Source organism: Scomber scombrus, chromosome 18 (genome assembly GCF_963691925.1).
Source record: "Scomber scombrus chromosome 18, fScoSco1.1, whole genome shotgun sequence".
NCBI classification, from domain to species: Eukaryota; Metazoa; Chordata; class Actinopteri; order Scombriformes; family Scombridae; genus Scomber; species Scomber scombrus.
The window spans coordinates 23,322,918-23,466,597 of record NC_084987.1 but is presented as its reverse complement, the minus strand read 5'-3'; the positions used below and the strand labels follow the sequence as shown (position 1 = coordinate 23,466,597).

Below are 143,680 nucleotides of genomic sequence, written 5' to 3'. Positions count from 1 at the left end.
GACCTTCACTGTACTGTTTGCTTTTACTGGAATAGCTGGAGCTGTCTATGGTGCTGAAACCAAGCAGAGCTCATTATGTGGAAAACAATCCAATGAAATTAGAGTGTAAATGAAAGATCACTTTGCACAATCCTCAACTGTCTCAAATGCTGTAAATTTATCTCGAACTAATTTTCTTAATTATTCCCACCTTCATATTTTCAACTAAAGATTTAAAGGTTCCGTAATCACATTATCATCACTTTCTAAATCAAAAATCAAAAAAAAACATTCAATTTTCTTCTACCAGCTTGATACTTTTTTCCCTTTTTCTAATTTCCTGAGGATTTCTTATGAACATGATTTGGAGCTGATGGCATGTTTAAGAAAATGGGGTATCACTTCTATCAGCTGTAAAACAAAGTTAAATACAATGCATTTTAGTATTATTTATATCAGTGATTGGTGTTGACAGTACCAACCTCCTTAAACCCAAATATGTCAGCTTGAATTTCTGTTGTTGGATTTTTATAACTCTCTGGGGTCTAGAACATGAGCGTATGATAACATAGTGTGCTTTTATTTGTCTGTGAATGACTTTTTTGCCAAAAAAGAAATATATAGTATAGATCTTCAAGAATAACCAATGTAAAATATAAAACGTGAAATATTTCCTCACTACACATTAAAAACAATTTTATGGTTTTGTCATTACATTTGCAGTTTGCGGCTATGAAAGGGGTTACCACTTCAATATTTGTCTCTATATTGGATTTTAATAACAGCCAAATAAAGAGTGTAATAAATTGATGACCTCCAGTCAATACAGCTGTGCTGACTACTGTAGGTGCTTCTCTTCATGGTGCTGACAGCTTTAACAAAAACATAAAAAAGACAAAAATGGGTCTGTTTGTCTTTTTGGAGATTTAACCAAAATCTAAATAATTCTTCAGCTTCAGATTCATCAGAAGTTATTGTGAGTAAAAACCTCAGCTGTGATTTAGTGGAATAGTAGAGTAAAAGCCACATTATTGGAGCTAGAAAGCAACATAAAATTACTATAAATGTGCTATTATGTTCTGCTTTAAGTCTCATTCAGAGATTGGTTTGATTATGATACCATTTTCATTCAAAGGCACGACCTGTCGAGCTTTATTCCATGTGGATCCTTTTAAAAGACATGGAAAAAAAACGTCTCTACAATATAGATAAAACCCAATAAAGCTCCTTAAAATCATCTATTTGCTTTACCTGCCAGTTCTCCACAGCAAAGACCGCACCGTCCTCTTCTTCATTGGAGAGAGGGGTTCCCAGCGCGCCGAAAACCTGCACGAACACGACCACCAACAGCACAACTACAAACTTCAGAGCGTCCATCGTCACCTTTTTAAAAAAAAAAATGGCCAAAATCAAAGTGGCTGCGGATGGTCAAGAAGAACTTTCCCGATACGGACGCATACAGGAGCCAAGTCACCTCAAACCAAAAGAGTGTTTGGTTGTAGGTTTTTTTCTGCACTTTTACGCGCTGATCCTGACTCAAGCTTCTGCGTTTGCTCTTATAAAGTCTCTACTCGCTCCTCCCCAATTCCTCCAACATCATATTGAATAGAATACATCCCGCAGGTTATTTTTGTCTCACTCAGACTTGATGTGCGTAACCAGTGAGTAAACTCAGTCCACCTTATCTAACGCCAGCTGACCACTTCCCAAACTGTGAAGGATGGATGTGTTGATTTGATTGTTTCTGTTACTCACGTGTGATTTGTGCTTGATTCATGAGCTCATTAAGCAGCAATTATGGTATGAATGAACAGAGTGGAGCGTGAAAAGTGGATGTATGATACCTCAGTGCATGGACTTGGATTATTGATTATTCCTATCAATAGTTTACCCGACTTGATGATCTGGCAACCATAAACTTCCACCTGTGTTATTATGCACTATTGACTAGCAGCAGTCTGGACAAAAGTCATTTAATTTCATATTATATTCATTTTCAGGCATTAGGTGTTGTAAGCTGATTTATGATTGTTGCTCAGACTTGCTGTTTAATTCAACAACTTTAATACTGTTAATGAAAAGTCCTCTCAAAAACAAATTAAGACATCTGGTCCTTATCTGCCCTGTCAGCAGCAGCCTGAGTAGCACAGACACATACATACAGGTGAGCAGCAGCCTCTTAGATGAGCTCTGACGTCACAGAGAAAGATCCATACATTTGGAAGTTTAATGAAAAAATAAAACTAATATAAGTTTTTGAGATGATTTAAGTTGATGATTTAGTTTGAGCATCACTGTGGCTCTGTCATGAAATCTTGAGTTGTGTCGCCCAAATCCACAAGGTTTCTACACATTTATTTTGATAGTCTCCAATTAAAATAAATTTTAAAAAAATAATATTTTTATTGACGTGACACAGTACAAAATACCTTTAACATATTTGTCATTCCTTGTAGAAATTAAATTACATACATTTCATCTGCTTAAATTGCTCGACCACTAACTTCCGTACAATCATATTCAGATGTCATCGTAGGTATTATATTATCCTCACCCACTCAATTATATACACACACTTTATACATACATTCACCTAAACCCTCTCATACAGAGAATCACAATAACTCACATATGCAGACAAAAACAGACACAGATACACACAAAAAGACTAGAAAGCTAAATAAAATGACAAACCTCAACTGAGACTCCATACTTGTTGGAAATGTTTTGTTCTCATTTATTATTTTCAAATGTTCACATTTTGGTCTCAGATTTCCATTTTTTTTTTTTTAAAGTAAAAGTCAGGCTCTTATATATGTGTGCCCACATGTTCCTATGAAAGACCACAACACGTAACAAGTGCACATACACATTTAATTAAAACCAAACGTACACTTTTGCCCCAGTGTGTGCTTGAGTTATCAGGTCAATGAACCAAAAGGAAGGAGCAAAAAGTAGCCACAGGCAGAAGACATGACATGCTTTATTTTATCAGTTGTACACCACAATACGCCAAACCAAATCACAAATAAACACTGGCATGGTTATATTTTCAATTTCAGGCCTGCCTTCAAACCTGAACCAGATCACAATCATGTTTCCTGTCGTCTTTATGGTTTGTGTCACCTTGTCCAGGTGCAATTTGATTTGCGTCGATGATATATTCCTGCTTTGTTTGTGTGACTCTGCAGGTGGGTGGTGCAGATGAATTTATACTTTAAATGATCACTGCAGCGACAGCCTCTGACGTCAATTTATCTCTCTCTCGCTCGCTTTTTTCTTTGGACAACACGAACACCTGGAATAAATTACATTGCATTTTATATTTTTGGCATTTCCACTATCTCCAGATTCGTGCAATTAGTAAAAACCATGGATTTCCTGGGTTGTAAATACTGTAATAGTCCCCCTGTGACTCATAGGTCATACAGCGCCTATAAAAGATATCCAACCCCTCCCATAGAAGGTTTCATGTTTCATTGTTTGACAAAATTGAATCAAAGTGGATTTAATGTGGTTTCTTGACACTAATCAACAGAAAGAGACCCTTTTAATGTCAATGAGAACAGACCTCAACAAAGCTGATGATCTAAATCTGAAATGCCTGGTTCTGTCAATTGGTTTCAGAAGTCTCATAATTGGTTAACTGGACATCTCCAGTGAGCAGTCTTACCTACTTTTTCAAGCAAGACATGGAGCCCAAGCACAAAGCCCAAAGCTCCACAGGAATTAGGGCTGGGTATCGGGTACTCGATACCTCTAAGGTATCGACCGAAATAAATCGATACCAAGTAGTATGGAGACGTTTACCATCAAACGATACCTGCAATTGGTCCTTTTTGGACCCAGAACTATAACATATGACTATTTGTATGGACTTGGTCACAGCCAATCAATGCAGGCTTTAAATATTAATAATTTGAAGTGTTTCAAAATGCGTTTATGTAAAAATCTAATCATTTAGATGTGGAGCAGTGCTTCTATTCACATGATGGGTATCGAATGAAGTACTCAATTGGTATCGGTATCACTTTAAAGGTACTTGGATTGGTACTGGTATCATAATTTTTTTAACAATACCCAGCCTTAACAGAAATGGCTGCAAAACAACGTCTAAGGTCCAACCATAGAAATGTCAGCATGAGTGTTTGACACATGGATGCTCCAATCACAGAAGAGGAGAGGTAGAATCGTTTGTAGAGCCAATCCATGCTGCCTCAAACCACACAAACACACTCCTTCCTTCGACTTGTCCTTTTATAAACAGCTGTCCAGAGATTAGCCTCGCGGACACTTAACCTTTATCAAGGGATGGTCAGAAGGGAGTTTACTGATTTTTTCCAAAAGACTGAATTCCTCCTGAAGACAGATGAAGGGAATTAACCCTGTGTTCCATACAGATGTGGATTAGAATATGCTTCACAGAAGTGCATCATTCAAAAAAACACACACCCATGCATATATACCCAACACATCCTGATTCATACCTCAGTGCACAATCTAAGAAGCTCTGCGTGTATATGTCAGAGAGATAATGACAAGCTTGAAGCATCCAAATAGATCTTTCCCCAGATCAACTGCTCCACTTGTAATGTACTGACAACCTGCTGTTAAGCCTTTATATCATGAAACACTGTCTTACTCATCCTATTCAAGTATTCTTTGTAACTTGTAGTGTGATGAAACTGATTGTTCTCACTATGAAGTTGTTCTGCATGTGTTGCTGGAGTTTTTCACCACATCAAACACTGTCTTAGAACAAATTGTAAGGACATACCGTCATACTTATATCATGTTTAATGTGGTGCATGTGTCATATGTGTGATATGTATTTTTCTGTCAAAGCACAGCATCTCATAGTATACTTTAATGAAAAATAACATCCTGTGTCAAATAGGAGAAACATACATCTCATACGTCTCATCAATATGTTTTATTCATACGTACCTGCTCATTCACTTCAGGGTCATGGAGCCGACCCTCAATCAGTCGTCTTTAAACTTTGGCATCCATTACGGACCAGTAATTTACATATCTACTTTTTTATTCTAATGACAGTGGTTGTTACATATTTGATCGGAGCTGTACTAGCTGCAATCAGGCTTCTTTTACAATCAGAACCTATTGACAATCAAAGACAAAGAAACCTATTTTCCTGCTGATATAAAGCCAGTGCTAGTCCAAAAAGAGTCTTTATGACATTTTCTTTAGGCACAAACATTTTTTTGTTCACTTTTTTTTGCATGTGCCTGTTTGTTAATTTCTGGGCATCATATGGGTGTGCTTATATTAAGGAGAAGCGCAGCTGATGCAGTTTAGTGATTTTGGTGCTTATTTCGGCATGAAACTGTGTTTGCGATTAAACCTGCTCAGACCACCTCCTATTGCACACAGATGCAGGGCAATTTTCGTGGCCTCAGAGTCTTTCAGTTTGCAAAACCTTTTTTTTTAATTTACTGCAGATTGATTAACAAATTGACAAACTGATTTCTTAATTAGGAGTTTTACCAATAATATCATCTATGAGTGTAATACAGTAACATGGAGTTAGGAAATATATTATGTTGTCACTGAGCTTCCCACAACTTGTAAAAAAGTCCTTTTCAATGTTTAATATAGTATTCAGTTTACAAAAACTGATGTGTGGTTCAAATGTGCAGTTGTAAACAAATGAGATAGACCATGCACACTTTTGATGTTGATTTTTGATGATGTGGTTTTGATTTGATTTCCTTTGGACAGAGAGAGGTTAGCTATTTCCTCCTGTTTCCAGTCTTAATGCTAAACTAAGCTAACCAGCTGCTGGCTCTAGCTAAATATTTGCTGCAGTTACCATAACTCCCAAGCAAGAAAGCAAACACATGTTGAGCTATTCTTTTAAGGGTATAATACAAATGATAAGAATGATTAAGACATGGATACAAATCAGCAGAATTAGGTATTACACACATTCACTTTTTAGCTATATGATCACAATCTTGGAAAGCTGTTCATAACTACAGTAATGTTTGCATTCAGACAATGCACACTCTACAGTATTGCTTCATGCCATTAGCAAGTAGAAATATGATTTTTTTTGGTGTCAAACACCTACACTGTGCTCAAACTGGAGATGGCTTGCCTTGAAATGATGCTGGACTGTTCATGGATCATGCATCACAGAACAAAATGACCAAGTCATTATCTCAGTTATGTTTAACCATTCTACCATGATGACCAAGTGACTCACATAATTGTTGAAATGAATGTTCATTTTGAAAATGACATCAGTACCACTCAATTAAATAGTATAGAACCTGGTTTGAGGATCTACATTGACAATCATATAACAGACATATATTTGAATATTTTAAATGTATATAAATGGGTCTGTATTAGTATAGTATAATAGTAAAGTATAGAAACCGGAAGTTGGTTCTTTGAGATGCAATTTCGCATCTTTAACGATTGGAATTTTTGGGACGTTTTTCCTTCTTCTTCAGAAATGATCATTTAAATATAACAATGACCAACCCTAGTACACATATTTAACTTAATAAATGTTCATAAGAATCATTAGAAACCTACACTCGACTGATCCTCTTGAAGTTCTGTTGCTGTGTAGGCCTATCAACGAAACACCACGGAAAGAGGATGTGCACCTGATGACCTCAGTGAAGTGTTAACCTCTACCCCTACTCAAGGAATGACTGCCAATTACAGTACGGGATTGTAAAACCAAGTCCTATGAGCTCAACTATTTGGCAGAATTGCAGCAATTCATGAGAAAATAGTAAACATTTTAAAACGTGACCCATTGTCAAAAAAATGTCCTGGATGCAAGTCAAAACCAATCTTGTTGGTGCACTCCAGTTTCCTTCTGGTAACTGTAACCGTCTCTGTCCCTTCATTTCCTGTCATCTCCACACTGTCCCAACAATAAAGACATAAAATATGTAGAACGTTGCTACGGTAGTAACGTGCTGGTTGACATAGAAACAGACCGTCCTATTGTCACTAGCCGTAGAAATTAAGTCCTACTAGAGTTTGTTTCTCTAATATCCTTACGTAGCATGACTCATTTCTACTCACACCAGAATATTGTGCACGCCTGGGTCAAAGGTGGACAAAACCACTTTGAAACCCTTGACAACCCTTGGTGTTTGGAAGAACAACTTAAGTCAATGCACACCCAAGGTAAGTTTACATGAGTCTTTGGGATGTTCAGTGGCAGGAGACATTAATAAAAAGGCAGTATTAGCCCAGTGTATCTCTCTGACCAGCTCTCTCAGGCACCATATCAAAGCCACTTGATGGTCATCGATACCTACCAAAAAAACTACCTACAGCTTCCAGTTCAGCAGCTGTTTGCCAATGAAGGTCTCAGAGGAGAACTTTAAGAGCATATTAGACCATTAACACTGCTGGGCTTCATATATGCACTGATTCAAGCCCGTCTGCATTGACTCTCAGCTAAAACATATCACTTTCTAGATATTTTTGGCAGAGTCTTAGGGTGGGAAAGACAATTAGATATCTACAATGCATTGTGACTCATTTTGATATAAAAACTTAAATTAACATCCTACAAGTAAAGAAACTCAGAGTTATAATCACTGGAGAGTCATCACATGTTCCTTTGAAAACCACAGAGTCGATTGCGGGCTGGCTGCCCTGAGCCATGGGAGAGATTTGGCAAGATGAGCTGCGTAAGATGAGAAACGTGGATTTTGACTGAGGGTATATTTCTTAAAGGCATGATTTGGGATCAGGGTTTTCCCTGACAACATATTAGAGTTGACATTATCTTGATGTCACCAGCCAAGAATGCAGAAAGAGTCATCAAGGATGCCACTAGGGTAAAAGTCAGCGCAAATAATTTGTTTCATGCAGATTTTAAAGATGTCTGTTGTGATTGCATATTATATTGCATTTATATCTAGTAAGTATCTTAATAATATTATTTGCTAATATCTTTTAAATCTCTACATTTAACTTAGGTTCCAACACAAACTCTGAATTGTTTCAAAACACAAACCTTTTTCTCCCTCTTTTTAGCTCCCAGTCAATGCTTTTGTTCGTCATTGCTTTTGCTTTTTACAGCGACTCTGGTGAGCCATATGCAGACAAAGACAAAGCTAATCTTAAATCCAGTTAAACCACCAAGGGAGCCTTTTTACTAAAGAAAATAGGTGACATCACTCTGGCTGTCACTACTTTCTCCAGGGATAAGCAAGGACAACACACCTGGTGGTGTGCAAACACACTGCAATATTTATTTAATCCATTTAATGATCATTTCTTTTTACTTTTTTCTTCCATGTCCTCACGACTCTAGTTTTTGGAAGGTGCAAAGGCTGCCAAGAAGAAATTGTTAATAAGTGTTAATCGCTTAATACTGATGTAATGATGATACCCAAATAAAAAAGAGAAGGGACAAATGCAGTTAAAGAAACAACTTAAACATGCAACAGATTAACACATGGAAAAACCTTAGCAACAACAACGGTTACAGAACAGACAGTTGTTTATGGGCATGCAGGACAGGCTGACATTAGCTTGTTGGCAAGGTAGAAAAAAACCTTTCAAATAAAGTTCAGGTTGAAGCCCCCGCTTTTGACTTGTAGGGTATAAATAACAGAAAACCAGAAAAAAGCATAACATGTTCCCTTTAAAGATCTGGCAACTGACTGTTCATTAAACCATACCCACCTTAGCAACTCTTACTACATCCATCTTTCCATTCTAGCACACATGCAGTTTATAACAGTGGCATATATATACAAAGAAATTCTGCAATCATTTTTGAAACAGTGCTTCTTCAATCTTAAACAGTAGTTTAACAAAAGCAGGCTTTTCATGTCAAGCTGACAACCACCAGTTTTGGAATGATGACAGCCTCTACCAGATTTTATCAGCTGTAGCTAGCTGGTGTAAAATGCTAAATGCTAAACACTAAAACTCTGTGAGGTGGTTGAAACCTCCATATCCAGCTTTTTATTGTTTCCAGCTGATTCGTTTTAAAACAAGAAAAGGGTCTTAAAAATGCGCTTCATGACTGAATACAGTATATTGTGCTAAAAGATCAAAGCTAAAGCTGCATGTCTGCAATGTTACTATCCTCACAAGCTGATGATTGATGTAGAGGACATGGAAATAAAGGAGCAGCACTGTTCATGTATTTTGGGGTAGATCGATAGTATTAAAAATAAAAAATAAATAAAATATTATTTGTTCTTACAAAACCCTTTGTAGAATGGACAATTACTACCTAAAACAGATTTGCACAACCAACACAGCAGTTAGATTTCTGCTCTAATGTGTGTATTTTCAAACATGTATGTATGTATACATACATGTAACATGTATGTTTCACTTTTACAAGTGAAAAGGCTTTAAGTGACAAATAACTGATGAATTTGGCAAATGTAATGCTGTGCTAAAAGTCTAAGTAATGTCGGAACATAGGGCTGTGGGAACATAGGGCTGTGGGAACATAGGGCTGTGGGAACATAGAGCTTTGGGAACATAGAGCTGTGGGAACATAGAGCTGTGGGAACATAGGGCTGTGGGAACATAGAGCTTTGGGAACATAGAGCTGTGGGAACATAGGGCTGTGGGAACATAGAGCTGTGGGAACATACAGTAGGGCTGTGGGAACATAGGGCTGTGGGAACATAGGGCTGTGGGAACATAGAACTGTGGGAACATACGGCTGTGGGAACATAGGGCTGTGGGAACATAGAGCTGTGGGAACATAGGGCTGTGGGAACATAGAGCTGTGGGAACATAGAGCTGTGGGAACATAGGGCTGTGGGAACATAGAGCTTTGGGAACATAGGGCTGTGGGAACATAGGGCTGTGGGAACATAGGGCTGTGGGAACATAGAGCTGTGGGAACATAGAGCTGTGGGAACATAGGGCTGTGGGAACATAGAGCTGTGGGAACATATAGCTGTGGGAACATAGGGCTGTGGGAACATAGAGCAGACCCCCAGAGGGGCTAACTCTAAGCTTATTCTTCTAATTAGCTAACGACATGTGTCTTACCCTTGAAAACAACACTGTTATTACTGAAGGGGAAAAGGCTAACACACTGTTGTTCTTGTTTTTTTTTCTTCTTGCGATTGCCGTTAGACAGACAAGCTAATGTTTGTAACTAACGTTAGAACAGGCAAACACGCACTATTGTTCTTGTTTTTTTTCTCTTGCTGTTGTGTTCCACGCTCTAACATGAAGAAATTCAAAGTTTCGACAGGCCAGTTGGTAAACTATCATTAAAGTTTAGCTGTTTATTTCTTTTTTTAAATCAATTTTTTATGTGATTAATTAATTGTTCACTGGATTTATGCTTGTAAAGCCAGATGTGTTCCGAGTCAACAAATTCCATTTCATCCTCATGACTTTAGTGGGATGCTGTCCTCCATATTTCCAAAAATGCTCCACTGTATTTCATATGACACAAAGACACAGTGGTATAACCACCCTGTCAGCCACCCTGTATATGAGTAGTGGCTGGTAAAAATTGAAAAGGAGGCATTTAATCTCAGGTCCAGAATTGAGGCGACAAGAGACAGCTTCGTCTGACGCTGCCAATCATTTTACTACAGATTCTGATACTACAATCAGCTTTTATTTTTCTGATCAGACTCATCTAACCTCTCCCTCCCCTCATCTCTCTCTGTCTGCCTGTCTGTCAGCAAGGTCCAGACCGTAGGGGAAGACGTTAGCACAAATAATAACCAAAGTGTCTTCAAAGGTCTTGTGGAGTATTATTGCATATGTGGAGAAAAAGTTGTATAAACAAAAAAATCAGATTTTGCTGTCACATTCTGAGAATCCAAGACCAAGAGTTGTAACTGCAGTATTTCAGCTTTGACATATCATAATAGGAAATAAAGTAAAGTGAAGCATTAGTGAATGAGTGTATACACCAAGAAGTACACCATAAATAAGACATAATGAGTCTCCAGCCACGCTATCAGCTCTGTGAGGCTGAGCTTTGAGCTAAAACACCAGCATACTAAAATGCTAACAGTGATGTTTACCATTATAGTTTAGTGTGTCTGGATGTTACCATTTCACAAAACTAGTGCTAATTAGCCAGTACAGCTAAGGCTGATGGGAATGTCATTAGTTTTGAATGCATTTTGTCATAAATTTTAACCTGACATTGGTGCTAGATAAAAAGTTGAGGGGGTTGCTAAATGTATTACCCTGAGTGGGACATAGATGATTTTAATATCCAGACATTATACTAAAAAACACAAATTGTTTTCTTTCTTTCTTTAAAAGAGAAAACAGTAAATATGTGTTTGAGGCTGCATTTTCCTTGAACTGTTATCACAAATCTGTTTACCAGCCATTACAAGTTAAACATGGTCTAATGCATTTTCTGTAATTTAACTAGATTTATGGCTGCTGAACAACTCATATTATACCACTCTGGCTCAGGCAGTGTTTAAAAATGAGTTACCTGATTCTTATTACATCTTAGGTGTTTTTTCCATCCTGTTGTTTTCCTTTCTTGTCAGAAATTAAAGCATTATAGTTTCAGATGCATTATTGAAAAGCTAGAAAATCTGGCTTTCAGGTTATGAAATGTCAGCAAAAACAGCTATTGTTCCCTCAAGTATGTAACTTAATGTATGTTTATGCATGCATGTGACAATATGTGCATAATAGCCATTGCAGTTTTTCAACCCAGAAGCACTGAATCCACATCGTATTAATTTGCTCCATATGTTATGGGTCTCTGTTGAAATCCCTCCTATTGACCAGCATCGCTACAGGTAATGAATACTGCTTGTAAACATGACTGGATGCTTCCCCCCTCTTCATAATTAGATCACTCAATCATTTGCTGCAGAGACCTTTGCCTTGCTGGGGGCTTTCTGTGTGTGCTATAGAGAGCAGAGACAGAGAGGTGTGTGTGTGTGCAGTGTACTTAAATGTGTTGGTCTGTGTTGTATGAGAGCACTTTGATATCCGTGTGCACAAAGGTGTGTGTATTTAGCATGTGCGTCTGTGCAGTCAACGTGTTGGGGTGTATGTAGTGTGAACTGTTTATGTGGCTTGTTTAATGTAGCTTAGTATTGAGATGTGTACTGAATGTGTGCCAGAAGGTGAGATACACGCCGCTAATTTCCCCATCATGACCTGGGATCACTTGTATGGAACTAATGCTGCTTTGTTTTTGCTAATTGCACTCAGCACTGGTCAGAGTGTTGTTTCTACAAGTGATTACATGCATATATTTTTTCAAGTTCACAGAGCATTACTTTGTATGACCTGCTCAACAATCAACCTCACCGCTTTCAAACATTACAGCAGTAAATGTCCACAACAGTGGCGGGTCTAGCTTGTACAGCGCCCCTGGGCCCCTTTTCAGCACCCTCCCACCCCCCAAATATAGATAGATAGATAGATAGATAGATAGATAGATAGATAGATAGATAGATAGATAGATAGATAGATAGATAGATAGATAGATAGATAGATAGATAGATAGATAGATAGATAGATAGATAGATAGATGGATAGATCATCATATAAAATCATACAAATCACAAATTCCAAAAATGAAGTATGAAGAACAGAAAAAAATCTAGTACTATATATATTAAAATAAAATAAAGAATCTGATTACCAGGAATTATAACTCATCCTACCACTTCGTCCAAGCACTTCGTCATTTGTTTATCATCTTGTTGAGAACCAAATGAGAAGATCGATACCACTCTGTTTGTACAGTAAACACACATTACAATCAGCATCTGGTTAGCTTAGCATAAAGACTGGAAACAGGGGGAACAGCTAGCCTGGCTCCATCAAAAGGTAGCAAAATCTGCCTTCTGGCATCGCTGAAGCTCACAAATAAACATGTTATATTTAGTTTGTTAAATATGTACTAAAAATGCTTGTTACTCAACCAGCAGAGACCCCCAAAACAAGACACCTGTAAAATAGACAATCTGATTCCCTCTCCGTACAGTCTTTGTGCTAAGCTTAGCTAACTAGCAGCTGGCTCCAGCTTCATATTCACCATAGAAAGAAAATAAGCGTATATCCCTAAATGTTGAACCAAACACACACACACACACACACACACACACACACACACACACACACACACACACACACACACACACACACAGTGTTCATGCCCTGGATCATATCCCACACAATGTGTGCTAACTAATAGCCTTTATATTAACCAGATGACTGTTTGATGAAAGCCTGTTTGGTGGTGAACAACTGCCCTGCACACTGTCATTATAATTACTATTAATGAATAAGAAAGTCCATACTGACAGCATTTGATTGATTGTATTTTCCAAGTCATACTCACAAAGGTTCTGGAGGAGGATGGAAGTGTTATTTATATTGTGAATTATAAAGTGTATGGTGGTAGAGTGACTGGATTTATCAGGTAAATTAAAAAATGCACACAGCTGTATCAACAATGGAGAAAGGAAGGTGAGGAAAGACGATGAGGTGAGTGAGTGATGAGACGTGTTCTGCAGATATGTTGTACACACAGTATCAGATTGGCTTATCATATCTGTTCACAAGTGAATGGAACAAAATGAAGTGTCCCTTAAGTGATTTGAATGTAACAATGGTGCATGGAACTAGAGAAGAAAGGGACATCTTTACTCCCCACTTAAAAACTCATTTCATAATTGTAGTATATCTGCTGTTGAAGCACCAGGGCTAAAGGTGCAATGGTAAAAGGATAAAAAAGAGTATTTGTACCGTAGGAGCATTACAATTGTTGATGCTTTGTTTGGGTGTCCCTTAGGTGATGCCAGGGTGCAATATGGAGGCCCGGGAGGTCATAAATGTCACCAGTCATGTATTCAAATAAGGAAGCAAAAAAAGCCTTAAACACAACCAATCACACATAAAGTTGTTATGAGGAATGAAAGAGCAAATAGTTGCCCCTTCACACATCTTTTACTCTTTCTTTTACTTAGGCTGTTTGGTATTCGCCACCTCCGGAAAATATCTAAATATCTAAACACTCTTTTTACCAGAGTTTGCATATTGGAGAGACTGCCAAAGATGAAAATCATTATTTGTGGGTGTATCACTAGTTAAACCTTTCACATCAGACATAGACTACTGATGCCTTGTTTGGATTTTTTTTTTTAAATGCTGATTACTGCCGCTTTAAAGATTCCAGACATGTTTTAAGACATAAAATACTCTGATTTGAATCATTTGTGTCTGATATGGTTTCTAATACAAAAAATGTAATCATATCATATCAATCATCATGTTTGTATATGAATATGCAAATATTTCAAATGTGCTGGACACAAGTTGTCTCCTACCTAAGTCCATTTTCAGTGTATGTGCACTGGAGGCTTTAAGTTTCTTCATCACATTTGTGTAAATTGTATAAACTATATACTACCACGATTGGCTCCAAACTAATTGTGATGTCACAACTAATCTTAACTCAGATGACTGGAAGAAACAGAGAAACTTTCTCCCTTCAGCATATGAATGTGAAAACAGCCTTCTACTGTAGTGTCAAAGTCTGCACATACATCATTTTGCACGGTGAAACTCAGACATTGAAGTGAAGCACATTTTTCGAGTGGAAGGGGACTTTGAGGTCCAAGCTTTTGTGTGTATATGTTTGAAAGTGCACACAGCGACCCAATATGGAATAAGACCCTTTCCATTTATGGGGCAGATTCCAAAAAACAGCAAAGCACAGTCATGTTGTGGCAAGCATGCTGATTGTTGCAGGACCAAGATTCAACTCTATACACAGAGCACCTTCAAACCACCAAATGAGGCGTGCATTGAGAGAAAATAATAATTATTAGATGATTAATATTGGCCACAAATGGACTACATTAAAAATACTGTTGCTGTTTAGCTAAGCATTAGGTGTATGCGCTCCCACAGTCTTCACACTCTGGTGCTCAGCATGAGCAAGTGAATCCCTGCTGTGCTGTTCAAACTGATTGAGACACTGCATCACACAGTGAAATGATGCTGCTTCATCACGTATGGGGAACCTCGCCATCACCAGCCCGATCACTGCCATGAGAGGCCCAGTGACTGCCATCATTGGCCTGATTAGGTGGAGTGATGAGATAGCCTACAGAGAGGAGGTAACCGCCAACATAGTGTCAGAACAACAACCTCCATTTCAACATCTGCAAGACCAAGGAGATAGTGTTGGATTTCAGGAAGGTACAGAAAGCACACACACCCCTTGCTCTCATTTTATTATATTTCTCTCTTATTTTTTTATTTACTTTACTTGGAAGTAGAACTTGAAGAAGCCAAACTTCACTGACTTCAATGTTGTCACATGCTGTGTGCATGTGACAATAAAACCTCATGAATCTTTAATCTCTTGAATCATTTTAAGAGGTTAATCAAAATATTGTATATCTATATGGTTAACTGATAATGCAGAAAGGAAATAAATATTACTATTGAATGATACTATTGAATTGCTAAATATCTTTAATTAACAAAAAATACAATAACATCTTAGATTATTTAGTTACAAGTTGAAGAGATATTATTTTTATAACTTCCTATTTGTTAACTAATGCTTTATCGATAGTTTGTCAAATATATATAATTTCACATATCGTTTCAGCAGCATTTCAACCCAAACATTCATGAGCATTTTCATACTTTTACCTCTATATTTATTGGCATGCCTCTGTTATAGAAGCTCAGGAGCTTGAACAGGTTAACTGAACCATCCAGATTTTAGACCATAGTGCCCTCTCATGGTTGAGAATATCCATTACAACCTGTCACTGTATTTTCACTTCATAATCAGACATTATTAGACTCACACTACACCACATCCTGGACTAACACAGCAACACAGGACCTTAGGAATACGAGTACACACTGTTAAAGATTTTTCAGTAAAGAACTGGCAGCAGAGTTGACAGTATTGTAAAATGAATGGTGTCTTGCTGTTGCTGAAATTAAGTTGTTTTCTACTTTTACAGTAAAATGCTGATAAAGGATTGCAGTTACTGTTCTTTCAAAAGTGTATACTTACAGATTTTTAAATTGTAAACTACAATATGCATTACATAACACTGTACACTACTGTGTATTGACTGAATAGTAATGAGGACTACAATGATTTTGTTAATTTTTTTTTAATCAAAGCATTGAAATCTTGTGTTTTGCCATTAAAACACTGTGTTTTACAACAATGAATATACATTTAGCATTTATAAGCAGTATATATACAGTTTTTTAAAAATGGTTTATGACATACTATAATATAGTTGCAAACACATATAAGCGCTTATTAATATATTTTCCAACAACTATTAACTCCTCCTGTGGTCACCCATGCGTGGAGGCTTGTAGACAAATAGATAATGTAATGATTTAATAATATGACTGTATTATAAACTATTTATAAACCAGTTGTTTATATTCTACATGCTAAGTACATGCAAAGTACTTACACAGACACATGCATATAAGCTTAACACCACAAGCAAATAGAAAGAATAACATTTAGAATTGTTCTTCTCATATGCATTTGTAGATTAAAAACATTATTCAAACACAATAAAATTGATTAACAACCGATAAGAAATTGTGTAACTTGATCACGTCAAACTGGGTGACACCCTAAGCAAGAAGAATGTGCCCACAACCCCATATAGCCAAAAACTAAAAACTAAACAAAAAAAACTGAAAAAAATGCAAACAAAAAATGTATTTATAACCAAGCCAATCATATCAGCTACTGTCATGCTCTTTAAACAACAATTTATACATGCTTTTAAAGTCTGTGTAAAGTAAGAATAAATATGTGTTCTGAGTTTGACATACCACAGAAAAGTGTGTTGTTAACCACCCTGCCAAATTTGAATGATTAAAAAAATCGCCAAATATATGAAATTAGGCTTCAAAGTTGTGTAAAAATCGACCTTTTTCTCAGCTCCCAAACGCTGTGGGAGTGCCCGCCGAGTCTGCCGAAACCCCGCCCCCTACCAAGTGTCACCTGTCAATCAAAGTCACCACCTCTACCTGAAACATGGACGCTAGGTCTGAGAGCTTTCTGCTACGAACTCAGCTGCTAGCTGACCTATTTAATGTGTTTAGAAGAAAATGTCTGAATTCACTTTACACAGTCTTTAAGGTTATATGGTTTTAAGGTCCCATTATTCATACCAGGGTATACATGTGCATAATGGGGAAAAAAAGGCAACCAGCCACTTACATAAACTGATTTTTTTTTTTAACTTTATTTATTCATGGGACATTCACTGCATGCTCTCTTTTCCAGGAACGCCACAATGACATTCACCCTGGCAGCTTTATTTTTCCTCTTAAATAACTTTTTATGGAACAAAATGTTGTGCAATGGTGAGCAAAATGACAGGGGGAAGGACATAGAACAGTCGAGACAAAATAGGAAAAATTTCCAGCAGCTACTGACTGCCAGCTACAGCAGTCCACCAATTAAGCCTGAGAGTCATCACTAAGTTATTGACCACCATTTGAGTGTATTTCCCAAAATATCAAACTATTCATTTGAGAACCTGTCCTCAGTCAGCACAAGTCTTAAATTCTTCATACAGGTGGCAACTCTCCCTCGTCTATCTGACACAGTGTCATTGAGCTGCCTAACCCTATCCTGAAGCCAGGGTAAAGGGGTTCAGTGAAGTGGGAGTAGAAGGTGTAGAGGTGAATCAATGTGTCAGACGAGACTCTGTAGAAGGACAGAGTGCCAGCAGGCCAGTCCAGATACACTGCAACTCTTTTAGTGTCAAGGGGTTGGAACAACATGTTTGTGATAGCTTTGTTGTACCAAGTGTAGTACCCCTCATCACTGCACTTCAGAGTCCAGGACTTTTCATTCCATCCAAGACAGCGGTCAACAGTGTCTCCGCTCCTGCTGCTTTCTCTGTAAGTCACTGCAACAAAAATCCTTCCATTCCACTCAACTTCCCAGTAACAGCGGCTGGTCAGACCCTCTCTACACAGCATCTGATACCAGCCATCAAACCTTTCAGGGTGATCAGGATATGGCTGCTCGCTCCCCCGTGTCACTTTTCTGTTTTTGTCAGACAAGATGAGGCCTCGGTGGGCTGTGTTTGGGTCCAGTGTGAGTTCACATGCATCTGATGGAAAGAACCAGTCACAATACAAACAGCAGTTTCAGACCTGTTGTGTTCTCTTAATATGACTTTTTTTTCATACGCACTATTTAAATGTATATATGTCCCATTCATGTATTTTGAGTTGAAATAGAAATGTACAGATGGGTGACAAAGAAAAAAATGGAATGAATGCTTGACCCCTACAGTGAGGAGATCTGGTTTCTCTGTTTTGCAGTGGGGGATTTTTACTGGCACTAGTCTACTTGTCCCCTTAGAGGGAATGGTGACTGCAAATCAATACTCCAGTAGAGTTCAGAGACTGTAGAATCAATGTCAAAATGCATTGAAGTTGTTCTGGTAGCATGTGGTGATCCAACACCTTATTAAGACACTTTATCTTGTTTTTTCCTTTAATTAGTCCCCCATCTGTATTGCATGCTGCTTTGTTCTTGTGACTTTTATTAAAATATACACTTACACTTCTTCAGACCAGATTTCAAGCAGTGCTCTCCACAATGGTCCACCCTGGAAAAAGACCAGTATTGAAGCAAACAACATTAATTTTCCATATGCCATTTACGCATTTTAATATACCTGAATTTGACACATTGATAGAGGAAGGGTATGTAATCTTTCAGCCTTGTTTCAGCTATTATATCCATACCTGAGAGTGTCCAGTCTCCACTGTGGATCCTGCAGTCCAGCAGAAAGCAGGGTCACTCCTGAGTCTCCTGGATGATTGTAGCTCAGGTCCAGCTCTCTCAGGTGGGAGGGGTTGGAGTTCAGAGCTGAGACCAGAGAAGCACAGCCTTCCTCTGTGACCTGACAGCCTGACAGACTACGGAGAGAGAGAGAAAGAGAGAGAGAGAGAAAGTTGTATTTTCTCACACGACAAAATTAGTTTTTGCCATTTTTTATCCCAACTTTTCATCATTTATGAGACAAATTCAGGAATTTTGACCTTAGAGTTTCCAGTCTACAGTGTTGACTCTTCAGTCCAGTGGAAATCAGCTTCACCCCTGAATCCTGCAGGTCGTTGTTGCTCAGGTCCAGCTCTGCCAGACTGGAGGACGGTGAGCTTAGAGCTGAGGCCAGAGGTTCACAGCTCATCCAGGACAGCTTGCACAAATTCAGCCTTAAAACATGAATGAAAGAACAGAAAGAACATATGAAAATGTTGACTTTTTTATCTAAATGTCATTGTTGTATTACATAGTGTAATTTATTGTCATTGTTATGAATTATATAATTTCTAATAATGATAGCATTCATCTGAAAGGCATACTATACTAGTTTTACTTTAATTTGTCCAGGTCTTGAGATATTATGACTGGGGATATTATTTTACTGGTACCTTGAGGGCATGCAGTCGTAAGTTTTTTGGATTTGACACCATAGATCAAGAATTGGTGTATAACAGTAAAGCTGTCAGCTGACATAAAATGCAACTGCCTCACAGTAAGCTTGTGAAGCAGTGAGAGAACCACAAATCAATGTACATTATGAATTCTACACTGTAGTTTAGACTAAGTGGATTGTGTTCAAATTGATTTGAACATATAACATTTTAGTTTAAATTTATTCAAATTTAATGTTTTGGAAAAATTTTGGAACAATTTTGGAACAATTTTGGAACAATTTTGGAACAATTTTGGAACAATTCACTTGTTTGTGGTGCTCACAGCACTGAAATCTGACCTGAGGGTTTTCAGTCTACATTGTGGGGACTTAAGTCCAGCAGAGAGCAGCTTCACTCCTGAGTCTTGCAGGCAGTTGTTACCCAGGTGCAGCTCTCGCAGTTTAGAAGACTGGGAGCTAAGAACTGAGGCCAGAGCTTCACAGCTTCTCTCTGAGAAGTTACAGTCACTCAACCTGAAGACAGAGATAAAAACAAATACCAGTTTTTAAAAGTCTTGCTTTGGCTTGGCTAATTTAAGATTTATCAGCGTTGTGTGTCAGTAATCATTATGTACTGCAAATTAAAGCACATTGTTGGATTTGATATTTTCATGTGATTTGCTGATGCTAAGAAAAATATAAAATGTTGTATGTTGCCAAATGCAGTTCTATCTAAAGTGTGAACATATTGTATATTGTCACCACAAAAAGTCACAATAAAATGAAGTGAGCTTACTTGAGAGTTTCAAGTCTACAGTGAGGGCTCTCAAGTCCAGCAGAGAGCAGCTTCACTCCTGAATCATCTGGGATGTTGCTGCTTAGGTCCAGTTCTCTCAGATTAGATGGTTTGGAGGCAAGAACCGATGCCAAAGCTTTAAAGCTTTTCTCTGAAAGCATACAGCCACTCAACCTGTAAAAGAAGAACAGGATTTAAAAAATCTAAATCTTATTTTAACCTTGACAATTTGATATAGTTTTTGTTATATAGCCACCTACAGGTACGTGATGGAGGCTCCAAACACTGGCAGCAGCCTCAGAAAACCCTCCTCTGAAGCACAGTATTTCTTAAGGTCAAACACATCATGGTCTTTTTCTGATGACAGTAAAATGAACACCATAGCTGTCCACTGAGCAGGAGAGAGACATCTCTTGCGGATATTTCCTGAACTCATGTACTTTTGGATCTCTTCCACTAAAGAATTATCATTCAACTCATTCAGACAGTGAAAAAGATTGATGCATCTCTCTGGAGAGGGATTCTCCCTGATCTTTTCCTGGATGTACTGCACTGTCTCCTGATTGTTGTTTGAGCTCATTCTTTTCAGTTTCAGTAGGTCTGCAAGGACATCTTGATTGGTCTGCAATGAAAAGCCCAACAAGAAGCGGAGAAACAAGTCCAGGTGTCCATCTGGGCTCTCTAAGGCCTTATCAATAGCAATTTGATGGACCTCTGTTGCAGATGATTTGCTGAAAAACATCCCCAGACTTTTTGAAGTTGGTTTGGATTCAGCCATCACATTCTTGTTGCCGTTAATGAGTGACAGCTCCACATAAAAAGCAGCCAGAAACTCCTGAATGCTCAGATGGACAAAACTGAACATCCTACCCTTATCCTTGTCCTTTTTCCTCAAGCGCTCCTTCTTAAAGATCTGTGTGAACACCCCAGAGCACACAGAAGCTTCACTGAAATCAATACCACTCTCTTTTAGGTCTTTCTCATAGAAGATCAGGTTCCTTTTCTCAAGCTGTTCAAAAGCCAGTTTCGCAAGTGACTGGATGTACTGAATGCTCTTTTTTGTGCCGTACTTCTTTTTTGTTTGTTTGATCTGAAATGCCAGGAATTCAGTGTACATCTCAGTCAGGGTCTTGGGCAGCTCTCCTCTCTCATTGGTTTTCAACACATCCTCCAGAACTGTTGCAGTGATCCAGCAGAAGACCGGGATGTGGCACATAATATGGAGGCTTTGTGATGTCTTGATGTGGGAGATGATTCGGCTGGCGTGCTCATCATGACTGAATCTCTTCCTGAAGTACTCCTCTTTCTGAGGGTCAGTGAAACCTCTCACTTCTGATACCATGTCAACAAACTCAAGAGAGATCTGATTGGCTGCTGCAGGTCGTGTGGTTATCCAGAGACGAGCAGAAGGAAGCAGAGTCCCTTTAATGAGGGTCATAAGCAGTTCTTCTACCCCAGTTGACTTTGTCACATCGACTGTGTGTTTTTCTTTGGCAGTGAAGTCTAGTTGAAGGCGGTTTTCATCAAGTCCGTCCAACACAAACAGAAGTTTAAATTTACTCTTGTCATAGTTAGTGTTCCCTGACTCCTGCAGTGTTGTGAAAATGTAATTAAGAGCCTCTTCTTTGATGTCTTTGGTTTCACTGATGCATTTGTGAATTAGCTTGGCGAGACAAAACTTTCTTCCGTTCAGTAAATTCATTTGGCGGAAAGCGAGTGGGAAAATGAGATGTACATCTTGATTGTTTTGTCTCTCAGCCCAATCAAAGATGAACTTGTGCACAAGGAATGTTTTGCCAATTCCTGCGATCCCATTGGTTAGCACTGTTCTTATGGGTCTGTATTTGCCAGAAGGGTGTTTGAAGATATCACTGGGTTTGATTGATGTTTCTGTTCCCACTGGATTTCTTGATGCCATCTCAATCTGCCTGACCTCATGTTGCCAGTTAATTGTCATGTTGCTTCCATCTGTGATGTAAAGCGGTGTATAAATATCTTCCAGAAGTTTTTTATCCTCCATATCTGACGGTCCATCTTGCACACATATAAACCGGTTCTGAAGATTAGATTGGAGTATTTGTTGGTATGACGTGATTGGCCGTGGAGGCTTTGGTACTGGCACCATCAAATCTGTGTTGAACAAAGTGACATAAGAGACAAGGCAGCCTGTGGATAAATGTATTAAGATTCAGACAGTTTCACAAATTACTAACCCTTACATGCAAGATGAACCCAACCGTCTTAAAAGCATCTGGTACATAGGTTTTTTTGACTGGAAAAAGTGGACTTTGTCCACTGAACCTTCTGCTCCATGTAAAAGACGGTGGCAGACAAAAACATCAGATCTGTGTGGAGCAATGAGTAGACTGTAACGTTCCTTAAATTCATACATGAAACTAACATAAATAGCATGTTTTCTACATTGTTTTTTTTACCAATGGAGGTCTGACTGAGGTCTCTTTTAATTACATCATTTTGTTGCACCATCTGCAATGGTTTAATTGCACTGAACTGCATAATTGCATCATCAACTGTCAGCTTGGTAAGCCTGAGCTTGACAGAGAAGTTTGAACCTCACCATATCAACTCACCATAAAGTCGGCGTGCTTGACAGATCGTCAGTTTCGGAAAGTTCGAAAATTGTTGGACACAGGCCCCCCAATTCCGCCATCAGAAAGATAGTTTCAGATAGTTACACTGATTCAACAAAGTCTTTGTTTTGAGGTATATTTGATGTTGGGCCTTAAGTTGTTAATAACCAACCCACTGAATATACCTCAATCTCTCTCTTCCACAATATGACCTAAATGTGCACAATGTATAGCCAAAAATAACCGGTCATGCTACTTTATAAAGACACATGGCAAATTACGAGAACATATCAGTTTGTCTTCACACAAAGCTGCAATGATATATGGTCTGCCCATATCGTTCCTATAGTCAAATAAAACTAACGAAATCAGTCCTTAATCATTGTAACGCATGTAGTAAGTGGACAATGGCCACAGCGAAAACATGGTTCATCAAACAAAAGCTTTACCTTCAGTCTGACTGTCTGCAGAAACAAGGTGAGGAAGGGTGGCTGCCACATCAACTACTGTAACAGTGAAAGAGAAAGAACAAGACAAGAATGTTACAAAGTCTTTAACATAAGTAAACTGATCAACAACAATCATACTTTTAATTTCCCATGAGGTAATACCTCTTGGTGCTGAGGTGATGTCTGGTAATTGCTGCACTAGATCATTTCTGTTGATCTTTATGAAAAGCTTCCTTGTCACTTCCAGAGCTCCGTTAAGGCCATAGAACTGCACCATCTGAACAACTGTGTCCTGCCTGTCAGTCTTCTCCAGCCTGGTGGCAGGGATGGCTGGGTAGACTTCAAGATGTGGGATGATTGTGTGCATGATGTCTGCTTGCTGGAGGATCCATTTCAACTGCTTAAATTCCTCCTCCCTCAAATCCTCCAGAGTTAACCAGAGCCTCTCCTTAAGTGAGGCCATTGTCACTTCCCAGTGAATTCAGAGGACATTAACCTAATAGACAATTGTGCATGAGTAGTTTCCACAGTAGGATGATTCATGATAAAGGCAAGACATTTAGACACATTATGCAAGGTAAGGGAATAATGTTTGTGGTTGCTCTACTCCTTGTACTTCCTAATTTCCACATTTCCTCAGGAACATTAGAACACAGTGCAAGTTATTTCTGTTCCTCATTTTGCTTCTCTTTGTTGCCAGTAACTGGGGTGTGCCATCTGATATCAACCCCAGCAGAAATTGTAGGAAAAATAAAAATAAATTATCAAAAAGATTCTTCTACCATGGAACATATCAATTATACAAAAAAGTCCAAATCTGGAGTATGTGTTTATGTTCAAATGAAAATGTTTAAATTAAGCACCATACTATATCTGTGGTTAATTTATGATCTATGTCCATTTTACATTCCAACAATGTAAAAGTGAAATGTGATCTCACAAGTGCTGAATCACTGGAAATTAGTCTTTAAAACCTAACTATATTTAATCACTTTATCCTGGCCAAAATACAGATGTGTTGGAAATAATGCCTCAACTGCATTTCTATGAAGTTGTATCTACAAGAAATACATCACCTTGCTGTGATTTTACCTCAACTGAGGTTCATGCACAGTCAAAATCCAATACTGGACTCTTCAGGGAGCTATAGCCAGCACGGGACACATCATGAAACCTAGAATAAAAATAACAAAATATCTGATTTATCCCCATCATTCCTGTTGCCCTCAAAGAGTGAGAGGTCAAGGTTTAGAGATTAGCTATATGAACAAGAACTTTACAGTAGGGATTCAGTATTCATGTCCCAAATGAAGAGCTGGATTCTCAGATGGATGCACTTTTGCAGTTTTCCAAGAATACAGATTTTGAAAATATTTTTCTTATTAGTTAATGATTTTCTGCACATAGAAAATACAATATTTTCTAATGAAAGTTTAAAAAAAAATACATACCATCTTTACAGAACTTTTCTCCATAAGTCTCTTGACGATGATGATCTGTGTCAGGGTAAAACAAATACTGCACTCTGCGCACAGTTTGTCAATTTCACAACAGCAGAAGTTTATTAAAGGGAACCAAACTCAGCATTGCACCATACAAAACGCCTTACTTAGCTCCTTACTTAACCAGGCAGGCTGTAAAGAAAACATATTATTCACAGTATATTCCTGGATTTCATTAATACTATTTTTGCAGATGTTCACGTTTATTTCCTGCATGTTTTGACAGCAGATTAGTTTTAAACCTGTATTTTGGCCACTTGGGAGCAGCAAAAACAAGTTGTGGACGCAACACTGACACATAGTATCATAACACTCTAAGTTGATATACTGGAAGTGTTTTTAGCTGCTACCACGCCCTCATAAATGTACTATTAAAGTAGAAACACAATTGTAAAACATATCCAGACCAGCTGTGTCACCAGAGCTATGTGATATAATGTATTGTACCCCAACTTCAAAATAAATGTCCTTTTTCAGACTGGAGTGAAGACCTGACACTCTTTTTTCTTCCCTGCATAAGAGTTAGAAAAGTTCAGAAAACCGAAATCACCTGAATTACCTTTCTCTTAGCCTTGCCCCCTTAGTTACTGTTGCTAAGCCTGTCCATTTCCACATGCCATACATGCTGTTTACAACGATAACAATGGCAGATTTACCATCCAAAATTGTTATCATTCTTATCATCATATCATTTTGGATTCTTGATTTCAGATAGTGGTAGACAAAAGCTGACTTCTAATGTTTACTGTTGAGGCTGTTAATATTGTCAGCTAAAATAACTGTTGCTAACAGATTTTATCACCTTTAGCTGCGTAGCTTACATACTTGGACAAGCAAGACAGAGGTTGTATATATATGCTTTATTGTTTTTATTTTCAGTCAGGAGATTTCCCTTTTAATGTTTCCACAGAAAGGCCTACCAAACATCTGACAGTCATGGATGTTTTTCGGGCTTTGTCCTGAGGATTTACCCAAATGTTCAGCAACTCTATCTTGTATAAAAAGTTGTGGTGTGGTTGAAAAACTTAAAACATAAACATAAACTAAACATAAACTTCTCTGAATTCAATATAGCAAGACAGAACGACTGATGTTAGCCTTAACTCTGTTATGGTAGCTACCAGAACGGGCCTCCAGACCATGGAGAAATAATATACAGTGTATGTCCTAGTAATGTAACCATAACCCCAAAATGTTGAAGTATCAATATCTTATTCCTATATTTTAGGTTTTGGAGAGTTTAAAAAAGAAATCATGATCCAAACTCTTCATAGAGTATTGCTAATATTACAGTCACCTGCACAACAAGTCAGCATGTGAAGACATTCAGTTGTGTACCAAGTTACAGTTGCTAAACTATGGTAGGGGAATTGATGGAATGGGGTTTAGCTGTTCTGGAGAGATAATCAATTATAGCCAGTAACTTGTTTTCAAACCATGCTCAGGACAAAGTGTTCTTGCTGTGCCATTAGAGCTTCATGGTGTTTGTGGGAACTCTGGAAGAACTCTTTTCCTCTTTGCAGGTTCTGGGCTGATAGGAATCTCTCTGCAAGAGCCCGTTGGATTAATTTACGCTCACAGACTTTAAGGTTAACCTCGTGGCTTACATTTCTCAAAGGCTCCACTATCAGCGATCCACTGGGGCCAGGGCTCAAGGCTGGAAACACTTTAACCTGTTGACAGAGGGAGGGATTGTGGACTTATGTTCATTTTTTTGTGTTTCCATGATCACAAATGCAAAATTCTGCTGCTTCAAAATCATTATCTGAACATTCTGCAGACCTTAAAACAAAGCTTAAGTAAACAGACAGTATCAGTTTATTCAGTACAACAATCTATAATGAGGTTCTAACATTTAGTTTTTGTTGAAGGAAGTGCTGATTCTTATTTCACCAATGGGTCAACATATTACGGACACTGGAAGTGTAATACTGTGGCTAAGCATCTGGATAATAATACACAATGTCAATGCAGTTCATACAACTCACATACTGATTTTTTTGAAAGCAACAACAAGTCACCTGTGCTTATAGAGTGGGACCACTCCTTCTACAACTGTATATTTTCCATCTGTATAATGTGTATTTGGAATAACTGAGTTACTAGTTATTAGTGGCTGCATTGTACAACTGCTCCAGTATCAACAGCCTAATGACCTCTGGTGGTCTTTTGAGGTAATGATCTGTGGAGGTTATTCTCCATAGGTGTCTTCCTAGTTTCGTTCCATCCTGCCTTGATTATTACAATTCCATTGACCTGTCTTAGCAAGACATCCCTAAACTGGGTACAAGTGGTCCAATAACCTTTAAACTTTCCCCTATTAATAAAATATTTAAAATGGTGTCATAAAAGCAGAAAGCAATACCGTTTTGAGCAGATACTCTTTGTAGGCCTTGAGCAGAGGGTCAACCTGATGCAGGTAGTCCAGACTTAAGTGCTCTCCAGCTGAGGGGTTGGTCAGGCGATTCCAATGGAGGAAGGTGTGGATGTGGAGAGCAGCCCCATTCATCCATTGCTTCACCTGCACATAAACAGTAAAATTAATTACACACCCTCACTGTAACCGTCTTTTAAGCTTTAACCCTGAGATTACTACAATTTGTTGGGTCAAATTGAGCCACCCATACAGCAGATCGAGGACCAGCAAACCCACGTTTAGAGAAAAGATTAACTCCCTTCTTAAACTTGATGGATTGATGAATTATCACTGAGTTAGTTGTCCTAAGGCACCATTTATGATTTATTGTAATGTTACAGTAGTTTGGCAAAAGACATGCAGCCAATTAGCAGTAATACCAGAACTAGTGGCATTAGTAGTAGCTGTGAAAGAAGCAGTAATAACACACAGACAAGCACAATTGTTAATATTTGTTATTCTGTAGTTGCTTTGTTTCAATGATGAAGCTAACCCCAGCAGAGCTGAGTGCAATCCTCTCCAGCGACACCATCCTCTCATAGAAATCCACCAGCTCGGCCCGGAGCTTTCTCTCGTAGTTCTCCAGCAGTGCTACCATCTTGTCCTGGTCATTGGCTGCACCAGGAATCTGCCATGTTAGATGATTGTGAGGTTTAATGATCTGTCCTCAAGACACTTGTTCATCATAAAATATGAAAGTTTTGTTATTCATACTCAGGAGTGTGCTTGAATAATGCAATTATTATGGTTACTGCACTGCTTGTAGAAGCCAGACACCTGTTTGAGGAACTCGCTGGCAATGGAGCTGATGTCCGATCCTGGATCAGCCCCAAACATTCTGCGTATGGGATCTGGAGGCTGGGAGATGGCCTCAGGCCTCCTTAAACCTAAGCCAGTGGTCTGGTGATGGGCTAGCATCTCAAATAAAATAGAGAGGGCCAGGGCGACAACACCCACGCCCCCATAAGTCACCTATAACCACACACAGACAGAAAATAGTTATTTGGAGATTATTCAAACCATATGTTGTCCATTCGAGACTACAGTTCATCTTTCCAGAACTGGCACCCTACATTTCATTAACATGTTCATCAAACATGGCTGAACATGTGATCTGTTCATTTAACAGTGAACCACATGTTGCATTCAGATTTTAGCACATAACTCATAAAAATGCTGTCTTATATCAATGTCTACCAAGATCATCTTCATTTTCCTAGATAGTGTCACATGATGGATGTAAAGTTCACCAAACTAAACTAAACACCAGTATGATGCGTTCTCTGACCGTCATGTTTCCTCCGAACAAGGTGCTGATGTCGCCGTTGAAGGCAAACCTCTGCTGCTGAGTCATACCACTCTGCAGGTCTGAGTACTGCTGCTCCAGAGCCCGGGACGAGTTCAGAGACAACATAGTGGCCAGGGAGGCATCCAAGGAGGCATCAGGAACCAGGCCTGCATCACTGGAGAGTCACAGCATTCTGTGTTGGACTTATATTGTCACTCAGCTTCCTTGGAACCAGCTTTTATGTTGCTCAGTGAGAAATGTTAGCAACATCTTTTTTTTTTTCAAGCTGCGCTGAATTTGGAAGACACAGAGAAAAAAAGACAAATTGCTGCTTCTTTGCATACCTGGCAATGTCGTACAGACAGTTTATGGTCTTTGGAGAAACACTGCAGTTTGTTCCCATCTTCATGAATAAACAAGCAAGTAGAGTTGCGAACAGAGTGTGTTCAAGCTTCTGTCGCTGGGTACAAAGTCTAGATACATGCAGAGAGAATACACAGACATACGTGGCAAACAAACTGATCAAATACAGAGATGACCCCATACATGCAAGCAAAAACATGTGTCCCCTAAAGAAAACTGAACATTTACTGTAGTTTATATCAAAACTTTTGTTATTTTTTTTATCTGTAGTCAGGTAGTGTAGCAGAAGAAACATTTTCAAATGCATTTGCCAAATTTGTATTAGATCAGTCGCTCTAAATTTGTTGTTCCTCACTCATTAATGAGAAAAATAATGTTTGAGTCCTGAAACAGTTGAAATAGTTAAATCTATTCTCTTTTTAATGAATAAAATAAAAACTACATATTGGAAAAATACAGGTGTGTGAAACAGTGGATCCCCCATTGAACTACAATTAAAAAAAAACATGCAGTACACACTCCTTCTATAGGACATCTAAAAACAATGATCAGCTTTTAGGTTAAGATTAGAGAAAGATTACATTCAGCCCATTCTGTTTGTCATTGGAATATAAGGCCTTACGTTAACGTTAGGCTAGTGTAGCAGAAATGCAAGTTAGATGCAGGATGTTCAGAACTTATCACATTTTCCCTCCATATATTTCACGTTTTCTTAATGATGAAGGAAAGGAAATCAGGGAAGGAAGGAGAAGGGAATGAAAATCAGATCATCTTTGACACACTGTGTATCCCTCACTCACTTACGTGAAAGCCAATCAAGGGCCACTGTTGTAATAATGTAAGTGAAATGTCTCCATGACATTGGATATTCATGCATTACTGCACAATAAAAATGGAAAATTCTTACAATAAATAATTGTAAACTGCAAAAAATGTTCTGTAGTTGTTTGTAGTTGCTTTAAACAAAAATCTAGTTTAGTTTTTTCAGTTTCTAAAATGTTGCTTTGTAACACATTACTTGAGCATCAATCTATATCTGATATGTCTAATAACTGTACCAATAAATTCAGTCAATATGCTGGTTAGCTCTGCTAAGCACAAAGCCTTGAAACAGCTGGTGTCGCTCTTGCTGAAGCTATAAAAATTCACCAACTAACCCTAAAGCTCACTAAATAGTGTAAAAACATGTTGTGGTGTTATAAGGGGACTATTTCTTGACTATGGGCGTTCGTGGAGACTCCACACAATTAGTCAAACACATAACCCTCATAAAATCACAAGATCTCATTTAAAAGCAATATAAAGCCAGCTGGTTGTTTCCCTGTTTGTACTGAGCTCAAACTAACCAGCTACTGGAAGAAGTAGATTAGTATCAATCTAACTCTGGGCAAGAAAGCAAATAAAGAATTTCCCAAAATGTCAAACTATATTTTTTTATACAGTAGGCTACACCCTGAGCAGTGAAAATGATCAGCTTGTCCAAAAGGTCATAAGGAATAAATGAGCTTCGGACTGCGGAAGTTGGTTTTAGACTCTGAGTCCACCTGGTAAAAGGTTTTCCTCACTGTGATCATTCCTCCTGTTCATACTAGCAATTAAAAGATCCCCTTCAAATGCAATTTCAATGTAACTAATGAGTGCAAAAAATAGCATCAAATTCCCTCTTAGTGTTCCCCTGTTGAGCTGGGTGGAAGTATAGTAACACAAAGGGACAAACTTTGGTGCTAAAAAGACGGTAAAACTGAAAATATATCTACTTGATTTGACTAATTTGGACAGCTGAGGTAGTTTCAGATCAACTTTTAAATACATTTTTGCACAGAAGGAGGACTGAGGACTGTTTTGTCCTCCGTCACTTACATTGTAAGTGCATTATGAAGGAATCTTCTATTGGTCAGTATCAACAGGAGGAATGATTACAGCAAGATAAACTGGTTTCAGTGTTAATTTAGGCACCTGATTGTTGGTTTAAGACAGACTTGAAAAACTGGAAACCTGTCCATTAGAAAAGGCACCAAACCCTCTCACCTGCTTCATCGGTGATCTTGCAACCCAACAGTGTCCCAAAAAACACATACTGTCTTCTGGCTGTCAGCTGTAGTAACTTTGAACAGAAGATGTGAGGCAATGCAAAGTGTGTGGTAAGTCTACCAACATTTTATATAAATACATGTCATGCAGAGCAGATAATAATGAAACTAATGCGCTTAACTGAAAATAAACAGAAGCATTCATATACAGTATCTTATATGAAACAATACTGAAGAGATAATTACATTGATATTGATTTCATGGCTGCATTCATGTGACAAATACAAATAAAAAAGACAACAGTAAGCAAATTCTATATTTATAACAACAGCATTTTACAAGCTTATACTAATAGCAGCTACAGCTATAGTATGAGCCATATCAACAATATGTGAAACATAATAGATAATGATTATAGATTCAAACTGAGTACACTAGAAATCTCCCAATTACTTTAATTGTATGCATCTCTCCTTTGGTCATGACTGAATGAGAATCAGGTCTCAGTTTTATAGATTCATAGCTCTAAAAAAAGGCATCATCTCATGGCAGAAACGGCCCGGTTTACAAACACAATCAAATCAATTGTCCCTTGGCCTGAGGCTGGTCTGTCCACCAAACTTCAGGAAATCCATTCTGAGGTGTTTCCTGCTGACGCTCACAGAGACTAACATGGTGAAAACATAACCTCTGTGGCAGAGGCAATATAACCTCTTATAAAGAAATTTATATCAGTATATGACACATCAGGACATGAAATGTAATACAGATTACATCAAAACACATCAGCCTATATGAAACTACACGAACCATAATGATAGCCCTATTCAGTGTGTGTGTGTGTGTGTGTGTGTGTGTGTGTGTGTGTGTGTGTGTGTGTGTGTGTGTGTGTGTGTGTGTGTGTGTGTGTGTGTGTGTGTGTGTGTGTGTGTGTGTGTGTGTGAGCACATAATTTGAACAGAACACTGTTACCGTATTGAAACTTTACTTACGTACACATATACATTACACACTACCATAAATCCATATACTTTTGTCGTGCTCCACTGTGTTCCGGCTAATTCAAGTCAAGTCTGATGTGATCTGGTTTACAGAGAAACAAAGAATATAAATATAGATGAAAGTAAGACATGGAAGAACAGGTACGTATTGTGTGTGTGCCTGTGTGTGCACATAATTTGAGCAAGACACTCTTACCATAACAATATAATATATTTAATATATTATATTAAAATATATATACATATACAAACACTCAAATTTAGTTAGGGTTAGGGTTAGGGTTAGGGTTAGGGTTAAAAACACTAAGACATATAGATTTTCACTGAGCTATAATAACAAAATAAATAGTCTATGACCCAAATACAAATAACATGGTAGCCCTACCACCAAATTCAAAACAGCCATTTATGTGGTTATATCATTTATTATATAGTTATTAGCCCCAAATTATCTGTTAATAGACCGGCTGTCGTCAACAACCAATAGGTGTTCATATTTCTAAATATTTTCTTCTTACATCAGTTATTTTTGCAAACACAGTATCTATATGTCATACTCTTTAAAGCTCCTACATAACCAGTCAATAGTCAATCCACACAGGTGTTTTCACTTATGTTGCCTGATTAGAGTGTGTTGACCATATGTGTTCCAGCACTAAGTGCTCCAATTACATCGTTTCTTCTTTTCACTTCCTGTGTACACCTCAAGTGGTGATGGTCATGTCCATTGACTTCTGCTGCTTGGAATCAGCCTGAAGGTACATTTTATCAAATATCTGACCAGTTAGAGAATACAATGTACAATGTGATAAGCAGAGCTGAATCATGGTGTTGGTATTGTGTTTTGTTAGGTGTTTGTAACATAATATCATAACAGAAGTTGCCTTAGTGTGGCTGGCTATTCAAACTGTAAATATGCTGATATGGTCATATTTATTCATCCAAAATACTGATTAGGTTAGTTACATTATTCCACACAGTTCAGTTTTCCATAGTGTGGTACAAGCTAATTAATTAAAATTGTACTATCTTATATTATAAAATACATGTTACATTTCAGCTGCTCAGATGTTTGTCTCTAATCTGATGTCTGTGGTGAATGTGGTTGGCTTAGACCGTACTGTGTGACCTCCTCAAATATATAGACCTGTGTTCCCAACTTTGAGAGAACTATAGCAGGCTGTCATTGAACCAAACAGGACATAAACTCCTTTAAACTATAAACGTATTAACTGTGCAATAGTGTATACAGTGTATGTACCTCGACTGTGCAGGCATGTGCAATTAAGTCTGCAACCATATATTCCTAGATTTATTACTGAATTTATATTTATTACTGCCATTTTTTATTCTCTTTTTTTTAAATCATAGTGCCTTAATGTGCTTCATTGTATGTTCTTTTTATGTATATTGTCTGTTGCTGTTTTTATGTGTTATCAACTGCTGGGGACACACAATTTCATTGTACTGCTGTGCAATGACAATAAAGACATCGATTGATTGATTGATTTTACAGGTATTTACCAAAGAAAATATGTTAAGATATTAAGGCATTAACTGTTTTCTTGATTGTTTCCCCTTTTTTTGCATGTGTCTGTGCGGACATGTCATGGCATCAATTATTTAGAGTCAAGTCCATCTGTGGCCTTACAGAGTGGTCGTGGAGTGCTGTGTCGTGAGTGTGCGCAGGCGGTGAGGCGGTGTTTGGGAGTGTGTGTGTATGAGGCTGTGTACAGCGTGTCTATATCTAGCAGACATCAGGTTGTACAGTAAAGGGTTGACGGCAGCACTGAGGCAGAAGAGGACAGAGGACACCAGGTTGAAATACTGAGACAGGTAGTACAAAAACAAGTGTGCGTCAGCGTGTGTGTACGTATCGTTGGAGTGTGTGTCGTTGTACAGGTCTGTCGGGGTTACATCATACGTGCTTGTGTCTGCAGTGGTAGGTGTGTGATTGTGTGTGCTTGTCTTTGTGTTTCTATTCTCTGATAATTGCGTATTAACACGTGTTAGATCATTGTGTGTCTCCATGTGTGTAGTTGTATTTGTGTCTGTTTCAGTGCTTGGATGAGAGTGTGTGCTTGTGTCTATGTGTTGCCCTCTGGTGTGTGATATAACATGAGAAAAGAAGTGTTTGTCTGCGCCCACATCAGTGTGTGTTTCAGCTTCTGTGTCTGCCAACTGTGTGTCTACATCAGTGTGTGCGCTCAGTTTTAATTGGGTCTTCACACAAATGTCACAGAATGTGTCATCTCTCTCTGTCTGAGCATCTGCTTTCATCTGTCCAGTCGTGGAGAGGGTCTTGAGTTGGTCGTCTGAGTGGCTAATGGCTTTAGTGACGTTGTGTATGACATCAGAGAGCGTGTTAATGTCTTCGTGTGAGTTTGTGTCCATGTATGTTTCCTGTCTTTCAGTACCACTGCCCAGAGATAGAGAGAATATAGTCCGTCCGACGTGAAAGGGCAACCAGCACAGGACAAACGCCAAGACAATCACTCCTGAGGGACATGAAGAGACAGAGAGACACAGGAGGAGGACATTAGAATCAATGTTTCTTCCACAATTAACCATCCTGTTGCCCTCGGTTACATTTTTGCCCTGGAACACAACAGGCGTTAACTGTTAACGTTAAAAATGAGGTATAGTTCCTTTAAATTAGGCCTGTTGACCATAATTTCCAAAAATAAGTGTAAAACTTCTGATAAGTTAGAATGAAGTTGACTAAAAAGGTCTAACACAGAATTGGGTGATCATTTAAACCGTATGCTTTATAAACAGTAAAACCAGACCAGATCAATTTGAACCCAGGAGGAAAAAAGTTTCACGGTTGAACAGAAGTCAAAACGGAGGCTCAAGCACAGATACTGTGATTAAGAAGTCACCAAGTACTTCACTGACATCAAAAGGACTCTGGGACTATGAGTCTACAAAATACAGCTGCAATGACTAGTCAATTAATTGATTAGTTGCCAACTATTTTGATAATCGATCAATTGTCTTAAGTCATTTAAAAAAAAAAAAAATCTTCTTTTATGACAGTAACCATATCTATCTATCTATCCCTCTCTCTCTCTTTCTCTCTATGGGTTATGGACGGTTGAGAAAAAATCAAGACATTTGAAAACATCACGCTTTGGGAAATAGTAATTAACACTTATAAAGTGTGTGTTGGCTGGTGTGTTTTTCTCACCCAGCATTTTGACAGTGTGTCGGTGACTCTGGTCTCTACGGCTGCTCTGCGGACGGAGCCACAGCGTCCTTCCAATCAGGCTGTAGACCAGTCCCAGGATGCAGAGTGGTATCAAGAAGTACAAGTTGGAGACGATCATCATGGCCGACAACAGGCCGGAGGAGACGGCGTAATGTGTGCAGCGACACTCCCTCTTGTCAGACTCTTCCCTTCCTCCTCCCTCGTCTTCTTTCAGTGGATTTCCATCAACTTCCATCTTTTCCTCTCTTTCTTCTTGTTTTTCATCTTTCATCTCTTCATCTCTTTGTTTCCTCTCATCTATTTCTCCTATTTCCAGTTTTCTTTCCTCTCTCTCTCCAACCCACTTCAACTCCTCAACTCTTTCACCCCATCCCTTTGTCTCGTATTCATCCAACTTCATTCCTCCGTCCATTACATGTCCACTTCCGCCTTTCCCTCCACCTGTTATAAATCCTCCCTGTTCTCCTTCCCTGCCTGTCCACCTTCCATCCTCCCTCCATGTGCTGAGTGCTCTCTCCTCTCCCCCAACTTCCTCCACTCCAACCATGATCAATACCGGTGCTGCACTGACAGCCGCACCCAGCCAGAGGCAGCCAATAAGAGTTCTGGTTCTGCGCCGTGTCACCAGCGTCTTGGCCGTGATTGGCCAGCAGACCGCCAGGTACCTCTCCAGGGAGAGGAAGGTGATGTGGAGGATGGTGCAGAAGGTGCAGCACTCTGATAAGAACATGGTCAGCTTGCAGGCAAGGTCTCCTAAGGGCCAGGGTGTGGGCCTCCAGAGCTAGCAGAGATGAAGACAGGACAATTATTTTTTACCTCAGACCATTTCCACTTCATGACACATGAATACACGGCTGTCATGAGGAGTGCAGCGGTTCTTTACAGTACCTATGCTGTGTTCTGACATAGCTACAGGAAGAACTGCATCTCAAGCCCAAATGAAGACATTTGTGTTTATTTCATAATCAGAATCAGGTTAGTTACCAAGTAAGTGTGCACATACAAGGAATTTGCCTTTATGTTGTGGTGCACACCAGTCAAAAATATACACAAAATGAAGTAGTCCTAAAAATATAAAAAAGAAAGGAATTTACAATTTTAAAAAATATGTTCTGCTCAAATATAAGCTGTAAATATTAGCATATTTGCAACTAGGTTTCTATGCTAACATACACCTCTTAAATTGACAGCAGTTTTGTTGGGTTACAACGGAGCCAGTAAAGGATCATGGTAAAAAAAAAAATGCAATTGTGGCCACAATATAGCTATAACGTGCGCACAAAATACTAATTCGTCGCCACGAGATAGGTATAACGTGTGCACGAAATACTAATTAATAATATTAATATTAATATCATTCCTGGGTGCTCGGTGCATTCTCAATGCCTCCAGTATTTCTGGTGACAGCTGCACATTGTAGAGCTCTGAAACTTCAAACTTGATGCAGCTGATTTAAACATTATGCTCAGACAATGTCCTATGAAATCACTTTAGTCTTTGGCAGATCAAAGTGGAATGATTTTTATTGATCAGATATAATCTAATCAGGGTTCTATTAGCTGTAATATAGCAGTGTAAAACGGACTTCAGCAAATCAGGACCAAGCATAAAACATCGTCAAAGTGTTAACATAATGGTTTAAAGGACTTATAGCACATTTCGTCAGACTGGTCAATAATATAGTGAACTTTTAATCTTCTGTGATTTTATTGAAGGACAAATGTCCAGAGAACACTACAGACACATTCAGTAGTTCAGTCAGAGCAACAACAACCTGCAAATCAATACAAACTAGATTCTGATCACTGATAGGCTATAGGTTCCCTTGGCAACGTGATACATACAGTGAGCGCTACTGTAACTGCACGGCTTCGTCCGGTGTTGAGCATCATTAAACACTACGGTTCATATAACCTATGTGTTCCCTCAGCTGAGAGTCTGACACACATGATGCTACTTTCAAAGGAGATGATCAGGGGGAAAGGCACTTTTTAAGATCATTTCAAGCTGAAACTGTGAACAGAATTTGGTCCGGACGTAGGCTATTGCAGGTTCTAGAGAAGGTGCGCTCGATTTGCTTACCCAGCTGTCCAGGAATGATATTAATATCATTAATTAGTATTTCATACGCACGTTATACCTATTTCGTGGCCACGAATGAGTATTTCGTGCCCACGTTATAGCTATATTGTGGCCACAATTTAATTAAACGTGCACACGAGTTAATAAAACGTGCAAACGAGTTAATAACGTGCACACAAATTAATAAAACGTGCACACGAGTTAATAAAACGTTAGCACGAGTTAATTAAATGTGCTCACGTTTTATTAAATCATGCGAACGAGTTAATAAAACGTGCGCTCGATTCTGTCAACATTAAAAAGATATTGCATGATCCTTTACGGGCTCCGTAGGTTACAGATTACAATAGAATAAAAGTAAAACTATTTACACAAGATGAAGTAGTCCTAAATAATATAACAAACAAAGAAAGAAATTTATAGTAAAAAATATGTAAAATACATCCTGCTCAAATATTAGCTGTAGGTAAACGTTTGCATAGCATCTAGACCCCCCCCCCCCCCCACACACACACACACACACACTTTTGGAGGACTACTTTATTTTTATTTACATAACTAAATAAAGAGTCAAACAACATAACGGGAGAAGTAAGGTAAATAATCAAACATGTAAATATTTACATAGTAACCAGGTGTTAACATTAGTCTTTGATGGTAAACAGGTAGGAGGAGGGTTATTTCTCTTGTAATGTTAAAAGAGAAAGGTAGAGTTTTTAAATAACAATAAACCATTACTCTATAATCTCTGTCTTGCTCATTTAAGTAACCAAGCTAAGTATCTAGGTAATGTATATAATATTACTGTAATCGTTATTTATTGTGTAATATGTCTGTCTATATGTCTATGTGTGCATTGAGAGATTTTTCCATGCTGTACTGATAACAACTTCCACTAACTCTGGTCAAGTGGCCATTAAATTAAAGTGAAGTATGTTCTTCAATAACGCCTCCATCTGAGTCTTTTGTCACTTTACTGGGTCTGCTGAATATCATTTTTTTCTCCAAATTCTATTTTTTTTTTACCTAGTACTGTATTTATGAAAATCCTTACTCCATTCTTCTAAAAAAACTATTTTTTACTCCCTCACCATGATCTTATTTCCTTCCACTGGACCTACTTTTAAATACCAGTCGAAACTAGAACATTATTTATTATTACCTGAATCCTTCAACAAATTTCCACTGTAAAACATGGCCTGTATTATACAGTGTTACCTATATTTTCACTCTAACTGAAATATCATGTATTTTCCATGCCATTGTGAAGAGGAAATATCAGAAGAAGGACGTAAGAACACTCTGGGTATGACATGACCATTGAGTGTAATAGAGCAAAACTTAATTTGGCAGCAGAGACCACCCTGAGGGAAAGGCAGCGAGGGCTTGTTTAAACCACTACTGGAACATACTGCTATTCTCAACAGGAAGCAAATGCATCATGCCCACCCTCTTCTTTAACTGCACCTTGAGGCAGAGCAAAACATCAGATACACAGTATGAGGGTCGAATCATATTGTATACCACGACAAAATGCATGCATTAAAAAAAAGGTGTACCTTATACAGATCCAGAGGCAGCAGCAGGAGTATCAACAGATCACTCACAGCCATGCTGCTCAGGTAGAGGTAGGTAGAGCTTCTCATGTGTGGACGGAGCCAAACCACCAGAATTGTTAGTATATTTCCCAAAAGGCCGAGGAGCATCAGTGGAATGTAAATGACAGTCACGCACACTAGAAAATGACAGCATTGATATGTTGTTTAGAACCACTTTGTATGTATATGTCAGCCAAGATAGGAAAACAAAAAATGGCAAGTTTGGAAGGTTAGATCACAGATATCAGTAATATTGCACCATGCACTCATAAATACTAGCACAGCTAAAGGAATATTTTGGCATTTTGGGAAATTAGCATTCCTGAGAGTTACTAGAAAACATCGAGCTAGTGTTAGTTTCATATTTATGTACAGATATGACAGTAGGATTTGGGTCAGTGACAAGTAAGGGTTGTCAAGATGAGCAATTCAGAAATATCTTGAAAAATAATTTTAAAAGCAGCATCAGGTTTGCTAAAATGTACATTTTGTTTTCGTTTTATGTCATTTGAAATGACTAAATGCTCCTGAAAATGTCAAATGATGTAACCACAAAAGATAAAATATTTGATCTATCTACAGTGTATTTATGTGTACAAATTATTACTTCATTTAAAAACAATTGAAATTGTTCCAGATTTACATGATTCCCCAAATTGAATTTAATATTTACAACAATTGTACTCCATTACCTTTATTTAATATAAAAAAGTTATAATCTAAGATGATGCCTCACTAGTTAATATGGTGTTTTATTGAGAATTTAGCATTTTTAAGGAAGTTTAATTATTTATGATATTATATATATTAATATGTATATAAATATATATATATATAAAAACCTTTCATTGACCAATTATTTATTTATTTATATATATTATTGTGTAGTTTATTTTATTTGCAAAAATCTTGGTGCAGCTTTAAATATCCATTTAATTTCCATTTACACAACATGGTCATACATTAATTTTTTTCCTATCATTTTTGTTTTTTTACCCACCCAACTCAATGAATCCAAACATAGGTTCCTCCCATTGGCACTCATTGTTCAAGCAGTCCTCCAGATAGCCTGATGCTATGCCACAGTTTTCATCTTCACAGCCACTGCCCAGGTCTCCCAGCTCCGTTAAATCCATGATGACACGGGGTGGAGGTTGGGGGAAAAAAAGTAACAGTGGAGAAAGCAGCGGGGGAGAAGTGTGTGTCCCCCGGGTTACAGGGCGCAGAGGTGACGCACACTGATGGATTTCCTATAGGGTTCGATCACAGCTAAACTGAACACGATGGTGAGGGTGGAAAAGGGTTTGAGAGACAGAACAAAAGAAAACAAAACTATATTACAAGATATGCCACACACAAGATAGATAGATGGATAGATAGACTTTTATTGTCATTGTACAGACACCTGAACAACAAAATTAAAAAGCTGTAGCTGAAGATGCTTTTAGACATAAATGCATGCAATATATCCTTTACATATATGAATCAACGCACATGCAAGCACACATGCAAAAAAGATTTGTACATTGAAACAGAAAAAATCCCATTACTGATGCAAATTGTTTCATTGAACACTTAATGCTATTATTTATGACTGTCAACCATATAACTGCTATTCAACCCCTGAAAATCAACCTGTATTGACATCAAGAAACTGCATTGAAGCTGCTATGTCCATATACATTTGAAGTCAATTCCTCAATGGTTTCAAACCTTTCCACGTAACTAACTTAGTTCTTATTTTCCATCACTAAAGCCATCATCATCATTGTTAACAATTCAAATAAAAATTTCATCCTTATTGTTATCGTCTCCAACCACAAAAGCAAACAGTACTCAGACCTGTACATTAGTCTTTACAGATGCAAAAATATACTTATGCACAAATAAAAACATGTGTACTTTAACTTAAGGTAAAATAAAATACTCACTGATTTAGAGGAGCATCGGTCCCCGGTGCGTCTCCGCAGACACTCACTTGTGCTTTGGCCGTAGCTTACAGTACACACCTACTGTATGAAATCTCTCTCTTTCACTTTATCTCTCTGTCTCTCTCTCCTCATCTATACCTGTCTGTGAAAAATTGTCATGTTTTACATCCTGCCATTTTAAAGTCAGAGAAGTTCCCCAACAGACAAGTTAATCACAAATTCCTACAAAATGAATTTTCAGCTAGCTCATTTCTTTTTTCATAATGAGACATTTATGTTAGACTCCCACAATGATTCAGATGTGTGCTTACTTGTCATTCCTGAAACATGATGTGATTTCCAAACACAAGGTTATGGACTTTGCTATGGCTTTTATGGCTAGTGACAATTTGCATAACCTGTGCATCAATTTCCTTATCTTTCATTTGAATGCTTGTAATTAAAAAAAAGAAAAAGAAAGAAAACCTCTGGAATTAGTAAAGAATTCATGTTAAAAAGTCAGACTTGGTGTTTTATCCCATCTTATATGATTTCAGTTTTGGACACCCCTTTTTCTGCATGATGGACTCCCCCAACATGCTGCTTCAGTACCAAATGCATCAAAGCAATTTGGTAAGATGGACTTGGTGTTTCATTGTTGTAGTTCTTTAATATACAGTATAGTATATTGTAAAAACAGTAAATAGTAATGGGCAGTGATGGATAATTTTCAGATCCTTAAGTAGGTTTACTATGATTAAAAAGTATCAAAAAGTATACAATAAATTATTGTACTATGTATTATAATACATTATTATGAGATAGTATCTCATTATTATGAGATACTAAGTCATTATTATGAGATAGTATCTTATTATTATGAGATAGTATCTTATTATTATGAGATAGTATCTTATTATTATGAGATACTAAGTCATTATTATGAGATAGTATCTTATTATTATGAGATACTAAGTCATTATTATGAGATAGTATCTTATTGTTATGAGATAGTATCTTATTATTATGAGATACTAAGTCATTATTATGAGATAATATCTGATTATTATGAGATACTAAGTCATTATTTTGAGATAGTTTCTCATTATAATGACTTACAGGATCTTTATTTTTTCATCACAGTGGCGGAAATGGGCTTCCATAATAATTGTCTAATATTTCACAAAATAAAAGAGAAACACCCTCTCCAAAAAAAAATAAAAAATTCCTTAAATATATGTAGTAGAATAAACAGTAATGCACCACTATTAACAATCTAACCTATGTAATTACTTTTTATATGAAAAGTCTCTTACAAAATATAATATAAAAACACAAACATATGTGCTGTTGTCTCAGTTTAAAAAATATAACTAGACAGTCATGAAATTTGGATTTCACTTTTACAATACAACATCTTCAGATAAAACTCGCTAAAAAAAAGTCAGTTTTGAACCTTAAGCTGCGGCCACACCGGAGAGTGGCGAAACAGCGGCGAGTTGCCATGCAATCTGTATAAACTCGCGGCGAATGGCAGGACGCTGTTTCGCCGCTGTTCGGTGTGTCCGCAGCTTTAACTCTCTCCACATTGCCTCTGTGGTACGAGCACAACAGCTCGGGGGCGAGTCATTATTTATAAGTCATTATTTTGAGATACTAAGTCATTATTATGAGATACTAAGTCATCACTATGAGATACTAAGTCATTATTATGAGATAGTTTCTCGTTATTATGAGATAGTTTCTCATTATTATGAGATACTAAGTCATTATTTTGAGATAGTTTCTCATTATAATGACTTACAGGATCTTTTTTTTTTCATCATAGTGGCGGAAATGGACTTCCATAAATTATAAATCATTTTGGACAACATTAATTGTTGAAGTTACCTGAAAAGTGTAAAGGGGCCATTTGTCTTTACATCTACACGAAAACAATAACTGTAGCTGTCAGATAAATGTGGTGGAGTAAAAAAAAAAACCAAAGTGTTGTACTAAGCACAAAATTAAACACAAAACAAGTACTTTAATAGCATTCATCAAGAGAATAACTAGTTATAATGTCACCATATGTCAGTCTGTGGGCCTGCCTCCGTGCTGACGTCATCCCATCGCGAAAATAGTCGTCGGTCTTCACCTTTATATATTGTACAGTCTATGGTCATCACAAGCAGAGCAAGACAATATGGCATTGAGAGCAGCAGTGAGGAATAAGAGTGCTTTATCAGGTTTGTCTATATGCATTCACCGATGGTGTATTGCAAAGAGGTGTAGATATGACGGATTAAAAATCTTGAAAGTGGATATGTACTCATTTTTTAAAGACACTAATACAAACTATGTGTGTGTATCTGCGTATGCAGCTCTTCTTTCCCAGCTGTCCCCCTGCAGCAGTCATGGCAGAGTGTGTGTCACTCAGAGGAGGAACAACTCCACCTCACCCAAAATAAAGGTGGATTTTGACCAGAGTGCAGGTAAGTACACATGACAGCTTTGTAGTCTTGATGGTGTCTGAGGTTATAAGTTTTAAAGTGTACTTTAAAGCTGTCCAGCTATACTATTTAAATAGCTGAGGTTGTAGCCAGCACAAAAAAACAAAGGGAGGTTAAAAAAACCCTGAGGAGGGTGGATTTATTTGTAGCCTACTACAGCAGCACACAGTAAATTGTAAAATGTTCATTTTCACAGCCCTAATTTCAACAACATGTTATACTCATCATGATTCTTCCTGATCGATGTCAAACTACCATCCATAAACTTCCTCATATTTTATGAAATAAAAGTCTACCTATGAAAAAAAGGCGGCATAATTATTACTGCAATATTGGAGGAAATATTGAGTTTTATTCATGGGAGTTTAATATCATGATCTGACATGATACTTGCTCTTACTGATGGACCTATTGCTGCAGAAAGGGACATTATACTACATTTATGAAGACATAAGGTCAATATAGAGGAGTTTTGATTTTACAATGAAGGAACGACAGTCTCTTAAATTTGAAAACTGTCATTGGCCTAAAATGATTATAAATGGAGTATGTTTGGATTTTGAAATATCAGAAATAGTCTCTAAAATGGCACTTCTTTTCAGTGAATTAAGGTAAATGATCAGCCTCTCTGTCTCTCTGTAGGTGTCGCAGTGATGCGCCTGCAGAGTCCACCGGTCAACAGCCTAAGTTTAGATTTCCTAACAGAGTTTTGCATTAACTTGGAGAAACTGGAGATGGATAAGAGCTGCCGAGGCCTCATCATCACCTCGGTATAGTAGAACCTCATTATTTGCGGTTACTGCTGGAGTCTGGGAAACATTTTTCAATACACTTGTATGTGTTTGGGATCAGAGCCAACCCAAGGTGTTCTCAGCCGGGCTGGACATCATGGAGATGTACGGGAAGAGTCCAGAGAGCTGTGGAGAATTCTTGAGAGCCGTTCAAGAGATGTGGCTGAAACTCTACAGCTCCAACATGATCACTATAGCTGCAATCAACGTATGTATGAAACAAGTTTTTACATTTCCATCTGTAGCACCAACATTTCGATTAGAACAAACAAGAGACTTGGTCGTTTGTTGCTTCCTTCACAGGGTTCCTGTCCTGCCGGGGGATGTCTGATGTCTCTGACATGTGACTACAGGATAATGGCGGACAACCCGTGTTACAGCATCGGCCTTAATGAGACGCAGCTTGGCATCGTGGCACCTTTTTGGTAAGGAATTAAGAGAATGTCAACCCCCATGGCAGTTGTGGCTGTGAAGTACATGATGATAGTATTAGTTACCATTTCACCTGTTGTGTCACTTGATTGAACACTTGCACTGTCTGCAGGTTTAAGGACACCATGGTTAATACAGTGGGCCACAGGACCACAGAGATGGCCCTGGAGCTTGGACTGCTCTACAACCCTTCAGAAGCCCTGAAGATAGGCCTGGTAGACAAACTGGTACCAGAAGACCAGGTCTTGACCACAGCCACACAAACCATGACCAAGTGGCTGGCCATTCCAGGTATATATAACCGAGATACTCTAAATTGCCTGAAGTGTATCTGGAGTTATTGAGGCCACTGGAGGTCCCTGGACTCCACTGTTGGAATTGGTTAGGTAACTGTTCATCTGTTGACTTTTACAGACCACGCCAGACAGATCACCAAGTCCATGATGAGGAAGCCAACCATCGACAAGCTAAGGTCCAACAGAGAGGCTGACATCCAAAACCTTGTCAGCTTCATCACCAAAGACTCCATTCAGAAATCGCTTCGTGTATATCTGGAGATGATTAAAAAGAGAAAGGGCTAGAGGAGACAGGCAAACGTATAAAATGACCTACACATGTTAGACTTTGTGAATAGTTGAAAACACACCTGCCATCACTTTTAATAACCTTATGTGACGAAACTAGCTTGGGGATAATACATCCAAGATCTACAGCAATGATTCAATGACAAAAAAACATTTTTCTATCTTACTTTCTAGGAACTTAAGTTGATAAGTAACACCAAGAAATGTTCAAACTTTTCTCTTATTTTGAGAAGAATAAATCATTTCAGTAGAATGTTCGCCTTGTTGCTGTCCTCGTTTCTCAAGCTTTCAGTTCTCACACAGTAAATAATGCAGTCTATGATGGTAACATGGATTTGGTAAGATGGACTTGGTGTTTCATTGTTGTAGTTCTTTAATATACAGTATTGTATATTGTAATAATAGTAAATAGTAATGGGCAGTGATGAATAATTTTCAGATCCTTAAGTAGGTTTATTATGATTAAAAAGTATCAAAAAGTATACAATAAAATTATTGTACTATGTATTATAATACATTATTATGAGATAGTTTCTCATTATTATGAGATAGTAAGTCATTATTATGAGATACTAAGTCATTATTATGAGATACTATCTCATTATTATGAGATACTAAGTCATTATTATGAGATAGTTTCTCATTATTATGAGATAGTTTCTCATTATTATGAGATACTAAGTCATTATTATGAGATAGTTTCTCATTATTATGAGATACTAAGTCATTATTTTGAGATAGTTTCTCATTATAATGACTTACAGGATCTTTATTTTTTCATCACATTGGCGGAAATGGGCTTCCATAATAATTGTCTAATATTTCACAAAATAAAAGAGAAACACCCTCTCCAAAAAAACAAAAAATGTAAAAAAAAAATATATATATATGTAGTAGAATAAACAGTAATGCACCACTATTAACAATCTAACCTATGTAATTACTTTTCATATGAAAAGTCTCTTACAAAATATAATATTTTTTTATTGATAGAAATAACAGTAGTTGGTTGTGTTAATAAAGACATAAAAACACAAACATATGTGCTGTTGTCCCAGTTTGAAAAAATATAACTAGACAGTCATGAAATTTGGATTTCACTTTTACAATACAACATCTTCAGATAAAACTCACTAAAAAAAAAGTCAATTTTGAATCTTAAGCTGCGGCCACACCGGAGAGTGGCGAAACAGCGTCCTGCGGCGAGTTGCCATGCAATCTGTATAAACTCGCGGCGAATGGCAGGACGCTGTTTCGCCGCTGTTCGGTGTGTCCGCAGCGTTAACTCTCTCCACAGTGCCTCTGTGGTACGAGCACAACAGCTCGGGGGCGAGTCATTATTTATAAGTCATTATTTTGAGATACTAAGTCATTATTATGAGATAGTTTCTCATTATTATGAGATAGTTTCTCATTATTTTGAGAAGTCATTATTTTGAGATAGTTTCTCATTATAATGACTTACAGGATCTTTTTTTTCATCACAGTGGCGGAAATGGGCTTCCATAAATTATATATAATTTTGGACAACATTTGAAGCTACCTGAAAAGTGTAAAGGGGCAATGTGTCTTTAAATCTACAAGAAAACAATAACTGTAACTGTCAGATAAATGTGGTGGAGTAAAAAAAAAACCCTAAGTGTTGTACTAAGCACAAAATTAAGAACAAAACAAGTACTTTAATAGCATTCATCAAGAGAATAACTAGTTATAATGTCACCATTGTAATAAACTCCTTATGTCAGTCTGTGGGCCTGCCTCCGTGCTGACGTCATCCCATCGCGGAAATAGTCGTCGGTCATCACAAGCAGAGCAAGACAAGATGGCATTGAGAGCAGCAGTGAGGAATAAGAGTGCTTTATCAGGTTTGTCTATATGTGCATTAACCGATGGTGTTTTGCAAAGAGGTGAATTGGTTATATGCGTGTTTATTCACCTTCGTTTCAACGGTATTTCTGAGCATTTGCAGGCTAGTCGGCAGCTAACTGCTAACTGCTAGCTGTAGTGTCTCTACTGAAACTGGGACAAAGGTCACAGTGGGTCGTTTTTAACCCTGGTGGTGTGCTGCTGGCTAATTCTGCACCCATAATTCTTCTACGTTTAGTTTTGTTGGCAGTAATTTGATTGAGGAGGGGGATCTGCTTAATACTTTTAATCTATTCTTTTCAAGGTTTGAAAAATATGACTTCTGTTCAGAGGTCTCCAAGCTCAGGGACTCCTTGGTACCCCACAAAGAAATATCAATATCTCAGGACCAGGTCAATATTTTATTGAAGAAAAGGAAATTTGTGGTCGTACTCTGCACCACTGTGCTGACCAACTTAGTGTGATTTTCACCAAACTTTTTCAAATGTGTGTTGACAGCTGTCAGCTGCCCACTGTGTGGAAATCTTCTATTTTAATTCCTATTCCCAAGACTAAAAATCCTAGTGATTTGAATGAATTTAGACCAGTAGCACTCACTTCCCTCGTAATGAAAAATTTTGAGAAAATTTTAGAGGAGGTGCTCTCCCTTTTGGAGGGCAAACTTGAACCGCTTCAGTTTGCCTACCAAACAAATAAGGGAATAGAAGATGCCAAACTTTTTATTCTGGACAAAGCTTTGAAACACCTGGAAAAACCCAAAGCTCATGTCAGACTTTTATTTGTCGATTTCTCTTCAGCTTTTAATAAGCTGCAACCTCACATCACTGATCGAGAGGCTGGCTTCTTATTTTAACCTACCCCACTAGCTCCTATCTCTGATCTTAAACTTTTTAACAAACAGACCACAACAGATTTTAGTTAATGGTGACAGGTCAAACATACTGCTTTCAAACACAGGTTCCCCGCAGGGTTGTGTTCTCTCACCACTGCTCTTTATTCTTTACACTGACAGCTGCAGGGCTTGTAAAAAAAGTAGCTTTCTTGTAAAATTCTCAGATGACACTGCTCTTTTATCACTCCTCCAGGGAGCGGAGTCGGACCATGGCTGCGCTCTTCTTGATTTTGTTAAGTGGTGTGATGACAGTTTCCTTGATCTAAATGTCTCTAAAACCAAGGAACTCTTGGTGGACTTTAGAAAAAACAAGACCAATCCTATGGCTAGTGTTATTCATGGTGAAGATGTTGATAAAGTGGATACTTACAAATATCTCGGCACTATAATTGACTCCCGTCTCAGATTAGATATAAATGCCAAGGCAATCGTTAAAAAGGGTCAGCAGAGAACCCACTTATTGCGGAAGTTGAACTCTTTTAACGTGTCGAAACCCATCTTGTGTACTGTGTACCTGTCATACATTGAGAGCCTGTTAACTTTTTCTTGTGTTTGCTGATTTGGCGGTTTGTCTGTGAAAGACAAAAATTGTCTTGGCAGTGTGGTCAAAGTCTGTTCAAAAATTATTGGAGTAAAGTTGCTCTGATCTAAACTCTCTCTGGGAGCGTTGGGTCCTCCAGAAAGCAGTAAGTATCATTAACAGCGAGCATGCTCTATCCAAAGAATTTACACTAATGACGTCAGGGCGGCGTTACATGCCCCCACACAGAAAGACAAACCGCAACTCCAGTTCATTCATTCCCTCTGCCAACAAAGTCAATTGTTTTAGTACCATTCATACAACTATCTTGCATGTAAGGCTGCATTCACACCAAATCACGAAATGTGGCACCGTCCAGCAGGGTTGTGTAGAGGTGTAGCCATATTTATTTGTGCTTTAATCTGTCCAAAAATAACATTTTATTTCTCTGATTCACTGCTTTGTTCTCGCTACTGCCGCTCCCTCTCTTCATTCACGCCCCCCCTCTCTCACATGCTCTCTCTTAGTCTCTAGTCTTTTTTTTTTAAAAGAGTCAGGAAGCTGATAACAAATTTAGCTTTACTTTTAACATTATCAAAGGAGGAGAAATGCTAACTTAACTTATTACTGAGCCAAACTAGCTGGGGCAGGATTCACTTTTTTATCAGGTTCTACTTCAAAGTGGACATGGTTTACAAAAACTTAGAGCTCCTCCTAGTGGCTGAAATTGAAAATTGCGCTCCAGTAACTGTTAATGAACCCTTCATGCTAGACGACAAAGCTGAACTCTTGATTACAGTTTTTCAATTAAAAAAACAAAACAGGACCACAGCACAAAGGTTGAAGTTTTTCCTCGCCAACGATTATTCCATTATTTGATTTTATGACCCATCCCTACCTTTAAGATCTAGCAAGTGCATTGAAGACCTTCCCCTTCCTTTTAAAACATTCGTAAAGCAATTATTTAAAAGAATTTCAAATCCTAAATTGTTGTCACATATTAATTACTACTGGAGAAATGACTAGTTGTATTTATATATAGCTCTCGTCTGATTAATAGTTGTAAAAAGATAACATTTTAGCAGCAAGAGTCATCTGTGTAGATATGACGGGTTAAATATCTTGAAAGTGGATATGTACTCATTTTTTAAAGACACTAATACAAACTATGTGTGTGTATCTGCGTATGCAGCTCTTCTTTCCCAGCTGTCCCCCTGCAGCAGTCATGGCAGAGTGTGTGTCACTCAGATGAGGAACAACTCCACCTCACCTAAAATAAAGGTGGATTTTGACCAGAGTGCAGGTAAGTACACATGACAGCTTTGTAGTCTTGATGGTGTCTGAGGTTATAAGTTTTAAAGTGTACTTTAAAGCTGTCCAGCTATACTATTTAAATAGCTGAGGTTGTAGCCAGCACAAAAAAACAAAGGGAGGTTAAAAAAACCCTGAGGAGGGTGGATTTATTTGTAGCCTACTACAGCAGCACACAGTAAATTGTAAAATGTTCATTTTCACAGCCCTAATTCCAATGTTATACTCATCATGATTCTTCCTGATTGATGTCAAACTACCATCCATAAACTTCCTCATATTTTTTATCTATTGCTGCAGAAAGGGACATTATACTACATTTATGAAGACATCAGGTCAATATAGAGGAGTTTTAATTTAACAATGAAGGAAAGACAGTCTCTTAAATTTGAAAACTGTCATTGGCCTAAAATGATTATAAATGGACTATGTTTGGATTTGGAATATCAGAAATAGTCTCTAAAATGTCACTTCTTTTCAGTGAATTAAGGTAAATGATCAGCCTCTCTGTCTCTCTGTAGGTGTCGCAGTGATGCGCCTGCAGAGTCCACCGGTCAACAGCCTAAGTTTAGATTTCCTAACAGAGTTGTGCATTAACTTGGAGAAACTGGAGATGGATAAGAGCTGCCGAGGCCTCATCATCACCTCGGTACAGTAGAACCTCATTGTTTGCGGTTACTGCTGGAGTCTGTGAAACATTTTTCAATACACTTGTATGTGTTTGGGATCAGAGCCAACCCAAGGTGTTCTCGGCCGGGCTGGACATCATGGAGATGTACGGGAAGAGTCCAGAGAGCTGTGGAGAATTCTGGAGAGCCGTTCAAGAGATGTGGCTGAAACTCTACAGCTCCAACATGATCACTATAGCTGCAATCAACGTACGTATGAAACAAGTTTTTACATTTCCATCTGTAGCACCAACATTTCGATTAGAACAAACAAGAGACTCGGTCGTTTGTTGCTTCCTTCACAGGGTTCCAGTCCTGCCGGTGGATGTCTGATGTCTCTGACATGTGACTACAGGATAATGGCGGACAACCCGCGTTACAGCATCGGCCTTAATGAGACGCAGCTTGGCATCGTGGCACCTTTTTGGTAAGGAATTAAGAGAATGTCAACCCCCATGGCAGTTGTGGCTGTGAAGTACATGATGATAGTATTAGTTACCATTTCACTTGTTGTGTCACTTGATTGAACACTTGCACTGTCTGCAGGTTTAAGGACACCATGGTTAATACAGTGGGCCACAGGACCACAGAGTTGGCCCTGGAGCTTGGACTGCTCTACAACTCTTCAGAGGCCCTGAAGATAGGCCTGGTAGACAAACTGGTACCAGAAGACCAGGTCTTGACCACAGCCACACAAACCATGACCAAGTGGCTGGCCATTCCAGGTATATATAACCGAGATACTCTAAATTGTGTATGGGGATTTATTGAGGCCACTGGAGGTCCCTGGACTCCACTGTTGGAATTGGTTAGGTAACTGTTCATCTGTTGACTTTTACAGACCACGCCAGACAGATCACCAAGTCCATGATGAGGAAGCCAACCATCGACAAGCTAACGTCCAACAGAGAGGCTGACATCCAAAACTTTGTCAGCTTCATCACCAAAGACTCCATTCAGAAATCGCTTCGTGTATATCTGGAGATGCTTAAAAAGAGAAAGGGCTAGAGGAGACAGGCAAACGTATAAAATGACCTACACATGTTAGACTTTGTGAATAGTTGAAAACACACCTGCCATCATTTTTAATAACCTTATGTGACGAAACTAGCTTGGGGATAATACATCCAAGATCGACAGCAATGATTCAGTGACAAAAAATATTTTCCTATCTTACTTTCCAGGATCTTAAGTTGATAAGTAACACCAAGAAATGTTCAAACTTTTCTTTTATTCTGAGAAGAATAAATCATTTCAGTAGAATGTTCGCCTTGTTGCTGTCCTCGTTTCTCAAGCTTTCAGTTCTCACACAGTAAATAATGCAGTTTATCATGGTAACAGGCAGATTTATCACTCAAAAAGCAGCTATGGCTAACCCTATAATATTGATCTCTGCCAATGAAGGCATCAGTATTTAGTGTTACAGAGAAGTAAATGATTTGAAATTAAGTTGGCATAGGCTTAAGATATGCGCGTTGATATTATTCTAAAAGATTTAGTATAAACATGAGAATCCTCCCCTGGAGCAGCATTGTGTGTTGCGGTGTACAGCTAGTTAGCATAACATAGTACGGTATTTAAAAAAAAAAAAAAAAAAAAAAAGACACTCCCCACACTCTTTAAATGCCTAGTATCACTCTTACTACAGCCCCACACACACCACCTCAACATGTGAGAAAATTCATACAGGTGACAGGTGTGCCATGCCTTATTATGGCTTCTACGCTTTGATTGGACAGCCATATTTTGGTCGGTGACAGAAACAACAAAGCCTCACCATTAAAGTGCCTAGCCTTACTGTACCTTAATAAGCCATAACAACTAATGAAAGTAAGCTTGAGTGCATTTGAACAGCCTACTGTGAGCAAAGCCTTTTGTCATCTTCTTAACAGATTTGCGTATATTCTCTTTTTCTGACTGTTTCTAAAATAAAATAAATGGGTGCATTCAGTTGCTCAGTGTATTTTTTGTTGTGATTAAATGTGAATTTTAGTGTCAAACTGTCATTGTTCTTTACTTCTTGATAGTATGTCAGGTGTATAAATACCTGCAAAATTAATGACATTCCTAACTGCGTGAGTATTAAATTTACATTATTGTCAATGTAAATTACTTCTTAGACTTGATGCCCTTTAACCTAAATGGGCAGGCAGCTTATACAGTCGTAGCAGTTAAATTACCCATGAACGTCCCTTGTAGTTGTAACACCCAGCTGTATAGACCATGAGTCCTTGTTCCTTACTGTTTTTTTATGTTTACATTTAAACAATGCGCATGATATAATTTGGCAGATGTTTTATTTTGGTCTTATAATTCACACCGTAATCATTGTCAGATTCAGCCTGGAGGCTTCTGAGAAGATTACATGAGTGTCACATCCACAGGGTAATGGTCACTAACAGCCAGTGCCTGAGAGAGAGAGAGAGAGAGAGAAAAAAAAAAACATTGTTTCTTTCTGGCATAGTTAATAATAGGTATTTTCCTTGTACAATATGTTTTAGTCATGCACTGTAAAACCTTAACAGATCAACAGAATATATATTTGCTCCAACATCACTACAGGACTATATAAAGTATACTGGTGGTTTTGCTTAGCCCATTGCCTTAACTACAAATCATGGAAAACTATCACATCATTATTGTTCATTTACCAAAGCATACCTTTTTTCAAATAGAAGACTTAACTTGCGAAGGATTAAATTTTGCTTGCTTAAAAATGTTTTAAAAATCATGAATGACCATTGGTATGGTTCCTGAAGAGTAACTTCACACCAAGCTGAAAAGCAACATTTCAAAGATGCTGTTTTGTTCAGTTTGATGCTCTTGTAACCACACCCAACAGTGCCGTCAGGTTGCACTTACCACGCCCTGAGTATACCTCTACATCACTGCTGCAAGGTGACAACATCAAATACTGGAGGTCAAGCAAAAATAAGATATCGTACCTTGCAGTTAAAATGAATTGTATGGTAGATAACGATTACCAGAGGGTGGCTGAGCTTCAAGTCCGTCATGTAGTTGTAGACCTCAGCACTGCCAGGTACCACTCCCCTCATCATGTCAGTAGTCACCACAATCCTGCACGCACAGGAAGAAGGGTAGAATTCATACTTTTGGTGATTTTCTAATAATGTTGTATATCTTAGTGTATATACTCAAACTTAAATACTCCATGAATGTCAGAAACCCAGATTTCAGCCTGCTCTGAAAGCTTCATTTACAAAGTTACCTCTGCTTCCTCAAACTTACGTCAAATTGTTCTCACATGCCCACAAACGACCCTCTGTTCTGTAGTGTTGGCCATTCTCAGATTTCCATTTGAACATGTACAAATGCGTTTCAAGTAAAGAAGGACAAAAAGAAGTAAAATACTACTACTTCCAGAGTGGGAGGAGTCCTATAAAGAGACAGGAGCTAAAACAGCCTGTTTCAGACAGAGCCTGAACTGAGGAACTGTATAAAAGGTCAGTTTTCAATAAACCAGGAGTTTTCTGAACTCTAAACCATGCAAAGATGTTCCAGTAGAGTCCCAGAATAAAATAATGGCCATGGAAATGTGCACAATACATCAGTGTGTGTTTGTGTACCTGTCGTAAGGGCAGTTAGTGTGTGACACTGTGGTGTCTGCGTCATCAGGGATCAGCCAGTGGAAACTCTGGTCAGTGTAGATGGGGATTTTCTGCCAGTCAGAGCCTGAAACATAACTGCAGCCTGCGTTGAAGTCGCCCAGCAGTACAATGTCCTGTAGGGAGAGTGTGAAGGTTCAATCACTGTCAACTCCTATCTCAAACTCCACCTTGTGCTCCACTGAACCATAGCTGTGTTTGTGTGTGTGTGTGTGTGTGTGTGTGTGTGTGTGTGTGTGTGTGTGTGTGTGTGTGTGTGTGTGTGTGTGTGTGTGTGTGTGTGTGTGTGTGTGTGTGTGTGTGTGTGTGTGTGTTTGTGTGTGTGTGTGTGTGTGTGTGTTGAAGTGAGTATTCACATTGGTTTTCCAGCGGTTGCGGACATCAAGCACCACTTTATAGAGCTCTTTCAATTCCACCACAGCAGCGCTTGGAGAGGTGTGCTGGGGGATCAGAACAAAGTTCTTCACAGCTAAAATACAAGAGAGAGAGAGAGATGAAGAGAGGGATGTCTGAAGAAGGAGAGTCAAGTTGAGCCAATGTGTAATAACCTTATGTAAGTTGGAGGGAGAGCATTAACAATCCTATGACATAAATCTTAATAGTGTCATTTTTAAAGGGTGTTATAAAAATCTACACCAATTGTGTCTAATGGTGTAAAAGTACTCTGTGTGCTTGTCAAACTCTTCCATAGCCTACCAGTATTTTTGGAGGAGAACATGACAACAAAGGGCTCTCTGTTGAAGGTGTCAGATCCAGAGGACTCAGAGCCATCATCATAGGTGTAGTTTTTAGCCACAGACACTGCCTGCTCCCTGGAGAGAGAAAATACTCTTTAACAATATCTGTTTCACTGTGCTGATGTGCTCGTTTTCTTTTAAAAGTAAGGAGTTCCTCATTACGATGAAGTTACTGTAATTCTTGCTGCATGCTTATTCCCTACTTTTGAAGAGGTTTTTTAAGTGACAGAGGTCCATATCTCAGACTCAGCCATTCACAGAATTACTTGTGCATTTTCTAAAAGTCATTTGTATCACATTCGATGAATGGAAGTATATTAGTCCAATGCCCTCATGTGGCCACTAGAGGGTTGGTGTCACATACTGTAGGTATGAATTTTATGGCAAGAAAAGTTATAATTAACATAAATTTGCTTTAATACTAATAAACCCTAAACACAATGCATTTTGTGCATTTTATGATTTAAAAGCATAATTAGTAAAGTAAAGTAGTATTTTTGACACAAAAGTATACAACAAACCATATTCTGTGAACAAAGTGCATTCAAATTTGCAAGCATTTTGCACCTAATAATGCAATTTGGTGACAAAAAATCTGACCAAATGTAACAGTACATTTTGTGTCATGGCATGTGACCTCAATAAATCTGAACTTTTGGTTGGTTTGGTTTCCTGCTCTTGCTCATAATAAAGTCAGATAAAAAGACACTGGGCAGAACTCAACTTAAAGCAAAAACATTTCTGTTTCAATTCACTCTTCATGAACAGTGGGTTTCTACTAAGTGAGTTGTGTACCTGTAGAGGAAGAGATATCTCTCTCTGTAGGTGCTCCGACCCAGAGGCTCACTGACGATGTGATTGTACTTGTACTTGGGAGAACCTCTGGGAAAACACACACATACACACACACACACACACACACACACACACACACACACACACACACACACACACACACACACACACACACACACACACACACACACACAACACACATAGATAGAGCTTCACTGTATTTACCTTATATGATAATGTGACTTTATGAGCTTTCCACGTCTCTACAAACTTCTTGAATAATGTCAGTATATGTCAGTATATATATATGTCATCCTAACTTGTTGACATGCTCCATGAGTCTTTTGGTTGCTGAGAGGTCACTGTCTCTGACCTCCTGGATCAGAATGATGTCATAGCGGTGGACAATCTACAATGGATGCAATAACACAAAAATCACATTCAAATGGCATAAATGTACTTTTTATACTACTTGGCACTTTCTAGTGAAGTTTTTTTTAAAGTATAGTTGTGTGGATGCTGTTTTCCAGTATAACTGCATAGTCAAAGTATTATTAGCATATTATTGTTTTTGGGGCGTAAAGGGGCACTCCACCAGTTTTACCAATGAAGGCCAGTTGTGATTATGAGGAGTACTACTCAGCTTGTGAAAACAGCTCTATAATGTTTTCTATGGCTCTGAAAGAGCTTGATAGAGTCTGTAAAAATAACCCTGCGGATGTCACAGTGATGTCATCGGGGTCATTGGGCAAACCCAGATTAAATATGTGGAGAAGCCCTGTAATTTCCAAATCCCTCTAAACGAGACAGTATTCCAACTCAATTCAATGGTATAGCTATATTTCTATTGTGCTGCTACCACATTACAATAGAAAGGAAGGCCAAACAAAATGCTGTGCGATTTTGCATGGTAATGACAGACATATTGAACAATGCAAATGAAACCTTGTGGTATTCAAATTAGCAGCCTTCAAAACATACTATGTTCTTATTTGTAAATGGGTGATGAGATATAAATAAAGAGGGAAAGTTGTAAAGTGTAAAACAGTGGCTTTTCAGACCGTGCTGATGATGTTCATCAGAGTCGTGTTGGAGGATTTCGTGTCCCCAAAAGACTTGATGTTGAAGGCTCCGAGCAGCAGAGAGGTGGAGACATGCAGTAGGGCCAAAACAAGACCCAAAGTACACACCAAACGCATCCTGAGCCAAAGACATAGGATATAAAAACAAAATAAAGAGTCTAAATTAGACTAAATATGTATGTTTTATACATAAGGGGTGTAGATCAGGCATCATAGTTATAGCACTTTATGTTTATAATCCAAAATCTTGATTGTGACATATTAACATTATAAAGGAAATAACAGTTGAATGTGCAATTATGTGTCACATGACCCTGACATGCTTCTCTTAGCCTTACTGTGGGAGTGAGAGAAGGTCATAACACCTGCACCTCTAGACACATGGAAACAACCCATATTCATGGCAGTTAATCTGATTACACGTCCAGAATTTACAGTTTGATGTGCTGCTCTCTACAGATGAATGATAACATAGTCCTCCAGTAGGACATTATGTTATCCTGTTACCCTAGTTACACTGTCCTATTGGAGCTGGTGGGAAAGTGACTCTTGGGCAAAGGTTATAAAATATGGAAATTAAGAGCAGTAGTTGTAGTTTACTCACACACTGTTGTTATGTGTTCCATTTTATCAGTCAGAAAAAAAGAAATCTTGCATTACTGCTACATATATAGTATTTGCCTTCAAAAAAACATGGCATGAAAATAAAAGCAGACCCAGTCACGCTGGATTACAACTACTATGAATAGTGTTACAAAGCCTGCAAGAGCTGTAATTCTCAGCAACAACAAGCTGGCTTGTAGCACTGCTGTCCTGAATATTTCATCCATATTAACTGTGACAAAAACTCTTATCTTCACTCACAGTGTAAGCTTTGTTCTGCTCAGCTTGGGTCTGCTGTTTTTGCAGTAAAAAAAAAAGTGAGACGTGCATAGCTACCTGCTTCTGTAAGTCTGTGTCGGGAAGGAGAAGGAGCACAGAGGCTTGGTTGTGTGAATCCCTGGAGTCCCCACTACAGCTTTTGAGCAGAACTGATAGCGTCTCTTGTGAAGTTTTTATTTACCTGCAGGTGCATGTGAGTGGATCATTGTGGGGAGGAGTGACAAGAGGAGGGGTGCAGTGTATGTAGTACAGGTGGTAGGTGGTACAGTAGGTGGTAGGTGGGTGCCCAGCTTTGATCCAAACTGAAGTATTATTGGATGTGTTTTTATTAAATTTTGCACGAACATTCATGATCCCCTGATGATAAATCCTAATGGCGTTTGGTGATCCCCTTTTTTAATCTAGTGCCACCATGAGGTTCACATTTGTGACTTTGAGGGAAATATCTCAACTATTTTTTCTTCAAATTTGGTACAAACATGTGCCCAGAATAGATGAATTGTAACAATTTTAGTGATCTCTAACTTTTCATTTAATGCCAAATTTTGAATTATTAAGTACAATTTTGGATTATGACCAAATACCTTTAAAATAAATGCCATCCCTCCTCAGCAACAGCTGTTATTTATGTGTAGCACTAATTAGCAAAGTCAGCAGGCTAACAAATTATTTTTTTTATCCTACTGTGTGAGCCCCAATACTGGGTAATTTGCCTATGTTGCCTACGCCAATGCTGTTGATTACATATGAATATATGAACAGCATGATTTGTGGGAGAAGGGTGCTACACTGGGATTATCAAGATATCTCTTTTTTAAAAAGCAAATTTGACAAATCTGCATGATCTATAGAGATGATTGGGAGTCAACGCATTAACTTTGTTGTTGTGGCGAGGCTATGTTGAGATGAAAACTATCACTAGGGCCTGAAAACTTGCCAAATCTGGAGATAGAGTTGCCAGGCTGGCAGCAGTATATCTATTCAAAGCCTTAACTGGTCCGACACAGAAACAACATCTGATAAAATATAAAGTACTGGTACTGAAACTATCTCATTTGGCAGCACCAGCTGGGTCATTACATTAGACTTTTGGTAAAATAATAAATGCAAGCTTCACTGTGCCAATATCAATCACCACATACGTGTTTATGGATTTAAAGTCGGGTAATGATTAATAAGGTGACAGTGATAATGTGTGATGTTTACACTGTTTACTATCATGATGTATCTGGAAGTGTATCTTGCAGAGGACTTAGTTTGAAATATATTTGTATTATATATATTATGTATTATATACTAATGTAATACTATAATACTAACTTTAACTGATATCATTTTAATATGTCTTTAAAAAAAATCAGTTAACTCTTTGTAGTAGTCACCTCTTGAAGTAGAGTATGTGGGTGATCAACAGATGCTATTTTTAATTGCAGTGTTGGCAGTGACGATGAGAAGGCAACAGATGGCATGAAAACATGATAAAGACATAAGTTCATTTACGGTCATGTGTGATGGGAGAAAACAACATGCGCTTCCATGACGTAAACAAAAGCTTGACGATCGACTTTACACAATCAAGACATTCACTTGCATTTTCTGAATGATTAAAGGAGCTCAGGTCAGTGAATATGATTAACATTTATTTATATAGTAGTATTTCATTTATTAACAGTTCTTTTAAAGGGACAGACCCAGCTGCTATGGACAGTAGAGGTAAGTGTGAAACCAAATTGTTTCATATCACAAAATTTCACATATGATGATTTCTTCATCTTCTTCTGCAGGTTTGTGCAGGGGAGTCAGCAAGCACTGTGCATGCACAGCATGTGCGTGAAGTCCCTGTGATGGAAATAGAAGTGAGCACAGTGAGAGGAACTCCAGGTGGTGTAGCATATTGCACAAATGTACAATGTACTATGTGCCCATGTCTCTTTCTTTAAGAATCTCACTCTATGTCTCTTCAGAACAGATTCCCATTCAAACAACCGTCATTCATCCACTGAATCTTTTTTTTTCATACCATATATTTCCTGTAGATGTATCATTTTGTGATTTGTACATTTCATCGAGGGAGTTAGAATTAATTATCATTAACTCCATTAATTATGCTGCTTTGGTTTATGTCAAATGCCATTTTAATGGCTGAAAAACTACAGATATCTTCCTAAGGCCCAAATAATATTTTCACAAAATCATATGCACAGGTTTCTAATGAAAACCTATGACACTGTATGTGTCTTATCTTATCCTACCTTATGTTATACATCTTATCTTTTATTATGGTATTGAAACCTTTTAAAGGCAAAGTTATTGTTTGTTTTTGAAGTTCAGACAAAATTATATGAAAATGAACATTGCCAGAGTAAGAATAAGTCAACATGAAAGTTCTTCATTAACCTTGGAAACTCCAAAAACTAATTAAAAACAGACTTTAATACTAGGCTGGGTGAGAAGCATAAAGAATACTGACACTTCAGAGCGTGTGCTTTTCTGTTATAACATATATATAAATAAATATATCAATGGAATCAGTGAGTGCTTAGATGGCAGTATGATAACAGAGTACTCTCTAATCTGTAGTTTAAACTTTAGCCCGGTAGGTGGAGGTAAAACACTAAAATGTTTGACCGTCCAATCCTATGGTCCAATCACAGGAAGACCACACTTCAACTGTGACGTCATTTGCGTAGCGTTCCACAAACAGGAAGAAAACATCCAGCTGTTATCAAAGCAGCGAGAGAGAGAGAGCTCTGGCTAGCATAGCTTAGCTGTGTGACACAGTAATGAAACGGCCTTGAGAGTTGGGAATAAGCTTGTGCTTTATCATGTTGTGTCCGGAGTTGTGACTGTGAAGATTCATACCTAAGGAATATAATTCTCCTCGACTTTCCTCCGGTGCGAGTGTTGAAACAAGGTACGTTAACCTAGCAACAGAGCGTTAGCCGCTGTTAGCCTGTGTGCTAATTAACAGGCAGCTGTAATACCTGGCTTATAACAACCTACTTTATTATTCACTGCGTTTTCCCCTGGATTTATGTGACCAGCCAAACTGTAAGCTTTAGAATTTAATGGCAAGTTTAAAGGTACGAAAACTATGTTACATTTCTGTCAACGAAGATTGTCAACGAAGATTGATCATTTAATGACTCGTTTTGTTCTTGTAAACATTATGTAGTTTTGTGAGCAGTCATTTGAGGTTATGAGGTTATGAATTAGTAACAACACCAACATACCGACACTCATTGAACTCCTAAAAATAATGTTAGAAAGAGAATGTAAGTGTGAAAGTGGAAATCCCCTTTGGCAGAGAATGAGACATGTTTTTTAACACACTATTTCCTTTGATGTGTGACAGTGCAGGATGGATAAATAAATCATTTATTAAAAATGTGTTTTTATTTGTGTAAGGAATAAGGAATTGTGATTGACTTATCATTCGTGTTTTGCTTAATGTCTGTTGAAAGGATGGCTATATAAGGGCTTTTCACACTGCATATTCTTATCCCACAGCTGAGAGATGATCCTAGGATAACTCAACCCCTTTTCACCCAGACACACACACACACACACACTCTCACACACACGCACACGCACACATGCTTAACCCAGAGTTAGGCTAAGCCCATGGCTATAGGATTCAAACTGCACTTCTACGAACCCTGGGTTAAATGTCGTATTAAATAGTAGTAAAAATATATAGTAAAAGACTCAGGCATGTTGTGTACAATGTAATCTCTGTGTTTGAGCCTGACACTAAGCATGCTCTAGACTCTATTCTCATCATTGTGCAACAGCAGAGCGAGCATTTGCCAGCAGTTATGACAACAAACAAATAACTACATTATTATGTAGAGCCAGTGTGTTGAGAAATGAGGAGAGGCTGCTTTTCCTTGTTATACATGTTAGTACAGTCAATTGTCAACTGTTCTCTTGTGTTTTGGAGAGTTGGTTGGAGTAAAGAAGATATTTGAAGATATCACATTGGACTATATGGTGTTTCTCAACTTTTACTAGTCAAACATTTAATTCAATTTATTCAACTTTAAAAAAAGAAAAGCTGAAGATTGATTGATAATGAAAATAGTCCCAAACAGTAGTGCTGGGTATCGGTACTCGTACCTTTAAGGTATCGACCGAAATAAATCGATACTAAGTAATATCGAAACGTTTCCCGTCAAATGATACCTACAATCGATCCTTTTTGCTGCCCCACTGCCACAGCAGCTACAACCCGTCTGTGGTAGTGAGGTCGCGGTAAATTTGAATTAGCATGCCTAGCAGTTCAGCAGCCAAGATGCCACCTAAACGCTCTAAAGTGTGTCTACAGTACACGCCTGTTACACCGGATAAAAGCAAGTGCATAAAATGAGGAAAGGGTATTGAATGAAGTACTCAATTGGTATCAGTATCATTTTCAGGGTACTTGGTTTGGTACTGGTATGGTCATTTTTTAAATGATACCCAGACCTACCAAACATAATTATCAGCATTGCAACTCACTATTAATTGTTGATTGTTGTGTTGGTCCCTACAGGTGTGAATGAGTGACGTGGTGCCTCCCACAGCTCTCAGTGAAGTCCAGCTCCGGTTCCTCTGTCACGATGACATAGAGAGTGTCAAACTGCTCTGTGGTGATTGGTTCCCAATCGAGTAAGAATCGGTTTTAAGCATCGTAGGACATCTCAAACCAGTTTTTTTAAATGTGTTTGAATGTGTTTGGTGCTAACTTGTCTTGACCCTTTGAAACCAGGTACCCAGACTCATGGTATCAGGACATCACCTCCAACAAGAAGTTCTTCTCCCTCGCTGCCACCTTCAGGGGAGGCATCGTGGGAATGATTGTGGCCGAGATCAAAGGCCGGACCAAAGTACACAAAGAGGTAAAATGTTCAGCCCTGCCTATATAAATTGTATTCTGTGTTCTTCTTGGTGTCACTGAGTTTATCGTTAGTGTAGTTCATCCACTCTCGATTACATTTCTTAAGTGGAACATTGACATCATACATTCTGTTTTTAGTCCGCTAATTAGACGAACCAGATGCCCTTGACTGAGTAAGCCTCTGTCATTAGACTAAGAAATAAGATGAGCATCAAGATGACAGAGGAAATGTTGAAAGAACTCATTTTTCCTTTATATCAGCTTATGATAACAACAGCCAGTGTGAGGTGGTTGTATAGCGTAATTAGAAAAGGTCTAACTCGTGTCTCAAGAGGATATTTGGCAGATGTATAGTCATTCGACTGGACTGCTATCAGTGATCCCCTCCTCTCACTTAAGTTTATCGTTTTTATAAGCTGATCACTCAGTGGATGGAGCGTCTGCTGTTAAAATGTATTTGCTTTTAGAATGAGATTTGCATTTTGGAAGCTGCCTCCAAAGTAGGTAATTTGCCTATGCATGAGGACTGTGTAACAAGCAGGTCCCTGAAGGAGCGCACTGAACATGTTCAGAGTTGAACCAAATTACAAAGCTGAAAGATCCATGTAAGATGTTTTTCAAATTCTGTTGTGGATGGGAAAATAATGTATTGTATGTTTATTGAAAATGGTGGGCCTTAATCTTTAATTTGCTGTCTTTCTGTGTGTGTGTGTGTGTGTGTGTGTGTGTGTGTGTGTGTGTGTGTGTGTGTGTGTGTGTGTGTGTGTGTGTGTTAGGATGGAGACATCCTGGCCTCCAGTTTTCCTGTGGACACACAGGTAGCCTACATCCTCAGCCTGGGAGTGGTCAAAGAGTTCAGAAAACATGGCATAGGTAGGTTCCCCTCTCCCAGGAGCTCTCACACACATTACATTTACTTCTGTTCACTGACTTGATACTTGATATTTATCCAAAACTTGGTAAACATGGTAAACTCTCCCTAACTATCTCTCTCCATGCGACCACTCAGGCTCCCTACTGCTGGACAGTCTGAAGGAGCACATCTCAACGACAGCCCAGGACCACTGTAAGGCCATTTACCTGCATGTCCTCACCACTAACAACACTGCCATCCACTTCTATGAGAACAGGGACTTCAGACAGCACCACTACCTGCCCTACTACTACTCCATACGAGGGGTCCTCAAAGATGGATTCACCTATGTGCTCTACATCAATGGGGGTCATCCACCTTGGACAATATTATATCCTTTTGTTGAAGAAGGAACACGAGGCAGTTTCTTCTATTTTCAGGCAGTCACACAGGCATATCAGGTAGAAAGAAATGTGGTGTCGTCATGTTTCCTTAACTCATTGTCCCACTGACTATATCCAGCACATCGGTTCAACCCTGGCCAGCTTGAGCCCTTGCTCCATCCCACAGAGGCTGTACCGGCAGGCCCAGTCCCTGCTGCGCTCCCTGCTGCCCTGGTCCAACATCGCCTCCAAGACTGGCATACAGTACAGCCGAACAATGTGACACAGCACGGTGGGTGGAGTCACCTTCACAGCTTCTACATGCCACCTCTTCTGTGTAGCTACGCCTGTAAACAGATTGTCTCTCCTTCTTTATCTTTTTCAGGAGCACACGTGTTCCGTTTCTCATCAGTCTTCCCCCGAGCACACAAAGATGTACACGCACACCCACATCCTGTACGGCTCTTCGCACCCTGTATTCGTCACAGGACTCAGGTTCAACCTGTGTTTGACCGTTCACATATCCGATTATTATTATTAGACACACATTTGGCACTGTTTCACACAAGATCCTGGTTTGCAGCTGTAGTTATGTACCTGCTGTTACACAGGCTTGTATCGTAACATCATCAGAAGTGCAATGTTGTGTCTACATCGACGATTCAGCAAAACAGACACCATGGGATTTCTATTGGTTATTTAGTAATTATACTATCCCATATATACTACACTATCCCATAACTACTATTAGTTACCTGTGTTAACCCAATCATACCAAAGCTGAGCAGCGTCAGACCCACTTTCAACCCAGGCAGCAGAGCTGAGTGGAGGACCATGTTGACCCAGACACACAGAACGGCAAACACAGGTTGTTATTATGGTGTGAAAGGGGTGTAACACTCACACACACCTACACACACACACACACACACACACACACACACACACACACACACACACTCACACACTCTCATACACACACTGGGAACCCGATAGAGACTAAAGGTTCATGCCTATATTCCTCCCTTCATCCTGTCCACCACTGTCACAGAGACTATGTATACTGTTTGTATATTATATATACTAAACTAATATATGAATTTCTCTTAATATGTATGTTTATTCTATGCTGTTGATAGACCTAGTTGGATGATAAATCATCCTTTTTCCCTTTTTGTGTATCAACTGAATTCAGACTCTGAGTCAATTCCAGTTTGTAAAATAGTCTGAAGGGCAATTTGCATTCAATTGGACTGTGAAGCGTTTAACAATGATGAAAGGCTAATAATTTAGACAGAAGCTAATTATACAGAGGAAACTCTGAGACACAATGTAGATTGGTGATATTTTCAGTGGCAACTTGAATTTTAAAACAACAGATTCTTCCCATTTGAGAATGTATGAAATTGTCTGATTTGCAGTGTGCAATACATGAAAGTACAGGAAACTATAGTTGTGACATCAACGCACAAACATATAGACAGCTCTACAGGTGTTCCACATGTTATGCAGTTCTATTTTTAAGTCTTAACTCTACGCAAAATGGCCTTTCTACATTGTTTCAAACTGTTGCCCCTGTATAGTTCATAAGAGTAAGGGAGTCCTTATTTTAGAGGTTTTAAATGGTAACTCGCTGCAGGACTGTCTCTCTGCTCCATGGCTGTAAAACTGCTGCTAATGTAGAGAAATATCCATTTGTTTTTGTCCGGATTTTAAAATATGGCCCAGATTAGATTTTAATGACCGCTTATAGAAGAGATAAGAAACAGGAAGTAATGCTCCTAAACACAAACGCAACACACCATGCGTGTCTGCTTGTATGCGTGCAGATGTGTATGCGTTAACGCATACAGGGTCCAAAAATTAGCACCTAGCAAGTGCCAAAATGTTGGTCAGATCGGTCTGCAGAAGACAAAACAAGTCAAGTTCAGCCAACATCTTTGTCAGTGAGTGACACTGTATTTTCTCTATTTTATTGCATTCTGTTGCACTTCACTGGCAAGGGTGACTCTGTTTGAAAAATGTACGTTCATTGTTAAAAGGTGACATTTTCTGGGTATACCAGCCCTGGGCAGGTGACTCAGAAGAAAGTTTCTGACATTGTGTTTGCAATAAACTTCATTTGACTGATTGTAGAAACTGAGTCAGTCTGGCAGCCCCTACTGTGTGACTATTTTACACTGTTCTAAAAATGTCATTCTGATTGTCATATTACATTGTCATAAACCTGAGCCTTGTTTTCAATCACAATATGCAATGGTATCAAGTCTTCATTGCCTTTTAAAATAGCTCTCAATGATTCCCTAAAAACCCAAAACCTCTGGTGCCTCACTGACACAACTGTGTGAGCATCCTGCTAAAACAATACAAGAACTTTAACACTTGTCACTTTTAGGAAATGACTCTGCTGCTGTCCAGCAGTCATCAGCAAAATGTTCTTAACATTCCTTTACAGAGAGAACATAATGCTAGCCAGCTATATTTACATGGAGTCTCTTGGCTCAGCACAGGACACAGGAATCAGGGGAAAGTGATCAGATAAACATTTTTCTACACACTACTGCAGCTGTGTTAGATTTCTGTCTGGAGCCAGACAATTAATCCTATTGATTTAGTTGATTTCCTAACTTTTCCTTTAGCGCCACCATCAGGTTCACGTTTATGGGTTTGGGTAAACTTTCCTGACAATTATTGAGCGGATTACCATTAAATTTGATACATATATTCATGTTCCCGTTAGGATGAATTGTAGTAATTGTGGTCATCTATTAACTTTTTTTCTCAATATTGGATAAAGCTCAAACGTTCTATTTATCCAATATTTTGGTTAACGATTGTCGGCCAACAGTAAAGCACAGTTTAAAAAACAGCTTTAAAATTATAGATGCATAATGTATGAACTGTACTAAAGCCTGATTTATGCTTCTGCATCGGAACGACAGCGTAGCTACGGCGTCGTTGACCTTTCTGTTCTGCGTTGAGGGAACGCGTTGCTCTGCAATTCACCACCATGCCGCTAGGGGGTGTGACTGTGTGTGTGTGTGGTATCCGTATCCTTGTTTATCTTCCTGTCACAGTAGACAATGGCGACCGAGGTTTGGAGTTGGAGCTCATTGATATTGGAAGAACAAATTATTTTATTGCAAATGTTGAGGCGCAGGCGACAGAAAAGACGTTTGCGGAGGTGGTCTGTAGAAAAAAACCCGGAAAAAGCAACTGCCGGAGGAACTGACTTTTTGAGCGGACCAATCACAGCCCTTTCGGTCTGCGTTGCCGTGACGCGTAGTTAGGATTTTTTGGAGGTGCACGTCAGGCTACGGCGTAGGGGTCCGCGTCGATGCAGAGGGCTACACATAGCTACGCCGTCGACGTGACGCAGAAGTATAAATCAGGCTTAATGAATACGCACAGGACAGAGTTTTTCCACCCTTGTTAATATTTTGGAGTGAAATATTTCTGGTTTTACTAACAGCATTGGCTTCGTCACAAATACTCTCCCATATGTCGGTTTTCTGGTAATATTTGTTTTTTTTATAACTCAATATAATTGTTAATCACATTTCATTTTGCGCTTGCAGCTTTCTGCTCGTCCAAACTCTCCATTCAGACACGCAAAACCCTCATTTAAATACTGCTGTCTCCACCCTGTTGCACCTGTTTTCATTTACGCAGTTATTCTTAGTAGATCACCCGCAAAACGCACGCAAATGAAACGCGCAATCTATTGCACCATGCACGCAATTTACTACCCACTATTTGGGATCTTAGTAAATCAGGCCCTAATACTTACTTACTACTTTTCTGTAGGAATGGTTTGGAGATTAAGACATTTGTGAAATACACTCCAAGGTACCCCAACTGTTTCGACCATGTTGTCTAAATTTACAGCCAGCTTTTCAAAACTAACTTTCATTAATTGGAACAAACCAAAAACACTCAATTTGGACCTAAATTAAGAAATTACGGCGTTTTACAGTGTAAGTTAAGGGATGGTTTTTATATTTTTGGTCCATTTTGACAGGATTTTTACCCCCTAAAAACCCTCAACCATAAAACAAATCTTGAAAAAATTAATTTCAATCCATTAATTTATCCAACAACTATTCCCTTAAAAGTCTTTATTAATGGGTGATACATCCTATATTTCTAGACCTGGACATCTATTATATGTTTTAGCTACATCACTTTTAAGATATCCCTGATAATAAATGATCTACATATAACCAAACACACAGTTATCTTAGTTAATACAAGACATATATGTATGCAGTCATACTGCATACTGTACATATATGTCAAACACTGAGTCAATACTGACATGCAACTATATTTTATTATATATAAACAACACACAAAAATATAATAATAATGCTAACTTTAGGATGTCAAACAGAGGCTAACAACCTTATTCTGAACTGAAGGGCTCTAAACCAAAGTCTTTAAATCACTGAACTTGTATTCATCAATATGAGTGTATATTGCAGTTTGGCATTATATTTCTACCACCATGACAAAAAAGAAATTGTTAATTTTTTTTCTTTAACAAGAAAATGATTTTTTTTTTTTTTTTTAAACAAAAAAAAATTCTCATTTTAACCATAGATATGTCAGCGTATCTTACCATTTAACAGATTGTTTTGAGCCAGCATCATTTACCCGCAAATGTCTTAAAATGTGTCTTGCAGTGAGGCGATTTCACTATATCAGGCTCTCACAGCTGTTGATGCCATCTTCTTGGTTGGCACATAATTATTTCCAGCTAGAAAAAGCACCACAGATAAGTAAACAATTAATGATGAAAAAAAAATAATCGCAAATATTATCTCAAAGGTCAGTCATGTTGTGTGAATGTCAGTAGAGCCCTTTCACAGAATGGGTCATCTTTTGTCCTCCGTATCGCAGGAACCGATACTTGCTTGTTTTATGAGTGGTTTTGTTTTGTATCAGTAATATGTTTTTCTAACTTTTCACCTGCTTTACAGCTGCACAGGAAATCTTTTGCTTAGTTTCCTCTTTGTCAGTACAGTTTTCCTTTGTTTAACTTTTTTTTCTGACTCACAAGCAGTTTAAGCAAGGATTTGATCTTTTATAACTCTCTTCGTTTTAATAAGTTCCTTTTTCTGATGCCAGAGCAGATTTCATAGCTAACAGATGCTGCCATCTATAAAACAACCATATGTGATTCTCCCTTATAGCAGTGTTGTAGAGATTTTTCACGAGGTGTGCATCTTTGTCTAACATTGGAACATCTGAGACTGTCATATCTCAGCCTCACCCCTTTTTATATTTGAACCAACTTCACTCCTACGATCTCATTTCCAGGAAATGCCAGTGTGCTCTGCTCCCGCCTCTGCTCTTTAAGTTCCCTCATGGCGTTGTGCAAAAAGGCTCAGTAGTCTGTGTTGGCAATAGGAGTGACTGAATGAAATGAGATTAGTTGTTACACACTACGTAGTTGCATTATTCTAGCAATGTTGCAACTGGGCAATGTATTTCATCAGTAACCCACTTATATAGAATTCAGACTTCATAATGTAACCTACAACGCAATCAGTGTAAATCCAGCAAAGCGTGCATTATACTGAAATTAGTCAGCAGAAATCCAGTGCCATGTCTTTAAGATTAGATTAAAAATGCAGTTATGTCTCCCTCTGCTGAATCTGAGGAGGTGCTTCACATGAACCATGGCCTCTTCCCAGTTCAACCAGTGTATTTCCCAGGTTGTATTTGACAGCCCATTCACAGGCAATTTTGTAACAAGGTTCAAGAATCATTGTTTTTGATCGTCTGCTAGATGACGTGATTGTTCAATGTGTAGTGGCAGGTGCCACACACACAAACTGTCTAGGAGATAGTAGGAAATTAATACATTTAAAAGGAACTCCTGTGTATATAGAAGTAACCATCACTCAAAAAACCAAGAGGGTTGTTTAACAAAATTTACCACTGTACTGAAATTACTTCCAAATTCTTTAAAGATTAAAATAAATTAAAAAAACTAACCATTTCATAAATTTGCATTTATATTGGAGCTCAAAATGACACATCTCTGTTAATTTTATACGACACGAGAAAAGACATAATTGTCCATGAAAATATAGGCTACGGTGTAATTGTACAATGTAACAACAATAGACAAATACAAATATAATTGAAAACTGTTTTTCATCATGCAGCAGACAGAAGAGTTCAAGGATGAACATTAACCTGCACAATGAAGCTCAAACATCTAAGTGAAGTTACAGTAAGCCAAATGTGAATGTAAGGTGTCTAGTTTTCATATGGTCTAAATTTCAGTTTGTCCAGTACTTGACAAACATTTCCATCAGTCTCAGCTGTACTTTGTTTAGTATTAATTAAAATATTTCAGCATGTTAACACTCTAAACAAAGATGAACATGGTAAACATTACACCTGCTAAACCTGCCCAGCAATAACATAGTCATATGATGGAACATGCTAGCATGCTGACTTTAATACTTTAAGCTCAAAGTACAGCCTCTCAAAGCTGCTAGCCATGGCTGTATGCTACATGATTTTTAGTCATGTTATTTATTTATTTAGTCAACATCTTCCCTTTTTATTTTATGGCAGAAGTGGGCTTCCATAAAATCAGTTCAACACCCAACTGCCAGCAATTATAGTTGTAAAGGAGTCTGCGGTTTATATTTACGGTACCTCCGTGTTTTTTGAGGGAGCACTGTAGCGTCCATTACGGTAACGAAATAATGGAAGACGTCACTGTTTAATCAGGCACGCCCATTCAGAAACAGAGAGAGGGAGAGAGAGAGATAGAGAGTACATACACCGCTTTCACTCTTGGACACTGAACACTATACCTGTCACGTCGTAAACTGCGGAGGAAGAAACAAAACGCTACAAAAACTTGACTTAAAAGTTTTTTTTTTGTCTGGTTGGACGCGTTTTCTTTGGCGCCACAGCATCCTGCAGTTGTGAAGTAAACGGAAAGGTGAGTGCTGCTGCACCTAAGCTCTTTTATTTTATAAGCAGTCGTCAAGTTGGAGGAGAAGTCACCTTCAGTCAAGAGATACAATATAGTCTACTCTGTGGCAAAAGTAGGATGCGAGGTTATCACTTGTTATGTCTTTTTCAACTTAATATTTAAAAGTTCAGCGAGTTCCATATTTTTTCTTTCCATTGCAAATTGTCTTTTCCTGGCGTTCATTTCCTTTGGAGGAGGGAGCGAGAAAGCAAAGGGGACACCAGCCAACAACAACAACAACACACACACACACACACACACACACACACACACACACACACACACACACATACACACATAGAGAATATGTGCGTGTATACTCTGTGTCATCCAATTACCTCTTCACACAAGTGACAGAGGGAGGAGGAGAGAGAAGAGCGTTCATTCACTGATTTCAAAAGGTTTTCTCTCAGCACAGACCTCTCATTCTGACTTAATGAGGTGCTGGGAGATGAGCTTCTGTGGGTTCTAAGAGCTGTGGGATATGTTGCCCAAAGTGTGTGTGTGTGTGTGTGTGTGTGTGTGTGTGTGTGTGTGTGTGTGTGTGTGTGTGTGTGTGTGTGTGTGTGTGTGTGTGTGTGTGTGTGAGTCCTGATTCAGGCCTGTTGTTGGTTGAAACAAAGAAACATCAGCTGATGTGGTGGGCAGAAGGGATGAGTTTCAGTCAGTTTGTTTTGTGTGTGTCTTGTAAAGAAAAAGAAAAACAAACTCCCGGATTTCTAATGCAGGGTGGTGACACCGTTTTACTCAGGATGTGGTTGGCAATAATGTGTTTCTCAGATCTACACACTGACTAACATACTGACTGCTTTACAAGTCAGAATACATAATCAGACCTGCGTGTTACAGCTTGTTCAGGGGTATTTATGAGACTATATTTATGAGTTTTAAAAACAGAGCAAATCATGACAGTTATCAGGGCAGCTAATACTAAACAATACATTTTGTAAATCTCCAGAAGTGACTAATGAATCATCATTTTAGCGAAGGAGAAGCAAAACCTGCTCTGTATCATTCTGAGATATTTCTCTTCTTATGCCACACAGCTACTCACTGTCAGTACCACATCAGGTTTAATAATGAGTCTCACACACACACAGAGGAAAGGTCAGCTCTCTAAGTTGTCTGCTGCCATTTGTTTGCAAGACATCAGCCTGAATATCTGCAGACTGCTACTGGCTAGCCGACCCAGCGAGTAGGGTCAGACTATGTAGAAAGTGTTCAGTTGATGTGCAGCACTTCAGTTCTTGTAAACACAATTGATACCAAGTCAACCAACACGAACCGAGAGCACAGATCAGTGCGTAGAGTCATTTTCAGTGAGACCTTCACTACATGACAGCCAGGAACAGCTCGCCACCTGAAATCAACACAGCCCTTTAAACTGCAGGTGCACATATAGTTCAAGCCCCAAAGAACAGCGCCGGGCTGTGAAGCAAATTTAACATAGTGGCTAATAATTACAAGATTCTAGATCTGTCATGTGATGCACACTGGCCCAAAAAGCCCTGGTTTAAGCACAATATAATGGGTAGTAGGTCATTCTGATAGATATTTCCTGTCTGACAGTATGTGCTACCCATGGTTTAAGCACAATATAATGGGTAGTAGGTCATTCTGATAGATAGTATGCTACCTGACAGTTTGTGCTACCCATGGTTTTAGTACAATATGATCCACTTCGGCAAGACGATAGACTATCCTGTAGATCCACTTCGGCAAGATAGACTCTCCAGGGTAGGTTACAATTATGGGCGGGTCCTCTGTGAACCCTGTCAACGAATTGCACATGCGAACATCGTGTAGGTAGGTCATTCTGAGAGGTAGGTTACATTTTCAGAACACCTACTTTGTGTCCAGTGTTTTTCGTAATACATCCATGATGTAGTGTAACTAATCACCTCACAGTTAACAGGACTGTTTTGACTCAAAACAGCTATTGTATCCCACTGCCAACTTTGTTACTTTTTGACTAAAAATAACCTTTTTGTGCATATTGTAATAATTTGACTCTATAGTTTAGATATTTTACTCATTGTGCAAAAATGAAAAAATAAGAAAAGTGGAGATATTATCTGAGAGTCCTGGCTATTTATGATAGCTAAAAGCAGCTAATGACATAGTGATGGTAAATGTGTTCATCTCACCTGGTTTTCAACCGTGACAGATCAGTGCATCCCAAAAAAAGAAACGGATAAGAGCAAGGACTTCTGTCCAGGTTTACCCATTTCAGCATTGAAGAATCACGCAGGGAGAAATTCTTTAATCCTGTAAAACAGGATGAGATCCCAGTTCCAGTGAATGACAAAAACTGGCGGAGGCAGGCGAAATACATTCTGGGACATGTAGGAGAATACAGTTCAGACTAGTGTTTCCAGACCTTTTTGGCTTATTATGACCCCCTTAAAACTACAGAGTTATCCCTCCCTCCATATGTGTCCTGAAGTCAACAAATGGGTCAATGATTACCAAAACATTTTGAAAGATTAATGTGACACTGTGTAGTAAAATATATGTATTTTTCACTTTTCCTTTCCTGTCAATCATCTTGCAATCCCAAAAGTTTATCTTGCAACCCTAGGTTGGGAACCACAGTTTGTGGCCATATAATGCACTGCAGTTTGTCTACGTAATCTTCCAGGTTTTTTAGGTGGCATTTTTCTACATGGTAATTTTTTTCTCATATTTTGGCAATGAATAAATACAGTAAGCATTCAATTAATTGCAGACTAATTGATGATGGATCATGCAGCCGTCATGACTCAGCGGAATCATCATGGAATCATCACAAGACCACGAGCACACAGTCTTAGCAACCACGTCTTCCTATTTGTCCATTCCATTATAAATGTTTGTTTTCAGATCATCTGCGGTGCTGTTAACTATGCTGTTCTGCCACTTTAAAGAGACGCTACGCTTTTTACATTTTTTTATGGCCGTGCCTTTTTACAGCTGTGCATTGTAGAGACTGAGCTTGTTTCGAAGGCCTTGCATGTTTTTGTGCAATATGATCCTGCTGTAATAGTCCCCTGTGAGCGTTGGCTGTAGGCAATAAAACAGTGATAATGATAGAGCCACCGTGGGTTGAGGGGGAGGGGGAGAGGTGAGAAATGTTTGACAGAGAGCTGCTGAGTCGGAGAAGAAGCTCCAGCATAAACAACTGAACAGGTAGGCAAAGAGATTTAATGAATAAATAAGGCAGAGCGAGGAAGAGACTAAAGCATGTGGACAGGACACCTGAATATTTGTCTAATTATTCTTGGATTATATTTCTGAACCAGGGATTCGCTCCCATTCCACCACAAGAGCATTAGTAAGCACTTATGTCGACATGGCTGGCAGTCAGTTTCAGTTCATCTCAAAGGTGCTGGATGAAGTTGAGTCAAATTCATCCACTCCTAAATCATTTCTTTTTGATGCAGTTGCCACAAAGGTCCAAGCACAATTGTTAAAATATAATTAAATGCTGCTGTATAAAGATTGTACTTAATTGGAGTTAAGAGTCCAAGATCATGTATTTAAATGCCTCAATTTGCCAAAAAACTTTAAATTTATAATGTGAACCAGAGAAAAGCAGACTGCACACTATTGAATGTGTAACAAGGTCATGTTAAACAGTTTTTGCTTTAAAAGTTACCTAAATTATTATTAAGATAGTGTCCAATGAATTTTCTGTCAATCAATTAATCAGCTCTACAAGCAACTATAGATAAAAGCACATGAGTGTTTGATAGTAAAGCCTGAGTGTTCGTGGAGAGAGGAAAAAGTAGCTCATAACAAAATGTAAATGGCAGTTGGAGGTGTATCTGTGCTTATCACCACATCGCTCAAGGTTATACTTCAGGGAACATGCGTAACTACGGATCATCGACAAGCAAGGTCAAGTTTTGCTCAACTAGTATTGTAAAGTCATAATTCTGATAGTTCTCTAAATTTGCTTGTAACAAAATGTCTGTTAGTGTCTTTGTACTGCAGAAAACCATATAGCTGGTCAGTAATCACTTTTCTCCCACACTCTCTACCATGTTATTAAACAGCTAAGTGCATTACTCATATATGATGCTGAAGCCTGGAGACTTCTTCTCTTCTTTCCCAGCATTTGGAGTGAATTATGCAGTGAGAGAACAGCTTCTGCAGTGAGACACAAAGTATACTTTTGTTTTCCCTACAAGAAAAAAAAACTGCTCATCTGTCCTCATAAATAACATTGGAGACTTATTCTTTTTTGCTTTCATTGGACAGTAAACATTATTTTGGTTAATAGGATGCACAGCTGTGTATTTGACATTCACAGTTTGCCTCCTTTAAAGGTGCAGTGTATAAAATCTAGTGATCTCTAGCAGAAAGGACTAAGCAGAATATTATATTCATAAGTATGTTTTTTTATTAGTGTATACCTGAAAACAAGAATTGTGTTTTTGTTACCTAAGAATGAACCCTTTATATTTACGTAGGGAGTGGGTCCTCTTCCACACAATGGACAAACCAAACACTGGCTCTAGAGAGGGGCTTTCACATTTTTTGGGGAATTTTACAGCTACCGTGCATTGTACATTACAATGATGATTCGAAGGGGATGGGGAGGGGTATTCGGTTGCAATCTGCAACCTCAGTACTAGATGCCACTAAATTCTACACACTGAACCTTTTTAAAGAGTATAGAAACACACTAGTTGTGTCTTTTATCTAACTTCTCTTAGACTTTCACACATCTCCAATTTCAGTGTCAAACCAGTCCCCAACCATCACAGCCAACAAAATCAGCCTTATCTAAGTTATTTCCACAATCAAGGCGGAAACATTAAAGTATAACCTCCACTGACCACATCGTGTCATGTGATTACTCCACATATTGAAATGCTAAAGAAAGAAGTTTTTCTTTTCCCGTCGACTTAATAGCAGACACAGTTGGAACAGGAATTTAGGTCAGCAGCTGTGTCTTCAGTTGAGACACTGTAGTTATCCACGGGAACTCATTTATTTTTACCTTTAAGCTTCCTGCCACATTTGTCAAGTGTGACATCTCGCTTATGAACAAAACTTCTGACTTGTCACCCTGAGGTGTGTTGCTGTACCAATAGAGGTGTTGAATTACACTGTGAGGAAAAGACGTGCAAATATATCTACATGTAGTTCCCGAGAATTGACCCAGGGTGATGGTGCTCCCGATAGTGCAAGAGCATACAGGACACACACAAGATCAGATTTCGTTGTTTGTATGTGGGCTGTGTGGGAGATCATTGCATTTGTTCGCTGTAGCGGGTACAGTACAGACTAGAACACACAACAAAGCCACAAGCCAGTTGAAGTTGGACCAAAGATTTTACAAAAATCATCTTATCCCAGTGAACTAAGATGCTACACAGTGTCTTAGTTGATATTGTGTGCTGTGTCTCAAATCTCATACTTCTGTACTTGCACTTAATATTTTGAATCTGTAATGATTTGGTACAGCACATGGTAATGCGAATGCTAATGTTAACTTGCTAGTGCTAACTTGCTATCTAGCTAGTTGTGAGTGCTAGATGACAGTGTTTGATTTGAGACGACACCAACTTGTCAAAATGTTCACTACACAAGTAAGTACATAGTGTACACAGTGTACAATACAGAAGAGTAGTAATGCTTTTCTGAATCTGTTAGATGCTTGAAATTGATGATGACATTTTTGTATGGTGGCCAGATAAAGTTTTTGCACTTTGTCCAGAGTCTTTGCAGTGTTGGGCGCACAGCTTAGATAAACACATACGAACTCTGGCTTAAATTTGGGTTGAAGATTTTTTTCAGCATACACCAAAGGTATTTTATGGAAGTAGTCGAACACTTGTTGGTGTTAGGCTATCATAGGAAGTGGTCACAGTTCAGTTCAGTCCACAGGATGAGTCACACCCCCGACTGTGAATACTAATTTCCCTGGCAGTTTGCAACAGATTTTACATTAATTGTAGGGTTACGAAGATAAAAATGTTCAATACAAAAGGGTCAGAAGTAATCCTTGTTCACTTAAGATGCTACACTGCCATAGTAATTATAATTCATTGTAGTTTACATTATACATTTTGTAAAGAAATGGTGTATGCCTGATATTTAGTAACTTTTTTATACCTTTCTGAGTTCAGAATGACTTTCACAGAATTGTTTGAGGAACAGTTGGTGGTTAAATTGCCAGTTGTGCCTTGGTCCATCACGTACTTACTCCATTATCCCCACCAGCACAGGGTGGTAACAGGTCACCCTGACACAGACTTGAGTCCAGATGGAGTAAAATCAAAGATTTCACAACCCATCTTTTTTTTTGGCAATTGTGAAATGCAGTAAATCACATTTTTTTTTTAAAGTAAAAGGTTAAATTGACATACGGACACTTTGAGTTTCTTTATTTTTGGTCAGTTGAGTTTAAAGGTGGTACAAGTCTGTGTTTTAAGCCATTTATACTTAAAAAAAAAAAAAGAAAAGACAGTAAATTGCACTTTCCAAACTATGCAAGGTCCAATTACAGACATTAGTATCTTGTCATTTTTGGCCAACACAATATGGAGGAGAACAAAGGAGTCATTGTGATCCAGTGCCTGATGGGAAGCTCGGTTGTTGATCCTGCTGTAACAAGCACACCATTGAGTAAGAATGAAGGGACTCTCTCTATCTCTCTCCCTCTCTCTCATCTTTTCTCTCTTTCTTCCCATCTTTCTTTGCCTCAGGTCTGTGTTCTCGATTTCACTCTCCAGTTATTGCTGTGGTCCTTCTTCCCACAGACCACCAGGTTCACAGTTGCACCGATACTTAATTGAGTGACAAGCTAACGTTATTGTTACCGTTAGCAAACAGTAACTATTAGCCTAAGCAAACTTTATCACCCATATTTAACCTGTATAATGTCAAATCCAAAATGCTTGGGTGTAATGTGTTAACTTACTTAATTAGTTAACTTCCTCATTGTTGTTAGTAAAGAGAGAAATAATAGCCTAGTTGAAAGTACACGTAACGGATCAGGACAGTGAATTTTAGGAATTCCTTCTGTTGGAATACAAGGAACAACCTTTTGTGCTTATTCAATGATAATTTTGAGAATGAAACAAAACAAATATACTTAATTGTTTTGGTGAAAGGAGAATTATTGCAAAAAGTGCCTGGCTGAGGTGGAAATGTTGCAATTTTAATAAAAAGAGGATGTGATGAAGTTTAAAAGGTTTTCCATATTGCTTTTCCACCTGTATGTAAAATGTTTTGCAAAATTCTCTAAATTCTGGGAAACCGTCAAAATGATTAACTAGAGGTGAATGTGGAAAATACGGATATGGGAAAATGCGTTCATAAAAAATTGAATACAAATTATCCACAGTGAAATTTACAGATTGATGGGATTGCAGTGGAAGCAGGATAGAAGATGGAATTTTCATGTCATTTTCAGGTTGAGTGGTCTCATCTCAAGCGTAATGCTGCCTTGTTTGTTGGATGTAGTGCATGCAGTGCTTTTAATGGCGCTGTAACTGCCTCAGTTTCACCATGTAATGCGGTGTAATATTATGATAGACGCAATCCTGTAAAACACCAGGGCTAAAGCAGACACACACCCTTTTATTAACACAGCTGAGTGGTTGCTACTACAGAGAAGCCTGTATTTCTTCCAGCAAGTAGACTTATTGAAATGAATGACTTTAATTTCAAATTTTTCCATCAAGGTACCTCAATCTTTTGTTATTATAATTTTCACTTGAATTTCAGTCTGGTGTCAGCTTTGGTCCTCTGCTTGACTTTCTTTGGTTTTTCCTCAAACATCCCCACCTGAGCATGACTAATTTAACCATTTGCCTAAACTACCACCAAAAACTACCATGTAAAAACCCAAATTTTCTTTTTTTCCCCCTACATAGCAGTATGACGCAGAGAAGCATACAAAACATGTCGTCCTGTCATTGGCACCTAAGTTGAATCAAATCTTGTTGCATGGTCAATTTGATACCTACATTACGGCATTTGTGGCCTATGTGTCATATGGCACCTCTGCTCTTTTTTCCTCTGAAGCTTAATAGTTATCAAAGCACTTCCACAAGACCTTTTTTTTTTTTTTTTTTTGGAAACCACTTTTTCACAGCTATGCCAGCAGCAATATAATAATCCTATAACAAGATTAAGCATCTACAGCCACATAAGCGTCTATTTTAACCAATATGATTCTGCAAGTCATTAGAATTTATCCACAAGGGACCTTTTTAGAATCTGTGGTACATTTCACAGATTACATTAAGTAGTTGTCAAGATGTTGTCAGCTTTGTTGTGGCGCTAGAAGGAAAGTCAGTAGGATGTGCCCTCTGGGCAATATGAGCGTCTGCAATCATAATCCATCCAATAGTTAGTAATAGAGATTTTGACTATGGACCAAAGTGGTGATCCTGTAAAACAGACTGAAAAAAATCCTACAGTGGCTCCAAAACAACCAAATCACACCCACACCATTTCCCTTCTCTGATGATTGCACAGGAAAAGACGTGGCAGCTTCCTTTTCCCCCACTGAAACCAGGAAGTGGTGATCATCAACTTTAGTTGTGACACCCTGAGGAGAGGGTTGAACTGTCAGAATTAAGAAAGGAAAAGATGGACGACAGTAGAAGGAGAACATTTAAAATATACAGTCCATGCATCTCATATCATTCATGTTACATCTCATTTTGTCTTTGCAGGGATCCAAAGTAAAATATTGTTAAATGACGTTACTCCCAACAAGGCAGTCAATAATTGTTCAATAATGGTATGGAGGGTAACTGCATAATATTACAATGCTCCACCAATACTGTTATGCAGAAAGACAGGATTAAAACAGGATGTAGCTGATAATGGACGGCTATTATGAATTTCAGCTTTAAGACACCGAACTGGTCGAAGGCCAGTGTGTTGAGGGGCTTGTGTGTGTCAAAACATTAATTATTTTTTTGCTTTGTGTTAAATTGGGTGAAAGGGGGTTTAATTTCCATGAACTCAAAGGTTAATAACAACAGATGAGGTAAAAGTAATTTGATCAAAGGCTTTGACTCTTCATTTACTTTACATTCATATGAATAAAACATCCCTTCAAATGAACTACCTCTTTTGATTTTTATGTATGAGATTAATCCGCCCCATCCACAGATCACATAGACCAGGCACTTAAGGCTCATGGAACTTGATTTAAAATAGTTTGTTTAAATAAATAAAAAAATATTATATTGATGAAAAACAGGAAGCTTTTAAATAAATAAAAAAACATGCTTAGTTATTATTCATCAGAAGTGTAACACTTAAAAAAGACTGCTAATCTGCTTCATCAGGACTTTGTGGGTGTGGATCAGATTTGACAGATAGTGCTGGCATAAAAACCAACAAACCCTCAACTGTCATCATGTTTTGATTCAGATGTTTGATTCCGATGCTTCGAACCAGTGAGAACAAACGCAAAACCAGAAATCATTCATGCGAACTATCCAAAAGAGTTCTAACTCTGGTGAATTTTTATGTGTTCACACAGGACCCCATCAATTATAATAAGAAACAGATTGTGGAAATAGGTTTTCAAGCCCTTTGGTTACCCATGCAATGCAATTACCTGTAGAGCACCTCACGGGCTGGCCCCACTTTTCATATTTCTGAATAATTGTGTCGTCTAGCCACAATGAGATCACTGAGATGACTACTGACAAATGCATTCTGGCTGTCCCAAAATCTAGGCTTCATTGTATGGATTGCCATAGAATTTTGACCAGACATTCATGGTCCCCAGAGGATGAATCTCTATGTCTATTAAAATGTCTCTAAAGCTATTAGATGTATTGGCATAAAACCTGGGCTGTGTCCGAAATTACACCCTATTACTCTATAGTGCTCTAAATTGACCCTCCGCCATTTTATTGAGTGTCCGAACCAGAGTGTGTAAATATCTCCACTATATAGAGCCGTCAAATATTTCACTATGGAACGAAAAAAAGTAGTGTCCATGTCATGTACACTACTTTCTGCTAACAATCCCACAATGCAATGCTCCACATTTTAAAGACATGAAACCTACCATCAAACGCCTCAACAGCTGATGGTGGTGATACAAAATGGCAACAATTAATTAGTGTCCAAAATCTTTATTGCTGCTAACTATTTAGGAAACTGTTCATTGTCTATTATATAAGGAGTAGTGAATGAGTCAATATGGAGTGATTTTGGACACAGCCCTAGTGTAAACATTCATGCTCCCCTCTGGATGAATTGTTCAACTTGTCTAATACTTTGTTTTATGACAAACTAAAATTGAAAAACTAATGTATTCCCATCTTCCTCAATTGTATTTTGTCTAAGGCCAATAAGCAAATATTTGCTAATATTAGCATTCTAACATGCTAAACTGCTTAGTATCAGCTAATAACGTTATTTTACATCAAAAAAGAAGATGTAATACTGTGTATCAGTGACCGACTGAAGTGGATAATAGTTCACTGGAAGACAGTTGATGACGCTTGTGACACGTTACATGAAATATAAGTAAGATGTCAATTCAATCCCCATTTATTTGTTCTATGACACCAGTGCTCCTCACCTCAGGTCCAGGGGAGGAGGCCCCTGGTATGAATGTCATAAATGTGTGCATTATTGAAATATGGGAGATGATGCACTGACGCACATTGGTGGGTGAGTCATGAAATTGTAGGATAAGGACCATCTCTTGTTGGACAAAATCATCACACACACACACACACACACACACACACACACACACACACACACACACACACACACACACACACATACATCACATTTGGCCTTGCACACAACCATACACACACCCACCCACACTGACTTCCAAGCACACAGAGAGCGTAATATAATAGGCTGTCTGTGTTTAAGGTTAATGCTTCTTCCCTTCAGTGCTCTCAACACGTTCTGCATAAATCCTCTAAAGCAGCTTCTCTCATTCATTGTGTCAGCGCATACAGCTCTTCAATAACATGCCCGAAGCACCTAACAATCTCTGTCCATATTCTACTTTTCCCCCCCAACTACTCAACAAAGAACACAGCTTTTAATGGCGATCATCAGCTAAGAAGGCTTTAAATTCTCTCCCTTGACCAAAAATGATAACACCTGTTATCAGCTGTTTCCTCTTGTTTCCAGTCCTTGTGCTAAGCAAAGTCTTTTTGCTAAGCAAAGCAACTCAGTTAGTTAGTTAGACATTAGAGTAGTATCAATTCTTCAATTGTTACTTTTAAGAACCTTCTGTCCCTCACATTTTAGCTATTAAGCAGATTTATTTCTTTATCTTATAATATCTGAGACTGCACAAAACCTGTTTACTGCAAGAAGCTATCAAATGGATCCTGAATCTGTTTTTACAGTGAGAAATAAATATCCACTTACGCTAAACTAACAGTATTTGGTCATTTAGTCTAATGTTGCCAAAATGTTTTGTAATTTTAGGTTTAGTGTTCTTTTCCGTGAACTGTAATGTAAAATGTTGGGTCAGATGTGTCAACCATATATTTTTTCTCTTTCACTCTTCAATCTAAACAGGTTAGATATTAGCAAGCTAACGTAAGTGTAAGCTAACTTAAGTGTAAGCTAACGAAATAGTTCCGCTTGGTAGTTATTTAGTAACAAATAATCGTTATATATGTATGTATTTGTGTAAATCTCCACATTACAGAGTATTCAGTATTTAGCCACCCATCACAATTACATCTCACTGCTGCGTGCAGCCTTTAAGACATACCTAAAAAATAATTTAACCTGGCGTTTTAGAAACAAAGAAGGGACTCTAGTATTTTTTTTATTACCTGGAGAAGGTTTTGCTCACAGTATAAATGTTCCACTGCAGGGGAGCGTTCCACCAACATGTAATCATTGGAGACCTTCCACTAACCCTATCTTAATTCCATTGTTTGTTCATATTCAGTTTTCTTTTCTTGTGTTGCCTTTGTATAATCTCATCCTTGTTGACATTTCATTGCCATTCTGTTTTCTCACGGGGGGAAAGGAAACTGGGGAAACGTGAGAAATACTGAGAGAGACAGCAGACGGAGAATGAAAGAGAGTTGAGGCGGAGGTAAAGAGACAGAGGGAAGAGATGAAAAAGACATTGATCTTGTCAAAAGTTTCAGTTCTTTGTAAGGTCATCGTGTCTGCTCTATTTCTGCTTTTTTTTTTCTCACCACTTTAGCACGTTCACTTCTTTGCTAGTCTGTTCTTTGTGTTGGTTTGACCTGATGTAATACTCTCAGCACATTTGGATAGCCTGTTGTGCATCTACTAGCATTTTCAATTTGATTGTCAGCAGTGATGATGGCTGTGACGTGACTATTGTGTTTTTTTCCCCTTTTTCTTCCTTCAATGGATAAAAAGCAGTTTGATAATATATGTGGTCAGGTGACATTTCATTTGTGAATGGAAATTGCCACAAAAGCTTTTTGTGAGTTGAATTTTCACACGTTTTTTTTTTTTTCTTCCTCACGTTCTGTGTTGTGTTTGTAGATAATCACCACACTAGTTTATAGATATGGGTAGTTTTATTGAGAACTTTCTTTTTTCAAGAGAAGCCACATGTAAAATAAAAGCATTTATAATGAGGCCTAATGTACAACCACAGTGACTTCATATGTGAAGAGCTGCAACAATGAGTTTATTAATCGAATAGCCGGTAAACAGAAAATTAATTAGCAACTAAGCTAACGTAAGCATAGGCTAACATAAGCATGAGGTGCAAGCTGAATATCTGCAGTTTTTCCTTTTAGACTCTTAGACTAAACAAGCAACTTGAAGAATTTTATATTTACATGTATTTATTTATATGTATTTTATAGACTGAATGATTAATTAAGAGAAAAATCAGGAGGTTAATCAATAATGAAAGTAATCATTAGTTGCAACTGTAATATAAAGCCATGCTTTCAAGTCTCGGAGGCTACTGTATAACAAGGTTTGAGCTTAATGCTAATGTCAGTGTGCTATTTTGATAATAAAGCTACCATGGAGGTATAATGTTTACCATATTAACCTTCCTTGTTTAGCACTAAGCATGCTAACTTTAGCTCATTAGCGTTGAACACATGGGAATTGGAGTCTTTTGGTGAAAGTAAATACTCACCAGTCTCTGTGTGTTTAGGACAGGAAATGTAAACCAACACAAGCAGAATCTTTATTGCCTCATAACTCTGTAATACAGAGTGGTAACATAATTTAACATGTCAATGACAACCACTATAAAGTTGAGTTTAATTTTTCTGTTACTCCAGCTTTAGAGGAATGGATTTCATGTTGTATTGGGTATCAGGCTCAACTCTACACCAGAGAATACAGTAGATTTTTAAAACGTGTTATCCTGACTGTGGCCGTGCAGTACAATCACAACAATGGCCTCATGAGTAATGCATTGCTTCAGCAAAGCTGTGTGTGTGTGTGTTGTGAGCGTATGTGTGCATGTATATACGCGTGTGTGTGTGTTGTGCCCCACTGGTCTGGTATTTGCTGCATCAGCAGGGTCTCTGGGTGGATTGCTGGACAGAGAGAGGTATAATGGAAAATTCCATAGGACTCAGGTATAATCTAGTGTGTGTATGTGTGTGTAGTTCGGGTATTCCTTATGTTATGGGGACATAAATTTGTTTAAACAGGCATGGTGTTGGGACCTGCCTACCTTATGGGGACAGTAAGCAAGGCTTCAAAGTAAATCATTAAATATTGGGTGAAGGCTTTTTTTTAAGTTAAGGTGGTAGTTACAGTTAAGGTTAGAATAAGTCTCCAGCAAACAAATGTAAGTAAATGTAATTTTTTTCCCGGTGGTTGCCAAATCCGCAGATCCACTCTTATAGTAGTTCTTACTATAGTATACTACAACTGACATTACAGTGAAAGCAGTCAAACAGCTCCAGCCTGATGTTGTTCCTAGAGCTACTTTTTCAGCCATACATGGCTCTGGGCCTGTTGGTCAACTGGTCGGTCAGTCAGTCCACCGCTTTGATCCAGACTGAAATATCTCAACAACCACTGGAGACTGTAGATTGCCATGAAACTTTGTAAACACAGTACAGACTGTCATGGTCCCCAGAGGATGAAGGCTTTTTCATTGTTTTTTTTAAGCAAACGTAACCATGCCAACATGCTAAACACAGATGTATAACCTTGTAAACTTTATACCAGCTAAACATCAGCATCGTACCATGCCCAAATTAGCATGGTCAAAGCACTACATTCTCATGGTCTTGTTACATAACATTTTTATCTAATAATCACATTGCATTTTTGTTTGACTTAGAGATAATATCTACATTTATGAAATGGAACATGAAGTTATTAAATCAAAGTCTGGGGCATAAATGTTATTTAATTTACTAACCACAAATCCTATCTTTGTTTCTGTTTGTCATCTTTAATTCACCATCTGTCTCTTCTTGTCTACCTGTCCTCTGCCTTCCGCTAGATTGCCAACCACATAAAATGTAAAAAAAAGAATCCTGTCTGCACATCCGTTAATGCGACAAGTAGCAGTTTCATGAAGGAAGTTCATGTCTGTGTATGTGTTTGTGACACACAGGTACAGGGACAGAAATGGAAAGTTGAGAAATGGAAATTGTTTAATAATCTATCAGTACCCAGATCGTCATGAGGTGTTATAAATTAATCAAATATGGTCTGACTTAACATTTCCATCTTAGGGGTTTTTAAAGACTTCTAACAGATTCTGGTGGCACCACAGTTGTAGGATGTTTATTCCTTTAAGCAGGGAAATTTTATTTTTTGCATTATGTGACTCCAAAAAATGAACAATTAGTCTACTTTGTACATGGGGATTCAAGGTTAGTGCTAGTATCTATGTGTGTATATATATATATTTATTTTTTAGATTTTTTTCTACATATTTAATCAATTATTAATCAACTATTTTCATAATTACAATTTGATGAGGTTAATTGGTGACTCGGTAAAGTGGTAAAGCCGCTCTGCCTGTGTGTACATATAGATGTACATATTTTACTTCCACAAACACACACAGGCATGTTTATCACATCTGCCCTCCTTATCTTCAGCTTCTCACACCCCTCCTCTTTTATCTCCCCCTCTTTCCCCTCATCTTTCATTTTACACTTCTAGTGACTCAGCATTATTTCAGCATGTTTGTGCATGTTACTTTGACACCTCGCTGCAAGCTGCTGCCTCTCATCAAATCCTCTTTTCCTCCGTGTTAAAGCAAATATTTTGGATATATGAGCCACTAACTGTCATTTACCCTTTTCTCAAAGACACTTGAGCCGATAGATGTTTGTTCTTTTAGGCTTTCAGTTCCAGGATAGTCTTTCGAGCCACAGTAAACTGTATTGTGTGCTGTCCTGCATTGTAGACTTTATAGATTGTGGTGTCGGCCAACATCTGCTGGAAGGATTGGAACCAAATCTTGTACAGACACTGATTTTGGTGATCCCTCGACTTTTCTTCAAGCTCCAACACAAGGATCAGATTTGTGGTTTTGAGGGCGATGTCTCAACAGCTAATGTATGAATTGCTAGGACATGTAGTGCAGAAACATCCTCAGGATTCATTGTAGTAACTTTGGTGATGTCCTGACTTTTAATCTAGCACCATCATCTGGTCAAAATTTTCATTTGTCATATTTAGTTTATGCCATGAAAAATGTAGATCAATGTTTCCAAGAGTCCAAAGTGACGTCCTTAAATGTCTTATTTTGCTCCAACCAACACAAAGATATTTTGTTTACTGTCATAGAAGACCAAAGAAACCAGAACATATTCACATTTGAGAAGCTGGTATAGAATTTTTCTTTAAAAATGACTAATTATTGATTATCACAATAGTTGGAGATTCATTTTGTGTCAGTAGACAAATCAGTAAATTGATCAATTGTTGCAGCTCTACAAATAACAAAACTAATCACAATATCAACAGCCCATCAGGCTCAGCTATACTTTGCGCTTCGTGCTAATTAGCGTATTTTAGCATGCGAATACACTCAACTAAGATGGTGAACATGGGCAACAGTATACCGCCTTAATATCAACATGTTAGCATTGTCGTTGTTGTGCTGCGTTCCGTTTTCCTCGGAGGTTGGAAGTCGGAGCTGCGAATGATGTCACACTCGAGTTTGAATCATTCCAGTTTAGAAGTCAGAAAACCGGTTCTAGCCAGGTTAGCCACTAATAGCAATACCAGTTGATAAAAATGCATTTTGCTGCATTGTTCTGCATACAATTACCGTAGCAACATGTCCACAGATAGAAGTTGGACAGTGCTGTGTGTACTGACTGATTTAATGAGACATAAATAAGACACAACTGCTAATAAACAGGATATTACTACAACTTTATCACCATTAGTGCATGAGGCAGCCATCTTGGATTTTGTGGTCAGGGCTGGTGGGGTTCATTCGACTTTCCAAGACAGGAATCCGACTTCACGGGGCATTCCAGTCGAAATTTCCATCTGGGAACTCGGAAATTACAACTTCTGAGTACAATTGGAACGCCCCATAAGATGTTGCACACAGAAAACAGTATACCTCCTTAATATCAGCATGTTAGCATTATCCATGTTAGCATGTTGGTGTTAGCATTCAGCTGAAAGAAACTCACAGACCTTGTAATTTTGAAACTTTGTAAAACACTTTGTCTTGGCAACAATACTGAAAGAGCAATGAAATAATGTCACTTTTTCTGACGTTGATAGCAGCTAGCTGTAATTGTTACAATAGAAGGAGAATTTTAACACCACCCTCCTCCACCACCTGCTGCAGTGGATACACACAGCAAAGTGACATGTTTCTCCAGCAGCGAGGAGAAAGCAAGCTAATATAATCATTATAAATACCATAAATATAAAACTTTGCTCTGCCTTTTGGGCACAGTTAACAACGAGGTTCCTCAGTGTTTATAGCTCAAATATGCTGCAACACTGTGTTTTTTCCTCATTATCCTTTATTACTGACAGTTCGAGCAGGTGGAAGGAAACTGAGAGTGTGGAAACTCCAGTAGGAGGAGGTTTGTTCCAAAGCACAGTCCAGACCAGAAAATGAGAGCAGGGACTGCAGTATTGGCTGAATGATCCACACACAGCACATAACATACACACGGTCAACAACATAGTCATTTGTGCTATAAGGATATAGGAATTGGACTTATTTTTCCCTATAGGTAGTTTTGCATGACTTTGCATAATACGTTCTTGGCTTCTTATTTAGCAACTGCTGGATTCTGTTTGTGTAGACTGAAGGTAAAGAGCTAAAAAAAAATAGTCCAAAGCAGTATGCATAATAGTTTAAATCATTTTTTAAGCAAAAAGGTTAAAAGTTCACTCATTCTATATTCTCAAGTGTGACAGTTTGCTGCTTCTTCTTGCCTTATATGACAGTAAATGCTTTCTTTGGATTTGGAGTGTTGGATAAACACGTTATGTAAATACATCATCTTGATTTCTAGGCCATTTTTCCCTTTTTTTCGATGTTTCCGAGAAAACAATCTTATTCATTGAGAAAATAATAGTTGAATTATTTAGTAATGGAAAATAAGTGAATGTGGTCTTTATTTCTATGCAGTTGCCAGCAGGAAATTGTTTTCTAAAATTCCCATTTGTTGCATTCAAAGGATGCTTGGACATCCAAGAATTTAAGCACACAGTATAAAGTATTATATGCAGCCGTTCTTTACACAGTGTTCTCTTGTCCATGTTGTTTCTGTTCTGGGTTTCACCAAGGACAGTTGGCAAAACATTCCCTGCTTAGTTTCATCTGCAATATGACACAACAGCAACTTCAATACAAATTCCATGAATTATTCAAAGACAGCTCAAGTTTTCACTTTTGGCAAGGTTTAAGTTGATTCTCCTACAATTTTGCTGATAGATTGAAAGTAGCAGGTACAAAATCTATAAAGTCAGCAGGAACGTAAAGTGCAGTCTACAGTATTCATTGTTAGTTAAACCATCGTTGAGTTCCTTTTTTTAAAAGTAGCCTACAGTTAAGAGTGAGACCTCAGGCTAAATCTGCTCTCACCGTATCATGTTTTTCCAAGCCTTCCTGTGAGCATTATCTCCTGCTTATCTGCCACTTTTCCAATTTACCTCCTCCTACTCCCCCCTCAAGACCCTCTCTCTCCCTCCCTGCTGCTATTTTCTCTTTGTCTCTCCTCTTTTACTTACCCTCCAGTTATTTTAGCCCCATGCCCAATTGAAAAAGAATATATATAGTCTGGGTTTCAGTTGAGTCACATCCCCATCAGTTGGCCGATCTTGTGTTGTGTGTAAAATGTGTGTGTGTGTGTGGTCTGTCATAGGTTACTTTCGGGAACCACACTTTAAGACAATTGGGGACAAAAGCTGTGTCCTCATTTGGGAAAATGCTGATATTTGAGTCAGTGGTTAAGATGGAAGTAAGGGTTAGGTTTAGGCAAATAGTGGTTATAATTGGGGTACGTCTCCTGGAAATGAATGCAAGTCTATGTAATGTCCCCAAAAGTGACTTAGGACAACATATGTGTGTACATATCTGTGTGCGTGGTTCAGCCTCCAGCCGGAAGCGTGCTGTCCAGAGAGGCTGTGATCACATTAACTTCATGTCTATTGGGTTAGGACAGCTCAGACGCTCTGTGCTTTGAAACAGTAAAATGCTCTGTGTGCTGAGCCAACCTTCCACAGTAAATAAATAAACACAGCTTAGAAAAACTCCTCACCTGAAAGTACATACAACACCTCCAGATGAACACCAATCATCTGCAGGACCTGCATCTGTTAACATTTGGACGAACGGTGGAGGAGTTCGTGTCAGCATCCATCCATCATCTCTCATTTTCTAGTAATTCTGTTTGGTCTGTCAGGTTGTTTTTTTTCCAGCGAAACATCTCAGCACTTGTTTTCATTTCTTCAGTCTTCAGTTCTTCATCCACGTCCTTGGATGACAAACAGATTCCACAGAGCTAGATAATTCAGGACAAACACCTCCATCTGCCTTTATTCTTTTTTATTGTCACTGAATCATTTGTCAGCACTGCTTTGTGTCCTTCCCTTTGCACCCACTGGAAGTAACAGAAGTTCTCTTTCAGGAAATAATCTTTATAAATATGTTCCTACGCAAACTTTATTGTCACTTCAGTATCACTTTTTCAAGCTCAACGCTAAACTTATTTGGACATAAACTCACAAGCTCATATCTGCAATAGTCTTAAAACCAGTTATAGAAACCTGCAGTCCCCCCCCCCCCCCCCCCCCCACTTATTATCTTTTCACTCCGTAGCTCTCTTATTATAATAATATGGCAGTAATGGAAGGGATAAATCAATGGAGGTTTTCTTTTCTCCCTTTTCTCTAATTGGTTGACATAGCCGCTTATGTAATGCCAGATGATGTAAGGCTGGGACCGAGGTGAATGAGGGGGACTGTTCACCTTCTCTTGTCGAGTGGCAGCGCTGTCGGCCTGTCCTCAAATTGGTGTTGCCACGGTAACGACGGTTCTGAGAAAAGTCACTGATGGGTGAGGGAGGGACGATGCCCTTTGAGAGTCTACAAAACAAACATGTTTCAAATGATACTCTGCTCAGTCACTAGTAGATATGTGAGTGTGTGTGTGTGTGTGTTTTCTTGTGTATTGTGTTTAACAAATTCTCTCCTGTCCTCCTTCTCTCCCCAGGTGTTTTTACAACCTCTGCTGTGCTGCTGTGCTCCCCCCTATCAGGTGCCCCCACTTTATCCCTCCTTCCTCTCCACCTCTTCCACCATGTCCTCTCAGGCCACGCCCATCCACGGGGCAAGATCAACTACCCCTCCATTAACCTTTGGGGGATCCCAAGCTCCTTCCATTTCCCCACTGTCAACAGGTAACAGCACATTTTTCAGGTGCTCTGATTGGCTTACAGCATTTTAAAGGTATAGTTCAGCATTTGGATCAATGTTCTCATTCACGTTCTTGCTTAGAGCTCAAGGAAAAGATTTATACCACTCTTGTGTAGGTATGTTAAATATGAGCCAGCAACCGGGTAGCTTAGCTTAGCATATAGACTGGAAACACCTAGGGCCCCATCTTGCGGTCGGCGCACAGCGGATGGCAGCTCATCAGCCAACTTTCTTTTCAGCAAAAGTAACTCATGTTTTATTATTGAATTGGTAAATACGCTGTTATAATAGCAATCCGCCAAAGTGACAGCACTCCTGGATATTAAAGGGAATCGGAGATGACACTCTGTGTTACGTGTTACGCCCAAAACACGCCTATGATTAATGAGGTGACTTAAGTCCGACCCTTTTAGACCATGCGCCTGGCGCAGTGACCATTTTCCCGCCGTTAAAATAGCAAAAGTGGATTTGGACACGCCCCAAAGGCACTTGCGCCATGCGCTATAGATCGTTAAAATGGGGCCCCTAGACTTGCTTTCTGTGGCGGTAACAATTAGGCCTGTCACAATAATTACGATATTCTTACTGTAACGTAATTATCAAAATCAACTTGTCTATACATTAATTTATGGTATGATACATGGACATGACTTTGATCCTTTTTTTTTTATGGAAGCGTGGCGCCCACTCTTCAACCCCTCCTTACATTATTATGCTATTATATTATCATTCTATTAGTGCTATAAAATGATCTTTAAATGACAATAATATCGTTTATCGCGATAATTTCTGAGACAATATATCATCCAACAAAAGTACTTATCGTGACAGGTTTGTTTGTTTAATTTACCCATTTTGAATGCTTCTTTTAGGGATAATCCATTACATAGTCATATAAATAATGTGTGGTTTTGTTGCTATATGACAGAGCCCCCGAAGCAATTTTTAGGGGAAAACATTTCTGAAGTACTTCTGAGTTACCTCTCAATAATTTCTACACTCCCTCTGATCTGCAGCAGTTAGTGTGTTGGTCCAGTTCTTGACAGATTTATAATACACTGCCAGATAAGGCTAACACTCTGCAGATACAGAGAGAAGAGTTGATCTGTCACTATGCATGATACGGTTAAACTCTTGACAGTAAACATCCATTGGCTGTCACTACAGCAGCTGCTCTGCCTGGCTGTGACTGTGATTGTGGACACACTCATTGCGTGGGCTACAGATACAGTTGTGGCTGCAGTAGCAATACTTTGGCTATACTATTTCCCACTCCTATTAACACTAACCGAGAAAGGTTTGTAAAGTGTGACACTATGGATTTGAATCCATTGCTTCTATCAGATATGATATATTTATTATGATACACCTCAGGGGGTCAACACAGCCAGCAGAGCACTCACTCAACCCCTGCATGTAGTGTCATACCAATTTAAAAAACAGTGAGTCATAGCTGTGGTCATTATAACAATTTCCTCTAATAATAACATGAATGCAGCCATGGCAGCAGCATCATAGCGTAGAGTACTAAATAAACCAGCTTCTGCCTCTGCAGTGGTTGCAGTGATACAGACTCGCCGCAGCTGAGGATGCACCCACTCACGCTGTGGTCACAACCAGAGGATGTAACTGATACATGATGCATGAATCATAATAACTCGACTTTAATGAAGGCTTTCACACAGTTTTAAGGAAGTGAAAGGACGTGAAAGTGTCTTCTGCCAACAGCTTTATGTTGGCACACAAGTGCTTTGACACATTTTATGATGATGATCTTTGGTCTCTACATGATGTAACTTCAGAATAATGAGACTTATGAAAGTATTGAGCCTCCTCAGTTAAAGCAAAACAACTGTATTTGGTGTCTTGATGTTTTTGGCACGGCGTACTTCTGTTGAGAGAGAATAAAGGGGAAAAACACAATATTATGTCATCGTATATTTCCTTAAATACAAAGATAATACTTAACAAAGACAATTATGATGTAAAAAAAGATATATATTGGACATACACTGTACTAACAGGGCTGTCTGATGTTTCATTTGTCACATTGTAACACACTGTTTTGTCCCATCAGAGTCCCTGCGGCCTCCAGCCTATAGACACAGAGACCGCTCCCCCTCCCCCATGAGAGGCTACCTCATCCCCAGCCCACTGCCCACACGCAGAAACAGGACCTGCTCAGCGTGAGGAAGCACACACACACACACACACACACACACACACACACACACACACACACACACACACACACACACACACACACACACACACACACACACACACACACAAACAAACACACAAACAAACACACACAAATCAGATCATGGTCACTTTTAGGGATTTATTCTTTTCCTGGAGACTTAATCTAACCCTGACCCTTAACCACTGACCCAAAAAACACTTTCTTCCTAATTTGTCCCCAATTAATTGGTCCTAAGTCTGAAATTTATCACCAAAAGTAGACACACAGGATAAAAAGTCCTTCTGATTCAGTGGAGCAAGATTAATCTCCGCTAAATACTGCAACCTGATCAGCTTGTAGAGACAGTAAGACCCAACAGGCACAACTTGTCAAAGCATGTTAGTTTAGTTAAGTATGTTAATTGCGAACTTCTGTGTTGTCAGGTCAAGAGGTGAACAATGTAGCACCCAGCATGTTAGAACAGCTCCTGTTTTTATCTCCTCCTGTTATAGTATTCCAAGAATGATGAAATAAAAGTATTTGTTGTGTTGTGGTTGATGGACGATAAAGGAGGAGGTAGGAATGGTAAGAAAAGAGTTATTGGAGGAGATGGAGCTCTGCATATTTACATACATATCTACACATATACACACCTGGCCAATCAGTAGGAAAAATAGCAAAAATCAGTCGACCATTTTTCACTTAGCCATTTAACACATTGACATTATGTTATAGACCTCAGAATAGATACTGTAAAAGACCTTTTTCACAGAAGATGTTTTTACATGTGACAGCATGAAGAGCACAGTTGTAAATTGTCAACTTTATATTGGATGAATTCCATTTTGCTGCTTTGGTTTCAGTCACACTGAAGAATGAAGAATGAAGCCCTAGCTTAACGATTTAACAATTCCCCTTCTGAATCCACATCAAAAAAATCCACAGAACCAATTGATACATTTTCAGTTTACTTTGAGACAAAAAAAACAAGCAATTGTCCTTTTTCCAAAATTATTATTGATACAAACAAAAATCATTATAATGTAATATAAATGAAGTTTTTCTGCATTTTTTAAGCTATCCACATACATTTTAAGTATAAAGAATTAAACAATAAACATTTAAATTACTATATAAGTACATCAACATGTAAATATTCCTTTTGATTTCTTTTAAATCAGCTGTTTTACATCATAGCATACTAATAAATCAAACATATACGAATTGCATTTAGGCTCCTACAATAAGAATAGGTTAATAGTTAATATTATTGTATTTAAATTGTGATAACTTCCTTTTGCATGTAAAACCTACATTACAAATCAAGTGTTCTCTTTGTATACAGTCAAATCAAGTGTTTTGGGTGATAACAGGAAAAGAAAGCAAAATCGAACCTGCCAGCCAATCAAAGTGCTGTATTTTCAGTAACTGGTGGTGGTGGATCAGGGTATTATTGGGTTGGACGCTCTTCATCACTCACGTTTTGTCTCTCTTCCTCTCCCTCCATCCACTGTGCAGGACGGCTCGGGCAGCAGAGGGTCCGGCGTTTGTTGGGGTGTGTAAATATTTCTCCCGCTCCAAAGGCCATGGCTTCATCACGCCATCCGACGGGAGCAAAGACATCTTCGTCCACATCTCAGAGTAAGTTTGTGTGTGTATGTGTCATCATGGGGAGTGTGTGTGCTCTTGTGAGTGTAGGAGGGGAGGTCTTGCATTGTTTTCCTTATGAAGGTCAATAGCCTTTCAAATATAGAAAGTAAGTAAGAAGGGGAATGTTTTGATTTGGCTTAATATGTTCTGCTGACAGAGTAATGTGTGTGTGTGTGTGTGTGTGTGTGTGTGTGTGTGTGTGTGTGTGCGTGTGCGTGTGTGCTCACATACTCACACACAAGGGTTCAGTGATGCTGTTCTGTAGGGGAAACTTGAGGGTGAGTGTCTGCTTTTTCTAATAGTCTGTGATGAGGGGGGGGGGGTGTGAGAGTGAGATAGAGAGAGAGAGAGAGAGAGAGAGAGAGAGAGAGAGAGAGAGAGAGAGAGAGAGAGAGAGTGAGTGCGGTTTTGGTTTTAATCACTGATATCAAACCATGACAGGGCTCTGTGTAGGAGTAGGGGGGAAAATATACACACACACACACACACACATTGACACACAGGGATGGCAGTAGCTGGTGAAGTGTGTAGGAGGACAACAGAATATCTGATGACCTTCACCACAGTGCTTTTGTTATCACCCACAGGCTTAAAATACAGAGACGTCAGCCGTGTTTACACACACTCACACTGAAACATCTGCACACACGCACACATACAAAACAGTGCAGCACAGTGTATAAAGTCTAACAGGATGCTATAAAATAATTCACTAATTCTTCCTCTGAGTCTCTTTTCATCCTTCATCTTGGTAAAACTGGAAAGCACTACAATGCCAAAACATAATTGCTTCTTCCTCCCTCTCTTTCATTTGGCAAACAGCTGTATTGTGAATTACAGCCCACATCTGGAGCAGCAGAGGCCAGCATATCCTGACTTTAAGTCTCCCGTGTGGGTCGAGCTCCAACACTGCTGAGCCCTCCAATTTCCATCATGCATCTGTACAGCATGTTTCATGGAGAAATAATGGAAAAATAAGTTGGATGACATCATCGGGGTTGTTTATATTCAACCTTTAAAAAGCTCCCTCTGTGTCACACTTCTTGCATAAAATTGGTTGAATGCCCCTTTAAAGCATCTCATCTGTTTCTGTACTTTCTGTTTCTAATGTGAGGTAATTAACAAGTATAAAACTTGGATTTCATTTTGGCTCGTAAAAGCTTCCAGTTAAACTGTGCTGCTACACTGAGACGATGATGACATCACTATTTTATGAGGGTTAAGTTTGCCACACAACACCCCCCAAAAAACATGAGTGCTGTGTTTTCAGTTTTATCCATGCTGGAGACCATTTTTTAAAAGCTGTGACAAACAGAGAAGGTACAGAACGGAGGGGAAATAAAGATGTATTTTCATATTTAGCCAACATAAAATGGATGCACTGTTCTGTCTTGATGTTTTTTAACCTCAGAGGTGGTCATGTGAGACAAAGTTACCTCTCCACGTGTAATTACTTGCGGTTAAACTGCAAAAAAACATGTTTGGCACAACAGAACAGTGTGTTGTATTTGAAATTCAAGTGTGTCTTATTGGCTGTTCAGATATGCATTTCGGTTGCGAACATGTCCATGTAGAGCCTGACTGATATATCAGACAGCCGATATTGGCCTATCACAGATATCGGTACCACTGAATATGTTGTCGGATATGTGCCGATAGTTTTATTTATTTATTTTTTAAGTTATACATGCAGCATTTTATGTATATTTGATTTAGGCTTTTTAATTCAAGTTTTTTTAGTTTCGTTTGTTTTTTATATTCATAGCTAATTATAATGATTTAATTCCCAGTACAGTGGTGACTGTTTCAGAGCATCAGTCATTTTATACAATAAAGTTTATTGTTAGACTGTAAAATTCTGTACATACAACATTATCGGCCAATATATATCAATATCGGAATTTCTTTTGCTCCCTAATATCGGTATCGGCATCGGCCCCTAACATTCAGTATCGTCAGGTTCTAATGTAGCGTAAGACAATCAGATACACCAGATATCAACCTCACAGTTAACAAGCAACACCAACACCAAGGAGACAGTTAGCCAGTTCTATACATAACTATACCTAGACTTCCACTATTTAATCATTTTAAACTTTTGACTCTGTTTCAGCGTTGAGGGCGAGTACGTGCCGGTGGAAGGCGACGAGGTGAGCTACAAGGTGTGCTCCATCCCTCCCAAAAACGAGAAGATCCAGGCAGTGGAGGTGACCATAACCCATCTCAATCCAGGAACCAAACACGAGACCTGGACAGGACAAGTCATCAGCAGCTAAATGCGGAGTCTCGCAAGAATAGGGGATGAAAGGGGGGGAGGTCAACGAAGCCAGCGGGTGGGGAAGGGATAGATGGAAGAAATGGGGAGGGGAAGGAAGGGTGGATGGGAAAATAGGGATCGTTACCAGGTTTGACACTCCGAGGCGGCTGGGATACGTCATGAAGTGACTCGGCTGATGTAGAAGTGTGAATCAGAAGGTTGGAGGCTTCCTCTGTCCTTCATGGGAAATGGGCGACTATATTTTGTTAAATCATACAGTTGCTTTCACTGATATATGACTAGACTTATGATTAAAAGTGGAATATGTTTATCATAGACTTATAACATTAGGTTTCTTTGCTTTGATTATATAGAAACCCTGCGTTGACATTTGATCATACATCGTTGATGAGGTAATTCATTTCAGTTGCAATAATTTGCGTTCGGGAGAGTTTTGCATTACAATAAATATGTTCAGTTCCACTTTGCAGCCTTTGAGATTAACAAAGTAATGTAGGGAGTGTTGAAGAAAACATTCAGGAAGGGAAAGTTCCGCCCCCGCATTGCAGGCACTCCATGTTACATTGTTTTGCACCATGGGGTTATCTTTCAGGTATACACAGTGTGTGCCTATACTTCTACCCAGAGAACTTACAGTTCTGTTTGTGCCTACTTATACCATCTATCATCTGTATTTGATTATGTTTGGGTGACAATATGAGTGAATTAAAGCATTTTCATCTGCTACATCTGAGTGGATTGTGCTTTCTTTTTTATTTGGATAAGTCTTTGGAAAACTCTAAACCCTAAGGTGCACCAGTGGCTACAAAATTATGCAGTTTGTCTGTTTTTGTGGCATACATTTTTGTATTTTTTCCCATGCCATTTTTTAAATTTATTATTTTTACTTTCTCAGAAAATTTTGTATCACTCCCCAAACTTTCCATGCGTGGGGTAAAAAATGACTTGAGGAAGTAGCATCACCACTCTGCTACTACTACAACAGCTAGTACTTTACACAGACAATTTTACATTTGATACATTAAATATCTATTGTTTTTTTTATTTTTTTTTATTGCTAAGTCAGTGTTGCTTTTTACATATTGTTTGCACATGTTATCACAATTACGTTAAAGATAATCTGCTGTTAGTCACATTAGCATACTTTTAGCTAGCTAGCATAACTGAGCAGTAGTTGTAGGTGTATTAGCATAACTAAGTAGCATATTTTAGAGAGATAGACTACCACTATACTATTTGCTATTTAATACATATACTTTAATACACCTATTTGTTGATGACATACTGTTATCAATTGTGATAACATTTGTGAAAAATAAATAGTTGTGTGTAGACCTGTATGTATTGATGTGTTCTGTATTTGTTCATGTAGTGTTACTATGGCTGATGGGTACACATTAGAAATGGCCAACACACTGAATTAGGATTCAGTGATCTCAGATAAAAATGTGTAATGTAATCACTCTTCAGTTTACTAAGAAGCATGTCACACCACTACACATGAGAGGAGTCAACTGGAAGGCTGACCCCCCCCCAATCCCCCAGTCAACCCAATTTAAACCATAACAGGAAAAGAAGAAAACCTGGTCAAGTGAAAAGCGTCAGATAAGTAAATCACAGGTAACCTGTTTTCCAACTCATTCTAAGCACTTTGTCATAATATTAAAATTGTGATTAATAGTTTTGCTTAACTGAAATTCAGTGTCACACAGCAGGCTTGATGTAATGTAGCGCTGTCAATATAAACATCAATCTGCTGCCCTCCACTGTCCATATTCATCTACTACAGCTTGACAAACATACTTTTTTCCCAGTTCACAATCCATCTTTTTCTCCAGCTTCTCTCCCTCCCTTTATTAAAGTGCAGTATAACATTAACACTTGTATAGGCAAAGATTAAATTGTGTTTATGAATATCAGTGCACATTTATACAGAAGTGGCTGGTGTTGGACCAGTTCATTGATCCGCAGAGGTAGAGATGTCTAGATGAAGAAGGAGAACTGCAGTGCTGAAAAAGAACAGACAGAATAATTGTTGGGATGGATGCTTCCTCATTATCAACAGTGGTATTGTTAATAGTTGTACATGGATTTGCCTGTAGAGATCAATAGATAAATAGACATATAGTATATGGTACTAACTTTATAATAATGATAATAATAATTGATACCTCTAAAGAATTATACTAGTCTGTAGTATCTGTAATATTCTCCTTGATGAATATGGTTATATAGTCTAAAGAACAATTCTCATTTTAAGTACTTATTTATTTTTCTTTCGTACACTCAGGCCAATGGTCAAGTTCATAGTGATCTACCACTTCTGATGAAAACTTTCAACAACAGAAAACATATACATAGACAGCTGTATTTTTTTGCTCTGTTTTGTCTTACAGTCAACTTTTGTGTACCACAGGTTTTACACATATTATTGGAAATAATACAACACCTATCCTCTTGGGTCAAAACTGACCCGAGGACAACAGGAGGGTTAAAAATGAACGCAGTTAACGGCATGTTAAACTGTGTATCTCTGTTACTTTCTGCTGTTTGCCATGGAAACTCTTAGTGTCATCATTTATTTAAATAGAGTGCCAATTCTGTTACATTTGCGTAGGAGAAAATATCATGTCAGGTTGAGTGAGATATAAAAATGAGAGAGAATAAACCTGGCTTAAATCAGAGGTTAGTAAATACGTTTAACTGGGCAAGAATTCACGGTTTGCCATTGTCTTGTTATTTTTTTAATATTCATTTAAGAGCAAAATTGATTCATAACACCATTTAGGATTGTATCTGAGGACAGTTGTTCTTTTTTTACTGTTAGTAAGTGAAAGCTAACAGAGTTCCTGCTTATTTTAATCCTCATTTGGCTAAAAATGACTCTAATGTGATTATATGTTCTGTTTTGCATATGAGAGATTAGAGAGGCACTTTAGCTTATCTTCACATCATAAACTGCAGCCTGCTTCATTTATGCTTGATTGAAAGATAGTTTTTATTGCCTTGGAAAGAAATATCATCACCACATCCTTTCTGTTAGACTGACATTTGACAAATCATCCAACAGGCTGAAACGGTGAGATTAAAGCAGTGTTAGAATTCACACATTTCAGTTTCACTTCTGATGGGTTTCTGACACTTAATTTCAACAGCATGCACTGTTCAAACTGCGCAGTAAAACCATGATGTTAATGCCTCTATTCAAGTAGGGGCAGTATTAGATATAGAACAAGGTTGTAATCATTAGGATTTACAGCTTTCATTTTATTTTAAGTAGATTTCTGACAAATGATGTTAAAGTTTTAATGTTAAGTTAAAAAAAACAGCTTTTAGCCTGGGTTAAATATTTTTGTAGGTGGGTAATGTGACTCTATTTACCTACAATGTTTAAAATGTGTTTTATTTGTGCATTTTTTAAGTCAAACCTCAAACCTAAAATACAAAGCCTAAGAACTATAATATTTCAAGTTTCAAGTTCCTTATTGTCTTAGGTTTCAGCTCATTAACAGACAAAGCAGTAAGGATAAAAAAAAAAAGACATTTAAAATAATAAAAGCTGTCTACACTGATTCGAACAGTGGTGAAAACTAAGAATATTTACTCGAGTAGTTCTTCTTAGTCCACTACATTAACCAGTGGTGTATCTCTGTATGTTGCCTTTAGCTCATTTGTCCAGTAGATGTCATTGAATCTCCATGTTGTATCTGTAGGGTCGCTTGAAAGCTGTCACACAGCCTGTCCAAGTCAGTCAGCCGTCAAAACAAGTGAGCAGGCTGTTGAAACAGTGACTAACAGGGTGCTGGATAGACTACAGTATGTGAGGCAACGGTTGTTGCTGCTGGCCAATTTCCATAACAACACTTAATGACATCCATCCTACAGTGTGTCCTACAGGAGATTAGTCAATGAGATCTGAGGTCACATGTTAAATGTTGTTGAGCACCTGCGGCAGAATCAATTGTAATACATCTGGTAGGAAAGAGGATGGAGGGAAGATCGGATGGAAGGAATAGTGTGTAGAAAGAGTGAGGAAAGAAAGAAAGACAGGCGAGGAAAAGGGTGTAGAGGAGGAGGAGGAGGTATAGAGATAGGAGAGAATTAAGATGGTATGAAGGGGGTTGCAGAGAGGGGAAAAAGGCATCTTAATGAGAGGGAAGAACGAGAGAAAGGATGCAGAGGAGTAAGGGTGAGGAGGAGAGAGAGAGTGAAGGATGGAGGAAAACAGATGATGGGAGGAGGGAGGAGGGGGAGGAGTAGAGGGAAGGCAGGCACTCAGTCTGTTCGCTCGCAGGAGGAATCAGCAGCAGCAGCAGGACAATGGACTGTGTTCACAACGGATCCTAACGGCACCGGGCTGCTTCTGAAAATCAGGTAGGACTAACGGAGTGAAGCGGCGCTCAGAGTCTCAGGTGTTTTCAGGCTTTGACACAGTTCAGAGTACGTTACAAAATCTGTCGTTTGTCTGTGAAAGAGGAGAGGCTGCAGGAAGGAAGCGACGCAGCGCAGCACACAGACACCCAGCAGGGCCCGCCAGCCGTCTGCCTCTGGGTCCTAAACCTGCAGGGGACACGTTATAACAGAGACCCAACTGTGACTATTCACTGTTAATACCGGCATTTGCAGTTTTGTAAACGACGTGATAGCATAAAAAAAACATCCGGAATGCGGGAACCTCTTTTCTCTCTGCTCTTTAAAGAGCGTCACGCCAAACTCCGTTACACAACTTGCTGTTTTTAATATATGTGTTCACCTGCGGAGAAAAACACGGTAAAGATGGCAAATTAAGACTTGGTGTTGTCCATAGAGGCCTTCTTGCATATTCGGCGTTGAAGTGATTTATCAAATCCATCTTAGTCAAATTAAAATCCAATTTTGAATCGTGAACACCACGCACGTCGCCTTCCGCTAAGCTGTATTTTGGCGGAAGATGAATACGGGGCCAACACGCAAACCACAAATAATTGTTGATATTTCAACTGTATTCAAGGCTGCACTTTGTATTATTTGCACGCCGAATTAACAAGTGACATACAATGATTCGCAGTAGCTGTTAAAACATATTTGGTTACGCTTATAATTAGCTAGAAAAGCAACGCCACAATAATGGCTTATGTTTTTGAATGGAAGTTAGGAGCGAGCAGCATATGTCGGGTATGCCAACAAAGCTTCTTTCTAGCCAGCAGCAGCAGCAGCAGCATGCAGTGTGCGTCTGCCAGGCCTGGGAGTTTCCTTCACAGATGCAGGGATTGTCGTGTGAATAGATGGAGTCATTGTAGTTGCCATAATGTGCCTTCTGTTGAATATTGTGTGTGACGCACATAGACACGCAGTGATATAGAAATGCTGTGCAGGCATGGAGACTTATATTAGTCATGTCTGTAGGGTTATCTACACCAGTGGCTGCAGTGTCTGTGTTGACAATACTGATGAATATGCACACACACACATAGACAGGTGTTAAAGTCCAGACCAGTTAAACACAACGAAGAGACAAGGTCATTTTTGCCATAACTACCCAAATGCTTCACACATGTCATTGAGAAAAACACAGGTTAGGCTGTTTGTGTGTAGTGTTACCTGCATTTAGTGAAGGGAGAGGCTTTTCAAGGGCCTCCTACCAATAGATTATGAATCAATATTTACCTCCATATGCTGAGGATTATTGTTGCAGATGGGAATATCTGTCATATTTAAGGTTACAGCAGGGGGTTTACTGGCAGCTTTACTATTTATCTGGGAGATTTGTGTAAATGAAGCTGGGAAAAAAATTACAAATTTTGCACATATGGATTTAATATAAAATGAATCAGATTAGTTTATGTGAAATCCAGATTATAATAAAGCAGAATCATCCTTTTAGTTTATGTTTTTTGGTCAGGTGAGAGTGATGCCATTCACCAAATGCATGATAATGTCTCCATCCTCAAACAAGAGAAGTGTGGTGCAGCAATTTGTTGGGAGTGTGAGAGCGTAATCCCATCCAAATGGCAGGAAGCGACCCAAAACGGCACTGGATTATGTGCAGCAGAAGACATACGCAGTGAGAAATGAAGTTTTTTTGGCTGGTGCTCGTATTGTATTTAGCTGTTTTTTCATTGATTAGGAGAAGAGGCGGATCGTCTATCATGCTGAGATGAAGTCATGGAGTCCTGAGAGATTTAGTTTGTCTAGTTTGTGCATTTCAGCTGTGCGTTTATCAGTTAGACCAGGAGCCACCAGATTGAACTTAACTATAAAAGGACAAAGGCCAAGAGCTGTTTTAGTTTAGTGTGTGTGTGTGTGTGTGTGTGTGTGTGTGTGTGTGTGTGTGTGTGTGTGTGTGTGTGTGTGTGTGTGTGTGTGTGTGTGTCTTTTATAGAGGCGTCTGTAAAGGTTATTTGCTTTACATTGGATTTGCTCACTTAAGTTCACATGATCTCTGTGTGAGAATCTACTATTTGGCAAGACAGTGTCACAAGACACACTTTGATTGCAGTGTGATTGTGGTGTGTGTGTGTGTGTGTGTGTGTCACCGTGGTCAGCAATGCCATCTGGTGTCAGTGTGTGGAGCCAGGCAGGAACATAAACTGGCTTTTCTACTTTGTGTGAAAGTGGAAACAACAGTGTGCGAGTTTAGAGTCTTTTATTCTGCAATCAATTTCTCAATAGTGTCCTGTTTGTTAGTGTTGCCATGGAGAAGGACGTAAACTACCAGTCAAGCAGCAACACTATCCACCATGTTTATCCACTTTCATTTCAGATGCTTATTGCTGCAGCTGTCGTACTGACCAACAGTTGATTATTAATGTCATTTTTTTAAAGCCGAAATGCCAAACATGTCTTAGTTCCAGGGTCTTAGTCGTGAGGATTTACTATTTGTTGGACAAAACGAGGAATTTGAAGACGTCACTTTGGGCTCTGGTTAATTCTTATCGACTTTTTCTGACATTTTAAAGACCAAAACATTATCAGTTAATCAAGAAAATGTATTATATATTATAAATAATACTTATAAAAAAATACTTTTCATTATAAATAGTAGATAGTTCAAAGATGCACTCCAGAGATTTTACGCAAGAAGATTAGTTTACTTGTCACAGGAAGTACTACGTAATCTGTCCTTTGTGGTTTTAAAGGGAGATCTCTATAGTTTGAGAAAATGACCCTGATGATGTCATCAAGGTTATCTCGCATTGGGCTGGAGATTTTATTATTCATTAGATTGATTATGGAAAGTCTACATTACAAACTTGAGCTGTAGAGTTTAAAAGACATTGATTATATGGTGTACTTAAGACACTATTGAGTTGCACTATGTGAAATGTAGGATCCAATGTTTTTGGAGCTTGACCTGTCGGTCTATTAGGGGCTAAAAGTGGGGATATCTTAGCTTCTTCTGCCTCAGTTTTCACCATTCTTGTTCAAATCTGTTCATTGGGAGTATGTATGGGAGACATATTTGAAGTATGTCTTTAATAGCAAAATGTGCTCAATGCAGCATAGAAGGTTGTTTTGAACATCGTAATACAGCCACATCATTGTAAAATAGCCACATCATGGGGAGGCTTTAACTCTGACACAACCACAGGTCTGAAAACTATTGGAAAATGTCACTGTCATGTACCAATTTGTTGTGGGCAATCTGTGGTCAACTTGTAAATAACTGACTTTATGAGTTGATGAGGACCAACCAAACATACCATTAATTTATGATGACATCATGCGATGCTGTCGCGAGGCACCACCATGTAGGTCTCTTTGGTCTGAACCAGAGTGGAAAATGTGACTGTAGTTTTGCTCATTTTGCCTCAAAGAGACAACTTGAAAGAGGAGGCTGTACTTCAAATATACGTTTGTTCCGTATTGAGGAGTGTCCAATTATTAAAGGGAAGTGCATTTCGTGTCATTTTGACAATTTAATTCAAATCGCAGTCTGGGTCCTCGCGCCTCAGCTGTGAATTTTCACACAAATCCCACACTTTGAGTCTGTTGAGGAAAATGAGATGTGTCTCTGGCTCTGTTCACATTTGATTATCCAAGTTACATAACCTTTTATTTTTCATTTCTCCTTTAAAGTAAACCATTGTTCTATTATTGACCATGTTACGTAGCCCTGCTTGCTGTGGAGTTCTGCTCACCTGTTGGCAGTGAAGTATGAATTAGTCAGTTGGTTCTCTTTGTTTTTGTCTCCTTATGCTAATTATCCAGATTTTATACTTATTGCCATAGTCTATATGGTTATTATTGTTGTTATGAGTAGTGCTCCATTAAAAGGATAGTTTGGCATTTGCTTTCTTACCTTACAGTTAGATGAGAAGATGCCACTCTCAAGTCTGTTTGATATAAGCTAACACCAATGGCCAGTTAGCTATTTTAGCATAAAGACAAACAGCTAACCTGGCTCTGTTCAAAGGTAACAACATTTGCCTCCAAGAACCTTTATAGCTCACTAATAATGGAGGTTTATCTTCGTCATGAGGTTGCCAGTCAACTAGTGGCGACTCTAGGAATATACGGTGCCCGCCCAAGAACTGCACCTTAAACCTTCAGTAAAGGGGCCCCTCGTGGTACGGTGTTGTCTCCTTTTCTGTTCACCCTGTACATTGGACTCCAGATATAACATGGGTACCTGTCCCCTTCAGAAGTTCTCAGATGATACAACCATCGTAGGATGTGTATCAGAAGATTATGAACAGGAACACAATGAGCCTATCAAGGTAACGACTGGTATGAGCTCAGAGACAAAGGAGATGTTGATCAGCTCTCATAAGAAGATGCCCTAGACTACATCGGTGAACATCTAGGATATTGAGATGGTGGGTGTTCACCTCAACAATAGTCTGGACTGGTTGGACAACATAAATGTCCTGTACAAAAAATGGGACAAAGTTGTCTCAGTATGCTGAGTAGACTGAGGTCCCTTGGAGTTAGCAGAACGCCGTTAAGAACTTTTTATGACACTGTGATGTCATGTAGTGGCATTAGCAGTTTTTTTATGCAGTGGTCTGCTAGGGAGGTGGAAGCACGGAAAGGGACAGAAAAATACCCAATAATGTGGTTAGCTCTGTCCTGGACTGTCCTCTAGATTTCATAGTGGTGAGAGGAGGATGTTAGCTAAGCTGTCGTCAGTCTTTGACAATGCTTTTCATCTTCTACATGAGATCGTGGGGGATTTAAGCAGCACTTACAGCAAGAGACTGCTACACACACAGTGTAAGAAGAGCACTACTGCAAGTCCTTTGTCCCATGTTAATTTGTGAGCGAAGCTAGATGTTTCCCCCTATGTTTCCAGTGTGTGCTAAGCTAACCAAATGCTACCTGTAGCTTCATATGAGAGTGGTATCAATCTTTTTATCTACCTCTTGGCACGAAAGTAAAAAAAGCTCATATGTTTGTTTCGCTAAGCTTGCTTTCTTGAGTTTTTCTGTTGTCTCAAACTTTGTGGTGAGGTCACATTTTAGTATCTACCTGCTGAAATCTGCCTATTTGAATTTTTACCAAACGCAGTTTTTCTGCCTTTTGCTCATATTTATCTATTGAGGTGTTACTGCAGGTGTCAAGGTACTAAATTATTGTCGTATGTTTGGTGTCATTGCTAATTTGCTGTCGTAAGTTTCAGAATTAGAACTCAGGGCTGATGAAACCATCAGGCGTTACTCCAACGCAGACTGACAGCAGAAACTGCGAACGCAATCAGCCAGTAAATTAGATTGTGATCATGAGAAAACACTTTGATATCTGGGGACTACGTGAGTGTTCTGTACTCAGGCGCTGAGTTTGTCACACAAAACACAGCAAGTTTGGTTTTCAGACCTGCAAAATGAAGACACCCGAGGTCAGAGTACGTCATTATTTTAATTGTATTATTCTGACGACTGCTGGAGCTCCATGTGGGCATTATGAAGTACACAGTGAGATGACTGTGAGGCTATATGATGCCCATTTATTGCTTGTATATTTGGTTTTGGTCAAAGTTTAAACCCACAGTGTTTTCTCTACTTCTACATGTTCTCCTGCAGCCTCATACAAAGGCCTCAACGTCTGTAATTATTCACATTTGAGAAGCTGGAGTCAGCATGTTTAAAAATGACTAGTAATAAAGAGTTTAAGTCAAATTGCTGCATTGAATAACACAGTACATCATTTGAAATAACATGTTTTATTTTTCATAGTAACTGCAGTGGCTCAATGTGATTATTGGATGTGGATTACTGTATGTTCTTGACTACAGCTGGAACAATTAATCCATTAGTAGACTGATGGAAAACAAATTGGTAGCAATCATGAGAAGCAGTTAATCATTTCATGCGTATAATAAAGCAAAAATGGCAGACATGGATTGAGTTCAACCCCTTCAGTGTGAGGAACTTGCTGTTTTCTCGGTTTAGCGTCACTGTTAAGTGAATATCGTTGGGTTGTGGACTGTTGGTCGGACAAAACCAGATATTTGAAGATGTAAGCTTAGGTTTCAGGAACTGAAAGCATTTTTGTTTTTTTACTGAAAAATTCCCATATATAGGGAAAAAAACAAAGAATTAGTTTATTATGAAATTGATTGTTAGTTTACTTGACTGCCAGCAAATGAATATTATTTTGGCCATAATCAAAAAAGCAAAATGGGTCCCATTACATTATAATAATATGAATTAGATTCATGGTCAATGTCACAGCAGTACTGTTCAGAACAGAGAGCAGGAGTTTCAGTCTGTCGAGAAAACAACACTGGTATGAACAAGTTAGTAACAGTTCCTGTGTCAGTGTGACCTATGACCTAAACCAGCAGTCTTCTTTTCTCTTCTGATTGGGTTCTAATAGGGTTGCAACTAACACTTGTCTTCATGATTGATGATCATTTTTATAATGGATTAGTTTGGTTTGGTTCTAAATACAGAAGGTGATCTCTTCAGATTGCTTGTTTGCCCAACCAACAGTCCAAAGTCCATACCCAATTATGTACAATTATATAGAAATAAAAGCAGCAATAAAAAAAGCAACATTTGAGAAGCTGGAGCCAGCAAATGATTTGCATTTTTATCTTGATTAAAGACTTACAGCATTTAATTGATCCTCTAACTTGTTGTCAGTTCATTTTCTGTTGGTCAACTAATCGATTAACCAATTATTATTTAATTATTATTAATTCTATCATTTCTGAAGTAGAATCAACCAGTTTTTACACTTAGTATCTTAAAAACAACAGATGTTTGATGTTACCAGCTTTACAAAAGCTAAAATTAACATGTTTATTTCAGTTTCATAAAATTTGAAAAAGTAATCTAGTAGACGCGCACACAAAAAACAACAAACAAAACAGGTGCTGGACAAAATAACTAAATCTGTAACAGCAGAAAAAGAGCAGGATGCTTGAATCGTCACTTGTGATATCTCATTAAATTATACCTGCATTGGGCCCTATAGTGTGCAGACTTTACAGGTTTTATATAATTTTAAATATGATAGATATATTTTGGGTTTGTTGATCAATCATCAGACTAAGTTTCAAGACACTACTTCAGGTCATAGTAACTCATCTGTGGTATTTGTTATCATTGTTTAGATATCACAGAAACCACAAATATAAAGCATTAATCTCTCTGTCTCCCTGTGTGATCCAGGAGGTGAATATCAAACAGCTCCAGGATGCTGCCACCTTCCTTCCTGCTGACCTGCTGTTCACCAGAGGGCATTTGATTTACCAAACATGATGAAGACTGAGCCCCCGTCGGCCACGGGGAGCAACGGGGCCTCTGGTGGAAGCAGCGGAGGAAGCGGGAGCTCGAATCTGCGGAGTCCCTCGCCGCATCGCAACGCCTACGAGGCAGGGCTGGCGGCGCTGAAGAAGGCCACCGACCACCTCAACAATGCCGCCAATGGAGGTTCTGACCCTACCACAAAGCCCGCACCTCTGCCCCGCCCAACCGGGAGGGGCCGGAGATATGGCTCAAACGTTCACCGCATCAAGAACATGTTTATGCAGATGCAGTCTCCTGGTGATGAGGAGGACGGAGCCAAAATGATTGGTAAGTCATTACCCCACTTAACGTTTTGGTCCAAGCCTTTAAAATACATGATGATGATGATGATGATGATAATGATTATGATACCACCAAACAGTAATTGTCCAATCATAACTTGATACAGCTGGATTATTAAGCTTCCTCCAATAGTCTTGCTAACTAGCTATTACCTTCCATAATAACATTTTCAAGGCAAGAGTTAGCTGATCATTAGCTAACTACATTATTTTGTGGGGGCTTTATTGAATTTGAGGAAATCTAGTAGACTCTACTCTGGTTACTTCTTTAAATTGCTTTGTTCTTAAAATTTTAGGATGAAAGACTTAAAAGGAAAGTGGTTTATGTCTAAATAAAGTATAAATAAAGAATAAATAAAGAAAAGTGAATGAGGAAAAAGTCAAGTTTTTGTAGTTTTGGCCGTCATTTCTGTTCATTACGATACCATTTTACTCCCTAGAATAATTGGTCCAACAGGACAATACACACAACCAAACCTCTCTCTTTCCTTTTTTTTTTCTCTCAATAAGATTCACCATTGACATTCCTGTCATTGTCAGATAAAGATCAGGCAGTGAAATTGTCTCTGCCGAGGGCGTCAACCCTCAATGAGAACGTTGACCACAGCGCCCTACTTAAACACGGAGGCACAGTCTCAGAGAGGGTTAACCGTTTTGACCCCAAAGCAGGAGGAGACGGCGGGGGCTTCTCCAAGCTCCAGGAGACCAGGAGGATCTTTGAACAGCGGACTCTACAGGTCAGAAACATCATGTTTTACTTTGTTTGTTTGATGTTTAGCAGTCCGAGCAGCATGAATCCGTATGTCGGTCAATCAATCGGTTGCTCAATTGTTCACGTTGATCCAAACTGAACTATCTCAACAACATTTAGAGTATTGCCCCCTGGAGGATGATTGTGTTAATTTTCGTGATTCTGTTTTTTGTTGTAAGTCTAAACCTTTTGGCCGTTTGATTGACTGATAGTGTTTGCCTCCTACAGGAGAAGCAAGCGGCCACCAACCGGATCTTGCTGAAGAAGGAGCGGGCGTCAGGTTTCCAGGACAGCCGCCTGGATGTTGTGGCTCGCTTTAACGGTTCCACGGAGGCTCTGGACCGGCTGGACGACCCCCCTGTTCCAGCTCCCGCTACTTTCCCTGCTGCTGCAGCTGCAATGGGGCCTGATGATGCCGTCAGCCCCACCGTGAGCCAGCTCAGTGCTGTGTTCGAGAAGGGCGAACAACAAAACAACCTCCACCTCCCCAAACGCCGGTCAGGACCTGCCCTGGCACCAAAGCCCAAACCTCCGGCAAGAGCTGACGCAGGCGGGAGGAAGGTGAGAAGAATTTGCTTACGTGAGGGAAAAGTCCCTTGAAAAATGCAGGAAATCACAAACTGGATAGAAGGAAAGGAAGCTGGTTGAAGGAAAGTATGTGAACCCAAAACTATAATGATTAGATTATCTCTCTTTCTCTTTCTCTCTCAGGCAAAGGCGGCCCCTCCAAGTAAGGAGGACCGAGAAGAGGTGACCGCAGGAGATGTGAGCACCCAGGCAGCAGAGCTTCCAGAAGTGAGCATAGGAGGAGTGGTGACAAGCGAGGAGAAGGAAGCATTCGGACTGTCAGGAGACAAGCCCTCCTCATCTTCCTCAGTGGCCGTCACTTCCTCCTCTTCCTCTTCAGAGGCTAAATCAGTATCAGAGGCCCAGCCAGCAGCGACTGAAGCCAGGGGCTCAAGTACGGTGGAAGCCCCAGAGCGGCAAGCTGCAGAGCAGGACAGCTCCCCCGGGGGTTCTGATGCTGGAGCCAGGCTGGTGAAAGCCGTGGTTCATGCCTCATTGGAAAATGGAGAAAAAGAGCCTCCAAGTTCCTCCCCCTCCTCAGATGAGAAAGGAACGGACTCTGACAGGAGGGATGAGGATGAGGAAGAGGAAGAGGAGAACGATGATGATGGCTCGAGGAAGGAGGATTACTCTGAGGGGGATCTGGTGGATATCAGTGCTTACAGCGGGCTCGGGGAGGAAGATTCTGGGGGTAGCCAGTTGGACGATGAGGAGGACGAAGAAGATGAAGAAGAGGTGTACCAGCCGGAGAGCAGCTGCTCCGAAATCGCTGGCCTTCCAGAGGAAGAGGAGCCGGTCCCAACCAATAGGAAGATTAATTTCAGCACTGAGCCAATTAGGGTGAGTTAGTTTTCAACACTCAATTAATATCACTTAATATCTCAAAATTGTCACCATCACACAAATTAGAGAAAGTGATATGAACTTTTATGTGGCACCAATCTGTTATGGAAAGAAAGTGTTGGGTTTGTCACTTTCAAAGTTTCCTAGTTGATTTTGGATGTATTGGAGCCTGTATTGAAGGAGTCCTTCTTGAGGCCCTCCCTCTGTGCCAAGACGAAATTAAAATACTGCCAGTCAACGGTCTTTAACTCTAACACAATTCGCCTGATTAGATTTTTACATTTGTAATCGTGTACATGGATTGGAAATTTGGCGGCTGACGGTGGCATTGGAGGAAAGGCCAAAGAGCCACCAGATGTTATGTTGACTTAAAGCAACACTAATGAATATTTTCAGATTAACAGTGGATGAAATTACTATATATAATGTGAACAGAGTTTTAGCATCTTTCATCTTATTGTTTTGGTTTCACAGCCTTCAACTGTAATGTTTCGATTGACTCTCACAGCTCTCACCAATCCAGTTTCAAGCAGTTAGCAGCTAAAGTTGCAGATATTTCATTCATAGAGTGTCCGGAAATGTTACTCTAGATTGATGCTAATGTTGCTCCATGACCGTGGAATGTGTAAATAGGAAACCGTTTGCTACCATTTGCCAACTCTCCTACGTCAGTGCTGTGTTTGCAACTTGTTCCACTGCCTGCAAGCAGCCAAAAAAAACTGAATGCATGTTTAAATCCACACCTTGATCCTGTCAAATGATGTAGTCTGTAATGACAGACTATGTTATACTAATTCAAGCAATGGATAGTCGGTATGTGGTTAATTAAATAATGAAATCAGGGGGAAAAGAAGATGAAAGCATTTAGTGAACGCCCTCATAAAGATGTACGTGTATGATTGCGTGTGTGTGTGTGTCTTCTGTTATCTATCTACTTTACCATGTAAACTAAAGCGAAAAAATGAAGAGAGTAAGGAAGTGTTTGAAAAGATTCATTGACTTCCTCCTTTCACTTCACATGGATGCACACAGACACACATATGGGTTTCGGGGGGATTTTCGCTCTTTGATTTCACCACAGTATTTCCTGCTGACTCCAGCTCAAACCACGTGCGTGTGTGTGTATGTGTGTTAGCATAGATCTTGATTTAAAAGAAGCTCTTTTTCTATAATGAAGTAACATGCTCACTTCTCCTGCAACCCCCCTTCCACCCTCCTCTCACTGCGGCAGTCAGCTGGTACAGTGGTTTGCGAAATACATCTCAACACGCCATTATATGGAGCCGTCACATCAGCGACAGGCTTTCTCATTGATAGAGACCATTGAATGACATCAAGTTTATCTGTCACATGTAATCATATAAGGTAAAATCACAGTGGAATGGAAAGGTGCCTGCTGTATTTTAAGCTGAAGGAACCAGTCTTTGCAGGGTATTTCGGTCCTGTTTGGTGCCGTTTCCATACCAGTTGCCTCTCAGGACACCATTGATGGTGCACGAGTAGAAATTCCTCAGTATTTGAGGGTATAGCTGGAATTTCCTCTAGTGTCTGAGGTGAAACAGTCTCTGTCTCGCCTTTCTCATCATTAAATAAGTAGGCAGCGCCCAGGTCAGGCCCTCAATGATGTGGACCAAGGTACTTCAAACTGTCCACCCTCTAAAAAGGGCGTAGGTCCTTCCTTACTTCTTCCCAAAGTCCACTATCAGCTCCTGAGTCTTGCTGACGTTCAAGAATGGGTTGTTGTCCTAACCAGCAGGTCAAGCCCTCTACTTCCTTTAGGTAGGCCTTTTCATATGGTACAACATAATAATATAGCCTTTAAAAGACAAGTGAAGAATATGAAATAAGATAGAAAAGTCTTGGTATAGAAACACAGGATGTTGAGGCAGAATTGAATTCGGTCAGGCAGGACAAAGACTGCATAATGGACATTGATGGTATTCACTGAGGATCACTTTGCCTGCTTCATATGTCTAAACACGCAAGCAGTTGAGGATCATGAGCAGGAACATGTTTTATTTCAGGCCAGGCGTCAGGTCAAAAAGGAATTCTTTTCATTTCCTTGGACCTTGAAACATTTAACCACTGACCTCTTTGGCCGCAGTGGAGCTATAAGTAGGGTTGTGGCCTGAGGCAGCCTTGTTTACTACTTCAACAGTCAGCTGCCTAGTGAATCATGTTATAGTAGCTGATGTTCAACCACCTGTTCTCAGAATCGGAAAACCTTTCAGTTTAATATCATAAAACACACAAACACACACAAATGTTTATTTAAGTTTCATCCTGGTGGCTTACCCTAACCCCTAACCCTAACATAACCACTGCTTGCCTAACCCTAACCATAACCATAACCACTACTTGAACTTAACTTTGCTAACTAACTTTTTCACTACTTGAATGTAACCCTAGCCTTAAACAAAACCACTCTTGGCCTAACACTAACTTTACCCATAACCACTACTTCCCTAACAAAACCCTAACCCTAACCTTTACCACTGACCCAAAAACTAGAGTTTTACACTGCTATAGTCCCCAGTAACACATGCCATCCCCAGTCAATTGGTCTCAAGTCTGGTTTGTGCCCCTGAAAATGACTTAAGTCATACACACCCACAAAATCACTACAGTTGTCCAAATGTGATATCTTCTAATCACTATGGTACACCGCATCTGGTGTTGACAAACTAAAGCATATGGAATAGTATGTCCTGCCAGACATGTACATCTTTCATACAAAGAACACACTGACAAAAAGACAAATATTGGCTATATGAAGCCCAAAATGTGCTTTACACTTCATATAAATATGCTTAATTTTGACTTAAACAAACATATAGAGACACTATATTAATTGGTGACAAAGTGCTAGTATTGGTTGCTAGACATATAATTTATAATGATTTAGCTGTTTGCTGGCTGCTGCTTTGAAATCACCTTTGAATCAGAATCAACTTTATTGTCATTATGCAGTAAAACAGCACAACAACATTTGCTTGTGCAGCATCTAAAAACAATGCCCACACTCGCACATACTCACACATAATTAAGTGCATCAGAAACACATGATTAGCACAGTAACAGCAAGGGAATATTGCACAACCCCTTATTGCCCCGCCTATTCCTGCTACGCCATTTATTGCACTGTCCCAAGTTAGTTAAGTTTTTTTGCAGAGGCACATTAAAAGATTAAACGTCTTCATTTTAAACAACCCTCCTGGACATTTGAGTATAGCTTTCTGAGTTTACGTGGTGCACCTAAACACACCATGAAGTCCCTTGTTCTTACAGTGTATGGTCAGCACTTCCCAAAGCAATGTAGACACACAATCAAATCTTCAAGTGTTTACATTCTTAAGTGGAGATAGTGTGGCCGCGCCTCTGGAGTGTAGATGGCAAGACGGGTCTTCAGGGTAAAAGCTCAGAGACAGAGCTCAGAGGAGGATGTTTCTGTGCAGCAGGGGGGAAGTACAAGTCAGTGCAGGTGCATCAATGTCTTTTGGGGAGGAAATCAGAGAGACCGGGTACGCAGCTCCATAAATTGAAAATCTATTTTTATTGGGGTGGGCAGCCAAAAATAAATTGATGTATAGGAAACCCTGGAATATGCAGGCGCAGTATTGGGTAGAAAACTCATTGCCACAGTATCATGATGGCTTATAACATATGCAGATTTTCAGGGTTTACTTGCTTCAGTAAAATTACTGTTTCCAAAGGTTTTTTACCGCATGCCACACTTTCGTAGACATGGAGTTACAGTGTGAAATGGCAGCTAGTAGCAGTAACAACAATTACTTGGCTCTTATAAGTTGCCAGGAAATCATCAGTGATTCCAGGAAATAGTTTGCAAATTAAACTGTCAAACAAGTCTTTTAGAACACAAAAAACGTCCTCATTTTGAATATTATATTACTGAAGTAAGAACGTATGAAACCGCAGTAGTTTGCAATTAAAATATTGTCCCTTTACAAACTGTGTGGAAAAGCACGGGCACTTTCAAAATAATACTTGGCAGGTGATTGGTGGAACCATCTGTCTATCACCGTGTTACCTTACGGGAGGCAGCTAGATTCATGAGATCGTTAGATCACGTCATCGGTGGTTCAGACCAGTCAGGGTCCCAAATGGACCAAGACAACAAAAATGGATAAAAATGACATATATACCTAGGTCAGGGTATCATTAAAAGAATTACAATACCATACCAATCCGAGTACCCTTAAAGTGATACTGATACCAACTGAGTACATCATTCGATACCCATCATATGAATATAGCATTAAAGTAAACCACAGACAGGTTGTAGCTGCTGTGGCAGTGGGCAAATCAAGTTTTTCGCATTAAATCGAAGAACGCATGCGTTGATTGGCTGTGAGCAAGTCCATACAAATAGTCGTATTTTCTAACTCTGGGTGCAAAAATGATCGATTTCAGGTATCGTTTGATGGGAGAGTTCTCGATCCTAGTTGGTATCGATTTATTTCAGTCCTACATATACCTGGACATGTTGCTAGTCACAGAGAACACAGATGAAAGTAAAAACATTACAGCTGTTTAATTGAAAGATATATAGTGTTTGTATTACGCATTTTAATCACAGAATAGTTGCATATTCAACTCTTTAAAGAGCCTGAAAGTGAAATTATTGCACGCAGGGTATAGACACAGGGTGCTAAAATAATCCTTTGACATGCTGAAATCTAATTTAAATAGCTAGAGTCATTTTGTTAGCGTGTCAGCCCTCGGTTGCATATTATGGAACTGATTGTTTTCCCCTCCAGTGGGTGAGGTTTACAGGGTAGGACATGTCGCGCTCAGTCTCTACACGGACCACAACACCAAATAAATATATAGCCCTTCGCTAACTGGGGAACTTGTGTTACGTGTCAGACAAACATGCAAACCAACCACAAATAAAGAAGTAAATAGTTCATCCGACAATAAAGAGTGGCTAATGAAAATGATCTCCTGGCTTTTTGAACAATGTTGTACAGTATGGTTGACTAACTGTAACAACTGAAATCGAGCAAGTTAACGTCACGCTACTTCAAGCACAGTCATTTGTGCAGCGGCGCCGAGAATTCAACAGCTGTTGAATGAACATAGGGGAACATAGGGGAAACACTGAATATAACAATAACAGCAACAGCAGCAGGAATAAGAATACCAATAATTACAATGTAGGGCATGTTATTTATTCATGTGGTCCAGAGAGGCACTTCAGCTAAAGAGGGCAAATCGGCCACTGTAACATACTCAGTTTGTGAGTGTGAGCATCAAAAAGCTTCCAGTCTGCTTCCAACAGTAGACACACCGCTTCCTATTTGCCAGCTTGTTAGTATGGCAGGGATGTCATAAAATAAATAGACCTGGACTGGAGTTGCAGTGTGTGAAACAGCATGAGAACTGTTTCAAGACTGCAGGTGAGACCAGAAGTATCGACTCAGTGTGTTGAAACAAATACAGATAGCAAATTGCATCATCCTGCAATTATATTTTAATGGAAGATGGCTTACATAAGATGTTTTCAGAGTGGGAGGGGTGGCTCAGTGAATGGAAGTGAATCGTTTTTACGTTAGTTATTAAATTAGTTGTCAAAGGGAGTCTAAATCTGTGTGATTTGGTTAAAGAGAAGGTTCAGAGATATAGTAGTTTTGGAGAATTTTGCCATATTTCCACTTTCCCAGTCAGAAACTAATAAATGCCTTCAGACCAACCCCTGCATTATTATACTAATGTATTATCATTATATCAGTGGTCTTCAAATCTTCAAATTACAATAATATCGTTTATCGCGATTATTTCCAAGACAATATATCGTCCAACAAAGCAGTTATCGTGACAGACCATATTAAGTTACCTTGGCTCAATTGTTGAGTATCTATGGGATCAAATAACATAATCATGATCTTATAGGCAGCCAGGAATTGAATGAAACTAAGCAAGTAAACTAAGGGGGGAGGGGTTACATCCAATTGGCATCCATCAAGGATTCAAGGTGACAACTGGTAGCGTGAACGGTTGACAGTACAGTGGCAGTATGAGCAGTAACTCGTACATGTTTATAGAGGTGTTCTACTGCAGGGAACAAAGAGCCAGTCAAGAGACAGGCTGTCTGGGCATGTTGAGTGTTTACTTAATTTCACAACTGGTTTGTAATTGTTGTTCTACATCATGAGCTAATTCATAAAGTAGATGTCAGCCAGGAGAGCTCAACACCTTCTCTAATACTCCATTCATCTCCAACCTGCCTCCCCCACAATGTCATTTCAGCATTTTTCCTCCTCATTTGATCTTCCAACATAAATGTGGTTTCAGCACTGTTGAGCAGCTTATTTGGAAGTTGTGGATGATGAGCTTTCGCCGAAGCATGAACACAACATAGGGCTTGTAAATGGTTAATCACAGTGTGTAAAAAGCGTAGTGTGGTTGTCCTGCACCTCACTTTAATTCACACACACACACACACACACACACACACTGGATTTATCTGTGCTGCGCTGCATACAAGGCTACCTCTGTAAGTCTGTTAAAAGCAGCTGGAATGTGACTGGGTGTGTTTGCTTTTGCTTGAATACACTGGTACACACACACGCACACACACACACATTGAGGAAGCTGGTAGATAAGAATCACAGAGCTTTGTTTGGGAGAAAAAAATCACCTGGTGTGTCTTTTTCAGTGTCATTATCGGTCTGTTGGGAGTAGTTTTGGCTTCTGTTCATCTCCAGTATGAACAAAAATATTGCATACATAAGTTCACCTTCATAATGTCACCAGAAAAGATGCAACCAGAAGGAGCTGTGCTTATATTGCTCACTGATGCTCACTGTCGTATCACTAATTCAAATTGATTAAATCTAGTGGCAATTATTTATTTGTTTTAAGCACTTTCATGGTTCACTCGCCGGTCACTCGCTCACAGTGCTGTGATTTCGTGTGTTTTTAATGGATTGGGCATTTTTGCACCTGTTGCACCCAGAATGAACAAATTACCAGTGAGTGATTGAGTTTTAGATTTTAATTTGCCGAATAATCATAATTCTTTCAATTTCTGCATCTGATAAAAAGCGAGAGGCAGGAATACGAGAGTCGGTAATGTAATATAAGCAGATTCAAACTGTCATGTGGTAAGCATCTTATACCACCGTGATGCCTGAAATTCAACTTTTTAAACTGCCCCCTCAGATTCTCCTGGGAACTGGACTACAAATCCCACCAGTGTCCATAGATGAGCAGTGAGAAGGTTTCCTTTGCCAGCTGCTCCCTGGCTCAATGTTAAGCTTCAGCACAGTCAAATTATAAGTCAGTAGAGTGCCAACACCCAGATACTTGTCTCCACCGCATATGACTCAACCTGCATTTTCTTGTCATCCATCTGTCAGAACTTTATATTAACTGGCGCTCATGTCTTCGTGTGGGCTTGTGTTCAAGGTTTGTGACATGCACAGATGTGCAACTACAAGCATTTTCAAATATTTTCTGAGGTATGTTTTCCAGTGTTTTTGGTTCAGCTGGCAAATAGGCTAAAATTCAAATCCTTGTAGACCATGGACTTCAAACTAGTCCAACCTTTACCTGGTGAGACTGTTGGTTGCTCACATAGCTTACCTCTACTTAACTTAACAGTGGGATCTACAGAAATGAAGATGTAATTTTGAAACAAAGAAGCACCAAAACCTAGATATGTGTCAGGCGCTCGGCCCCACATACATGGTACAGTTACAGATTACCAGGCCACTGTGACTGAATCCGAACTGACTAAGCCATTGACAAAATACAAATCTTAGTGAGCTGCAAAAACATGCTGACCAGGCAGACCTGTAGGTAGAACACAAACACACTTCTTAGCTGGCAGACTTAGGTGGAGATAAAGCTGCATATCTGTCCTCACTGCACAGGTGACTACTTTAATCGATCTCCCAATAGTGGTCGATTATTTTGTTGTCAGTTGGCTAATCCATGAATTGTTTTAGCTCTACACATGAGTAAATGTTAGCAAGACTTACATCCAAAAATTGGAGAATTTATTCAAATGAAAAGTTTGACATTTTGGGAAATATGTTTGTTCTTTTTCTGGGCGAGGGTTAGGTGAGAAGATTGATACCACTGTTACTTGTATAAGGTATGTAGCTAGAAGCAGGGAAACCGTTAGCATGTTGAGAGGTAGCAAGATACCCCAAACCAGCAATTCTAATGCTCACACATTATCAAATCATATCTTGTTTGTTCAATCCATACAAAGGCCAAAGAGTGAAAGCAACATTTTTTTTGCTTATGGACAGAGCCAGGCTTGCATGTTAGACTCTATTTTTATGCTAAGACTAGCTACTTAGCTGCTAATCAGAGCTACATTAGCCTATCACATTAATTCTTTTGTTTTCGCTGTGTACATTTGTGTTTCGTGCCAGTAAAGCCTGACAGACAAGAGGCTGTATTAGCGTCATTACCCCAAATCTTGATCCAGTTACCCATCAGTCATTTAGCTGGCTGAAATGACTCAGGCTAATTCACTACTCAGCCTACATGGATTAGCAGCGAGTGCTGAATGCAGTGTGTTATCCTGTGCTCCATAATGTATATTTCATGTAGTTATTTTTTTCTTCACTGTTACTTTAGTATTTTTGGAGCAAGCGTGATGTAGCTATAGGTTGCTATCATGTTGAGTAAAGTAAAGTCGCCCATCTTGCTTGGTGGCAAAGATGAATTAGCCTACAGCTCTATAATTAAAGTAACAATTCAACATTTTGGGAAATACTCCTTTACCCAGAGACATATAAGAAGATTAATCCAATTCTCTGTACAGTGAATATGGAGCTGTAGCCTGCAGCTAATTAGCTTAGCTTAGCATAAAGACTATCAACAGCAATCCGTACAAAAACGTCTTAAAAGTCTTAAAACAACATGGTATGGTTTAATGGGGGCAAGGAGTTAAGTTTTTATACTATGCTAAGCTAAGCTAACCAGCTGTTAGCTCTAGTTTCATATTGAATGGACATGAAAGTGGTATTGATCACCAAGTAAGCACATTTCCCAAAATGTCGAACTGAACCTTTTAAATCATAGGACCTCATGGGGTCATACTAGGAGCTAAAATCTATTCAGCCAGAGCCTGTGTGCCCTGATTACATTTTAACGGACAACAATTAGACTGTTTTTCCTGCATTCCAACTATCACTGTGAAGAACTGGAAATTGTTTGGTATGTTGGGTTGTAATTTAACCTTCGAACAAAACAAAACCTGTGGCAACAGACCCAGAACCAGAAGAGAAGAGCCTGGTGTTGAAGGCTCACCCTGACTTGGCTTGTGGAGACTGTCATTTAAAAGGTGTTATTGTCAGTCAAAAGCAGGGGGGTTGTTGTGCCCTGTATTTGCTTCTATCCAGGCGTCTTGGGTAAAGAAGAATACAGAGAGCTACCCTGTGTTGATATACTTTATAACTGTTCGTCACTGGTCATTAATACCCTTTTTTTGTACACTTTAACAGTCTGCTATTTATTCTGTAAAGTGTAACTTTGGGACAACTGAAGCTCAATATAAACACATATCTCATTGTTTAAGTGCTGGAACCATTGAGTGACTGAAAATTAACTGATAATATTTTATAATCAATTCACTGTTTCAGTCATTTCTCAAGCAACAGTTTTTTTTTTTTGTTCCAACATCTGAAAGGCATTCAGTTTTTTGATTTTATTTATTAAACATTGTTTATTCAAAGGGCATTACACTCTTTTACAGGATTTTCCTGAATTAATATTCATACATGCTAAAATGATATACAATATATGATAACAATTACAGTAATAACATTAAAATGTCAAATAAAACAAATAACTAGCAGACATGGATGACAAGAGTAGGACTGGGTATCATTTAAAATATTTCGATACCAGTACCAATCCAAGTACCCTTATAGTGATACTGATACCAAATGAGCACTTCATTTGTGACCCATCGTCTGAATAGAAGCATTAAATTAAACCACAGATGGGTTGTAGCTGCTGTGGCAGTGGGCCAATCACATGTCACATTACATCGAAGAAAGCTTGAGTTGATTGGCCATGAGAAAGTCCATACAAATAGTCATATTTTCTAGCTTTGGTTGAAAAAGGATCGATTGTAGGTATTGTTTGATGGGAGACATTTTGATACTACTTGGTATCGATTATTTCGGGCAATACCTACCTTAAAGGTATCGAGTAGTAGTAGATTAGAGTTTTAAGTGAAGGTGGGAGGGTAACTTGCCAAGCAAAGCCTTATAAACAAAAAGGAGGCAGTGTCTTTCCCCTTTCTATCATTGAGAGAAGACCATCCCACATTCTTGTACAGTGATGAATTCGAAACCATCCCAACTAATAAAGACATAGCATGCATAAACAGATTATCCCCATAATTTAACACTGACATTATAGTCGATTGAGCAATTACCACTTGTTTTCTAAAGAGAAGCATGACCATATCAGCACATTAACGCCACCAAACTAAAATGGGTATTATTGTTGCAGTTTATAGTTGACTGAGCTGAGAAAGTCCTGCTTTCCTCTGTTTTATTTTATTTCATTTATGATTGCTTAATTATAAAAACATTAACTTTGGCCGTGGTCACTTGATACTCCTTTTATTGTCAGGTATTGTCATGCCAATGCTGAATTATGAGTGCTGCAGATACTTTCTACTTCACGCACATCCTCTAGTCTGCTGGAATGTTCATGCTCAAAAGTTCCAGCTATGAAGACATGAGCAATAAAAAAGACACTTACCACTATTTGCTATAAAGTGTACGAGTAACCTTTTAAAGGATAGGTTCACAGCTTTTCTTAAAACAACAGCCGGTGTCCATATGAACATCGGAAGAGGTTTTCCTTGCTGTAATCATTCCTCCTGTTCATACTTGCTATTAAAAGATCATGAGCTTTCCATGTTTTTTCAGCATCAAATTCCCTCTGTGTTTTTACCTGCTGAGCTGTAGTGGAAGTATAGTTACAAAAAAGGGGACTTAAAAAGACTAACGTTGAAAGATATTTGCTTGATTTGACCCATTTGGACAGCTGAGGCTTCACATTAGCGTCAGATAAACTTGAATTGGATGGACTGTGGCTTTTATCTCCCGTCACTTACATTGTAAGTGCATTATGAAGGGATCTTCTAATGGTCAGTATGAACAGGAGGAATGATTACAGCGAGAAAAACATGTTTCAATGTTCATTTGGGCTCCTGACTGTTGAAAAATGTGAACACTTCCCTTTAAGAGAAAAGAAGTGATCACAAGATTAATCATATGCTCGGAGCAGGAACACGCAATCAGAGATGATACATTAGCCCTGAATTGGCTGTATTTGTTCATTCTTTTTAGAAATCTGTTCATTTTACTCAGCTAACGTGAATTTAATAACAATCTAATGCGTGGATATATAAATATGGATGAAATTGTAGAAAATTGGCTGAAATGGGAAACAAAACTGTAGCAGGAAAGAAACTGTGCTTCTGTTAGGTAGGAGGAGGAACAGAGAGAAAACATAATGAGAAATAAGTACTACATTGACTAATTATGAATAGCTGTATATATTTATTGAATTCCAGTGATTGGTATATTAGATTAAATCCTATTGATTCATCTATACCATACCTCGGATTACTAATGTTGTAAATCATTAACGTGTACACACTGACATAATTGATGATCAATGTTGACCTTCTTGGGCACATACCTGATAAAGATTTAAAGGGGCACTCCACTGATTTTACATATCAGTATCAATCTTGTTGAGTGTTATCTCAGCTAGAGGACTTCGAGTCGGAGAAGATAACCATGGTGATGTCATGGGAGTTATCTCAGAGCCGTCATGGAGACTGCAAATGAGGAAGTGTGAGTTACAAACTGGAAGTGTGGACTGGAGGCAGGAGAGTCTAATGAAAGTGATATCAAACTGCATTATGGGAGTTGTAGGATACAGCATTTTTGAAGCTTGCTGAAACTAAGGAATAAAAATCAGGATGTCGCCCTCTGCTGCTTTAATTTAGACTTAATCCACCTTTAACCTCAAAGCTGTGTTCTATAAATATTTTTGGGAGCATCAGTATATCATGTGGATACCTTTGATTGTGATTGTTGGCAGCACACCTGATAAATATTAGGATGTACATATATTTCTTTGTGGCTTTGGTAAGCTATAAAAACCTTAAGAAACCTGCTTTTTTGTTATATTTTGGTTGACACTTTATCATGATAATATAAATTAAATGGAGCGTAATCTGTGAGTTTAACCAATCAGCATGGAGTAACTAAAGAGTACATTTCACCATCTCAGTGTGTTAGTGGTTTGTATAGTACCTCAGCTGTTGTTTTGTGTGTGTTGTTTTGACATTTCTGTTGAAAAGTAGAAATCGTATGTTCATGATGTCTACAGGGAACACTCTGAAGCCACATACACACACACACACAAACTAACACAGCTTTAAAGTTACTCAACAGGAAGGAAACGTGACAACAGGAAGCAGTTTAACAATCACGCCCTCTAACCCTGTTTGTGTGTGTGTGTGTGTGTACATTGGTCTTGTACATTTAGGGGGATGTAAATAATACTGCAACAAGCACCTCCTACACATGAAGGCCTTTGGTTCTGTTTCTCTCTGTATATCTATAATACACTCACATTAGCATTTCTACCAGACGGGGACAGAGAGAGGGAGAGAAAGAGAGAGAGAGAGAGAGTAAGCAAGGGAGTGAGTCGGTAGTAGTGCCAAATTCACGCTGGGAAAGCCTGTGGCTACCATGGAAACGAAGCCACGTGATCACAGAGATGGTCACTGGGGAGACAGATGCTGCTGACCTTTTAGAAAAGGGGGGAGGGGTGTGATAGAGAGCAGAATAAGAGATAGGAAAATACATCGAGAGACGTGTTACCACACTTCAGAGCTGGTTAATTACAGGTCACTCACTGGCTGGCAAGGACTAATGAAGAACTTAATTGGATAAGCCGATGTAGTCGCTGTCGAACTGAATTTCATAATACTCATATTTGTGTTGTGAAATATATGTTTGAATATATTTGAATATGAATATTATATTGAATATGTTTGTTTTGGGGGGAGTTAAAAGGCAATGAGACAATAAATGCCTATATTATAAATGTAATAAGTTAAAAGTTCGATGTTATTGGCAACTCCATATCAACCAAAGTCAGATTAGATGTCCTTGACAACAGTGTTTCTGAGGCCTTTATGATGGTGTTCCTCAGGGAACCTTCATGGTGCCCCTGTTTTATATTTATAACATCTTATTTCCAAGACATGAGCCACACGCAGCTAGAAAAGAAGGCCTTCTGACCTTTGACCTTTGCTCTGTGTGTAGGTCTTCACCACCTACTCTAACGAAGATTACGACCGACGTAACGACGATGTCGACCCCATGGCAGCCTCCGCCGAGTACGAGCTGGAGAAAAGAGTGGAGAAGCTGGACCTATTTCCTGTCGAGCTGGAGAAAGGTACATACGCTTCTTTCCAATCATTGAGAGTCACTCAGTCAAGCCTCTTATGTAACCACACACACACACACACACACACACACACACACACACACACACACACACACACACACAAACACACTCGCACATGTCCACACAATAGCTGACAGGGTGCTAGAAACAGACACATACACTGTCTGCCTGCTAACAACTCCATTATCCCCTTATGGGATTAAATTTAGCGCGGATTAGCCTAATTAGCGGCAAGTAATTCTGGAGGTAATAGATTTGAACCAGCAACCATCCGTGACGGCTGCTCTCAAAACAGCAGTATATCTATAATGAATAATGTTTAGTTTTTAAAGAATTGAATATAGATTCATGTTTTATTTGTTTGACTGACACAACACGCAGGATGTAACATTATGGATACACTGAAATGAATAAATATCAATGCTCTAAGCATTTATATGAATTATATACAGTTTATATTGATGATACTCTACTAAGATACATGATTATAAGAACAATGAACTACTGTGGACTCTTATATAATAATAAATAAAATAAAATTCACATTACTACATCAATATTTTCATTTTTAATATTTACATCATATGTTTGTCTTTCTGTATCTCAGACAGTGATGGTCTGGGTATCAGCATCATAGGCATGGGTGCAGGAGCTGATATGGGTCTGGAGAAACTTGGAATCTTCGTGAAGACGGTCACCGATAACGGAGCCGCACAGAGAGACGGCAGGTACGCTGTCCACCTGTCTGTTATCTCAATTTTGCGAGGTTGCATTGCAATTTTTGAGAAAAGCCACTGCAAAATCAAATGTTTTTGGTTGCAACAATCAGAGAAAAAAAAAGCTTTATGCCTGAGACATGAGAGGAGCTCTTTTGTCTGTTAGGTAATGATGTGCTAAGATCTACCAACCAGGCTCGAAATCTGACAGAAAAACAAAACATATGCTAAAAGAATAGTTCGACATTTTGGGAGATACACTTATTTGTTTTCTTGCCGAGAGTGATATGAGAAGATCGGTATCAAATATGTCTTTGTGTTACATTTGGAGCTGAAGACGTGTCTAGCTTAGCATAAACTGACAACCTGGAGGCAGGAGAGATTCCCAAGGGACCGCTTCAGTCTGCAGGGTGGAGGCAACTGAAGGAACTGATACTGTTAGTATTTGGTAATGTTCTTGTCAGCTGGGCTGTTTTTTGTAACCTTTCTTTTTTTTCAGGGGAGTTTCTCTGAGAGCAATGTTCTCTTTTTGAGGAACATCCTGATTCACACAGTTACATATTCACACCTGGAAGCTGCCCAGCACAACCACAGTCTGCCGGCCACAGCTCCACTGACTTGCTCGAGGTCACCTCAGTGGTGGTTATGAAGGAGAGGCGAGCGCTGCTTTTTCACTTTCCGCCACCCAGATGTATCCTGCCGGTGTGGCTACCGAACTGGCGACCCTCTATTTACAAGCTTTTCTAACCTGGAGGCCACTACTGCCCCACAAGTGCCATGTATTAAGACAAATAATGGGATGTAGTGTTCCAAGATGGCAACCCAATTCATTCCTATGACGTTATTTTCAAACGTCACCAGACATGAAAACGCTATTGGGTTTGTTTTTGTGTCCTTTTGCAGCCGAGCTGGTTGAAAGCAGAAAGCTGCCCAAAGAAAAATACATGAAAATGAAAAAAGTGCAGTTCCAGTGCAAAGTTATTATTCTGCACAACAACACCCAGGTGCAGTGTGCACAGCTTCCTGAAGTCATAACATCACAGTGAGGTTGCTGGGCTCTTTTCTGTTATGCTTGTACCTGTACCAAAACCGTAACCAGTCACCATGTCTGGCAACTCTTACTACAGTCAGAGATTTTTGGACATTAAGTGCTGGGCAGTGGGATACACTGTTGTTTGCCATGAAAGAAAGCAAATAAATGACCCATATAAAATGTTGAACTGTATATTATATTTCTGGGCAAGTATGTCTCTAAATGTATGTGCCTGTGTGATGCTTTATTTCTGTCTTTGTCATACATTCCTGTTTGTCTTATTTTCACACATATTCTCTGTGTGTGTATGTGTACAGGATCCAGGTGAATGATCTGATAGTGGAAGTTGATGGGACCAGCCTGGTTGGCGTCACTCAGAGCTTTGCTGCCTCTGTCCTCCGCAACACCACAGGCACCGTCAGGTCTGTTACACACACACACACTCTCACTCTCTCTCTGTTGCAGATTTGTAATAAACTGCATATTTTTCAGGGTTTTAGTTGGTATGTGCTGAAATTGTCAGGTTTGTGTTGGGTGCATTTTATGTTTTCAGGCTTGCAGTTGGTGTGGTTTTTTTTTTCCTGGTTTGCGTGAGGTGCATTTTGAATCCTTTCATGTTTTCAATTTGTGTGTGTGTGAGTGCATGTCTTGAGGTTTGCAGTTGCTGTGTGTCTGGATTTGACTATTTTCAGATTTATTATTGGTGACTGTTGAATGTGTTTCCAGGTTTGTGATTGGCCGGGAGAAACCGGGGGAGCAGAGCGAAGTGGCTCAGCTGATCCAGCAGACTCTGGAACAGGAGAGATGGCAGAGAGAGATGATGGAGCAGAGATACAAGCAGTACATGGATGATGATGAAGAGGTACGTACAAGACTTAACTATACAGTACGCACAAACATACACAAGAATGGCAGAGTGACTGGAGGTGTCCATCTTTCACTTTTGCACCTTAAAGGGTAACTCCAGTATATTTTAGTCTGGACCTTATTTTTCCTTCTTTTCTTGTCTAAGTGACTTATGGGGATAACAGTCTTTGAAATTGGTGGAGTATTGAGTGAGATTGATTCAGTTTGCAGACGTGAAATAGGCTGCAATTTAGTCCTTCGGGGCAATTATGCACCATCAATATACGTCAACTAAAATTGCTTATTTTTGCCACTGTCAGGCTCAGGTTATTATTATAAGTGAACCTGAGTCTGCGCCTGTCTGTGGCAAAAACAAGGACTTTTAGTGGATGTACATTGATGGTACACAATAGCCCTAAAGGATTATGGTGATAATAAAGCTGTTTTTTTAATGCTGTATTTATCACCCCCAGAACATCTTCAGCTTATTTTGCTGTTCCACAAACATGCAGCACTGCACAAAGGCTGGGAGCTTTTGTCAGCTGCAGAAAATCAAAAGAGGGAGGATTTAGAGAGAGAGTCAACAAGAGCGAGATGAGCAGATTAAGAGAGAAGTAGGAGAGAGGAGGGTGACATTGTGTGTGTGTGTGTGTGTGTGTGTGTGTGTGTGTGTGTGTGTGTGTGTGTGTGTGTGTGTGTGTGTGTGTGTGTGTGTGTGTGTGTGTGTGACAAAATGTCGGTCTGTGTGCCACCACGTGGCCTATAGTTTCACACTCAGCCCACCTTCTCCACCTTGTGGTCAGAGAGGGTAACGGATAGTTTGGTACCACAACGGCAACCATTATTTAAATTGCTAGTATGTTGTGTCAATAAAAGCAAATTACAATTAACCATTTAAAATGTATGTAATTACTCCAGGGAACGCTGGGATCAATAGGTGATTAAACTGGTTGCCATCATTCCTCATCACCAGTGCTGTAGCTACCATTTAAGACACAAAGATCATGTCCTCAGTAATATATCTGGAAATGTACTGGTTTATAAAGACATAAGGAGTAGTTTATAATCTACAGATAAAACACATGCTTCCACATGTTGTGTTTTTTAAGGCTGATTCTAATCATTTTCAGACCAAATGTGACAGTTTTAGGCAGTAATCTGAATATTTTAAATTCCAATCAAAGTAATTTTTCAGCAGAATTACAATTCTGGCACAAGACCAAAATGTGGTGAGATAAAATTGACAGAAAATCTGATCAAACAGGTAAAGATTAATTTTCTTCTTAAATATGCAGAAAATACCATAGAGTTTGGTTTGTGGTTCTGCCAGGGAACTTAGACTTGTGACCTCAGTAGTTCCTGACTACAGCCCTGCTCATCACTCATTCAAATGAGGATTTTCATCACCAGTGTATCTAGATAATTCAACATATAACACACACTTCGTGAGCTTTGCTGCAGAATTTCCACAAGATTTCATGATAAGAATTCCCCAAACTATATAATATTATCAAGCACAAGAATCTCAATTTAAGCAGATGATGAAATTGGTGAATTCAGTGAATAAAAGTGAGCAATTGATTTTCGATTTGAGGGGACACACAATAAGAAAAGAACGGTCAACAATGGTGCAGAAGAGGCTGACATATAATTTAGGTCCTAGTATGGGTTGCAATGAACCCTACAATTCCCATAATGCAACTCAATACTTATAGTCAATAATAGTTTTTTGTTAAGCCACCTTGCCTGGTAAATACCAACCTCTTTCAAACACCAGGCCCTACTTTCAAATACAGATTTTCTATTAAAATGTGTAGTTTTCAAATCCAGGCTTATATAACCCCTGATATAACTCTGATGACATCATCAAACATCAGGCGGACATTTCCTGAACTCGTAATATTTCTGTGGCAAATCAGAAGAGCCAAACGTTCAGGATATTAAGGCAGACAGCAGCACTGCTCTGGTTTGATGTAGCCTAATAATAAATGCCAGAAAGTGTGCTTGTCTCAGTTTGAGAGTAGAAAATGTAACCAGAGCTGAAGATACATTGTGATCATTACATCATAGAGATATATAAAGTGCACTGCTACATTTTAGTTAATGCATTTTTGATAGTTGCTGTAAACCTGAAAAGACATTGCAGACCTGCGTTAATGTGAAGCTAATTTCCCTTTGTAATGTATAAGAAGACAAATGATTAGCAGACTTTATTGATTGGGTTAATCCTTTTAGTGGAAGACAGTTACAGGCAGTGGCTGCATTCAGTTTCAGAGGGTTGAGCCTGGACTGTCAGACTGCCAGCAAGAGCTTGTTTCTTTCACTTAATTTGTAATTTCATACTTACAGCATGTGGTCTGCTCCCGGCTAGCTGCCATTTATACCATTTTATATGACATACTCCTCCAAATGAAATTATACAGCAACTTATCAAGGAGAGAAAGGACTGGAACTGGGAGTCTGTGATTTGTTTGGTATCAATCTGATCTGCAAGTAACAATTTAAAGGAAAGTTTGGTCAATTTTGACTGGAAACAGGGGGAAACAGCTAGCTGGCTAGCAGCTGGTTAGTTTAGCTTAGCCTGGCTCTGTCTTAAAGTAATGAAATCCACCTAGCAGCAACTGTAAAGCTCACAAAACAGTGCACCCTTCCCCCTAAAACTACACCATAGCGTTTTTACAGTCATGTTTTTGTATAGATAAAATAAACAAGATGTAATGTGTTGTAGTTAGTTTTAGAGGCGTTGCTAGGCAGATGTTGTTATCTTTGGACAGAGTCAGCCTAGCTGCTTCCCCGTTTTCAGTATGTGTGCTAAGCTAAGCTAACAGGCTGCTGGTGGCAGCTTCATATTTAGCTTACAGATATGAAAGTGGTGTCAATCTGAACATCTTATTCTCAGCAAGAAAGCGAATTAGCGTATTTTCCAATGTGTTTAACTATTCCTTAAACTCGCCTCCATTCCCCCAACAGACAAATACAATATGTGTCATGTTTTTCAATTATTAACTGTTCTTTTTATTCCACTCCTTTCCGTTAACCTGCAGACAGGTGAATATGCAACAGACGAGGAGGAGGAAATGAGTCCTGTGTTTCCAAACTCCATTGAGGTTTTCGACCTGGCGGAGAACCAGGACATGTCCCCTGTGGAGCTGGACCCTGAGAAGCTGACCCATAAATTCAAGGAGGTAAATCCTTAAATGAATCTATGTACCCATTGCTCATGCATCTTGATATGGAGTAAATAGAGATTTGTAAAATTATGTGAGAATATTTTCAGTTTTATCCGTTATTTGTGTTTTGTCTCTAAAGGAAATAACCGTATATCAGCAAAACACGTATAGTGGTTACGTTAGCTTCGACCTCCTGCCTATCATTATATACTTAAACCAAAACACACAAAAGACAGACTTCTCCACCATCTATAATCTGAAATTATGTCAAGATATTTTCAATTTTGTCAGTCTTTTATGTTTTTGTCTCTAGAGTAAATCACAGTAAACCAGCAGAAAACATAATGTTGTTACGTTAGCTTCCACCTTTTGCCTAGCGTTATATACTACGCTACTACGTTATATATACAAAAGCCAGACTTCCCCATGATCTTTAATCTGTAAAATAACGCAGTATTTAAAACTATATTTTATTTCTATACTCTCTGTCTTCCTGTAGCTCCAGATTAAACATGCAGTGACCCAGGCGGAGATCCAGCTGCTAAAGAGGAAGGTGAGACCACGTTACTTTCAGTCACTTCTTAACACGCAGATATTAAACACATTACAGTATCCAGGTTATACTGCAGAGGAAAATGTACACCGGGATAGTATCAGTTATTTTGCTTTCTGAACAATGACTTAATGCTGGCTGTACTTCCCACGTACCACCCCCTCTCTCCCACAATGCCCCCCTCACCTCCAGTTGGCTCATGCGGAGCAGGATAAGTTGCGTTGGCGGATGGAGCGTGCTCAGTTGGAGCAAAACATCCGGGACAGTAAAGAGAGGATGGAGAAACTGGAGGGATACTGGATGGAGGCACAGTCCCTATGTAAGGTAATATTGATTTAGAGAATAAGCAACGTTATAGGCAAGGACGCAACAATCAGACATGAATGGAGGAATGGATGGAGTATTCTTTTCTCATTATTTGATAGCTTAAACAACTACCAAAACTAGTACTTTTCATTTATTGACTCTGTGTGTGTCTGTGTGTTTGTGTGTGTTTTCAGGCCGTGGATGAACACCTGAAAGAAACCCAGGCTCAGTACCAAACCCTAGAGAGGAAATACTGCAAAGCCAAGAGACTGATTAAAGAATACCAGCAAAAGTAAGAAAAGCAGGGACGAAATCAAGGTTCAAAGGAAGGAGTAAATACACAGTTTTAATGTATATGTGTCTGTGTGTGTTGCAGGGAAATCGAGTACCTAAAGAAGGAGACAGCTCAGCGTCGAGCACAAGAGGAGAGCGAGGCAACACACAAAGAGGAGACGGACAACCTGCAGGAAAAGGTAAAGAAAAATACATTACCATGCTCAAGTAAAGAGTGCAGTGTCAGCTCTTCAAGCAGAAAACGGAGCTGTATATGAGAATGCAAATGTCTGCATCATTTGGACCAGACATTAAACGGACTTCATCATACCAGCTCCTTCGTATTAAGTCTGTGTAATGTTCGATTGGGCCCATGTGTGAATAGAGAAATAATCAGGTTTAAAGCACCTCATGGGGTTGTTTCTCGCTGTACTGCTGAATTATTGCATTGTTTTTTATTATTACATTATTATGATTATCATGAACCAGTTCCTGGCCTCAAGACTGAAAAAAGGTGACTGTATACAGGTCCCTTAGCTCTGAGACTTCCTGTCTGATGATCTGAGACTTTTTTAATTAACTTTTCAATAACTTAAAAAAAAAAAAAAATGTAATTTACTTTTAACTTTTTTCAATTAACTGTTTATTAACTTTACTTTTATGAGCAGCACCCCATTTAAAAAAATGTTTCTTCTAATATAGTTATCTTGCTTTGATATGCAATGCAATTTCCCCACATAACTTTCTTGAAAGATGCTGTATAAATAAGGTTTATTATTGATATTGTGACCCCTTTTGGGGGTAACCAGAAATATGTTCCTAGTGGGATTTGACAACGGAAACAAGAAATCTGCTCTTAGTGGGATATGACAACGGAAACAAGAAATCTGCTCTTAGTGGGATATGACAACGGAAACAAAAAATCTGCTCTTAGTGGGATATGACAACGGAAACAAGAAATCTGCTCTTAGTGGGATATGACAATGGAAACAAGAAATAAGTTCCTAGTGGGATATGACAATGGAAACAAGAAATATGTTCCTAGTGGGATATGACAATGGAAACAAGAATTATGTTCCTAGTGGGATATGACAATGGAAACAAGAAATTAAGATTTTTTTTAATTTTTTTTAATTGTGGTCCTAATATTCTGTGAAAAATGTCCCCCTGTATTATATTGTATTATAAAAATACAGTCCTAAGTTTGTTTTAAAAAGTCAAAAGAAAAGAAAAGATGGTTCTTATATTTTGAGAACAATAAAATGGCACAAATTGTGATTAGATTGGGTAGATTAGAGCATAACATAGTATTTGCATACTTGTTTTGTATAGTAAAATGTATTTAGTTATCCACCACTGTGTTGTTTCCACAGATTACAGACTTGGAGACCAAAGTGGATGCCCTGAAAACCCCCAAACCCTCCTAGACTGCTGCTACTTCCTACCTCCTGTCTGTGACTGGAAGAGGTGGAGCTCTGCCTTCATTCTGACCGGGGCTGTATTTTACTCCAATCAACCCATTTACTGCACGGACGGGTAGCGGCCGGGGGGGGGGGGGAGAATAACAAGGATGACAATGATAAAAGAGAAGAAGAGGAGTGTGACATACAAAACGGAAAGAAGCAACCTCTCATCTGACATCTGCCAGCCGCTTAGAGCTCCGTCAGTCCAATAACCAATCCCAGAATGCACCCTCTGTAATACCCAGAATCCTCCTAGTGTGTCTTCCTGGCAACCGGCTTGGCAACCAACACAGAAAAACCACATTGAAGATCCTGTAATTTATTTATGGATGATTGCTTGTCCTCTCCTCATCAACTGTATCTTACCGGGAATCTATTATCAATTCAAATTTATTTTAAAAAAAGCGCTTTTAACGAACAGGCTCATCACAAAGTGCTTTATAGAGTGACAAAGGGCATAAATGCAGAGAAAAAACGAGTAACAAGAATGGACAGAGGTTATTTGATTGTCGTTATACTACTTTTTAACAAGGTGGTTGATCTCTCCATCTCTTTTATGGAACTGGATCCTTATGGAGAGGACAGATCTACAAGGAGAAGTGGCCACCTCATTTTATTTCAAGACTCGACACAAATTTCGAAATGGAGACTCGATAGTAACTTGCTTTGGAAAGAAAAAGGGCCTCCCTGATAGTTACGTAATAAAAACTATCAAACAAGATTTCTGATTAGTGACAAAAACTGTGAAATAATACCCAATCTTTGGTTTCTTTTCTAGCCTAACTTCTCTGTGAGCAATGGAAGGAATCGGGCAGAAATGTGCATTTGGGGTTTGAACCGTGATGGCATATTGTTTGTATATATTCTATACGTCTATTTAAAAGTATTTCAGTGGCTTAAGCAATTGAATGGGTCAGGTGGCTGAGAGTAAGGCAGTGCAATGAGTAAATGGCGTCGTCTTACTGTGGAGAATGGAGGGGTTCACTTGTCCAGATTGGTCTGTTTCATCTCTTTTTCTATCAACATCAATGGCAAACAGGGTGTTAATAGTCTAATATGTGCTTATAGAGCTTCTAATTGTGTATATTTGTTGGTGTTGTACTATCTGTGTGTTGACATGCACACCAATATCCTGTTATTCAGGATGGTCATGTACTATATTCCTAAATTGGTGCAGAGAAACATTATAGAAATCGGATCTCATCCAGAATCACAAAAAACTGAATATACTAGCTTGAATATAACTATATTCCACAGCTTCCACTTGTACTCACTGGGCTGAGTGCAGTCAGTTAATTCCAGCTGTGATATGTACTACAGGATCTCCTAAGGTGCACTTTGTAGTGTCAGTTGTTCAATCATTTCTTGGAGGCAGAGCTACTTAAGAAATAATCTCATTGGTCAAGGAAAACATTAGCGAGTGGAGCTACAGAACAAAAAATTGGCTAACAATATTGGATTTTTGAGGCTGATATACATATTAGAGAGTTTTAAAAATCTGCTCACAATATATTTACAAATACATAACTTATTAACATAAATCATTTCTGAAATACATTTAAATTTAAAGATTTTTGACCAGTGCTCTCTGCTGGACAAATGATTTAATGGCAACAATGTTTCTAAATGACCTAAAAAATATCTTCGGCATTTCTGTACCTCAATTTTCTGTTATTTACCAGCTAATATTGGCCTGTGGATGTAAAGAAAGATCATAATAATAATTTAAAAAGTATGAACAACCTAAAAGTAAGTTGGAAATCAATTTAACCACTCTTTAATACTCATTGTTGAAATTTAAATACCACTGAATCAAGTGAATGAAATCTTTGAAAGCCAAATTTAGAGGTCTGATCAATTCATTTAGACATTTTAATTTTTATATCAGACTTTGAACAACTTTTAAAAATTGGACATATCATTATTTGTGTATCTTTAAGAAAAAACAACTTGAAATCAAGTTTATAACATTGTTTAAATTGAAAGTACCTGCTGCAGGTAGGAGAGGTGAATTGAAACCACAAAAAGTCAGACAGATTTTAAGGTAAAAATATTTCAAAGTTATACATTCAGTAGTAATTAATTATAAAACTAACTAAAACTATTTAGTTTAAGTGTTAATTAATGATTACATTTCAACATGTGGTTCCATTGCTCATAAAATTTAAATTATTTTGGCCTTTCTTTACTTCCATATTGACTTCAACCCGTCTTTCTTACCTGTACTCATACATGTATACTAATTTAGCATGCTTACTTCTAAAAGAATGAAATGCAGTTGGTATGAATGAAAGAACAAGATGTTGCCAATTCTATTTTAACAAAGAATAATTTTTATGAATGTTTTTATCAATACTTCAATCAGTATTTGTCTTTTCTAGCTAGCTAGTATAGCCTTTTTATGCTAACGTAGCAGGATGATTTTGCCTCTTAAGAAATGTTTGCGTAACTAGACCGTACCATGTCTATGAGCTACAGTGTTATTCAGAAAACTGTGTGCATGTAAACACACTCCACATCTCTTAGTAGAAGAAGATTAGAAGGTCCCAGTGCCAGTATTATGACTTTAGAAAAGAAAGTTAGTGATTCATGCCTGACAGTCAAAATGTGGGTTGAATACAAAAGTGTTGCTGTGGTCATTAAAAGTCAGACAGGTTTGTGGATCCCAAGAACCACTAGAGGTGCATCAGGTTCAGCCAACAAAGAAATTGTTAATTTTTAAAATGTCTTTCAAACAATGATGAGGCGGCTTCTTTGGTTAGATAAAGTTGCAAGCCTTTTTTAGTCAAATAATAAGTGCTTTTGGATTTTTCTCTTTCCAGATCATGAAAATGTATTCTACCAGAAATAGGAAGATAAGCCACTTGTTAGATTGTCCTTAAGAGTTTTCCTGTTGGTTAATAAAAAAATAAGTTGTCAGTGGAAATGTTAGTGATAAAGCACACAGTGGATTTTTGCTAGCATTTTGCTCAAGGACTCTTAAACACATGGGAAAAGGGAATTGACAAATTGGCTGTTAGGACTGAACCTGTGACACTGTGGTTACAGTAGTCTCCATGTTTATACAATACAGTTGTAATTCAGTGATGATGATGGCAGTTTGATGTTTCAAATATGAGGTTAGTTTTTGCATGTGGATGGCAAAATGGTGCTCAGTAAGACAGCGTTAACACACAATTAACTTACAAAGTATTGAATAGGCAAATGTAATTTTGCTGCTCAAGTGTTGTCATTCACCTTGGTGATAATTGTGAGTTCATGTATGCGTTTATAGAGATATTACAGCTTGCTGGCAAGCTCTGATTAGATTGCATTAATTGAGTCATAGAGAAGCTCAGAATGGCCAAAATCTACTTCCTCCCACCTGGCGCTTTGTGGTCTTCAAGTTAAAAGGTCTGTGTTGAATGAATGAGTTTTAACATAAACAAAAATCATGTTTTGCTGCGCATAAGACAATGTGTTATATGTTAGCCATGGTAGTGGCATTGGTCTGTCTTGGTCCACAGCATTGGTCCAAACTGAAATATCTCAACACTATTGGATGGATTGCAACAACATTTTGTACAGACATTCATGGTCCCTAGATGGTGTATCATAAAGGCTTTAGTGATCCTCTTAACCTCTCATCTAGAGCCATCATCAGGTGCAAATTTAGATTTGTCCAATATTGTGGTTTGTAAGCAAACAACCTTAGCTGTAATTTGTATGTAGGGTTTTTTAGTTCATGCTAGCATGCTAACATACTACCCTGCTGGAAAAACCAGCATAGACGAGTAAACTTGCACGGTGAACAAGGTCAACTTTAAACCTGCTGAACATCAGCATGTTGGCATACTGATGTTAGCATTTAGCTCAAAGAACTGCTGTATCAAAGTACAGCCTCTCAGAGCTGCTAGCGTGGCTGTAGTCTTGTTAACATTAATATTGACAGTGTTTTGTTTTAAAATCATCCTGCAAACACACAATACTTTTCACAAATCACAAATATGTGAAGCAGTTCTGCTTTTCATCAAAATTATAATCAAGTGTTGCACTTTCAAGCTTACAAATCGCTAGGTAGAATCATGACCCCCAGCAGCTGATCCTGGTTCAATGTGTTACAGTACCTGAACATGTTGACCTGTCTTTATTAGGCTTTATTACCTTTATTAAATTAGATATTTGCTCTTGCGTTTCCTAAAGACAGTTTACTTCATACACCGAACAATCTGAATCCGTACCAGCTCAAGACCATGACCTGACCTACAGGCAGTATGTATTAGATATGTATTCAAAGAGATTCAAGGCTTTAAATGATGAATGGGATAAAGAACAGTTGGAGAAGTATTTACTGTAGTCACAAACACAGCAACTGTTTGAAGGGTAGACTGAGATACAGATATGATATGTTTAAATTGGACAGTGGGGAGCGACTCTGAACTTTAAGAACGAGGTTAATATTTTAATGTAATATTTTAATTTGGCAGAAAACTTTTAAAACCAAGTATTTGTTCAAAATATATAGTATGTTTATAATGTAATCTTATTGGATGGGAACAAGGGTCCTCAAGATGGAAAGCATTTTTAGAGAAAATAATATCAGCCATAAGCAACTCACTTGAGTATTTTTCTTTTATGTCTTTAGTATTTTTATTACGGTTTCATCTCTATGTCAAACCAATGTGAGCTGTACAAATCGCTGGTTTATCACCAAATCAAGTTCTGGTCACGTTAGGGTTTAAGATCTAAACACCGAGTGACCACTTTGCCTTGTTATGACTTGTACTTATGAGTTAACATGCTGCTTTTGCCTTTACGAAGCCTTCGGATGTCTGCTAGCTTTAGCTGACTGTCACAGTTGTCAACCATCATGTCTGCCCATCGCTCATGTCTGCACCATTACAAGTGTTTAAAGAGTTTTTGCCATTGATTACAGACAAGCTGCCATGTTGGGAACCTGATAGATTGTAGCATTTTAGCATTTAACTGTCACAGATTGTAGATGGACTGATGCCTTTTTCCATGACACTTTCCCAGTGTTACTCCTCATATTTTAAATATTTATTAAACTCAGCTTTTTCCCCTGCATTACATATTGGGCCACTATTTTCCCGCTGGTGGCCACTGAGCAGCTTTGCCGGAGCAGGTGAGTGGGTTTAGTGCCTTGCTTAAGGGTTAAGGATAATGGTAGTTGAGAGGGGATAGTACACCCACCTTACACGAGTTGGACCAGGAGTCTAAAACCAAGCTTGCAGCGAAAAGGTCATATATTCCCTTTGACCTAACTGGACAATTGGCATTGTCTGTCCCGTAACCATTGGTGACTAGTCTTTAAACACAACAAAAGTATTGGTTTGTGCTCACGTAATGCAGCATTTCATTTCATTAAAGAAGAACAATGGGAAAAGGTTTAAAAATGCAAGGAAAAGCACTACAGGAAAAAATTCGGTAGTTTTTAAAATGTGTCTGTGTTGGAATTTTCCATTGTTATATCATGATCCAGTACCCAAATTTCATGGCATTTTGGAGAAATTGTTAGTTTTTTATAATAATAATATTAATCCTTGGCTTGACTTCTTCAAATACACTGATGAAATGAGAGAGCGGTGTCATGTGGTATGCTGGATGAATGGCTATGGACCAGCTTTGATGGAGCGGTACCATCAGTGTGAGCAGGACAATCTGACTGTGCATCGAGCAGACCTCCCAGTGTGTTTCGGGAGGTCTGAAACCGATTTCCTTCTCTGACTGGTTCTGTTCTTCAGTTGATGCCACCTTGTTTGTCTGTTCCAATACCTGTCTGTCAGCATTAATAAATAAACAAAATATGTTGAACAAGAAAGAAGAGGGGGGAATTGATTTTACTGTTCACTGTGTGTGCCTTTGCAAATGTTTGTATGTATGTACATTGTTCCTACACTTCCCCAGCTACCTGTCCTAATATTTAGAAACGACTGGATGCAGAAGATGTTTGGTCTAGTGACCACAACCTGCTGCCTTCAAGGAAGATGTATGTATCCAGGATCCACTGGATGACAGCTACATGTTCCCTCTCTGTTGCCCACCAACAACCCTTTACCCTTGGAGGAGGTAGACCTAGTTCCTTATCCTAACATCTAGCATACCAAAATATCTCAACAATTATTGGATGGATTGCCATAAAATGTTGATTGCTAATATTCTTGGTTTCCAAGGGATGAATCCCTGATGATCCCTCAATGTTTCGTGTAATGCCACCAGCAAGTCAAAGTTTACAACTGTTAAGATTGCCATAACATTTTGTAGGCATTCATAGTCCTCAGAGGATGAAGCCTACAACTTTGGTGATTCTTTCACTTTCCCTCTAGCGCCACCAGCAGGTCAAAGTTCCTGCAAAATATCTCAAAACCTACGAGATGGATTGATGCAAAATTTTTGTACAGACATTCATTGTTCCCAATGACTTGTAGATGTATTATGCAAAATGAAAATAATGTACCTACTGTCCTAATATTTAAACTGTGACTAAAGTGTTTGGATCTTGATGATTCAACACCAAATAAGTATGAAAATACACATCTGGAGGGGATGTGTCTTGACTTAGTTGCATCTAGCTCTTACTATTGAATGACACACATCATCTGTGCAGTTTTGTCATTCAGTCAGCAGGGGGCAGAGTTTGACAACTCGGACAGCTGTTCCGAGTGCAGCATAGAGCCTGATTGAAAGGTAGGAAGAAAGATAGAAAATTTGTATTTATTAAAAAAAAAAATTGTGGTTGTTTGGGATGAAGCTTTATTTTTGAACTGGATCTTTTCAGAATGTACAGCCATGTTATTGGGCTCATGGTGATATGTCATAAACAGCAGGATGGAAAGGTGAAAATGAGAGCATAGTTCTAGCCTGTCACATGTTGGACAAAGTATATGGTTATTAATTAACTTTATTAACAGAAACAATTGTGAGAAACATCCTTTGATAGTAACAGACTGATCATTTACAATAGCAGCTTTATATAACCTAATTATGAAGCTACAAAACACCACAACACAAGGCAGTCTTTAATTTCATAGCATGGGTCATATTTATTCATATTAAGTGCTGAAAATAAATACAAAACATTTTTGGAACACATCTGGTAAAGTGCCAAAGACCTGCTTCAGTCAAGTTTTGTTTGTCAGAAAAACGTTTCCATTTACTTTTTCAGCGTCAGTTTCTTCCTTCAGTTTTTCGAAATTTGGCTAATGTGGTACAGCAAAATTCACCCGCTACTTTCCAAATGATTTAAGGATTAATTTACCCATTTCCAAATTATTAACAACAATTTTGCACTCCTAACCAGAGGGTAAAACTGCAGTGGTATTTTTAGACCAAGGATATACATACTAACTTCCAATCTTCATCAATCTGAAGCCGCTCCAGCTGCTCATTTGTGGACCAATCATGACTGATTGTCAAATATGTGGATGCGTTTGAAATGAATGGCACACAGTGTTAAATGGATGACTCATGAATACATATTTCACAAGTGCAACCGCCATAAAATGTTAGAAAAAAAACAAACATCAAATTGACCGGACTGACAAAATATTTTGTGTTTTAATTCCAGTTATGCTTTTAGCAATAAGTAGATTTGACACCAGATCAGCATCTAAGTGCTATGGCAACCAAACACAGACATATGGCTAGCTGGTAGGATGCTAAACTAATTATATTAGTACGACATTCAGACATCACATGAACAAAACAAAAACAGACAGAAGGTTGAAATTACAACATGTACTCTGATACTCAGCTTTATAGTTAATTAGCTGGAAACCTGCAAGTTCCTGAATTAATTACAAGGGCCATTGTGACAGAGTTTATATTAGCTGAGACACTGTTGTGTATTGGAGTGGTGAAGGCCTGTGTGTTGGGAGCATGTCCTGTAGAAGGCACTGGCACTCTTACGGTACAATCTCTTTTACTAATGGTATCAGAAATAAACATTCAATGCTAACAAATATGTTCTAACACACACACACACACACGTCAACATTAATTTCTATAGAAATGTAACCGGAAATACATGTAGACAATGGATTCCTAACTAAAGAAGGTACTCAAAGAGATGAGAATAAAAAAGCTGAGTTGTATGCTGTTTGAGAAAAGGGCAGCTATCAGCTTTTTAGTCTGGGAGGAGTGAGTAACATCCATTAAGGACATAGATCTGTGTGTGTGTGTGTGTATAATCAGTCATCTTCTATGTTAAGCTGCACTCAAAGCAAAGGGTTAGCATTTATATCTGTTGTAACACAAGTAGGACGTGGATATGTGTGTGTGTATGTGTATCAATATCAGTGTACAGTGCTTCTGTAGAGGTCTGAGAAGGCAGATTTGTGTGTGTGGTATATGTGTGGTACAGCTCTTTCAGTCATCCACTCCTATGTTGCGGAAAAGATAGGACATGGACTCTCCGTTGTGGATGCGGCGGATGGCCTCCGACAGGATCATGCTGATGTCGACCGTCTTGATCTTTGGACACTGGAGCTTCTGCAGCTCGTGGGGAATTGTGTTAGTCACCACCACCTGGAGAAGATAAGAGAGGAAGTGTGAAGAGGAGGTGAGGAAAAAAGGCACATCACACAGTCTAAACATGACATATTTCACAGTGTGCCTTCACCTCATCGATTGCAGACTCTTCTAGAAGTCTGGGGGCGTCAGATGAGAGGATGCCGTGCGTTGCCATGACGAAGATCTTGTAGGCCCCTCGTTCCTTAAGCGTCTCAGCTGCTGCCACGAAGCTGTCTACGTCATCGATGATGTCATCCTGTGGGACAAACGGACCCATTTAAACTCAGCTTTTCGAAACTCAACTCTGAATGTTAGAGTTGTGTGTTGAAGGGTTAAGCTCAGTTTTGGCTTAGGGGGTGCCACAGATTTAACCAAACTTCCATATGTAAAGGAAATGCATACAAGCTATTTTGATGCAGCAAGAGAGTGTTTTTTGCTTAAAATTTGTGGACTGTTGGGGAAAGAAATCACCTGTATTAATATAAACACGCTAGAAGAATCTAAAAGTATAAATTAATCTATTGTTACTCCTTAAAAAGCCAGAATAATGTGTGAAAATAAAATGTGCATGTGTATCTCCTCTCACCACAATGATGGCGATGCGTCCTCCTACATCTCCTACCACAGTGATGGAGGCTTCTCTTTAGGGATCAACACTGGAGAAAAAAAAAAGGACACAGAAGAGAGAGCGTGTGTGAGATTTGCTGCATGCATTAATGTACAGTGGTAGATCTACTCGTACACAGCATATTCTGTTACATGCATGTAGGTTGCTTAGAGAGTGTGTGTGTGCATTACATGGTATCTCCATGCTGGGGTGAATGGCTCCAGTGGTCTTGACGGTGGGTGGGGAGTGTCGGCCGTCTACTTGGTCCGACTCTGCGTCCTGAGCTTCGCCGTGGATCACTGCTAAACCCAGACGCAGCCGCTCAGCAAATGACTGAGCCCTACACACACACACACACACAAACACACACACACACACACACACACACACACACACACACACACACACACACACACACACACACCACACACACACACACACACACACACACACACACACACACACACACACACACACACACACACACACAGAGAGAGAGATAATAATGATACGACTGTTAAACTACTAAAAAGGTCTAAAGGTAGTACATTAAAAACTAAAAAAAGGTTGCCTGTTGTTCAAATATATGTTTAAATATGTTTTTAAAAAGTGTCTTTTATATTTAACAGTCACAGTATCAGTATGAAAGTTCTGACTCCGTTTTAGTATCAAAACTGAAAGTTCATGCTGCTTAATCAATGTAAGTTTGGACCTTGACTTCCAACAGAAACTACAGCAAGGAGAGATGACAGGGAAACTGTTTATGGTTCATGATTAAACGCGTCAGTTTTACACTTATCAGTCACAGTTTTACAGCTCAGCACAGTTGAAGATGAGGAGAGAGAGTGAGAGAGAGAGAGAGCCGACCTTTTGGCAGAAGATGGAGATTTGGCCACAATCACAGCATTTCTGTAGTCGGGTATCTGAAGGTTCACAAAATAGAAAAAAAAAGATACAAATTAAGTTTCAGATTTGCAACTGACCATTCACATAACCCCTCCCACAAATAATGATTATCCAGTCATGAGTTAGCAACTTTAAGACTCTTTTACAGGATGCTTGTCAGCTGGTTAAAAAGTCATCTGGAGCATTTTCAACCAACTCATGGAAGTAAAAATTAGAAAGCATGAAAGTAGAAAGCTTGACAGGCATAGCAACAGTAACTAAGGGGGGGTGGGGCTTCATGTACACTGAGATAAATGTGTAGTAGCACAGAGAGTGGGGACAAAGGTAGTTTTACCTATTGGGCCCTCAGGTGTTTTGAGGTTAAAAGTTAAAACAAACAAAAGTATGATGCAAATCATTTAGTGTGTGTGCTTTCACCTCTTCCTGTATATACTGTAGCAGGAAGGGCGAGGCTCTCAGGTTATCCACTGGGATGTTGAAGAAGCCTTGAATCTCTTTCTGATGGAGGTCCATGGTGATCAGGTGGGTCAGACCTGCACAACGGCATTCATTGTTGCAGTTATGACAGTGATGGACTCACACTTTGAGGTTAGCCTTGTAAATATACTGTTGTACTTTTTCTATTCACTTTCTATGTATGTCAAACAATCATAAACCATAACATAAAAACAAATATTATGCCAGTTAGAGCATTTCCCTCTCCCACTCACCAGCTTTACACATCATGGAGGCGATGAGCTTGGTGACAATGGAGCCCCTCTTCCTCATCTTACACTGCTTGCTGTAGGGGAAGTAGGGGAGGACGCCCGTGATGCTTCTGGCGCAGGACGTCCTGCACGCGTACACCATGATCAGCATCTCCATTATGGTCGTGTTCACATCCCTGAGAAAGAAGAAGACAGTGAAAAACATGTGAGGTGAATGAGATGTAAGATTTATTGATTTATTTATCTTTAGTTATTATTGCGTTTGTTCTTACTTCGACACCGTCTGAATCACGAAGACATCTTTGCCTCGTACCGACTCCTGGATCTGCACCCGCGTTTCTATGGTGACAAATGGGACGGTGAGAACGGGGGGTAGCAGAGAGGACAACAACAACAGAGCCCGAGAGGCCCGTTGGCTTCATCGGTGGCCCATGTGAGCTCTTTGTGCCTCTGACACAAAACATCCTGACCCCGCTGTGTCAAACTGTACATACGAGCATTCCAAAAAAAACTG

The 143,680-nt window shown here is 38.8% G+C and overlaps 11 protein-coding genes across 11 annotated transcripts in view; 5 read left to right on the top strand and 6 right to left on the bottom strand.

The window, feature by feature from the left end:
• The window catches only part of tac4 (tachykinin precursor 4), a 2,389-nt gene extending 1,033 nt beyond the window's left edge, over positions 1-1,356 (bottom strand). Inside the window, exon 1 of the mRNA XM_062439354.1 lies at positions 1,231-1,356. Coding sequence (XP_062295338.1) covers positions 1,231-1,356 — 126 coding nt within the window. The remainder of the gene's footprint in view (positions 1-1,230) is intronic.
• Positions 1,357-16,731: 15,375 nt separating this feature from the next.
• LOC134000096 (NACHT, LRR and PYD domains-containing protein 3-like) lies at positions 16,732-23,734 on the bottom strand. The gene is made up of 9 exons (XM_062439406.1): positions 23,417-23,734; positions 23,255-23,311; positions 20,475-22,344; positions 20,215-20,388; positions 19,779-19,952; positions 19,042-19,215; positions 18,745-18,918; positions 18,559-18,605; positions 16,732-18,101 (listed from the first exon to the last, which is right to left on the bottom strand). Exons 1-9 carry the CDS (start codon positions 23,715-23,717, stop codon positions 17,551-17,553), a joined length of 3,522 nt encoding a protein of 1,173 aa, XP_062295390.1. The 5' UTR covers positions 23,718-23,734; the 3' UTR covers positions 16,732-17,550.
• A 2,193-nt stretch (positions 23,735-25,927) lies between these two features.
• Positions 25,928-28,911, bottom strand: LOC134000107 (uncharacterized). Its single transcript, XM_062439420.1, has 6 exons — positions 28,805-28,911; positions 28,461-28,635; positions 27,950-28,144; positions 27,666-27,800; positions 27,122-27,277; positions 25,928-26,429 (listed from the first exon to the last, which is right to left on the bottom strand). Exons 1-6 carry the CDS (start codon positions 28,867-28,869, stop codon positions 26,187-26,189), a joined length of 969 nt encoding a protein of 322 aa, XP_062295404.1. The 5' UTR covers positions 28,870-28,911; the 3' UTR covers positions 25,928-26,186.
• A 4,591-nt stretch (positions 28,912-33,502) lies between these two features.
• On the bottom strand, positions 33,503-39,882 carry LOC134000045 (growth hormone secretagogue receptor type 1-like). Its single transcript, XM_062439353.1, has 5 exons — positions 39,747-39,882; positions 38,708-38,883; positions 35,046-35,847; positions 34,264-34,353; positions 33,503-33,702 (listed from the first exon to the last, which is right to left on the bottom strand). Exons 1-5 carry the CDS (start codon positions 39,880-39,882, stop codon positions 33,503-33,505), a joined length of 1,404 nt encoding a protein of 467 aa, XP_062295337.1.
• A 2,939-nt stretch (positions 39,883-42,821) lies between these two features.
• Positions 42,822-45,279, top strand: LOC133999742 (enoyl-CoA delta isomerase 1, mitochondrial-like). Its single transcript, XM_062439034.1, has 7 exons — positions 42,822-42,884; positions 43,020-43,130; positions 43,791-43,918; positions 44,001-44,147; positions 44,243-44,364; positions 44,484-44,662; positions 44,786-45,279. Exons 1-7 carry the CDS (start codon positions 42,842-42,844, stop codon positions 44,950-44,952), a joined length of 897 nt encoding a protein of 298 aa, XP_062295018.1. The 5' UTR covers positions 42,822-42,841; the 3' UTR covers positions 44,953-45,279.
• A 1,454-nt stretch (positions 45,280-46,733) lies between these two features.
• Positions 46,734-51,580, top strand: eci1 (enoyl-CoA delta isomerase 1). Its single transcript, XM_062439033.1, has 7 exons — positions 46,734-46,820; positions 49,426-49,536; positions 50,066-50,193; positions 50,276-50,422; positions 50,518-50,639; positions 50,759-50,937; positions 51,054-51,580. Exons 1-7 carry the CDS (start codon positions 46,778-46,780, stop codon positions 51,218-51,220), a joined length of 897 nt encoding a protein of 298 aa, XP_062295017.1. The 5' UTR covers positions 46,734-46,777; the 3' UTR covers positions 51,221-51,580.
• A 993-nt stretch (positions 51,581-52,573) lies between these two features.
• Positions 52,574-57,402, bottom strand: dnase1 (deoxyribonuclease I). Its single transcript, XM_062439248.1, has 9 exons — positions 57,392-57,402; positions 56,432-56,570; positions 55,691-55,779; positions 55,371-55,457; positions 54,535-54,650; positions 54,195-54,307; positions 53,800-53,954; positions 53,197-53,290; positions 52,574-52,621 (listed from the first exon to the last, which is right to left on the bottom strand). The coding sequence occupies exons 2-9, from the start codon at positions 56,567-56,569 to the stop codon at positions 52,574-52,576; spliced, it is 840 nt and encodes a 279-aa protein (XP_062295232.1). The 5' UTR covers position 56,570; positions 57,392-57,402.
• Positions 57,403-60,054: 2,652 nt separating this feature from the next.
• On the top strand, positions 60,055-65,580 carry nat15 (N-acetyltransferase 15 (GCN5-related, putative)). The gene is made up of 7 exons (XM_062438657.1): positions 60,055-60,248; positions 61,869-61,984; positions 62,085-62,214; positions 62,990-63,086; positions 63,223-63,457; positions 63,576-63,741; positions 63,835-65,580. The coding sequence occupies exons 2-6, from the start codon at positions 61,875-61,877 to the stop codon at positions 63,730-63,732; spliced, it is 729 nt and encodes a 242-aa protein (XP_062294641.1). The 5' UTR covers positions 60,055-60,248; positions 61,869-61,874; the 3' UTR covers positions 63,733-63,741; positions 63,835-65,580.
• Positions 65,581-70,261: 4,681 nt separating this feature from the next.
• carhsp1 (calcium regulated heat stable protein 1) lies at positions 70,262-96,503 on the top strand. Its single transcript, XM_062439074.1, has 5 exons — positions 70,262-70,419; positions 90,089-90,275; positions 92,369-92,477; positions 93,995-94,117; positions 96,240-96,503. The coding sequence occupies exons 2-5, from the start codon at positions 90,176-90,178 to the stop codon at positions 96,400-96,402; spliced, it is 495 nt and encodes a 164-aa protein (XP_062295058.1). The 5' UTR covers positions 70,262-70,419; positions 90,089-90,175; the 3' UTR covers positions 96,403-96,503.
• Positions 96,504-100,744: 4,241 nt separating this feature from the next.
• On the top strand, positions 100,745-138,247 carry LOC133999658 (neurabin-2-like). Its single transcript, XM_062438915.1, has 15 exons — positions 100,745-100,778; positions 108,002-108,406; positions 108,931-109,157; positions 109,400-109,732; positions 109,883-110,578; positions 123,931-124,063; positions 124,683-124,803; positions 126,142-126,246; positions 126,551-126,686; positions 129,715-129,855; positions 130,340-130,393; positions 130,586-130,717; positions 130,894-130,991; positions 131,076-131,172; positions 132,346-138,247. Exons 2-15 carry the CDS (start codon positions 108,088-108,090, stop codon positions 132,397-132,399), a joined length of 2,646 nt encoding a protein of 881 aa, XP_062294899.1. The 5' UTR covers positions 100,745-100,778; positions 108,002-108,087; the 3' UTR covers positions 132,400-138,247.
• Positions 138,248-139,205: 958 nt separating this feature from the next.
• LOC134000105 (phosphoribosyl pyrophosphate synthase-associated protein 2-like) overlaps positions 139,206-143,680 on the bottom strand; it is a 9,667-nt gene continuing 5,192 nt past the window's right edge. The window contains 9 exon segments of the mRNA XM_062439417.1: positions 139,206-140,961; positions 141,056-141,202; positions 141,533-141,576; positions 141,579-141,602; positions 141,745-141,893; positions 142,421-142,476; positions 142,877-142,992; positions 143,170-143,342; positions 143,439-143,505. Of these exon segments, the coding sequence (XP_062295401.1) occupies positions 140,803-140,961; positions 141,056-141,202; positions 141,533-141,576; positions 141,579-141,602; positions 141,745-141,893; positions 142,421-142,476; positions 142,877-142,992; positions 143,170-143,342; positions 143,439-143,505 (935 nt within the window). The 3' untranslated portion in view covers positions 139,206-140,802.

What these genes read in the sequence shown, in the direction of transcription:
- dnase1 (XM_062439248.1), bottom strand. Translation starts at nt 56,569, where the DNA reads ATGCGTTTGGTGTGTACTTTGGGTCTTGTTTTGGCCCTACTGCATGTC. An exon ending in CTCATGGAGCATGTCAACAA is followed by an intron (nt 55,458 to 55,690) that starts GTTAGGATGACA and finishes GTGTTTTCCCAG; the next exon opens with AGGTTCTCCCAAGTACAAGT. An exon ending in ACTAACTGCCCTTACGACAG is followed by an intron (nt 53,291 to 53,799) that starts GTACACAAACAC and finishes CTGTGCGTGCAG; the next exon opens with GATTGTGGTGACTACTGACA.
- eci1 (XM_062439033.1), top strand. Translation starts at nt 46,778, where the DNA reads ATGGCATTGAGAGCAGCAGTGAGGAATAAGAGTGCTTTATCAG. An exon ending in GGATTTTGACCAGAGTGCAG is followed by an intron (nt 49,537 to 50,065) that starts GTAAGTACACAT and finishes GTCTCTCTGTAG; the next exon opens with GTGTCGCAGTGATGCGCCTG. An exon ending in GAGGCCTCATCATCACCTCG is followed by an intron (nt 50,194 to 50,275) that starts GTACAGTAGAAC and finishes GTTTGGGATCAG; the next exon opens with AGCCAACCCAAGGTGTTCTC.
- LOC134000107 (XM_062439420.1), bottom strand. Translation starts at nt 28,869, where the DNA reads ATGAAGATGGGAACAAACTGCAGTGTTTCTCCAAAGACCATAAACTGT. An exon ending in TGTCTGTACGACATTGCCAG is followed by an intron (nt 28,636 to 28,804) that starts GTATGCAAAGAA and finishes GTGACTCTCCAG; the next exon opens with TGATGCAGGCCTGGTTCCTG. An exon ending in AAGAGTATCTGCTCAAAACG is followed by an intron (nt 26,430 to 27,121) that starts GTATTGCTTTCT and finishes CTCTGTCAACAG; the next exon opens with GTTAAAGTGTTTCCAGCCTT.
- carhsp1 (XM_062439074.1), top strand. Translation starts at nt 90,176, where the DNA reads ATGTCCTCTCAGGCCACGCCCATCCACGGGGCAAGATCAACTACCCCT. An exon ending in AGAAACAGGACCTGCTCAGC is followed by an intron (nt 92,478 to 93,994) that starts GTGAGGAAGCAC and finishes TCCACTGTGCAG; the next exon opens with GACGGCTCGGGCAGCAGAGG. An exon ending in ATCTTCGTCCACATCTCAGA is followed by an intron (nt 94,118 to 96,239) that starts GTAAGTTTGTGT and finishes ACTCTGTTTCAG; the next exon opens with CGTTGAGGGCGAGTACGTGC.
- LOC133999658 (XM_062438915.1), top strand. Translation starts at nt 108,088, where the DNA reads ATGATGAAGACTGAGCCCCCGTCGGCCACGGGGAGCAACGGGGCCTCT. An exon ending in ACATGGATGATGATGAAGAG is followed by an intron (nt 126,687 to 129,714) that starts GTACGTACAAGA and finishes GTTAACCTGCAG; the next exon opens with ACAGGTGAATATGCAACAGA. An exon ending in ATTAAAGAATACCAGCAAAA is followed by an intron (nt 130,992 to 131,075) that starts GTAAGAAAAGCA and finishes TGTGTGTTGCAG; the next exon opens with GGAAATCGAGTACCTAAAGA.
- LOC133999742 (XM_062439034.1), top strand. Translation starts at nt 42,842, where the DNA reads ATGGCATTGAGAGCAGCAGTGAGGAATAAGAGTGCTTTATCAG. An exon ending in GGATTTTGACCAGAGTGCAG is followed by an intron (nt 43,131 to 43,790) that starts GTAAGTACACAT and finishes GTCTCTCTGTAG; the next exon opens with GTGTCGCAGTGATGCGCCTG. An exon ending in CAAGTGGCTGGCCATTCCAG is followed by an intron (nt 44,663 to 44,785) that starts GTATATATAACC and finishes TGACTTTTACAG; the next exon opens with ACCACGCCAGACAGATCACC.
- LOC134000096 (XM_062439406.1), bottom strand. Translation starts at nt 23,717, where the DNA reads ATGGCCTCACTTAAGGAGAGGCTCTGGTTAACTCTGGAGGATTTGAGG. An exon ending in TGTAGACTGAAAACCCTCAG is followed by an intron (nt 19,216 to 19,778) that starts GTCAGATTTCAG and finishes TCATGTTTTAAG; the next exon opens with GCTGAATTTGTGCAAGCTGT. An exon ending in GAAATCTGGTCTGAAGAAGT is followed by an intron (nt 18,102 to 18,558) that starts GTAAGTGTATAT and finishes TCTTTCCATCAG; the next exon opens with ATGCATGTGAACTCACACTG.
- LOC134000045 (XM_062439353.1), bottom strand. Translation starts at nt 39,882, where the DNA reads ATGGATTTAACGGAGCTGGGAGACCTGGGCAGTGGCTGTGAAGATGAA. An exon ending in TGCCTCTGGATCTGTATAAG is followed by an intron (nt 35,848 to 38,707) that starts GTACACCTTTTT and finishes CATCTCTGCTAG; the next exon opens with CTCTGGAGGCCCACACCCTG. An exon ending in ACACACTGTCAAAATGCTGG is followed by an intron (nt 34,354 to 35,045) that starts GTGAGAAAAACA and finishes CATGTCCCTCAG; the next exon opens with GAGTGATTGTCTTGGCGTTT.
- nat15 (XM_062438657.1), top strand. Translation starts at nt 61,875, where the DNA reads ATGAGTGACGTGGTGCCTCCCACAGCTCTCAGTGAAGTCCAGCTCCGG. An exon ending in GGACCAAAGTACACAAAGAG is followed by an intron (nt 62,215 to 62,989) that starts GTAAAATGTTCA and finishes TGTGTGTGTTAG; the next exon opens with GATGGAGACATCCTGGCCTC. An exon ending in GTTCAGAAAACATGGCATAG is followed by an intron (nt 63,087 to 63,222) that starts GTAGGTTCCCCT and finishes GCGACCACTCAG; the next exon opens with GCTCCCTACTGCTGGACAGT.